General features: G+C 36.5%; 1 protein-coding gene across 2 annotated transcripts; it reads left to right on the forward strand.

Moving 5' to 3' along the window:
- The first annotated feature begins 39,205 nt into the window (after positions 1–39,205).
- On the forward strand, positions 39,206–108,866 carry Pdk3 (pyruvate dehydrogenase kinase 3). Of its 2 annotated transcripts, XM_077106884.1 has the most exons (12): positions 39,206–39,405; positions 66,480–66,621; positions 71,508–71,579; positions 77,419–77,603; positions 79,258–79,347; positions 91,387–91,464; positions 99,150–99,226; positions 100,640–100,741; positions 101,275–101,385; positions 104,420–104,533; positions 105,972–106,111; positions 108,215–108,866. In XM_077106884.1, exons 1-12 carry the CDS (start codon positions 39,300–39,302, stop codon positions 108,243–108,245), a joined length of 1,248 nt encoding a protein of 415 aa, XP_076962999.1. In that variant the 5' UTR covers positions 39,206–39,299; the 3' UTR covers positions 108,246–108,866. The 2 variants fall into 2 exon arrangements, with proteins under 2 accessions (XP_076962999.1, XP_076963000.1); XM_077106885.1 differs by lacking the exon at positions 104,420–104,533.
- Positions 108,867–123,895: the final 15,029 nt, after the last annotated feature.

Here is a 123,895-nt window from a genome sequence, read left to right on the forward strand (position 1 = left end):
CCCGCCTGTAGCCCTCCATTGCAGTCATCTGAACCACTAAACTAAGTCACACAGCTGGAGTCTTAGTTGTTTTTGTTCCAGAAGGCATGTGGTTTTCTTATACCCCTTCCCCACCCTCTCCCCACTGTGTAAATCTGACCATTCCTCTGCCTTTAAGCTTTATGTTTGTTTAGCTTGAAGGAAATTTACCTCCCCAGACACCTTGCCACAAAGTGGTGCCACTTTCAGGGGGTGGAGCAGTGTAATTTTGTGGTGGGGATGCTGCTACAGCTGGACAAATTATCTAGGTAAACTAACTGAAATGGAGAAGTTATGAAGGAAGCAGGTGGAAACAAGAGTTAGGAGATGTTGACTGAAGTAGAAAGAATAATTCTTCAGGATCCTGAACCAAACACTTATAGACAAGAGAGATACAGAGTAGACTGCAGCACTGGCCTGGGGTGGAATAGCCTTTAGACCTGGGAAGAGAGTTTGAAGCATATACGGAAGCCATAATTTTTTTTCTGCATACCAAAAATTATCTCAGTAAGGGTTGGGGGAAAGTTTCTTTCAGTCCTAGACAGATTTCCCATGTGCAGTGTATGGACTGTGTCTTGCATGTGGATACCTGGCAGAGGGAACCCAGCAGGAGCTAAAATCCAGCCTTTGCCCCACTTGCCAAGCTATGAATCCCAGCATGGCAGTACATACCCCTGGAGGAAGGAGCACTTTTAAAAGTCCTCACTAAGGACAAGCAGGAACAGGCTTAGTTTCAGGTGATTGGATAGAGAGGAAAGACCCAAAAGCAGCCCGTTTCAAAGCTTCCTGACACCCAGAAGGGTGTGCCTTCTCCCACCCTTCAAGCTACCAAGGGCACAGATGTGTGCAGAGCTGTTGGCCCAGCCCTCCCCAGCTCTGCGTGAGACAGCAGTTTGACCTTTTATTACAAAACCGCACAGAATGAGCAAGATGGCATTGGCTCTGTTATTGCTTCCTCTGCCAAGAGTTTTCATGCCATAAACTGCAAGTAACAAACTATGCAATTATTCCTTGGACTTTGAAAATTGCTTGGGAAAGAATACTTCATCTAAGAGAGGATGTGGGAAGATGAGGGGTGGAGAGAAAAACAGGAGGAGACAAAGTCCTCTGGGAACACAAACCGCCAGTTTCTCTTCTGGAGTGACTAACTGCATTTGTCTTTTGTTCTTTGCCCAGGGAACGTGTCCAACAAGTATAAGACTGGATCAGGTGGTTCGTAGAAATGCTTTGAAGCCACCAGGCCTTTCTGCTGTAATAGGAGCCCGGGCTGTGTTTTCTACTGTCCTCAACCACATCCACGAAGAACAAATAACAAGTCAGACCCAATGAAGTCCCTTGGACACTGAGGCTCCCACCCTGCTGTTAACCAGGTACAACTTCCAGGAAGGGAGTGTACCAAAGAAGCCTGTATTGGCAGCATGGGCACAGCCTCTGTATCAGGGTAAGAACAATGAACATACACGCAAGAGAAGATGGTTGGTAGAAAATCAGCTTTAAAGAATTTTGAACATAAATGTAAATCATCAAAACTACCCAAGAAGAAAAAGACTAAAGCAAATGTATGAAATATGATATGTCAAGAGCTTTGTAATGTTTTGAATAACCAACAATAAAAAAAAGAAAAAGACTAAAGCAAACTAAAACCCATACCTAGGCCTGTTCCTGCCATCTGTAGCAGATGCTTTGGTGCCCCACTCACAGCCCTCAGCAGGTACCATTTTCGTGTGTACTTACCCACCCTCCAACAGTCAGCAACTACTACTCTTTGCCTTGAGACTGTCTGTGGACACCAGAGTAGCCCTCAAGCAGTGCCCTTGCTTCTCACATGGGGCTCTATCTTGTCACCTGGAGTTTCCCAACACCATTAAGCTGTGCTTGACCAGGATGCTAACTTGTCTGACAACACATCCTTAAGTGGCTTCCTTCTATTCTCTTCTTTGTCTCACTTTTCCACTGTTCCTATGATGTTTCCTGGAATCTCCCAAATAAACTATTTGTACTGGAATCCTTACATTAGCTCTTATTTTTTGTGTAACGCAAACCATCTCATCCTTCAACATGTATCCATTTTATTAAAATATTCTCTCTTAATAAAGAAATGAAAATAAATAAATAAACAAATAAATAAAATTCTCTCTTCCTTTGTTTAACAGGTTTAGTTTTCCTTGAAATCATTCATTTTGAAAGCCAATGTAAAGTTGGGGTGGCTTCTTCTCATCCAAACATGTTTGTTGCAAGACATATTATCCAAGTTATAAAAATCCTTTTGTGTTTGTAAAGTACTTTTCCAATTCTTTGATAGACTGGAATTTATTGTTTTAGGTATTTGATCTGGTCTCTGAATCAATACCAGGTCTTAGCAGGTTTGGCAGGCTTTCACTTGGTAAATGTATTTTTTGATGAGTTTTATCAGTTGGGTCACATTTTAAATAGATTAGAGGAATTTAGAATCTGAACTCTCCTGTGAATCATTTTGTAAAACAAGCCAACATTTATGAATTTTCACATACTTTGTTTTCTTAAAGTGAACTATACCCACCTTGATATTTCCTTGCTAAATCTCACATTTGAATAAACTGTCACCTGTAACTTCTTCCCTTTTTAAATGCTATTTTTACTAGTGCCAGTTAGCCTTTACCAAGGATCTATACAAAACTATCTGAAGTAAAATATTGATGGTTATACAGCCTATGGGAAATTACTTTTGTTTCCAAACATCACCTCAGGACTACAACAATATTTCTTTTTTGTGTCATTAATTTGTTGAGGGAGGCTGGATAGATCACTCTGACTCTGCATTCTTCAGTTTTTCTCCAGCATATTGAACAATAAATTAATATTTGAAGTTATATGAAGCAAAGAAAGAATGGACTATATTCCTTTCTTAGAAATAAAGTATTAGAACTTATTTCAGTATAAAAGTTATGTAGCTTGGCATAATAGTACATGCCTGTAATCTCAGCAGCTTGGGAGGCTGAGACAGGAGGATTACAAGGTCAAGGCTAGCCTCAGAAACTTAGTGAGCAATTTAGTAACACCCTGTGTCAAAATAAAAAATAAAAAAGCTAGGACTGTGGCTTAGTGGTTGAGATCCCTGGGTTAAATCCCCAGTACATAAAAAAAGCAACGTATACACAGATAAAAGTAGAAGAATTCAGAAAAGTAAAAGAGAAAAAAGCACCTATATATCTATTGCATGAGAAACTTAGCATTACATTTCAGTTTATATTCTTCCATTCTTCTTTTTTTTTAAATTGTGTTGTTTTTCTTTCTTTCTTTGTCAATTGATCTTTATTTAATTTATTTATTTATATGTAGTGCTGAGATCAAACCCAGGGCCTTACACGTGCTAGGCTCTACCACTGAGCCACAACCCCAGCCTACCATTCTTCTTAATATGTACAGCTTATTTGTGTTTTCATTATCATGACATAAGTACATTCTATATTATTATATTTTGTTGGATGTCATTATCTTAATAGCAACATGAAACACGAATGAGTAGATACACCATACTTTACCTATCTAGTCCCTTATGTTCAGATAATTCCTCTTTTTTTTGCTGTTATAAATAATGCCTAGCAAATTTAGCTCATGTCATATTGTGTTTCCCCATTATTATTTCCCAATAGTTTTTCATTTTCATTCATGATATATAGAACCCATGTTTCATAGGAAATGGGTTCCTAACCCTCTTTGCATCTTGAGTGCTGCTCTATGTTGGGCATCTTGAGGAAGCTGAAGATGAATAAATATGGTGCCTATCTGTAAAGAATTTGGAATCTGGAAGAGGAATGCAAAATTGTAATATACAAGTAATAGTAGCCTACTAGCAGAGCTCTACATGGGATGTTATGAAAGATAAGTAAATTTCTAACTATAGCTAGAAAGAAGTTTGGGAAACACAAGAAAGAATTTTTCAGACATAAAACACAGATAAAGGAAATAAGAAATCAGGGTAATGTGACAATACTAGGAAAAAAACACAAGAGAAGATAGCAAGGATAAGGAAATCCTGTCTGGAGAGATGACATTTGAACTGTGATCTGAATGACAAGAAGTTTTCAGCCATTCAAAGAGCTAGTGGAAGAGCATTCAAAGGAGAGGATCACCAAGCACCAAGGAAACATGGGATCTTGGCTTATTCAAGGAAGAGTATGGTGGAAATGACATAAGTGAAATGGAGAAGAGTAGACTTGACATCAGGGAATGGAGGAAGAAAATAAAGGGGGTCAAATGAAAGGACCAAAGGCAAGATTGAGAGTTCAGGTGATGTTAAGGACCATGAAGCATGAGTGGCATCAATATATAAAGTTATATGACTTTTGACACTGCTTAGTAGCATTGTTGTAGAAAAGGAGGATGGTTGGATTGATATATGGTTGGAGGTTGTGGAACAAGTGTAGCAATACAATAAAGCAAATGAATAGAATATACTGGGGGTGGAGAGTTTGTTTTCTAAACTCTAATCTGGATAAGAGAAGAGTAGAAGTTGAGATGTTTGGGAAGAAGTAGGTGTGACAAATAGAAAATGGGATTGGAGTTTTGGAGGTCTTAGAGGGTTTACAAAGCAGTTGTAATAGAAACAAAGTAGAAGGAAATCTATAAGAATGAAGGGTTGGACTCTGAGAGCAGAACACTAGGGTTTAGGAAAGCAGAGTTTCAGTAGCTTTGGGTGATGTTAAGGTCCATTATTTAAGTGAAATGAAGGTGATAGTTAAAAAGGAAATGAGGGATGGGTAATATAAGAAAAGGTATTAGGACTTCATCAAATTAAAATCTTTTATGCTTCAAAGGCCATTATCAAGAAAGGGAGAATACAATTCACAGAGTTAGAAAAAAATATTTGAGAAATATTTATCTGATAAAGAACTTGTATCCAGAATATATAAAGAACAGTTACAGCTCAATAATAACAATATAAATAACCTGGGCTAGGGTTGTGGCTCAGTAGTAGAGCACTTGCCTAGCCTGAGTGAGGCACTGGGTTAAATTCTCAGCACCACATATAAATAAATAAAGGTCCATCAGCATCTAAAAAGTATTTTTAAAAAGAATATAAATAACCTAATTATAATTGGCAAAGAATCTGAACAGACATTTCTTAAAAGAAGATAAACAAATAGCCAGTGAGCCCATGTAAAGATGCCCAGCATCACTGGCTATCAAAGAAATGCAAATCAAAACAACGAGGCCAGGCATGGTGGTGCAAGCCTGTAATCCCAGCAACTGAAGAGGCTGAGACAGGAGGCTGAGACAGGAAGATTGCAAGTTTGAGGCCAGCCTCAGCATCTTGCTTTGTAAGGCCCTAAGCAACTTAGTGAGACCCTGTCTCAAAATAAAAAAAATGAAAAATAAAAAGGGTTGGGGATGTAGATCAATGGTAAAGCACCCCTGGGTTTAATCCCCAGTGCCAAAAACCAAACAAACAACAACAATGAGATACTACCTCACATTCAGTAGAATGGCTGTAATCAAAAGACAGATAAATAAATAAGTACTAACCAGAATATGGATAAATTGGAACCCTCTTGCACTCTGGGAAGAATGTATAGTGGTGTTGCTGCTTTGGAAAATACTTTGGCAGTTCTTCAAAAATATTAAACAGAGAGGTACTAATATGATTCAGGAATTTCACCCCTGTGTACAATGCTCAAGAGAAATGAAAGCATATGTCCACACCAAAACTTGTATACAGATGTCCACAGCAGCTTTACTCAATACCCCATAGTGGAAATACCCCAACTGTTAATCAGCTGATGAATGGATAAGCAAAATATGATATATCCGTTTAATGCTACCACACAGATGACTCTTGAAAACATGCTATGTGAATGACAAGTCACAAAAGACTACGTATTATAAGATATATGATTCTGCTTATATGAAATGTCCAGAATAGGCAAATCTATAGAGACAGAAGTTAGATTAGTGGTTGCTGAAAGTAAATTAGGGATAGAGTGTAGCCAGTGTTTTTTTTTTCAATGAAATAGAATACTTCTGAGCATATTACACATAGTAAGAATAAAATACGTATATGTGTATTATGTCTTGATTTTACTGTTGGCTTCTCTAAAAAATTAAGAGAAACTCCTGTACTATACACTCTGGTTCAAACATTTATGACTGTAATTTTTTTCTGAAGCATAGATCATTTTATTGGATTGAGAATCAAAGCCAGGCAGGGTGGTGTATGCCCATAATCCAGCAACTAGAGAGGCTGAGGCAGGAGGATAACAAGTTCAAGGCCAACCTCAGCAATTTAGCAAGACCCTAAGAAACTTAGCAAAAAATAAAAACGGGCTGGGTATGTAGCTCACTGGTTAAGTACCCTTGGGTTCAATCCCTTGTACCAAAAAAAAAAAAAAGTCACAGATTATAAATATAAGACTTTTGATAATTTATAATAGTAAATAGTATTGTATTTTATAAAGTATATTTTAATTGACAAATAATAATTGTATATACTTATAGAGTACATTATGATGTTTTCATCTATGTACAGTATACATTATAGAAAGATACAAACTAGTTAACATATCCATCACCTCATAGCTTTTTAAAAATGTCACTGAAGTGAAAATTTCTCAAGTATAAATTAAACATTAATTGAATTTCTTAAGTATAAATACATGTTAATTTAATTTCTTAACAAATGAACAATGGTTGCAGTCTACATTAAAATGTTTTTTAGACTCCAGAATATTTCAACAACTATGATTATTTCTAATAATTTATGGACAAAACAGTAGGAAGTCCATCTTTAGTTATCTGGCAAAATGCATGTCAAAATTCTTCTACTATAAATTAATTCAAAACAGTTCAATTATAAGATTTCTTCTGTGATGTGTAGCACATCAAATGCATTTAATGATTCTCTTATTTGGCAAGCATGTGGTGGGGAAGCATGGAGAATCTGCAGCCAGTCAGGTCTGCCAGAAATCCTGGCTCTATTGCCTACTAGCTGTTTGACATTTGGCATATTAGTATATTGGAACCACAGATTCTTGGTCTATAAAATGGAAAAATATTTTTTATTAGTGTGTTATAGTTATACATAATAGTGGAGTTCATTTTGACATAATCATAAAGCATGGAATACAATTTGTACCAGTTCAATCCCCAGTACTTCCCCTTTCCCTCTCTTCCTCTTTCCCCCTGTTCTCTTTCCTCTACTCTATTGGTTTTCTTTTTATTTGTTTATGGGTTTTTTAACTAGTGTTTTATAGATATACATAAAGTTGAAATTTGCAGTGGTATATTCATATATGTACATACGTTACTTTGGTAAGATTCATTCTACTGTTCTTCCCTTTTCCCATCCCTCTTCCCTCCCCCTCAGTCCCCTTCTTATGCTCCACAGAGCTCTCTTCTATTTCTCATTCAGCTCCCCCCTTATTTTGGTCTTGCTTCTGCATATGAGAAAAAACAGTGGACCCTTGATTTTCCGAGTCTGGCTTATTTCACTTATCATGATATTCTCTAGCTGTGTCCATCTAACAGCAAATGCCATAATTTCATTCTTTTTAATGGCTGAGCATACCATTGTGTATATATTACCACATTTTCTTTATCTATTCTTCTGTTGGCAGGTTTCTGGGCTGGTTCCATAACATGGCTGTTGTGAATTGTGTTTCTATAAACACTGATGTGCCTGTATTGCTATAGTATGCTGATTTTAGTTCTTTTGGGTAAATACCAAAGACTGAGATAGCTGAGTCGTATGGTGATTCCATTCCTTGTTCATTGAGGAATCTCCATACTGCTTTCCAGAGTGGTTGTACTAATTTGCAGTCTCACCAGCAATATATGAGTGTACCTTTTTCTTCACATCCTTGCCAGCATTCATTAATTCTAACTAGAGTGAAATGAATTCCATTGTAATTCTGATTATCATTTTCCTTGTTGCTAAGTATTTGGAACATTTTTTCATATATGTGTCATCCATTTACATGTATTCTCTTGAAGAATCCCTGTTTAGTTCATTTGCCCACGTCTTAATTGGGTTATTTGGTTTTTTTGAGGAGGGGGGAATTAGTTATTTATGTATTCTGGATATTCATCCCCTGTCTGAGGAGCAGGTGGCAAAGATCTTCTCCCATTCTGTAGGCTCTCTCTTCATACTTTTAATTGTTATTGGAATGTAGGGAAACAGTTGAATTATGTATGTTGATCTTGTATCCTGCTGCTTTGCTGAATTTGTTTATCAGCTCTAGGAGTCTTCTAGTGGAGTTTTGGGTGTTCTAAATATAGAATCATGTCATCAGAAAACATATAATTTGACTTATTTACCTATTTGTATTCCTTTAATTTGCTTCACTTGCATGATTGCTCTGGCTAGAATTTCAAGAACTACATTGAACAGGAGAGGTGAGAGTGGAAATTCTTGCCTTGCTCCTGGTTAGAAGTGGAAATACTTTCAGTTTTTCTTCATTCAGTGTCATGTTGGCCTTGGGCTTGTCATATATAGCTGTTACAATGTTGAGGTAAGTTCCTTCTATCCCTAGTTTCTCCAGTATTTTAAACATGAATGGGTGCTAGGCTTTATTGAATGTTTTCTCTGCATCTATTGAGATGATTATGTGATTCTTGTCCTTCACTCTAGTTATGTGATGAATTACATTTGTTGATTTGATATGTTGAACCAACCTTGCATCCCTGTGATAAAACCCGCTTGATCATGGCATACTATATTATTATGTTTTTGAAGTTGTAGATGGACAGCATACCTTTATTTTATTTGTTTATTTTTATGTGGTGCTGAGGATTGATCCCACTGCCTCACACTTTCTAGTCAAGCACACTACCACTGAACTACAGCCCCAGCCCCAACATACTATATTCTTAATGTGTTTTTTTTTCTTATTTTTAAAGTTATTTTGTTAGTGCATTATAGTTATACATAATATTAGGGTTCATTTTGACATAATTATACAAGCACGGAATTTGCTCCAGTTCAGTCCCTAGTACTTCCCATTTTTCTCCCCTCCTCCCTTGCCCTGTTCATTTTCCTCTAATCTACTGATATTTCCTCTATTTATTTATAGTTTTTAATTAATGCATATACATAAGATATACATAAAGGTATACATAGAGGTATAGATATACATAAAGGTAAAATGCACTGTGGTATAATCATTTATGTGCATAATTGTGGCTTAAAATTATTTTATTATGGATTTTTGCACCTATGTTCATCAAAGATATTTGTCTGAAGTTTTCTTTCCTTGATGTTTCTTTGTCTAGTTTTGGTTTCAGGGTGATAGTGGCTTCATAGAATGAATATGGCAGTGTTGCCTACCTTTCTGTTTCATGGAATACTTTGAGGAGGAATGGCATTTGTTCTTCTTTAAAGGTCTGGTAGAACTCAGCTGAAAATCCTTCTGGTCCTGGGCTTTTCTTTGTTTTAAGGCTTTTAATTACTTCTTCAATTTCATTTCTTGATATTGGTCTATTTAAGTTTTCTGTATCCTCCTGGTTCAATTTGGGTAGGTCATATGTGTGTAGAAATTTGTCAATGTTTTCCAGATTTTCTAATTTATTAGAGTATAAATTTTCAAAGCAGTTTCTAATGATCTTCTGGATTTCAGAAGTATCTGTGGTGATATCTCCTTTGTTCTAATTTTGTTGATTTGTTCTTCTCTCTCTTTTGGTTAGTTTGGCTAGGGGCTTATCAATCTTTATCCTTTCAAAAAACTAACTCTGTTGCATTGTTCTTTTTTAAAAAAAATTATTTATTTTAAAGAGAGAGAGAGAGAGAGAGAGAGAGAGAGAGAGAGAAAGAGAGAGAATGAATTTCTTCAATATCCATCTTTTAGTTTTTGGCGGACACAACATCCTTGTTTTGTACGTGGTGCTGAGGATCGAACCCGGGCCGCACCCATGCCAGGCGAGCGCGCTACCGCTTGAGCCACATCCCCAGCCCCATGCATTGTTCTTTAGTATTGTTTTTATTCTCAATTTCATTAATTTTGGCTCTGATCTTATCTCCTGTCTTCTACTGATTTTGGAATTGGCTCATTCTTCTTTCTCTAAGGCCTTGAGTTATAACAATAGATTATTTATTTAAGATCTTTCTAATTTTTAAATATGGGAATTCAAAGCTGTAAACCTTTCTCCTCAAATTGCCTTCATACTGCTTACATATTTTGGTATATTGTATCTTTATTCTTACTTGTTTACAAGATTTTTAAATTTCTCACTGATTTCTTTTGTGATCCATTCCTCATTCAAAAGTATATTATTTAATCTCAAGGTGTTAAAATGGTTTGTTTTTTTAATCTTGTCACTGATTTCTAATTCCATTCCATTATAATCTTATAAGGTGCAAGGAATTATCTCCATTTTTTGTATTTGATAATATTTACTTTGTGCCTTAAAATATGATCTATTTTAGAGAAAGTTCCATGTGTCTCTGAGAAGAAAATGAATTCAGTTGTTGATGGGTCAAATATTCCATTGATTTTTGCAAGATCTGTATTATTAACAGTATTTTTTAGTTTTGAAGTGTCTTTACTTAGTTTATGTCTCGTTGACCTATCAATGGTGAGAGAGGTGTGTTGAAATTGGCCATTATTATTATATTGTGGTCTATTTTATTCTTTATATTGAGAAGGATTTGTTTTATATACATAGGTACACCACTGTTTGGGGCATCATTTATAATCATTTTATCTTGTTGTTGAATGTTTCCCTTAAACAATATAAAGTGACCTTTTTGTCTCTTCCAATTAATTTTGGCTTGAAGTCTGCTTTGTCTGATATGAGAATAGCTAACCCTGTTTGCTTTCAATATATCTTTTCCTCCATTCACCTCTAGTCTGTGGATGTCTTTGCCTCTAATGTGAGTCTCTTGTAAACAACATATTGTTGAGTCTTATTTTCAAATCCAATCTGCCAATATGTGTTTAGATCATTTTAATCTGGTATTATTATAGAGAGATGATTTTAATTTCTTGCCATTTTAGTTTATTTCTAATGCTTAACTCAGAATTTATTCTCCTTTAATCGACTTTTTTTCTGATATGATTCATTCCTAAACTGGTTTTCATTTTTATTTTTCATTTGTTCTGCATGAAATATTTCATTGAGTATGTTTTATAGTGCAGGCTTAGTGGTTATGAATTTTTTTAGTTTCTGCTTATCAATTTTGAAGGATAGTTTTGGTGGATATAGTAATCTTTGTTGTCACTGTTTTCTTTCAGGCTTGGTGTATATTATTCTACGCCCTCCTGGCTTTTAGGGTTTAAGTTGAAAGATCAGGTAAAATCCAAATTGTTTTAGCTCTAGATGTGACCTGTGGATTTTAAAATTTTATCCTTATTCTGTATATTAGGCATTTTCATTTTAACGTGTCTTGGAGAGGATTTTTTTTATTTTGCCTATTTGGGGCTCTATATACATACTGTATTTGGATTTCCATTTCATTCCTAAAGTTTGGAAAATTTTTTGATATTATTTCATTGAAAATACTTTGTATTTCAGAGCCTTCAACCACACCAGTGATTCTTAGATTTGGTCTTATAATATTATCCCAGATTTCTTGAATATTCTGATCATGGTTTCTTAACATGTTTTCTTTATTGTTAACTTTATTTTCAAGGTTATATACTTTGTCTTTAAGGCCCAAAAATCTGTCTTCAAAGTGCTCTATTAGTGATATTTTCCATTGAATTTTTAATTTATTGAGGCTCATTTCCAGCATTTCTGTTTGGTTATTTTTCAGGATTTCTATCTCTTTATTGAAGTGATCTTTCACTTCCTATATTTTCTACTTATGTCTATTCATTATATCTTCTTTTAGCTCATTGAACATTTTAACTATGAAATTTCTAAATTCTCCAACATTTCCTCCACTGTGGTATCCATGGGATCAGTTGTAGAGATGTTGTGAGCTGTTTGGAGTGGTTTGTTCCCTTGTTTGTTCATAGTGCTTGCATGTCTACTCATTTGCTGGGATAGTTATCACTTATATTTTAATGCAAGGGACTCTTTCCTAAGCTTTTTTTCTCTTCAATGCTCCAGGAAGGGTGAATATCCAAGTATTGATATTTTTACTCAACATGTGTTCTCTGCTGTTCTCAGTATCAGCACCATTTTGAGAGAAGACACTGAAATCTATTTACTGCAGTCACTTCAGAGAAAAGCCATGTACTAATCAACCTTAGGAAAAACTGAAAGCTTGTTTGTAATGTTCTCCACAATTCCCTTAATCAAAATATAAAATTGTAGTCAGGCATGGTGACACACACCTGTAATCCCAGCAACTTGGGAGGCTGAGACAGGAGGATCACAAATTCAAGGACAGCCTTAGCAACTTAGTGAGACTGTTGGCAATTTAGTGAGACCCTGACAAAAATAAAACATAAAAATGTCCTGGGGATGTGGCTCAGTGGTAAAATGCCCCTGGGTTCTATACCCAGTACCACAATTGTAGTAATGTTCTGGAATAGGTTCAAAAATTAGTTGTTAAATATAGTAAAATCACTCTTCCATTATATTAGTGCAGAAAAGAGGAGGAAAGAAAAAATGGGCAAAAGAATAATACAAACCAAGGTAAAAAGAAGAAAAAGATGGATGGGGTGTATCCAGGCAGTAGCTGGTAATATGAGAGGAAAGAGGGACTAAGAGGAGCAAGTGTAAATCTGGGCTAGGAAAACAAGAAGAATGGTTCCAGTTAATGCTTTAAAACATAAGAAGATATATAATCAGATGGGTTGAGGGCACAATATTGAATGCTAGGGAACAACTATGGAATCAACCTGAAGAGTAATATATATAAGATCAAAACTGACATTATATCTATTTATAGTAAACCACATCAAGGTGAAGAAAATTCTTCTTGAGTCTTCCTGGGTTGTATGTCATCAGGATTTGGGACCTTTAAAAGATGTCCATCACTTTTTAGCTTTCAATCCTCCTAGAGGTGCTGGGCACAGGAATTACTTCTCTGGTTGCTATGGATTTCTCAACAGCCAGTTCTTGTTCATCAGCCCATGGGTCTGAGGCTGCATGCTTGGAGGGTTCTGTGTTGTGTCTCTTGGCTGTTTCTATTGGGTGCAGGTACACTGGATGAGGGTCTCAGAGCTGTCCCATTGACCAATATGAAATGCTATGCACTTGTTCTCTACAGGATCTTTTTAAAAAGTGTCATGGAGCCTGGTGTCTGTCTGCAAATGTGGGATCTGTGATTGTGGGTGATCTACCCTCTGACTGATGTACATTGCTCAGACAGGTCCCTATGACTGGGACATAGAGTCAGTTGGCCCATCGTATCTGAGTTCCCACTGTAGTTGTAAATGGCTGGTGCTTGCTCTCTTCCACTTGTCTTCCCTGGAGCAGTGCTATCTAAGCACTCAGTGGCTGTTGGCAACCAGGAGCCCATGAGTGCAGGCTCTCTGTGGGCCATCTGTGGCACCGAAACCTCTACTCAGGATGATATATGTGACTGGGAAAGAGAGTTGGTTGGCCTACCTGTGGCTGTGATTTCCAGGCATCTGATCCCTTCTGCTGTGATCTCCTAGTGCTGCTATCCAAGCACCTCATGCTGTCTACAACCTTGGCCACTCTCTGTGACCTTTTGTGGCACAGAAACTTCTGTTCTGGCTAATGTAGTTGACAAGTTTATCCAACACTATGGTGGGGGTGGGATGTCAGCTCAAAATAGAGAAAATATTAAATGGAACCTTATAGAATTACCAGTTGTAGGAGTAAAAAAGGTCAAATATTGGCAATTTTGTATGGTTCAACCTAATAATAACCCTTACAGGTGATTGTGAGGATGAAACAAGATAAAATTTGCTTAATACCTGGCATAATGTTTATTATGTTTGTATTTCTTTTCATAAAGGTAAAAAAAATATTAGCATTAGTGTTTAATTATCTCTTTTAAACTGGCAGTATATACATTGGTCCATTGCACATTACATACTTATTTACTTCATATCTTTCCTTGTTCCAGAAAATATTTAATGAGATTATATATTGCACATTTGGTACTAAATAAATATTTGAATACTAATAAATTAATATTTTCTGTTTGGTTTCAGTTCCCTGGTCATTTAAGAGCCATCCTTTAGTATTTTAACTAGAAGTTGATAAAAAATTAGAGGACCAAATTTGGACTCAACTTTTCCGAAAAGTTTGTAATACTGTCATCTTTTGTACTTTTATAACAGGTTGCTCTTTCTTACAAGCCACTCCATACAGTTGCATCTGATAAATAATAACAATAGGCTCTCCAGAAGCAGGGGTGGAGCTGATGTCTTACATTTGCCAATTTCCATGTTGCAAGTACTCCCATTACTGCTGATTTCAGGCTACCAATTTGACCTCATTGAACACAGGGTACGGAAGAAATTCAGTTAGAGTTAGTCATCTCTTTTGAGCAAGTACCAAGCAGCTCCAGAGTACCACTGGATCCAAGACATGTGAGACCCCCACCTGAGAACTCAGTTCCATTGACTGGAACTGAGAGCTTTGTAGGGTATTTGATTTATATTTATGTTGCTAATAAGAAATTTTCACAAATATGGGATTTTTTTTAAAAAAATGACTAAACAGAATAAATGCAAAAATAGAACAAAACAATAATTACAGTATTTATTGCTGTCCTAGATTGTATGGTGATACCTTCTTCTCGTTAAATTTCTTTTCTTGATAAGAACCTTAAAGGTTTTGCTCTCCTTTCTTCCTTTTGTCAACCTATTATATTAATGACTAAAATACTTAGAATGTATTTCCAAGAAAAATATAACCATGTAATTTTGTTTATTGACCCCAGCATCTTACTCGATGTTGTGAAATTTCTTTTTGGTGGGATTGTAAAATCAAAGATCAAATTTTTTAAAAACTGCAAGGGAATGCAAACAACAAATGGGGGGCTCAGTATGGATTCTTTTATTCATGTATGTTTTAAGATTTTAAAAAATGACCTGCAAATGATTTTTTAGTCTAAATCAGAGATTCTAAGGGGAAGGTAGCCTCATCTGAGGTGGAAGACATTTTAGAAATCCATGGTAGCATGGTTTTTGATTGTCACAGTGACTGGGGGCACTATTGACATTTGAAGTGTGGGGCTCAGCAATTCTAGAATTAGAAATTGTAGCTGGGCATGGTGGCTCATACCTGTAATCCTTACAGCTAGGGAGACTAAAGCAGGAAGATCGGGAGTTCAAAGCCAGCCTCAGCAACAGTGAGGTGCTAAGCAATTCAGTGAGAATCTGTCTCTAAATAAAATACAAAATAAGACTGGGGTGTGTGGCTTAGTGGTTGAATGCCCCTGAGTTCAATCCCTGGTACACGCCCCCAAGAAGAATACAGAAATTGTCCTGTGTTCTGAATGACCTTCAAATGTACTGCTGAACATTCATGCAGGTGAAAATAAGCACCCAATTTCCCAACAACACAGGTGCTATACAAAGGATGAAAGGATACTTACATTTAGTGTTGCTTAGAATTTTCCAGGAATTGTTCACCCTGTCCAGCTTTGTGATTGAAATTGCCAGCCAAGCACACCTGTGTCAGCCTGCATCTTGAGCTGTCATTCACAGTGATTCCATGATTAGTATAAGCATCTAACTAGTTTATTATGTCTTCTAGTGTTGCTATAACTATAGTTTGCATTTTGAGGTATTTATATGTTATTATATATTGGTTTCCTTTTAACTAGGGCATCCTGTTTTGTTTTTTTTTTACAATTCCACACAGATGTATGTAGTATCATCTATGAATTTTATTTTCAGCTAGTATAGGGATTTACTAACTATGTTTTCAAACTATATGTTTTGGCAGTTATTTAGATCAGCAGTAATCTAAATAACCAATCTTTAACATATGATAATATGTTTCTAAGGCTCCTAGTTTATCTTCCTGTCATCTGACATCAGAGTAGTATATCATATTCTCTTGGTTTCAAGACTATAAAAAGATTGTTCATTTCTGCCCTAGTAACTACTATTTGTGGTCTATGATAACAATTTTTTCCATTTCCTTGATCACAATGCTTACAGTTTGTCATTTGTTCTTTGGAATATTTGGTGCCCTCTTGGAAAAGCACATAATCAAAAAAGTTCAGTGAATCAAATCTTCAAATGAAGTGAACCTAAATTTCCTTGAGTTTAGAATTTTCCCCTGAGAAATTTGGAAGCAAGCATTAACAAGCACATCTATTTAGTCTTATTCCATATACATTGGCAATAAACACCCTGGTAGGAAATAAGCAGTTAGTGTTAGGCATACAGTGACAAAAATAAATATATACGTTGAGTTGGATTCAAATATGAACCTACAGATCATGTTGTCAACACATTGAAGGAAAAATGCATCATCAGTGAATAAACCTATAATCAATATTCAGGACTGACTTTAGGCAAAATTGCAAAGTAGTTGGTATTTATTTCCACCACTTCCATCTTCTTTCTTTGGTGGCCCTTTCTTCCCTTAGCTAACCTCACAACTGCAAGCCAAAGACCTTCAGTCAGCATGGAATTAGCAAGCATTTTTGAGCTGCTTCTGTATGCCAGACACCATGATAGGCACTATTAAATTCTTTTTGTATTTAAAGCTGTCTTCCTGTCTGAAGGAAAGGGGTCTAATACATTTCTTCCCTTAGTAACCAGAATCTTTTTGTAGCAGATGAGCTATTTTTATAGGTTGGGATATTGATTATCTTGTATAAGAGGGAGTGACTGGGAAGGGACATGAGGGCTGGTAATGTTGTATTTCTTTTTTTTATTGTAGCAAAAACAATACATAACATAAAGTTTACCATCCTAGCCCTTTCTGAGTGCACAGTTCTGCAGTGTTAAGTATATTCAAATTGTAGTAAAACAAGTCTTAATTTTTCCATAATAAAAAAACTGAAAATTTATACCCTTCTATTCAGCTGTTGACAAGAGCTCCCATGGCTTCAACACAACATGGTAGCAAAGTTAGAAAGGGAAATGGTTGTGTACTGAAGGGGCCAAGCAGATGGGGTAGCCTCCCTTTATAACAATCCACTCTCATGAGAAGTAACTCACTCAGTTCTGAGAAGTCAGCTTTATTCACTTTAGAGGGCAGTATCCCCAGTGACCTAATTACCTACCATTGGGCCCCACCTATTAAAGGTTACACCACCTGAACACTACCACACTGAGGACCAAGCTTCCAGCACATGAACCCTTAAGGGACATATCCAAACTATACCAACTAGAAATCAATTTCATTTTATAATTGACAGAAAAATTAAGAGACTATTTATGAATATCTTGCTAGGAGCTCAGAGTTTAATCCAAACTCTGTCACATACACTGTTTCCCAGAGAGCTGGGTAACAGAAACTGCCAAGAATAATGGTGTGTAGGCTACAGGAAGGAAGGGCAAAGGACTTCTGAAAGGCCTAGTAGTAACTTTTCCTAATGTCAGTTTTCTTCTGAAAAAATCCTTGATGTACGTAAATAGGGGTTGCCATTAAAAGTTCAACATTAGCACTGGTGAAGGAAAACACATTTCTAAACACTCCATCCTTCCCATTCATCTGTGCAAATGTGCCCAAGATCATCCAAGGTGAATTGGGGCAGTTGCTCTGGCAGAGTTAGCCCCATCAGAAAGGTTCTGATTGTCTTTTGAAACCCTGCAGTTCATTCTAGTTCTGAGTCAGTAGAAGATATACAGAGGCCAAATCAGTTAAAGTCTGAAGCCCTTAGTTTAAAATAAAATTTTAATTGAAAGCATATAGTGAGGATTAAATAATTAATAAAATGATTCTAAATCGAGTCCTATTTTAATGGTTTTTTTTAAATCAGAAAAATAGTTAAATATAGTTAAACACAAAAGTCCTTTAAACAAGTTGCTCCTAGAAATAGGTAAACTATATATGATATTTTTATACCCATTAATTGTTTAATAAACTTTTCTTTCATAGGGGTTTCAAGTAAACTTTCGTCTAGCTCAGTTCAAATCATGACAAAACCTTAAAACAATGAAGACCAAATTTCTTGTATAGAAGGCGTGTGTAAAACTGTTATTGGCTGGATATACAAACTTTTTAAAAAATATTTGTTTTAGTTGTAGTTGGACACAATACCTTTATTTTATTTCTTTATTTTTATGTGCTGAGGATCGAACCCTGGGCCTCACAGGTGCCAGACGAACACTCTACTGCTGAGCCACAACCCCAGTCCTGGATATGCAGACTTTTGATTGATACTTTTTATGGCTGTATGAAACTGTCAATAGCCTTGACCTGTGTGTTAGACAACTCACTCAACTATGTAGGCTTCTGCTTACTCATCTACAAAATCAGAGTTGAATCAACTCATCTCTAAGTTCCCTCCATGCTTTAAAATATCTCAACTAGGTTACATCATAGGTGTGTCCATTTCTCAGGGTCAGAGGAGACTCAGAAAAACCTACCTGAAGCTTTCCCTGAAAGTGATATTTTTATTTTAATAAATAAAGGCAAGAAGAGTATAGAGAAATGTTTTCAATTCTTTCTTGCTCCCTTGGAAATCTTCCATGGGTAAAATAATCAAAAATTGGGCAAAACCCAGAATATCTATAAAGTGATAACCTCTAGATGAGAGCAAGGGATAAAGAATTGAGAATTGGTTACTATAAGGAGAGTAGATGCCATGAGGAAAAAAAAAACACATCTATTTTTTCTTCTATAAATATCCAGAATGTGTCTGATGGGAACAAGAGATTCAATCCCAGTTAGTACATTCAGTGATGCCAAAAGTGATGTCTTCTGTTTGATTCCCATAGCTGTCAGAAAAGTGTGTCGTGGCAGCTGAAATATGAGATGAGACTGTTCTTATGACTGAACGTTTTAAGTCATCCTAACTCTGATGTGAATGACCATTGTGTTCTATAGGTAGCACTTTGAAGATTGGGGCAGCTCAATATATTCAAGCCAATTAAAGTATTTAAAATGCAAATTATTTACAACATGAACCCCCTTTTTTGCCAAAAAAGTAGATGTATACTTTTTGAATATTGTCCTGCAAATTATAAAAGCATCTCAAAATGTTTAACCACAGCTTCTTGCTAAAACTCTTCATCTGAGATGCCTTGTGACCATCTCCTCAGCCTGTTTCTTGAGAAAGGGACAACCTGGACAGGAGACTTAGAGTTGGGAGGGTAGACAGGAGGGTTAATTCAACTGCTTGGCTGGGCCTCATTCCCTTCCTGTGGCTTTGCCTTCCTGTCTTAGTTCATTTGCTGTTGCTATAACCTGCAACCAGGTAATTTATAAAGAATAAAAGTTTAATTGGCTCACAGTTCTGGAGGCCGTATCTGGTGTGCTGTGTTATGCCATGGTGGAAGGTGAAAAGGCAAGTGGACATGTATGCTTGTGGAAGAGGTGAAACATGAGAGATGACCTTGATTTATAATGACCTACTCTCTAGGTAACTAATCCAGCTCCTCAAGAATGATTTCACTTCCATGAGAATTAACCTAGAGAGTAGCTTAATTCCTATATGAAAGTGAAGTCCCCTTGACCTCTTAAAGGTTTCACCAATCTCAGTTCTGTCACATTGGGAACCAATTTTCTTTTCTTTTTTTTAATTAATTTTTATTGTTGGTTGTTCAAAACATTACATAGTTCTTGATATATCATATTTCACACTTTGATTCAAGTGGGTTATGAACTCCCATTTTTACCCCGTATACAGATTGCGAAATCACATCAGTTGCACATCCATTGATTTACATATTTTCAACATAAGTTTTAGAGGGGACAAACAACATCCAAGCCATAGCACTTCCTCACCAAGGGGACAGGAAATTGAAAGAATATGCCAAGTGCACCTGAAGACTGAGTATATGTGGATACAATGGAGAATATGTACACATTCAAGGAAAGCCTAATGGAAATGGAAAGGTTTACAAAAGAATATACGAGAGTTATGATGTGGTTCATACCATGATACATATGAAGTATGAATGGTAGTGAAATTCAGGGTTTGTTCCAGAAAAGTTTACAAAAAATGTACCATCGGAGGCATGGGACGTGTGGTACGCTGAAAAACATCCTTCCCCTCATCTCAGTCCATTTTGTGCTGCTATAAAAAATATCTAGGACTTAATAATTTGTAAAGAACAGAATTTTTTGTTTATAGTTCTGGAGGTTGGGAAGTCGAAGATCAAGGTATCAGCATGTGGTGTCTGGTGAAGGCCTTCTTGCTGCCTTCTCACATGGCAGAAAGTAGACGAGCAAAAAAGAGATGAACATTGTGTCCTGGTGAGATAGAAGAGCAGAAGAGAGCAAACCCACTTCCCTTTTTATAATGGCATTAATCCCTTCATTTTGGCTCCTTTAAGTGCAGAAAAATCTCCCCAAAGGCCACACCTCCCAATACTATTACATTGAAGATTAAGTTTCTAACACATGAATTTTTGGAAACACATTCAGACCATTGCACCCATGAAGATTTTTACCTCCTAATGCCCCAAACCTGTGAATGTATTACCTTAACATGACAAAAGGGACTTTGCAGATATGATGAAATATCTCTGAGAAGGGAAGATTCTCCTGGATTAACTGTATAGGCACAATGTAATCATAAAGAAGGAGGCAGGAGGGCAAGAATGAGAGAAGAAGGTTTGACAATGGAAACAGAGATTGGAGTGATTCAAGGCTATGAGGAGTGCAGGCAGTCTCCAGAAGCCAGAAAAGGTGAAAAACGGATTCTTTCCTAGAGCTTCCAGAAGGAAGACAGCCTTGCCTACTACTTGATTTTATTTTTTAAAGCTTTATTTTATTTTTAATTAACATAATAGTTGTATATATTGATGGGGTATATTGTGAGATACATATATACACACACATACACACAGAGTGGAATGATCAAACCAGGTGAGTTAATATATGCATCACCTTAAATACTTATCTCTGCTTTGTGGTGAGAACTTTTAAAATCTTCTCTTTCAGCTCTTTTGAAATCTATGCTATTATTAGCTATATTTTACACCTATTGACCAATGTTTCTCCTTTTCTTTCCAATCCCCACAACTATGCCTTGATTTTAGTTCTTCTGACCTCCAAAACTATAAGATAATAAATCTGTGCTGCTTTAAGCCACTAAATTTGTGGTAATTTGTTATAGCAGCAACAGGAAACAAAAACAAGAGGACTCAACAGAATGTTTTTCAACTGAGCAAGCAAGGCCTGATGAAAGCATTGGGGATAACGATTGGGGGAATGTTCAGAGAACCAGTCACTGTACAGATTTTTCTGCTATCAACTGGAAACTGTGCTAGGAACTGAGACCTCAGTGGTGGACAAACAGGCATGGGCTCTTCCAATATTGGAATTTGTAGCCATGAGAGGAATACTGGCATTAAACCAAAAATTGCTATTGATCAACTTCAAGTACACAATGTGCTATAAAGAAGGACTGCTTGGTGCTATGAGAGTGATTTAAAGGAGACCTAGTCCCATCCAGGGAAGGTTTTCCTGAGGATGTGATATTTAAGGCCAACTCTGAAGGTAAATAGGGATTAGCCATTTCAGATCAATAGGAGTGGAAAGAGTATTTCAGACAGAAGGAAGAGCACAGACAAAAGCCATGGGCATGCAAAACATTACATTTAAAGGAATTAAATCCAGTATTACTGGTTTAGACCAAATAAAATCTAGATTTATACAGGAGAGAATGGGGTGCCTGAGGGAAGACCAAGTATTACCTTAGAAGCCATTGAAGGAGAGTGACATGACCATATTTACATTTTTAAAGATCACATAGGCTGCAGTGGATGAAAGAATAGGTAAGACAAGGAAGATAGAGGGAGACCTGTTATAATGATATTGCAATAGCCAGATGAGAAGTAATGATAGTCCTGGCCAGGATAGTGGCAGTTGGGATGGAGGGAAACAGAGGATTCAACAGAGATGACTAAGAATCAAGACACTTAATGACTGATGGAATGTAAGCCATGACAGCAAATGAGGTGTCTAGGGTGATTTGTAGATTCTCATTTTAAGCAACCTGGTCAGCAAAACATCTATTTCCCAAGGAAAGAAGCAATCCTGGAATAAAAGGACTTTGGCAGAAAAATAATAGAATAATTTTGGACATGTATAGCTTGAAAGGATCACTGAGACATTCAATTCAAGTGAAAATGGCTGGAAGGCATTTGTATATATAGGGGATCCAGAATTGAAATGGTAAAATGAAGCCAGGGGGATAATGAAGAAGAGAAGAGACAAGTAAGAAAAGGGCTGAGGACAGAGGTTTAAGGAGCTTTAAGAAGCAGTAGAAGTCAGAAAGAGAGATACAGCAGTGACCAGAAGGCAGGAGTGTAAAATGAAGGCTATGGAGTTCTTAAACTCAAAGAGTTTTTTTTTTTTCCCACATAGAGGTAGTGACCATGAGGTCAATAGTAATAGGACTGACTGAAAAGTATCCCTAGGACATGAAGATCATTGAAGATTTAAGGAGGAATTTGGTGTATTGGGGCATTGTCATGTTGGAGTGTTTCTGGCAGATGTTAGGAAGAATGAGGTTTTTAGGAAAAGGTTTGTGATTAGGAAGGGATGAAATACATGCCCCCCACCAATAGCACACACATTCTCTCTCTCTCTCTCTCTCTCTCTCTCTCTCTCTCTCTCTCTCTCTCACACACACACACACACACACACACACACACACAGCCATTCCAGAAAGACAAATGTAGATCATAGATCTGACTCCTGGCCCTCTGGGCCTTAACCTCCTGTCTTAGTCTGTTTAGATTATTATAAGAGAGTACCACTAACTGCCTGGATAGCTTACAAACAATAGTAAATTCATTTCTCATAGCTCTGGAGGCTGGAAGTTCAAGGTCAAGGTGCCAGCATATCTGGTATTTGGTAAGGGATCACCTTCTCATAGATGGCACTTTTTTCCTGTGTCTTCACATGATGAAAGGGATTCACTAGCTCTTTGGGGTTTCTTTTATAAAGAGCACTAATCCCAATCATGAGACTTACCTCCCAAAGGCCCCCACCATCACACTGAAGTGAGGACTTCAACATATTAATTTTTTTATGGTGAGTGAGGTAGGGGAAGGACACAAATATTTAGAGCATAACAGCAGAACTCCATGTACACTTGTCACCCTTAGCTAGAGTCCTTTCATCACTCACTTTTTTAGTTCTCTAGTCCTTGCTTGAGCATCTCTGACTCAGGTCTTGGTTATTCTGGCTCAAATCACCTTTCTTTTGCTTTCTTCCTTTTATTATCCTAGTGTTGTTAGGGAGATTTGTATCTCCAGAGAATCTGAGTTAATCAAAGTTTCATTGCAATTGCTTTTCATCCAATGAATATGAAGTGACTCCTCATCATGGATACAGCCAGTCCTGTGAGCAGATGGAATACAATAGGATATTAATCAGACAGGTGAATTCATATAGAATTATAAGAAAAGGTTTCAGGTAAACCTCCTCCCTGTGAGAAGCCAGGAAGGCTATTGGGAAAGACAAGAGTTGCCCTGGGTTGAAGATTTAAATTAAGAGACGAGGGCTGGGGAATGTAGTTCAGCAAACTGGGTGCTCACCTACCATGTGTGAAGCCCTAGGTTTGATCTCCAGCACTGCAAAATAAATAAACAAGAAGATAATGTCCTTCTGCTTTTTCATTCACTGCGAAATTTAGCTTATGCCTAATTCAGATGGAATTCTTATGAGGTATATGTAGGAACAGAAGTTTTTCTACCCTGTGAAACAACAGTATAAGAATGGAAATAGTATTTCTTGGGTTATGTTACCAAATAAAACTTACCTAAGACCAAAGTGACTTGCTCACTGAAACCAGAGTGACAACAGGAATGCTTAGAAGAAAAAAATTGCAGTGAAAGAATGAAGCCATTCTGAGGGACAGGAATAAAATAAGAAAAGGGTTATATAACAAGTCATACAAGGAGAAACAGAATACAGTCCTGACTTGTGTAATAAGCTTTCTTTGTTAGGTGGTGAAAAAATAATTGGAGTGATTGACAAGTAATATCAGAGTTCTGAACTCAGTTTTGAATAATGTTTTGAACACAAACACAGCTTTTGTTTGTAAATTTTAGAGTATTATTTTATCCTCTTTTTACTATTTCCTTTGCCCTTCAGATTTGGAAATTGTTCTCTCAAGTAAAATAAAATTATTTCCTCTTGTTCCCTGGTAAAGTACTTGTCCTAACTCTTCCCTCAGGGTCTATTGAATAAGCTACTACTTGAGGAACAATAGCCATGGGTGACTACATTGGCATGAATGAATAATTTATTATTGTAGCTAGGGCTCCTCTCATAGACTCATGATCTCCTTTGCAGAGATCAGCTGAGGTCCAGCCCTCTCACTTTACACATGAGGAACAGGCTGTGGAAATATGAAGCAATTTTTCCCAAATTTGCAGAGCTAGTGAGTGGCAGATTTAGGCCTGGAATTTCAAGGTTAGGTATCATTATATTGTCATGCTTGAATGTATTGAAATAGCAATGGCTTCTGTAAGTGAAATCTGACTGAGGCCTGGAGGGTACTATTTCTAGTCCTCATAACTAACCTATAAAGGGGGCTTCATTAACTCCAATATCCTATCTTTTAGATGAGAAAACCAAACCTCAGAGTGTTGGATAACTCACCTGAAACCAGTCAGTCAGTTCGTGGAAGAACTACTTAATCTTGAGGGATGATCAAGAAGGGATTATGGGTATCTAAGGCTGATCTGGTGATAGCTGCCCGGTGGCTTACGGAATGCCCAAAGGTCCACCCAACTGAAATGATCAATCCAACTTTTGGCTGTAGCTGTTGTACTTGGAATCACTGTTAGAAAAGAGCAAAGTCTTGTGGGAATGGGACACTGAAGAGTTATGTTTTTCTGAGCACTGGGAGGGACTACAATCAGAAGCAAGGAAAACTCTTTAGGCCCAGTAGGATGATACCGGTAAGGTGGAGGCAGTGTGAAGAGAAGTGGTCTCTGGAGAAAGAAGTGCAAAAGTGGAAACAGACACTGCCCAGCTCAGAACTGCCTCTAGAATGAGTCTGGATCTTTGAGCCCCTAATTGGTCTGTGGTATTTATGGAACTTGATAGTATACATTTATAGAACTTGTACAATTTGGGAGGTGAGTTCATAGTTGCATAGAAGTAAATCAGTAATAATCCTGGGCTTGGGATATACAGGTCCATACTTGGTGCTGCCTTCTTCTTCTCCCTGCCCCACTCCTCCTCCTCTTCCTTCTTCTTTTGGTACTGGGGATTGAACCCAGAGGTACGTTGCCACTGAGCTACATCCTCAGCCCTTTTACTTTAAAAAATATATATTTATTTATTTATTTTAGTTTTAGGTGGACACATATCTTTATTTTTTTTATGTGGTGCTGAGAACTGAACCCAGTGCCTCACATATGCTAGGCAAGTGCTCTATCACTGAGCCACAACCCCAGCCCTCCTTTTACTTTTGTTTTGTTTTGTTTTTGAGACAGGGTCTCACTAATTTGCTTTGAGCCTCTCCAAGTTGCTGAGGCTGGCCCCAAATCTGTGACCCTATTGTCTCAGCCTCCTGATATGATGAGATTATAGGCATATGCCACCACACCTGGCTTGACCCTCTTTTTAATACATAAATAAATATGAATACCCATGAATTCAACATCCAAACCAAAAACTAGAGCATTTGATAAAGTGATCTGACAATACCAAGTTTTGAAGAGAGGATATGGAAAAACAAATTCTTATTTATCCATCAGAGTAGAAGTAGGTTTTGTCAATTTATAAAGTTAAATATTCCTATATATTTTTATGTAACCATTCAATTTTTTAGGTCCATACACCTATTCAAGTGTAATGTTCACAGTAGCACTGTTTACTATTTATAGTAGCAAAAAATAGATGAACAGATAAAGGAAGGGAGAGAGAGAGAGAGAGAGAGAGAGAGAGAAAGGGAAAGAAAGGGGGGGGGGACTAGAAACAACCTAAATGCTCCTATATCTATACAAGTAACATAAAATGAATCTTTGTAATATAATACTGAGTGCAAAGCTAGTTCCAAAAGTCTTCTGATAGCACACTACTCTCTTTTTAAGTTCTAAGTAACTGAAATGAAATAATATAAGCATATATATGTGTGTGATAAAATTATATTTCATAAAATACAGAGAAGGATAAAATTCAGGGCAGTGTACACAGCAGGCCAGAAGTGCTAGGGAATTGCCTCTCCTTCCCAGGAACAACACTGACTACTAAGGTGTACAAATATCCTGGTTTTCTTGCTTCTTGGATAGGATAACTCCTAGATGTGCTTTTGTACTGTTTCAAGGAGCTCCCTGACAGAGTAAAGCTCCAGCTACCTGTGGAAACTTGTGTGATCACAAGTCCTTAATTGACCTGCCTCCCTACTCTTCTAGAGGTGTTTTGGCATCCTCTCTTAAATAAACAAATAGCACATAATCTGTGTTAGTTTTCCATCACTGTAATAAAATACCTGAGATAATCAATTTTTTAAAGAAGAGAAGAGGGCTGGTAAGGTAGCTCAGTGGTAGAGTGCTTACCTATCATCCACAAGGCCTTTGGTGCAATCCCCAGCACCACTAAATAAATAAATGGTAAAAGTTGATGGAGGTATGGGGATTGAACCAAGGTCCTTGTGCATGTTGAGTACATATTCTACTACTGAGCTATACCCTAAACCCAGGAAAGTTTTATTCTGTTTCACGATTTTGGAGGATTCTGTCCATGGCCAGTTGGCCTATTGATTTTGGGCCTGCAGTGAGGTAGTACATCATGGCAGGAATGCTTGATGGTGGAAGACCTCACCCCATGCCTGGAAATGAAAGAAAAAGTAAGAGACCAGGGTTCCTTCAAGGGCATGACCTCAATGACCTAACTTCTTCCCACTAGGCCCACTTCCTAGAGGTTCTATCACCTCCCTATAATGTCACCAGCTGGGGACTAAGCCTTTGACACATGGGCCTCTGGAGGATATCTATATCCAAATTACAGTAGTCTGCTTTGGGGAAAAAACAAACCAATCTCATATCTAAGATCCTAATGGTGATATCTTCAGTGTGACACATGGAACTCTAGAAATATTAATGGAACAGCCAGTTTCAAGCATTTTAAATAGGAACTCACCTAGTTACTTTCACTAATAATTCAGTATTATATATCATCCAGTGTTAGCTAGAGGTTCCTCATGCCCTGAGAAACTGAGTCAAAAGTGTCCCATGCTGCTCCTATTTATTCTTCTGCCCTTTCTAGTCTTCCCTTCAAATTCCAAAGCCCATCACAGTTCTCAGTATTATGTCCTCTTAAACTCCTCTGCTGCCTGCTCTTTGTTTCACATGGCTGCTACTAAGCCCTTCTTAAAGCTCCCTACCCCACCCTAATTATTCCTTCAGTCTTTGCTTCTCCTCTCCCACTTCCATGAGCACCCTGGGGGCTTCAAATTCTTCTTTCTTCACATCTCCAATACTAAACTTGTATATCTAAACTTATCAAGGTGCTCTTTGAGAAAAAATGTAAGTAAAAGACTAACTAGCAAAAGTCTTCCTCTTGTCACATCTAAAACTATAGACAAATACTTAAAGGAATCTTTCTTTCTTGAGTGGGGAGAGTCCAGATATCCAACAGCACCACTCAAAAGCTATAAGTTATGATTAGATAAAAATGAAAGCAGTACTCCATCACTCATCCCCAATCATATGTTTGTTAACATCAAAGACTAGGAAGGTGTAGTTATATTTTTTCAATGAGGCTCTCCTATGGGAAGCAATTTTAATTTTAGAGAGCATATCTCCTCTGATTTATTTTTTGTTTGGCATCACCTCTTCTGCATGTGTATGTCTTTAAATCATAGCAGAGAGAAAAGGCTTGGCAACTGAATAACACTCCGAACAATCATCCAGTGTTGAATTTACTGACAGGATTAATATGAGGATTAAAAGATGTAATTGTACCTAACATAGCCCTGGCACAAAGAAGCCCAAGTGTTAGCTATTTTACCATATAAAAGAAGAATAAGGGACACTCTATAGAATATCTACTACAGCAATGTCAAGTAGATTTCTAATATGATCCAAAAATGCAATCCACAGATATGATTTTACATTTTCTAGGAGCCACACTTTAAAAAGGGTAAAAGAAGCAAATGAAATTAATTTTTAAAACCTACTTTATTAAACTAACATATACAAAATGTTATCATTTCAACATGTAGTCAATATAAAATTATTAACATAGTTTACATTGTTTTTCATGTGAAATCTTTGAAATTAGTGTGAATTTTACATGTATAACACATCTCCATTAGGACCAGCCATGTTTAAAGGACTCAATAGCAACATGTGGCTAATGGTACTAAATTGGATAGTGCAGTTCTAGCACTTATAATGAGGTTGAATCTCTTTAGATTTTGAAATCCAGTCTTTTCTATTTTATTCTATTTTATGGCACATTACAAACTGTGGGTGGTATTCAGTTCCAGTCTTGTTCCTTTAATATCACTAATTTATGGTTGTTCCATGCATCAGGTAACACAAGGGATGGGTTATGCTAGAGCAGAAACTCCCAAATTCCTTGTGAGGAATAGCTATTTTTTTCCTTAATGCTTTCGAACCAACATAAAATTAGGGTAAATGGAGGGCTGGGTAGAATGAAGAGTTGGGACTGACAATAAAACTTTAGTGGCCTGGGGATAAGGCCCTATTGGTAGCCACACAACCTTCTCTGATGGAAATTATATTAAGATGGAAATTGATCCATGCTGATTTCAATGTCAGTGGTCAGGATGGTTGGGATGGGGACAGAGGCTGCACCTTGGTAAACAGCTTGGATGGATGAAGACTTTACCAGACTTGCAGATGTGATAAAAGCCAAATTTTCTAGAAAATTGGTGGCATTTTAGGTTCACTGTAAATAATGATTCCTGTTCAGTTAATTATGGTGCTAAGCAAATATTAGTAGAACCTGATAAGATTAAGTTTTGGATAAAAACAAGAGAGCAGTGGATTCTGAGTCTTTGAATAATTAACCTTCATCTTTTTGAATCAAGAAGAACTGAATAAGGTCATTGGTGGCCATACTTTTAGAACACATTCCAACCTAAGGATTCTAGGACTTCCTCAATGTCAACTCTAACCATGATATCACTCAAAGCATTCTTTAGTGATTGTTGTGTTGTTGGTATTTTGCTCCACGCCTTTTTCTTAAAAATGTTTTTGTGATCTCTTCATAGGTGAGCTAAAATTTAATACATAATTTAATATCTTTCTTTCTCCCCACCTAAAATGTTTTCATTTCCATGTTCTCATATGGACTCCATACAATGAATCTTTAGTCACAGTATAATGGTCCACTGAGTGTATGTGCCATGGTTTACTCAACCATTTTCCATTACTATTTTCTTCCTTCTGGATACTATAGGACATGATTTTGTTTCATAACACTTGAGCACAAGAAGCATTAGTTTACTTTTTAAAATCAAATTAAATCTGGATTTGAATTCACATGTGCATGGCTGGCAAAGACACCCAATAGCAGGTATTACTGCGGGGCTTGGCCCTGTCCAGGATATCTGGAGAATGCTTGGTGTGAAAGTTAGGAGTTTTTTACTTTAAGTAATATAAGTAGACTCAAGCTGGCCTAAACCATAAAGGAGATATGCTGGTCTATATAACTGGAAATTTAGAGAAGGCTCCAGGGTTGGTTTGATTTAGTAGTCTGACAATGTCATTAAGGGCCCATTTTCTTTTCATTTCTGCTCTACTTTCTACAAAGTCAGCTTTACCCTGGTCACAAGATAGTTACCAACTATGTGCTTCTTTGTATGCACTCAGAAATAAGGAGGAGGTTAAGAGAAAGAAGAAGAGAGATTGAGAGAGGCACTTTCAGAGGCTTTCTTAGAATACCAAGAAAGATTCTTTCACAAAAGTCCCAAGGAAAGTCCCTTCCCCTTGGCCTAAATTGGATCATGTGTCCATCCTTGGACCAAGATCCATGGTCAGAAATCAGAATTAAGCTCATTCAATTTTAGGTTGATATATCTATATGTATATATATCATTACTGCAATCAAAGTGGGCTATTCCTCCCACCCTGAAAAGCACAAATACATTCTATGGAGAAGTGAATAAAAGTGGGATCAGTTACAAAAATGAGGACAATAAATTTTGTAGAGATTACCAATAGATCTCCTGCATCTTCCAAATTCTGTTTTCAGTCTTTGAAGCCAAAAAACCCTGCCATACAAAAGCAGCTAACAAAATTGCAAGTCAGAGGAGCCCAAAGCTCAGAACCAAAGTTTCTTCTGTCTTTTAGGTTGCTGAAGATAAGCTACTTCTTTCTTTTGCACATCCAAGGATAGCAAAAACAAATACATATTTTATTTCTCAGAGTATCCTGTCACATCATCCCTATACTTAAAGTCTTTTCTGATCTCTTTAAAGAAAAGAGGAAGACCACTAAGGGTGAAAATTCTTCCTATTAGAAGCAAAAGGACCTGGATAAATGGACTTCAGGAGGGTTTGGGCCACCTGAAATAGTTTGTTGAAAAAAAAAAAAAACAGAAGCTGAACACTTAGAAGAAAGGAGTTACTGCTTTAGATCATACACACATTTGATCAAAGATGTTTACTAGTTAACTAGTTTCACTAGTAAAATTTTATTAGGTATCCTTGCTTCCCTAGTTCACTCATTTTCATAATCTCACTTCCTCTTCTTAAAATCAATAGGGAGGCTGGTGGAACTTGGAAGCAATCAAGATGTCCGTGTAGGTTAACAGATAAATAAACTGTGGTACATGCACACTATGAAATATCATTTGACCCTAAAAAGAAATGAGGTATCAAGCCATTGTGATTTGGATTTTAAAATGTCCCCCAAAGAGCTCATGTGTTAGACAATGCAGAAATGTTCAGTGATGAAAAGAACGGATTATGAAAGCTGTAACCTCATCAGTGGTCAATCCATTTGATGGAACTGGTTTGCAGGAAGAAATCAAAAGTTTGGAGATGCAAGTTGGAGAAAGCTTAGAAGGTTGTAAGCAGAACTTAGTGGGTAATTCTGGCGGGGGCTCAGAAGACCAGAATGCCAAGAGGAATGTGGACAGTGACAGTAAAAACTGTGCTCATGAGATTTCAGATATGAATGAGCACTCTATTGGAAATTGGACCAGAGGTCACATGTGTTATATTTTGGCAAAGAACTTGTCTACATGTTGCCCATGTCCTGAGACTTTGTGTTAGCTGAATTTAAAGGTGATGTACTAATTGACCTGGTGGAGGAAATGTCAAGGCATCATAACACTCAGGCAGTGGCATGGATATTGCTGGCAGCTTTTGGCCAGGCTTACTTTGATAATCAGGAGGTGAAAGCAAAGAAGAAAGATTTTAAAACTTGCAGTTTGACCAGAAAAGCACATGTAAAATTAAGGTCAAGGAAGATGTGGTTGCTGAAGAGATTACTGGTAAAAGAGACGCTAAGTACTTTTCACAGAGACAATAGAAAAGATACTTTGAGGGTATCTCAGGAATCAGCAAGACCTCACCCATGTCAGGCTTCAGGGTGTAAAGACATTGCTTCACAATAAAACACCAGCACCAGGCAGCTGAGAAAGCTACTTCTCCAGTATTCTATTCACCACACTCAGTTACCCAGGCACTCAGAGGCCACTAGAGTCATGGTCCAAGAGGGTCCTGGTGGCAGACCTTGGCCTATCTATGTGGTACTGGTTCTGCAGGAGTGCACGATGTCGGAGTTAAGGGGTCATGGAGGCTTCCACCAAGATTTCAAAAGAAGGCCTGGGAGGCCAGGCAGAGTGTAGCAGGGTCAGACAGCCTATGGATAGCCCTGAGAGAGTGATGCGTGAAGCTGTGATAACAAAGATGAACCTGTAGTAGAGACTCCTGGAATTAAGAGATGCCAGGAATATGGACTATCTGCTGAAGAAAGCTGCAGAAAGTGAGCAGAGCCAACCTAAGAGAAAGGCCATGTGAGCTGCAACTGACAAGACTGGAGGGGTGGGTCTGCCCAAACCCTTCGGAGATCACATTTTGCCACCATGTGACATGAATTCCAGACATGGAGCTATAGGACTTTTTGCCCCTGAATTTCAATCTTGTTTTGGTCCCATCCTTTCTGACTAGGCCCCTATTCCTCCCTTTTGGAATGGGAATGTTTACTCTGTGCCATTGCATACTGGAAACATGTAACCTGATTTTTAAAATTTTTACCAGGGCTCATGCTTAAGAGTTTGCCTTAAAACTCAGAGGAATCTTTAGACTTGAACTTTTGAGCAATGTATTTTGCACTGTGAGATGGACATGAGGTTTTGGGGGCCAATGATAGAATTTTATGGTTTGGATATGAGATGTTCCCCTGAAAAGCTCATGTGACAGTGCAGGAATGTTTAGAGGTGAAAACATTGAATTGGATTATGAAAGCTATAACTTTGAATCCATTGAAATGAATCCAAATGAATCCATTTGATGAATTAATAATTTGAATGGACTACTGGGTGGTAACTGTAGGCAGGTGGGACCTGGCTAGAGGAAAGAAGTCACTGAGGGTGTGCCCTGGGTGTTGAGAGCCACAGCCGAAGGGGCCCCAGCAAACTTTCAGACTGCCAGCTGATGATTGGCTCACAGCGGCCCCAGCAACATCTAGCTGATTGGCTCCTCTGTGGTGATGCTCATTGGAGATGCTCATTGAGCTGTTTCCCCGGCCCTTTCAGACTACCAGCTGATGATTGGCTCACAGCGGCCCCAGCAACATCTAGCTGATTGGCTCCTCTGTGGTGATGCTCATTGGACTGTTTCCCTGCCCTTTCAGGCCATGGAGCTGCTCATTGGGGGAGTTTTTTGGCTCCGCCCATGTGACTCAGCCAATCGGCCTCAAGAGCAGGAGGATTGTGGGAGGTGGAGAGGCTGGTGGTTTTTGGGGGAGTGGCTTGTGGGAAGCTGGTGGTGGCAGTTGGGCTCTGAGGGTTTTTTCCTGAGGAGCTGTTTTGTTTGGCGTGTGTGGTTCTAAAAATAAAGTTAGTTTCTTTTGACAAGTGGCTCCTGAATTGTGCCCAGCCAGACTGCGGCACCTGGGAGATTATATTTTGTTCCTGGCTCTTCCTGCTTTTCCTCCTGCTCTACTCACCTCCTTCCTGGTTACCATGGCTGGAGCTACTTTCCTGTGCATGTCCACCATGATATGATGTTCTGCTTCACTTCAAGCCCACAGCAGTAGAGTCAGCTGACCATGGACTCCTCTGAAACTGTGAACCTCAAATAAACTTCCCCCCTCTAAGTTGTTCTGGTCGGATATTTTGGTGACAGTGACAAAAAGCTGACTAACATGCAAGCCATGAAAAGACATGGAGAAAACTTTAATGAATATTTCTAAGTGAAAGAAACCAATCTGAAAAGGCTATATACTATATGATTCCAGCTATATGACATTCTATAAAAGGCAAAAGTACAGAGACAGTAAAAAGGTCAGTGGTTGCTAAGGGTCAGTGAGGCAGGGGTATTGGAATAGTCAGAGCACAGAGGATATTTAGGGAAGTGAAACTATTCTGTAGGATACTGTAATGGTGGATACAAGTCATTTTGTACCTTGTATGTCATACAAAATCTACAGAATGTACAACACCAAGAGTGAACCCAAATGTAAACTATGGATTTTGATAACAATTTGTCACAATTAATGTAGGTTCATTAATTGTAGTAAATGTAAAACACTGATGATGTGGGAGACTATGTGTGGGGAGGGAGTATGTAAGAACTCCTTATACTTTCCATTCGATTTGAAGTGAACTTAAATGTGCCTTTAAAAATAAGGTCTGTTGTTTTTTTTTTTTTAATGTCAGGCTGATTATAAAAGACCATAGAATTGTGAGGAGACCTGAATTCAAATTTAGGTTTTCATTTACAAACTGGACAAGCTTAAATTATTTTAAAGACTTCTATATCTTATTTCACTCACCTGTAAATTGAGGATAATATTTATCTCTCATATTTACTGTGAAGAGGCAAAATCAGTATATTCACAGAGTACACAACAGTTGCTCAAAAATGTTAGATGAATGTGACAAGGGAAAAAGGAGGAAAAGACATGGCAAAAAGTCTCTCTTAGCCCTGACAAGTGATGATGGAAGTTTTTTGTAACAAGATCCACCAATTCCTGATTAATGATGAAATAATCATGGGTTGTTTTTTCTCATTGGTTCCATTCTAAACTTTGGGTTTTGTCTGTGCTATATTATGATTTAACACAGTGATCATTATTGCTTGTTTGCTCAGAAAACTACCATTGCCTTCGTTTCCTCACATAGAGCGGTAGAGAAAGAATGTGGTTTGGGGTAGATTTTGTATTTTTTTTTCTGTTTCATAAATATTTGGTGTGAACCCACATGGCAACTGGCACTTATGCTGGACACTGTTTAAGTCTAGCGGGGAAGATAGGAATTGATCAAATTGTAAAAAGGAATTTGGAGGGATATGGTAGGAAGAATCAGAGAAGCAGAGTACCAGATACAGAAAATTAGAAAACCAGATAGCAGGGGGAATGAGTAGACCTTTCCATTCAGGGATAACCTCCTTTAATGTTTAAGTGATTATGCTGAGACCTGAGATATTTGCTAGAAGGAACAGAGATCTGCACAGGGTAGGAAAGCAGTTCTCACACCTGAGTATGCATCAGAATCACCTGGAGGTCTTGTATATTAGTTAACTATTGTGGCATAACAAATTATCTCCAAACTTGGCAGCTAAAAGTAATAAACATGTATTACAACAAACCGTGAGGATTTCTGGGAGGTCAAGAGTCCAGGACTTCCTTAGTTAAGTGGTTCTGACTCAAGATCTCTCCTGAGGTTCAAATTAGGTATTAACCAAGGTGCTGGCCAGAGCCATATCATCTCAAGGCTCCACAGGGGAAGGATCTGTTTCCAAGCTTTCCACAGGTTTGCTCCATAGCATGACAGATAGCTGCAGGTAGCTTCCAAGCTTCCAATAACAGGAAAAGAGAGAGAAGGGGCTGGGGTGGGCAGGACAGAAGGCAAGGAGCATTCTTATGAGATATATATATATATATATATATATATATATATATATATATATATATAAATTTAAAAAAATATATATGTTCTAGGGATTGAACCCAGGGCTTTGTGCATAGTAAATAAGCACTCTACCATTAAGCTATATCCTAAGTCCTTCTTATCTTAATTTTTAGGTTTTTTTTATTAGTGGATTATAGTTATACATAATAGTGGGGTTCATTTTGATATTTACATAAATGCATATAACACAGTTTTCTTTATTTCAGTCCCCAGTACTTCCCCCTTTCCTTCCTCCCTCCCCCATCCCCTTCCTTTACTCTATTGGCTTTTCTATTTACTCATACATTTTTTATTCGGTACATTATAGTTATATATAAAATTGGAATGAATTGTGATATATTCAATACATGCACACAGCATAAATTGGTCAACTTCATTCCTCAATTCTTCCTCTTTCTCTCCCCTTAACCCTCCCTCTTCATCTCCTCCTTCTACTTTATTGATCTCCCTTCCATTTTCATGATTCAATTTTTTATTCCCTTTTTTCTCTCTAGCTTCTGCATATGAGAAAAATCATTCAATGCTTGACTTTCTAAGTCTACCAGCCCTTTTATTTTTGATATAGGAGATCTCTAAATTGCTGAGGCTGACTTGGAACTTGAGATCCTCCTGCCTCAGTGTCCTGAGTGGCAAGGATCACAGGTGTACCCTACTGCAGCTGGCTTATGAACCAATATCGATACACAATTATTAAACGAATTTAGTGCGAAGTCTATACTTTATTCAGAGTGCCTTAGTTTTAATCCAATATCCCCTTTTCTGTTCCAGAATCCCATTCCAGATAACACATTATATTTAGTTATATCTCATTAGGGTCCTCTTGGTGTGACAGTGTCTTGGACTTTCCTTGTTTTTAATGATTTTGAAAGTTTTGTAGAGTACTAGTCAGGTATTTTGTGGGACTCCAGTTATTTTATAACCTAAATTCTGAAGTGAGAAGCCAACACTTCTGGCCATATTCTATATGTTAGAAGTGAGTCTAGCCCACCCTCAGGGGAAGTGAATTAAGCTCCATCATTTAAGGGGAGGAGTATTAAAGAATTTGTGCTCATTTCTTAAGACCATCAAACTTGCTTAAAACACAGATTTCTGTGCCCCACTCCCAGAGTGTCTGATTCAGTAGTGCTGTGGTGAGGTTCAAGAGTTTGCATTTATAAAAAGTTCCCAGGTGATGCTGCCATTTGCTGGCCTAGGAATTTCACTTCAGGAGCCACTGGGAGTGGAGACCTTAGTGCATACAAAGGAAATGGGAAAAGTTCAAGATGTATTTCTCTCAAGAGACCTTTTTTTTAATAACTACAATCAACATTGAAATCAAACCACTTCTTCAGCTTCTGGACTTTGCCAGTTATCATGAAACTATTAGGTAAAAATGTATTTCTGTACAAAAGTGGTAGTACACCTTATGTTTACATTAGATGTGATTTATTTCATTTGAATGCCAGGGAGAAAAATGAGATATCTGTATTTTACATTAAAAGAAGTGGGACACAGGGGTTGAGGTTGTAGCTCAGTGGTAAAGTGCTTGCCTAGCGTGTGTGAGGCACTGGGTTCATTCCTCAGTACCACATAAAAATAAATAAATAAAATAAAGGTACTGTGTCCATCTAAAACTAAAGAAAATTTAAAAAGAACTGGGACACAGAATGGCTAAGTGACTTGTCTAAGATCACACAGCTATAGAACTAAGCTTCAGACTGGGCCATTTGAGCCCTGGCCCCAAAGTTTCCATTCTGCCAGGCTCTTTATATTGTTTCCAACTTGTAGGACTTTGCCACCTTCTGGAGAAGCAAAAATACAGTTAGGCACATGAAGGTTCAGATAACTGAATCAACAGAATAGATTTAAAGAAGCATTGTGCAATGGAAAAGGAAGACATAAAACAAGTGATTTATTTGCAAGCTTAGGAAGATCAGCAACGTCTTAGGTTTGGGAAACCTTTTTTTTTAGATACTTTATCTCTAGTTTTAGTTGCACACAATATTTTTGTTTTGTTTACTTATTTATTTTTATGTGGTATGAGGATTGAACCCAGGGCCTCCCACGTGCTAGGCAAGCGCTCTACCACTGAGCCAAAACCCCAGCCCTGGGGAAACCTTCTTATCCATCAATATCCAACTTCTCCCTGCTTACTGACTACCATAACTACTACCAATTACATTCCACCTGCAGGTAGCACCTGAGAAAATCACTAGAAGAACCACAGGCCATGGTCGTCTTTTTGTCTGCCCATGCACACCGACTGGAGTGCTTACCTGTGCTGATAAAATTGCCAGGTGAAAAGATTGTTAGTATGTTTTTTTAGGCTTTGTTGTGAATGGAAGAGACAGAGTAGTAGTACACATACCACCACCAAGATGACCAAGTTGTACATGAGAATCTAGAAATGTGGGAAGACCCTTGGATGTCTTTCAGTGTGTAACTTTTCTTAAAGGGAGTAAGATGCAATTATATTATGAAGCAAAGAATTAGGTGCATAAACACCCAATGAAGTCACAAAAGCTAAATAGCTATACACTAATAATCTTCCTTTTTAAATGAGGTAACTTTTTTCATAGCTTTATTCATTTATTTTTTATGTGATGCTGAGAATTGAACCCAGGGTCTCACATGTGCTAGGCAAATGCTCTACCACTGAGCCACAACCCCAGCTCTGAAAATCTTACTCAGTGAGAAAACCAGCCCAATCAGACCAAAGGAATGGTTTCTAGTTGCATTTTATCTTTCTTTAATGAACATTCTACCTTTCACTTTAGTTGATGCTTCACATTACCAAAAATTAAACTAAGTTTTGGTGGAAATGGTTTAAGCAAGCAATATTTCATGCATTCATATTAGCAAATAATGATTTCATATACAGAGCTGTGAGTTCAAGTTCACTCTTTTTTCCTAAAAATTTTTTTAGTTGTAGATGAACACAATGTCTTTATTTTTTTATTTATTTTTATGTGGTGCTGAGGATCAAACCCAGTGCGTCACACGTGCTAGTCGAGCGCTTTACCACTGAGCCATAACTCCAGCCACTCAAGTTCACTCTTATCAAACAATATCCAACACGGTGTAAGCATAAGCTCCTGTCCAAAAATGGTAGTATATGGTGGTGATGAAACAAAAACAAGTCAGTGTCTTAAGGTGGTAAGAGGGTATGAAAGAAAGTGTTAAGTGACCTTACATTTGGTGTTTTCCAACAGTACTAGTGGTGGCAGGGGGCATGAAACAGAACCAGTGACTACAATTAATTCTGTCCAGTGGGGTTGGGAGTGGGGGGCAGGAAGGCATGAAACTGTTAGTGACCTTACAATGCATCATATCTAATGATGGTAGTGGGGGGGCATGAAACAGAAGCAGTGACCTAACAATGTCATCTAAAGATGTTGGCCCAGGTGGGAATGAGGGGTGCAAGGCCACGAAAGAGTCAGTGACTTAACAATCCTGTCCCAAGGTGTTGGGGTGGGGGGTGGGGCGTCAGAGACCATGAAACAAGGGAGTCAGTGACATTACAATTAATTCTGACCAATGGTGGGGCGAAGACGTGAAACAGAAACTGTGAGCTTACATTTAATTCTGCTCAAAGGTGATAATAGTGGGGGAGGGCATGAAATAGCCATTATAATTAAGTGATAAACAGAACATGAAAACCAAAATATAAAGATGCAACAAGTACTGTAAAGTGCAACAGTCATTCCATCCAGGGAAGGCCTCCCGGAAGAGGCACCTTGGGCTGAAAAAGGCCTTGAGTCGTGTTTAGGGTGTGGGCTCCCTAAGTCCTCCTTATCTCCTAGCACCTTGGCTACAGTTCGGCCGCAGAGGACTTGGCCAGGGGCAGGGACAGGTACGGAGTCATTGCCAGACCAGGTTGAATCCCACCAGCTAGAGAAAGGGGCTTGGGTGCCTCACTCAGGCTTTTAAGAGCTTGTTCGGTAGCGGCGGCCAATCAGGGGAGCGCGCGTGCGGCCGCGTGCCCCTCGCGCCCCCGCACCCCTCGCGCGTCGTGTACGTGCGGCGCCCGGCTCCGCCCAGGAGGGCGGGACCTAGAGAAGCCGCGGGCGCCCGTCTGCGGCCCGTGAGCTGCTGTTGCTGCTGCTGCGGCGGCTGCAACCCGCGGTTCCGAGGCTGAGAGGCCGAGGTGTGCCCCTGGCGAACCTGCCGGATCTGCGCGGCTCAGCTGTACCGGTCCTTGCGGCGCTTAGGAAGTCCCAGCTGGTCTGTGCGCTGCTCTGGTGAGGATGCGGCTGTTCCAGTGGCTGTTGAAGCAGCCGGTGCCGAAGCAGATCGAGCGCTACTCGCGTTTCTCGCCATCGCCGCTCTCCATCAAACAGTTCCTGGACTTTGGTGAGTGCGGGGCCACAGGCCCCCACGGTCCCGGGATGTGAGGGCTCCACCATCCCGGCCAGCCTCCCGGGTCTCCGCAGCCTTTGGGCAAAGTCCGTGGGAACCGCGGGCGGGGCTAGGGGATGCCCATGAGTTCTCCTCCAGGCTCGGATTTCGGGGCATGGAGGGGTAGGGCCTGGCACCCTCACACCAGCGAGGGCCAACCCGGAGACACAGAAACCGCGTCCAAGGACTCTCATTCCAAGGGGGGGGGGCACTCCCCAAACCTGCCACCATTAAGCTTTAAATCTATGTGACACAAACCTTACCACTCATAAAACTTAAGAAGGAAATGTGTGTGACTTTTAAATGTTTTTAATTTTAGATTTTTTTTGTTGTTGTTAGGTAAGAGCTGTTTAGAAACACCTTGAGGTTGAATAAATTATGCAATGGCATTTTGTTCTTTTTCTGCTCTGAGGAGTTGCTGTGTAGCCAGAGCGGGAGAACTCGAACTGTAGTGTCCATCATGTTATATTAGAGCAGTCAAAGGCCTGGACTGTAAATTCCTTGATGCTGGGAAAGAGCCGACGTGTGGGTTCCTAGTGTCAAAGCATGATCTATGACAACTCTGGCCTCGGTTTCAACACCTTTCATAGCTCCTTTCCCTTGGAGTTTCATCCACCTTCCCCCATCATCTGCGCTGGTTTGCGCCTTCCATGGATTGAGGGGGAGCAAAGCGACCCGGGTCCCCATCCTGCCTTAGGCCTAGCTGAGAAGGAAATAGATTCCACCACCTTCTGTTAACTGGATCATGTTTCCCCAGAGGGTGCCATTCCAACCGCAGCTAAAAGCAGTTGTGCAGCACCTGAAAGTAAAACAAAAGTGTGCAGCCAGGTAACAGAATGGAGCTTGACATCCCTAAAGGAAAATAAAATCAAGCAGCAAAGATGTTCTAAGCACACAAGGGAAAATAATGGGGAGTCTGTTCATTTAATGAATTTTATGTAAATGTCAAGGGATTGTGTAGAGCATAAAAACTAAAGTACAGAGTAGGTAGAACATTCCAGAAACATCTGGAATGTGCCAAATGTGGTGTCTATACTTAAACAAGATGGGATAAGAAGGGAAGAATAGTTTGAATTTGAGAACAAATTAAATTTTTAGAAACCTATTTGCCACAGACCCATGATGAAAGTCAAAATTCAGTGAGATGTTGATCTTTGCATCTTAACTTCACTCCCCAAAGCTTTTCAATAGTCGGACTTTATCATCTGAGGTTATAGAATTTTAGAGATTGGAGGCGGGTCCTGACTTCAGAGTTGCTGTTGCTAATAAATAGGCATGTTTTCCATCTCTAATTTATGGTTTAGAGAAGATTATTCTGAAGGTATCAACCTTTTGGTTGGGTAAACTGGGACATGTTAGTTCACAATAAAAGGAACCTGGAATTAAATCCCAATTCCTCCCACCCTCAGAGTTTGTGCTAGCTTTAAAAGTGTGGCTGAATTTTCTGTTAATTTATTTTCTGTGGCAGTTACTATATACCCCTGTTAACAGGTGTTTTGGCAAGAATGTTATTTGAGTAGGTAAACCCCAATAGGGGATACTGTTATAGTGGAAAACCTATAGGGCCAGTATCTGGAAATGATTTTTTTTATTTTTATTTTTTTTGGTGCTGAGGATTGAACCCAGGGCCTTGTGCATGTGAGGCAGGCACTCTACCAACTGAGCTATATCCCCAGCCCTGGGAATAAATATTTTAATTCTGGCTCTGCCACTAACTCAGAGTATGGCCTTAGCTAAGTGACTGAATCTCACTGGGGTCCATTTTCCTCATTAATAAAACATGCAGATTGTATCAGATAATCCCTAAAGCTCAGCTCCAAAACCATGTGATTGAAATTTCAACAAAAAGGGGTGAGCTTTTTAAGAGAAAATTTCAAAAATCTTTTGATTTACCTGTTAAAGTCTTCTGACCTATTTTGAAGGGGTAGAGGGATTCACTCATCTAGGATCTTGAGAGAAGCATAATAATTTAAGTCTTTACCATATAAGGACACTCAAAGAAGTGCTATATATAATTGTAGTGAAATTTTCTAGAAACTACAAACCTTGTTTGTAACACCCAGAAACAAATCCGGTGGCATTGAGCTTTAATGACATGACAACTAAAAGAAGGGAGTTGTCATTAAAAAGTCTTCTCTACTTCTACTTTTCTCTTAGTTTTGTCTCTTGATAGAAGTTCTGTTTTGACAAGGGATTGGGGGAGATTAAGCATTCAGAATGGATGTCAGGATAGGGAGAGGAGTAATGAAAGGTCTTCTCCCCCTGTGTGATTGAAGAAAACTGCAGGAGAGGGCCAACTCAAATGCTTATAGGACCAGATGGGGAGCAACAGGTGAATGAATTAAACCAGCCAGGTGAGGACTGTGGCAAACTCCTGGTTTATGGCTGGCTCCAAAAAGGGCAGCTGATTGGCACCATTTGGTTTATATTTTAAAAGACCTTTGATGTAAACAAAGTGGATGGATTGCACTGGTCCACAGGTTTCTAGTTTGTGAATTTTATGTCGTTTTCCTTGAGTAGTTTATAGACAAATGGGGCATAAGCTTTGGCTAGAGTAACTAGACAGGGACCATAGAAAGGATGTGCACAGAATTTGTGTTTACAGTATTTGTTAGATAATCATATCAACAAATAAATTGTAGTTTCTATGGACACTGAAAGAGCTTTCTTATTTTAATGTATTGCACATTAGTGAATAAAGAGATTATTTCCTATGTTTAAGAGTGTGGACTGAAAAATGGTGTTTACTTCAGGAGCAGTGATTTTATGTCATTTAAATTTTTTGTATAACTAACTTTTAAGATTTATTGTATATTAGTCTTTTTTTTAAGTCATAAAAATTGTGAGTAAAGCCAAAGGCCCCCTTTAATCAATCCCACTAATATCCTGCCAGAAACAGCACTACCAGTAATTTGGTATGCATCCTTCTATTCCATTTATTATGCTGTTCCATATATATTTCAGTGATATTCATGTAAATTAGAGTGATTTTATTTTAAAGCTGAGGTTCACAACCTGAGTACTCTTGATGTTCTAGGCAAACTCGTTGTGGGGGACTGTCCTAGGCATTGTGAGAGGTTTAGCCACATTCCTCACCTCTACCTACTAGATGCCTCCCACCCCAAGTTTTGACAACAAAACATGCATCATGTCATTACTAAATATCCGCTGGGAGACCTACCTAAGAGTCGCCTGGGTAGTTCTTTGTTGAGATACAGTGTTTTAAAACATTGAGATCAGTGTTTTTTTGTTTTGTTTTGTTTTTAGAGCAGGGCCTCACACCAGGAATTTCTGATGTCAGTGGTCTGGGAGTGGGGTACAAGGCATTGTGTTTTTAGAAAATCCTCAGGTCATTCTAAAGCTTTAAAAAGTACTAACTAGATGCTCTTCTTGCTGATCTACAGTCCCCCTTTCATCTTTGTGCAGTATTTTTTTAAGCCCTTTAAAATAATAAAAGTTTCTTTAACTCAAATCATTTTTGGAAATACGGCCTGCCACCCAGCAAGGGTAGCAAGAATAAACAATTGTTTTAGATGGATAATTAGTTTAAAAAGATAATACAGTAGTATATTCTGAAGGATTGGATTTTTAAAAATGAACTCTTCTTTTTGACCTGTGATTCCAGTCATGGTTCCTATTTCAAAAAATGTAAAAGGGCATAAGCAGAAAACCCTGCTTCCTACTTCTGTTCACTAACCACCTTTTTTTTTTTTTCTGCATAAATGCAGCTTATACTTTTTTTTTTTTTTATACCAAGGCGCTTACCCACTGAGCCATATCACCAACCCTTTTTTTTTTTTTTTGCTTTGAGACAGGGTCTCACTAGGTTGCTTACAGCCTTGCCGAGTTGCTGAGTAAGGCTGGCTTCAAACCTGAAATCCTCCTGCCTCACCTCCTAATCCACTAGGATTACAGGTGTGTGCCACCACACTTGGCAGCTTATACCTTTGAATCTTGTATTTTAAACTCAATACATTAGAGAAATTTCCACATATGTACCAATAGAATTTCCTTTTTCTTTTTTATGGCTTCTGAGATCTTGCTTATATATATGGGTGTAGTATAATTAGCCAACTCCCTATTGAAGGCTAGTAGATTGTTTCCAGTCTTTGCTATGACAACCAGTGCTACAATGAATTATCATGTACATTGAAATTTCATGCATGTCTGGGTTTTATATAGGACAAATACCTAAACATGGGGATGTTCATTTATAATTTTGATAAACACTGTCCACTTGCTTTCCATAAATGGTGTCCGTTTACCCTCCCACTAGAAGAGTGCCTATTTTTTCTGAGTGCCTATTTTTAAAATACTTTTATTACATTGTTGTTAAACTTTTGATAGGTGAAAAATGGTATCTGGCATTTTCTTTTTAGAAATTTTTTTCTCCTTAAGTGTTTCTATATTTTACCTTTTTATTTATAAAGTTGTAAACATTTACAAAAGTATAGTGATTTGATGAACTATTCATCCTGTGTTCATTATATTGATATCCATTGTCTGTAGATATTGTGTTTAAGTGCAGGCTTTTAGGTTTCCTTATCAAAGCTACACTCAGTTCAGAATTTTCTTCTTTTTCTATACTAACACCAATTTATGAGTTATGTTTTTTATTTGAATAATATATTCTTTAAAGATTGGTAGAGTATCTGTATGAAACCTTTTAAGCTCAGTGTGCTCTTTGACAACTTTCTCTGTTCTCTGGTATTGATCTGTATAGGTTTTTTGTTCCTTCTAGAGTCTGTTTTGATATTTTGCTTCTAGAAAATTATCATAGTCATGGAAGGTTCTAAGTCAATGTGGATAGCTGAGATAGTAGTTTTTTTTTTTTTTAACAGCCTTAAATTTTCCTGTGGGCATTTCCTCTTTGTTTCATAATTTTGTACTTATTCTCCCTACCCACTTCTTGATGAGGTTAGTTGATAGTTTATTTGATTGAATTTATTTCTTAGCTTTATTATGACTGTTGTTTTCTAGTTCATGAATGTCTTCTTTGCCTTTATTGTTTCCCTCTGATTGCCTCAGGTTTATTTTGTTCTTTTTTAAAAACAATGGATAGTTTCTTTTCTGTTTACTTCAGTACTTAAAGTTACAGTTATTCCTCTGATCACTGCTTTAGCAGCTAATGTGTGCATTTGATGATTTTCCCCCAACTCTTCTGCATCTTCAGATATCTATTATGTAAACTATAAGGGTTGTTTGAGTGTTAAAATTTCCAGTGGATGTGCATTCTGTATTTTAATTGTTTAATTTGGTTGCATTGTTATCAGAAAACAATTGGTGAATTATTGATGTTCACTTTGTAGTCCTGTATATGGTCATTTCCTGTGAATGTTCTTTGGGCAGCAAAAAGATAATGTTCTCTTCTCAGATTACAGTATTTATTTTATTAAATCTACCATATTAATTATGTTGTTTAGGTTTTATATACCTTTACTTTTTGGGAGGAGGGTACTGGGGATTGAACTCAGGGACACTCAACCACTGAGCCACATTCCAAGCCCTATTTTTTGTATTTTATTTAGAGATGGGGTCTCACTGAGTTGCTTAGCACCTCACTTTTGCTGAGGCTAGCTTTGAACTAGCAATCCTTCTGCCTCAGCCTCCTGAGTCTCTGGGATTATAGGTGTGCACCACCTCACCAGATATACCTTTACTTTTTATCCACTTGATTTGTCATGTGTCAAACATAAGAGAAGTCAAAGTCTCCTAACAATATGATTTCATTTCTCCATGTATTTCTTTCTTTTTTAAAAAATATTTTTTAGTTGTAGATGGACACGATATCTTTATTTTATTTATTTATTTTTATGTGATGCTGAAGATCGAACCTAGTGCCTCACACATTCGAGGCAAACACTCTGCCACTGAACCACAGCCCCAGCCCTCTCCATGTATTTCTTATAGTTTTTGTTTTATGACCATTAATATTGTGTTTGATGCTTATCGACTGCCATGTCCTCATTGTGAGATGCACCTTTAGCATTAGAGAGTGCTTCCCTTTTACTAACTGAATGTTTTTTTGGGCCTGGATCTATCTTATTTGATGTTGAGATCTAGTTCCCTTTATTTTGTTTTATTTCCTGGTACAGCTTTGCTATCTTTTTATTTTCAATCTGTTTTAATTATTTTGGTTTAAATATGTTTCTAAATGTATTATAAAGTTGGGTTTAGATTTGTGAATCAATTCTTTTATGTGGTAAGTTTAATGCATGTATACTTAATGATATGACATATTTGCCATCTATAATGTAAGCATCTGTAGTTACCTTGTTTTTTGTAAAAAATTTTTTTAGTTGATGATGGACCTTTATTCATTTATTTATATGTGGTACTGAGAATGGAACCCAGTGACTCACACATGTGAGGCAAGCACTCTACCCCAGCCCCTACCTTTTGTTTTTAAAATCTTTATTTAAATTTTTTTAAAAAATATTTATTTTTTAGTTATAGGTGGACACAATATCTTTATTTTATTTTTATGTGCTGCTGAGGATCAAACCCTCACACATGCTAGGCAAGCACTCTAACTCTGAGCCACAACCCAGCCCTCTTTTTAATATCTTATTTTTCTCCATGTTATATTGTCTTTGCTTTGTTTTATCATATTTACAAATAGATCTATATATCATATATAATAATATGTAATGATATAATATATATATAATGATATATATCATAATATACCATTATTAACAAATAGATTTGAATTTTTGTCTCTAGCAGTTAGCTTTATTATTTATTAGCTTTATTTATTATTACTTCATTTCTTTGGACTTTCTTTGTTGGGTATAGTCACAACTTGCCAGCCATGAGCCTCTTGAGTACTTGAAATGTGGCTAGGGTAGCTGAGAAACTGAATTGGTTTAAGTTAAATTTAAAACTGATATTTGGGCTGGGGATATAGCTAAATGGTGTAGCACTTGTCTAGCATGCAAGAGGCCCTGGGTTCCATCCTTAGCACTGAAAAAAATTGATAATTGATTCAGTTAAGTTTTAAGTGTTTAGAACTACTTTTATATGTGAATCTACTTTATCAGTTGTTAAGTTTTATGGAAGCTAATTATATATATCAGTTATTTCTAATAGAAATTTAGCTTTCCAAATGGAAATGTTATAAGTGTAAAATACACACTGGATATCAAATAATTAATTTAAAAATGGTAAAATATCTCAACATATTTTATGTTGATTGCAAATGGAACTATTTTGAATATGTTATTTAACATGTAAGTAAAGTACAAACATTTTATCTATTTCCTTTATGTTAATGTGGCCTACTAAGAAATTTAAAATATTATATGTGGCTCACATTTTATTTTTGTTGGACAGTGTGGGTTCAGATGATATATGTTAATTTATTATGACGAAAAATAGAATTATCACACTTTAATGTTCAGAATAAGCAGTTATTGTTTTTATTTTTCATATCACTTTTGCAAATCTTGTTCCATTATTTCTTCTGTAAACCTCTCTAGCTTTTTGGACCAATTCATTGTCTTCAAATAGCAGTTAATGTTATGGTGGTTCCTTTTTACATTTGTATAAATTCGAGTTTTGTCTTTCCCTTAAATCACTGCTATGAATTAAATGTGCTCTTGACTGGGAATATAGCTCAGTGGCAGAGCACTTGCCTAGCCTGTGTGAAGCCCTGGGTTGAATCCCCAGGACAGCTGGAGAAAGTTCTCTTAGTGATATAGGAGCCTGAGTGCGGTGAGGCACATCTGTAATCCCATCAACTCCAGAGCCTGAGGCAGGAGGATCCTAAGCTCCCTACCAGCCTCAGCAATTTAGCAAGACACTGTCTCTAAATAAAAAATAAAGGGTGGGAGGTGTGTAGTAGCATAGTGGTCAGGCACTTGTCTAGAACACCTGAGGCCCCGGAGGTTTTTTTGTTTTTTTGTTTTTAAAGAGAGAGGTGAGAGAGAGAGACAGAATTTTTTAATACTTATTTTTTAGTTTTTGGCAGACACAACATCTTTGTTTGTATGTGGTGCTGAGGATCGAACCCGTGCCGCACGCATGCCAGGCGAGCGCGCTACCGCATGAGCCACATCCCCAGCCCTTGTTTTTGTTTTTTAAAGGAGAACTTGGATTTATGTGCATAAATTAAAGATAGAACCTTTTGTATGTTGAATGTCTTGGTAGGAAATGATTCACATTTTCATTTGGACTTGCTTTTTATCTTTTAGCCTCATTTTATCCACTTCTGGTTCTCTCATTAACCACTTTTATACTTTTATCCCCCATACAGATTTACTTCCCACTTGTTTAATTTCCTAGTTACTTCTGCACAGCATCACTTATATTAAAGCTATTTGCTCCTGTCTCCTTTTATTTCATCCTAAATCATCTCTTTCCAGAGGGAGGGTGGGTGCTCACCTCTTTGTAACCTCTCTCAGCTTCCTCAGCTCCATTTGTTCTGCACAAACAGAGTGGACACTCCATAAATGGCGATTACTCCATATAGAGGCCATTAAACATCATGTCATTTTCATTTAGTTGTTATATAAGCTTAAACTTCCATAATTTCCCCACGTTTAAATATAACATCTCCCAGATAAAAATCACTGGAAAGCAGGTTGTTTAACCATCCTGTTTGCACTGGCTCTGTGAACCTCAGTGCCTTTAGCTCTTAGAAGGCAGCAGCCAGGTCCCCTGCTCTTATATTCTTGAAGTTTAAGGGTCCAGCTACCTTCTGTTTCCCTTTTGAAAGTAAGGAAGATTCTAATACCCGCTGAAAAGTTGACTTTGGTTCCAAATGACTGCTCTTTCCAAAGTCTTCATTTTTTTAAATGTCATTTTTTTCCTTGAAGCCCAATTACCTCTGGGAAGAAGAGTGATTTTGTTCCTTGAGAAGATGAAAAAGTTTTTTAAAAGATTGTATTAGGAAAAGGAAACACAATCTTGTACTGTTTCTGAGCGTATTTATTTTATAACTTTACCTGTGTACCCAACACACATTTTCTGTAAGCAGTGAAACTTTTCAACTGTGAGGCATTGCCAAAAATTAGACTAACCTGTTTGGAGACAGAGCCAACTATTCAGAATTAAAATGGAACAGAATAATTTTGCTTAGGGTAAAGATATCTAATTTGGCTGATGATATTGTGATTAGTATTTACATTTAAACAAAGAAATGGCCATTTGGACCTTTAAGGTCTAATAGGGCTGGGTTTCCATATTACCTGGTGTATCAGTCTCTAGGGCATCTTTGAGGCATCTGAAATTGTAGCCTTGACTTCAAAGCCTTTGCAGGACTTGACTGTGTTTTGTGTGCTTTTGAAGGGGAGATAACAGTTAGACTTACTGAATCATTGATGTATGGATGTTTTTCTCCCATTAAGCTTTTGGGAAATTTATCAGAACTTGGCAAGATTTGGGGAAACTTGGTTTTATTACTGGATGGAATCAGAAAATATCACTACATTTTCTTTTCCTTTATATTTATAAGCATTCAGTTATTCTACTTTAGTAATAATACCATATCAGAGTTGGGCAAATCCCTTTATTTAAGGAGTATCTGTCTAGAATAGAATGTCAAATGAAAAGCCTGGCCACCTATTTTTTGTTGTTTGTTTTTCAATTAGTAGACTTTTTTGCTTTTAAAAATTGTTCAGAAAATCAAGTATAATGCAAATTGGCAACATGAGTCCATATGGAAGATTTTTTAAAAATTGTTTTAAAATTAATGTATTATGGTTTTATGTAATTGTGGGGTTTCATTTTGACATAATCATACATTTATGGAATATAATTTGCTCCATTTCAGTCCCTAGTACTTCCTCTTTCCTTTCCCTCCTCCCTCCCCCTGTTCCCTTCTTCTACTCTATGGATCCTTCTTCTATTTATTGTTTTTTATTTGTGCATTATAGATATACATAAAGATGGAATTCACTGTGCTGTATTTATATATGTACATAAAATAATGTAGTCAATTTCATTCATCAGTTCCTGCCTTTTCCCATCCCTCCTCTCTCCCCCTCTATCCCCTTCCTCTAGTCTACTGCTCTCCCTTCTATTTTCATGAGGCTCCCATCCCCTGGCTTTTTTCCTAATTTTGCTCTAGCTTCTGCATATTGAGAGAAAATATTCAATCTGATTCTTTGCTTTCTGAGTCTGGCTTATTTAACTTAGCTGTTGCTCTTCGGTTGCATCCATTTACCAGCAAATGCCATAATTTCATTCTTTTTTATAACTGAGTAAAATTATATTTATATATATGTATGTATATATATATCTCACATTGTCTTTTTAAAATTTTTTAATATTTATTTTTTAGTTTTTGGTGGACTCAACATCTTTATTTTATTTTTACGTGGTGCTGAGAATCAAACCCAGGGCCCCGCGCATGCCAGGCGAGCGCGCTACCGCTTGAGCCACATCCCCAGCCCACATTTTCTTAATCCATTCATCTATCAGGCATCTGGGCTGATTCCATGACCTGGCTATTGTGAATCATGCTGCTGTAAACATTGATGTGGCTGCATACCTGTTGCTGATTTTAATTCTTTTGGGTAAATACTGAAAGATAGCTGGGTCGTATGATTGTTCCATTTCTAGTCTTTTGAGGACTTCATACTGCATTCCAAAGTGATTGTACTAATTGGAATTAGTACACCATTGGCAATGTATGAATGTGCCTTTTTCCACTCATCCTCACCAGCATTTATTATTATTTGTATTTTTGATAATTGCCATTCTGACTGGAGTGAGATGAAATCTCAGTGTAGTTTTGATTTGCATTTCCCTGATTGCTAGAGAGGCTGACCATTTTTTTCAGAGTTGTTGCCCATTTGTATTTCTTTTGAGAAATGTCTATTTAGTTCTTTTGCCCATTTATTAATTGGATTTTTTTGGGGGGGAGGGGATTGAGTTTTTTGAGTTCTTTGTACATTCTGGATATTAATCACCTGTAAGAGGAGTAGCTGGCAAAGTTTTTTTTTAATATACTATTTTTTTGGGCTCTTGTTTCTTTTCTGGTGCAGAAGCTTTTAAATTTGATGCTGCTCCATTTATTGATTCTTGATTTTATTTCTAGAGCTTTAGGGGGTCTTGTTAAGGAACTTGGTGCCTGAGCCAGTATGTTGGAGTGTTAAGTTTATGTTTTCTTATAGCAGTTGCAAAGTTTCTGGTCTAATTCCTAGGTCTTTGATCCACTTTGAGTTGGCTTTTGTGCAGGGTGAGAGATAGGGATCTAGTTTCATTCTTCTACATATGGCTATCCAGCCTTCCCAGTACCATTTGTTCAATAGACTTTTTCTTCAATATGTTTTTGGCATCTTTGTTGAGTATCAAATAACTGTTATCTATGTGGATCTGTCTCTGTGTCTTCTGTTTTATTCCATTGGTCTTCATGTCTGTTTTGGTGCCAATCCATACTATTTTTGTTACTGTATCTCTGTAGTATGAGATGAGATCAGGTATTATACACCTTCAGCATTGCTTTTCTTGCTTTGGCTATTCAGTAATGCTTTGACTATTCTGGGTATTTTAATCTTTCAAATTAATTTTACGACTATTTTTTTCTAATTCTGTGAAGAAGACTATTGATATTCTGGTGGGAATTGCATTGCATATAACACTTTTTGTTAGTATGGCCATTTTGACAATATTAATTTGGCCTATTGAAGAACATGGGAGGCCTTTTCATCTTCTTGTGTCTTCTTCAATTTCTTTCTTAGATGTTCAGTAGTGTTCATTGTAGATCTTTCTCCTCCTTGCTTAGATTTATTCCCAAGTGTGTTTTTTTTTTTTTCAGGTTATTGTGAATCGGATAGTTTTCCTGGTTTCTTTCTGAGCAGATTTGCTATTGGAGTATATGAAAGCTATTAATTTTTGTATGGTGATTTTGCAACCTGTTACTTTGCTGAATTTGTTTATCAGCTCTAAAAGTCTTCTTTTGGAATTCTTGGATCTTGTACATACAGAATTATGACATCAGCAAACAGATAATTTGACTTTCTCCTTTCCTATCTGTATCCCTTTGATTTCTTTCTCTTGCTTGATTGCTCTGGCTAGAGTTTTAAGATTTATATTAAATAGAAGTAGTGAGGGTGGACACCTTTGTTCCTGATTTTAAAGGAAATGATTTCAGTTTTTCTTCATTCATTATGATGTTGGCTTTGGGTTTGTCATGTATAACCTTTATACAGTTGAGGTAAGTTCCTTCTGTCAGTAGTTTCTCTGGTATTTTAAACATGAATGAGTGTTGTACTTTGTCAAATGCTTTCTCTGCATCTGTTGAGGTAATCATTTGATTCTCATACTTACCTTAATTCTATGTGGTGAAATACATTTGTTAATTTGCATATGTTGAATCATTCCTGGGATGTGTCCCTGGGATGAAACCCACTCGATCATGGTGTACTATATTCTTAATGTGGGTGTGGGTCTTTTTGCATTATTTTGTTACCAGGTATTGAACCCAGGGCCACTTAACCACTGAGCCAAATCCCCGGCCCTTTTGAAAATATTTTACTTAGAGACAGGTTCTCACTGAGTTGCTTAGTGCTTCACTTTTGCTGAGGCTGACTTTGACTTCTCAATCCTCCTGCCTCAGCCTCCTGAGCTGCTGGGATTAGAGGCATGTACCATGGCATCCAGTTTTTTTCTTGCATTTTAAAAAGATTATTTTATCAGTACATTATAGTAAAAGTCTAAAAATAGTGAATTGTGGATACACATAAAGGTGAAATTCATGTGTACAGCTTTGAGAGATTTTACAACTTTAATTTAAAAAGTTGTCAGCAGAGTATAAGTGTACCAGTTTCTCCACAGCCCTACCAAAATGAGGTTTTATGATTTTAATTGTATAATAGAAATTAGAAGTTTTTTTCCTGCTTAGGTTTATTGTCCTCATTTTTGTTGTGTGTAAAGTGCCCTTGATCATTTAGTAACTGGAATTTGGGGTTTTAATCATTTTCTGAATTCCTTGTGTATACTGGTAAATTAGTCAGTGAACACATTGACTAGCACATTATCAAAAATGTGCTACAGGGACTATGGGTAGGCTACCTAGTGTTCCTAAGCTTTTCACCTTTTTCATGTAAACTGACATTGAAACTAGCATTTAAGTTTCTCCAGTTAGCCTATTTGGCTTTTATGACAAGGAGGGCTAGTTTACCTCCATATTTCCCTTCCTGGCAGAACCAGGTTTGATTATGACCCATGTTGAGTGTCCTTCATATCTGTCAAGGAGAACCCTACTGCTGGTCATTGTTTCATCTTAACTCTGAGAATGTACCTTCTGCCATACAAATGGTATAAAATAATAGTAAACAATTATATTTACACAGTATATTTATATTTATTTACAATATTTATTTATTTAAATTTAAATATTTATTTACAATATTTATATTCCCTCTAATTGAATATTTTGTGTTCTAATATAGTAGTATATTATTTCCCTAAGGGTTTTACCAGTAATTGTGATTTTATTTTCATTCTTATACTTGATCTAGGATTCTGCTTTAACATTTCAGTTATGCCAGTGTTGCTTTTTCTCTTATTAATGCATGGCAGTCAGTGTATAATAGTCTCACTGTTGGGAATAAATGATCAACTCTCTAACATTTTCCCACATCATGCAGTTAAATATTTTCCCATGTGTTGTTGGCCAGAAAACAGTTGAGCTCTTTGAAATTTGTAATTTACATCTTTCTCCAACAACTGTTAACATTTTCATAGACCAGAGCATTCTTAGGCTTCTGTCTAAACCTTTTCTTGGATTGAACTTTTCCTGAATCTGTTCTAGTAGAGTACAATATTTCTTAAGCTTGGTAGCAGATATTTCTCGATACCTGACTGGGGATTTTGTATAAGTTGGATTAATTTCTCTCCTGATTCTGCAGTTAAATAGAAAGAAAAGTGGTTATTGCTACATTACAATTCCATACTTGTCATATATTGTGTTGAAATGAATGTATTTTTTATAGTAAATCCTTCTGGGAGGAAGTTGCTTGCTTCACAGTGTCTCTTATTCTCTAGAAATTTCCCTTCCTGGATGTGGTACTACTTCTTCTTTACACATGGTAGATCTCATCTCTGGCCTACATACCTCAGTCTTTCTGCTGCTCTGACCTGAGGTTGGCTTCAGTTGTGAAGGAAATTAAAATGACTCCTATATGGCAACTGGAAAATATTCAATAGATTGAACTAGCATTTACTAACACTTGGTATAAAATCCGGTATTATTTAATTCTCATGACAGCCATGTCCATTTTATAAATTAGGAAACTGAAGTTCTGAGCAGTTGAAAATTGCTCTCATATAATAGGGTGGTAGAGTCAGGTTTTTGTCCCCCTGGTCATCTTACCTTATAGCTGACCAGTTAGGTGATAGATTGGATGCAGTGTGTGCACAAAATTTGAGGAAAAAACTAATAATTGCATTGTTACCATTTGCCAAGTGTTCCCACATCCTGAAGTATAGCCATTTCCTTCATGATTTGTTCAATTTTTATCTTTTCCATTTAGAATTATCTAAAAGAGAAAGGGAGAAAAAGAATAACAGACTTTGAAGGTGTTTGTGGTCAGTTTTCTAAGAGGCTGAAATAAAATTGTGAAAATGATGGCTAAAACACATTGGAAAATAGAAAAAATTTAGATGCTTACTGGGCACTGTTTGAGCTTGAGGAATTCTTTGTTTTCTCCTATTTAATTGTCTAGGATTAGATGCTAGCCAGTGTTTTTGCCCAAGCCCAAGAGTTATGAACCACTTTAGGAGGTAGATCCGAGATGCTAAAGGTTAACAAGTCATTATGGAGTCTGTTAGCATTACTTGAATGTTCTGGATTTGGAATGAAAAAGAAACAGAGAAGCACTGGGAAATTGCCAAGGCACAGTCATCGCCTTTGAGGAGCTCAGAAGTAAATGGGAAGCTGAGACAAATACAGAAATATATATGTGCTAGCCAAATTTTGTGAATCCTGTGATTTTATGGTATTTTTCTGCTGTCCCTACTGCTACCTTAAAGGTTTTTGAAATAGTAGTGGTTTCTGGGAATATGTGAGGTGTTAGTTCAGTTGTCCTTTGTCCAAGTGTTGTTGGAGGCCTTCTAGATGAAGAATATACAAAGAACCAAATGTAAATGTGTACGCAATTTTTCTTGATTTCCACATTGTTTCCTTAACTGCTTACTCCTAGCACTGCTCTCCAAATTATCTTATAATTTAGTAGGCAAGGTTGATATAGGCTAATATAAATAACTGTAAGCATAGAGACACAAACCAAAATTTATCTTACATTCATTCAGTAGAAGTTTGAGCTTAATGCTCATCTGGAACCTCCCCAGTGTTATGCAGGATAAAATAGAAACCCTGAATAATGATGGTTATGTCCTAACATCAGCTAGTTGTTAACATAACATTTTGGTCTCCTCTTCCAAAGGAAACCAGAATTTATTCTTTCCAGGAGGTCAAACAAACTTATGTTTGTGTAGCACTCTCTGTCAGACACAATAGTAGATAGGTCTAGCTGTAATTTTCACAGCATCCATATGAAGTAGATGTTTGCATTTTTTGGAAGAAGAAACTAAAGCTTACTTAAAGGGTTTAAACTTCTTATCTAAGCAAACTTGGAGGCAAAATCATGGTTCTAATACAGGTAGATTGAGCTTTTGAACCTATGCTTTTTTTCATTTCAACATAATATACTGTTGCCCCCAAAGCAGTTCTTTATAGCAAATATCTCCATTATGGTTTAGTTTGGTCTAAATTTGTTCTGTTAGACAATCAGAAAATGACATGATCTACACCTTTTAACATTTTAACATTTCAGGACCATCAGATTGATATGTACTGCTTTTATTTACATTGAAACAGTTTTTCTGATTCTGAAGACCACTACTTGTTAGTCTCCCTTCTTGTCTCTAGGAATATGAGAAGCAGTATATGCAGACTGATATTCTGGTCTTAATCTCAGATGCCTTCCAGCAGTGTGTTTGGGCAAATCACTTTGTCCCACTGTGCTTCAGTACTCTGATCTACAAAATATAAATTATAGCACTTAATCAGAATTGTTGCATTGATGAGATTGAGAGCATGTAGCACAATGAATGGCACAAGGTGCCAGTGAATGTTGGTTATGAATTGATCAGTAGTGACAAAGCATTTCCTAGATAAAATCTACTTCCTGCTAAGAATAATCTCAATGAGATTGAGAGCATGTAGCACAATGAATGGCACAAGGTGCCCAGTAAATGTTGGTTATGAATTGATCAATAGTGACACAGCATTTCCTAGATAAAATCTACTTCCTGCTAAGAATAAAAGCTGGGTAGGGAGCTCTTAACCTTGAATATTAATTTTCTTCAAGTTTGCTGACTGAAGGTCTCAGCTGTACAAAGTGATCATTTTCCAAGAATTATAGCAGTTTCAGCACATTCGTGCTATGAGCATGACTGGCTTTGGACTCCCTTTATTCACTGACATGGTTAACTAAAAACATTTGGCCTCAATAAACCTCATAGATGGGTACAGTGTGACCTTTACCTGACAATTCTGATTCCATGACAACAAGGCATCCTATAACTCACCAATTTACTGTGAGGACTAGATCTTTAACTGCCTACTAGGTTTAAGTTGATGTAGATGTGTTGTGGCTTTTGGCTATATAGTAGTAGTTAATCATGTACTCTAGGTGGTCATAACTCTGTGATATGGGTTCTATGTATATCCATGCATCATCTTTCTGCTTTGTGGCCTGTCTCTCTTTTGCTCTTCTTCTCCTAACTTTAAGGATTGGAATAGCCTTCAACAAATTCATAGAATGAAGTTGATCTATAAATGGAATTTACCATTCATAGCAAATTTTATCTTGAACCCCTGACTCTTATTTGCTATGGTAAGTTTATACTTAAAACTTACTACATGTTTTAATTTTCAGTTGCAATCAGAAAATATTATTGAATACCTACAATGTTCTAGGTATTGTGCTAATGGATCTTCACATTTCTGAGGAATCCTGGGTCTTACACTACATAGAACTCAGTGATTGGGACAATAACAGAGGGGTTGCCCAAGGAGAGGGCACAACTTCTGGGCCCATAGTGAAATTCATTCACAATTTACTTTGGCTTTATCTGGTATAGAGAGAGACAGGTTTCTCACTTGTCTGCTTATAGAGATATCAAAAGAGCAAACAAACAGGATTTCTGAAGAGAAACAATCAAGGGATTAGTGGATGTTACTCGTTTTTCCTCAGAACAGACACACTGCTATTTTTCAGAGAAGGATTCTACAGCCTTCACTTACTTTAATTAAAAATCCTGGGCTGGGGATGTGGCTCAAGCGGTAGTGTGCTAGCCTGGCATGTGTGCAGCCCAGGTTCAAACACATACAAACAAAGATGTTGTGTCCACCAAAAACTAAAGAATAAATATTAAAATTCTCTCTCTCTCTCTCTCTCTCTCTTAAAAAAAAGATTTTTAAAAAATCCTGTTATGATTACCTTGTACCGTCTTTTCCTATCAGAAGAACAAAAATCAATACATGAAAGGAACTGTGGGTGTTAGACCCCCTTTAAAAGATCTGTATAGGGTATAGCATGCCTTGTATGAGATTTTTAAAAATTTTTATAATAAAATGGCTATAGTAGGTTTTTTCTTGTTTAGAATAGCTGTAGTTCTAGGGGGATCTTTTTAGAAGATGGTTTTTTAAACATTCTTTTTAATGAGTGCATATTTCCCCATGTAAATATACAATATTAAAATTTATTTTACTGTTTCAATATTTTTCAACATTTAGGTTGTTTTGGTGCCCACCCCCCAAAAAATACCTTTATTTGAAAAAATTCAGACCTTAAGAAAAATTACAAAAATAGTACACTTAACACCTTCTTTCTAGCACCTAGTTTCACCAGTTACTTGGACATATTTGCTTTCTGTCTCCCCTCTCCACCCATCTATATCCCAGTATCTTTCTCTTTCTTCTCTCTTACACATTAGCTTTTTTTGCCAAACCATTTAAGAGTAAGTTGTACACATCATGCCTCTTTATCCTTAGATACTTAATTGGGTATATCCTGAGCATAAGAGTAGCCTCCTAACATAGTTATTACACTTGGGGAATTTATCATTAATACAGTAATAAAATTTAATATTCAATTTGGCATGGTGGCATGCATCTGTAGTCCCAGGTATTTGGGAGGCTGAGGCCGGAGGGTTGCTTGAGCTCAGGAGCTCGAGGCCACCCTAGGGAACATAATATCCTGTCTCAACCAAACTTGAGTACTTAAATTTCCTTTAATGTTTACTGGCTCCTGTATTGGACAGCTCAGGTCTGGAACACACTTAGAAGATACTGTGGCTGAAGAGGCTGCTGAGCAAGTATAGCAGAGTCCAGAAAGGGCTCCCACCTCAGCAATGCAGAGGGCAGGAGTAGCAAGTAGAGCTTGCTGGGTGTAAAGAGGAGAATGAACTGGAAGTCTGCAAACAGAAGGGCCAAGCTCTACCTTTACCTTGAGAACATTAGTGGCAGGCAGTTACCTGCCTAAGCAAAGCAAAGGACAAAAGGGGGTTCTTCTCTAAAGACACTCAACAAATTATTATTATTATTATTATTATTATTATTATTATTGTTATTATTGTTATTATTGTTATTATTATTACTTGTAGTTGGACACAATACCTTTGTTTTATTTATTTATTTTTATATGGTGCTGAGGATCAAACCCAGGACATTGCACGTGCTAGGTGAGTGCTCTACCGCTGAGCCACAACCCCAGCCCCACAACAAATTATTTAAGAAGAATCAGGAAGCTATTGTGATATTAGGGGCCACTGAAAAAAAAACCCCATATGATCTTATTTGGAGAGTGCACTCCTCCTAAAGCCCTACAGGGCTTCCAGCCAATTTTTAGGCTACTTCACTGCCAAACCTGACTGAACAACTAAGGATCACCAGACATCCAAGGGAAGCTACTATGAGAAAGAAACTAAGACAAACGGACAAACATTGATCCCAGAAGAAACAAATTCAGGCATTAGAAGAGTGCTTTGAAATATAATTTAAGCAGTAAATCATCTTCTGCAGCTCCTTGTTAACATCTTAGAGAAGACTGCATTTTCCAAATATGGTCATGACAGTGCTTTTTTATAGTGTTACCTTGGCACTCATCTATCAGTGGGGGAGTCTAATTCTCTTTTTCTGGAATCTGGGTGGGCTGCGGCTGTTACACCAATCAGATGTGGCAGGAGTGAGCCAGCTATGTGACTGTTTTTGTGTTTGTGGTATTGGGGATTGAACCCAGGGCCCTGAACAGCTGTATGGCTTCCAAGGCTGAATCACAAAAGACCACATAGCTTTGCTAATGTAAATTGAGCTGCTATAAACATTGATGTGGCTGCATCACTATAGTATGCTGATTTAAAAAACATTTTTTTTGTAGTTGTAGATGGACATCATCCCTTTATTTTATTTTTTATGTGGTGCTAAGCATTGAACCCTGTGCCTCACATGTGCTAGGCAAGCACTCTGCCACTGAGCTACAGCCCCAGCCCAGTATGCGGATTTTAAATCCTTTGGGTATATACCTAGGGGTGGGATAACTGGGTCAACAGGGGAGGAAAGAATAGAAGTTCATTGGATTAGACAAAGGGGAATGAAGGGAAGGGGGGATGGGATTAGGGAAGAAAGTAAATGAATCGGACATAATTTTCCTGTGTTCATATATAAATACATGACCAGTGTAACTGCACATCATGTACAACCACAAGAATGGGATCCTAATGAGGATCCATGCATGTATAATATTCAAAATATGCTCTAATATTATGTATATCTAAAAAGAATAACAACAACAGCAGACTACATAGCTTCCACCTTCTTGTCAAATCCATGTAAGAATCCAAACAGTCAAAAACTGCCATCCTGTGAGGAACCCCATAGAGAGGCCACCCAAAATTGCTTGGGTAAGCAATCCTAGTCATCAGGTAATTTGGTGCAAGCATCAGACTTGTGAGTGAGTGACCCTTCCCCCTCCCAGCCTTCCACTTTTACCAGATGAAGTCCAGACAAGCCATCTATTCTGTATCCTGTGTGAATTCCCAACTCCTAGCATCTGTGAGCATAATAAAATAGACACTGGGCTGACAAGAAGCAGTGTAATATCTGTATATTATTGAGGCATTGAATTTGATAGGGAATCAGGTGTATGTGAAATACTCAATCCTTGGTTCTGAAAATTCTGCCTCAATAATTATTCATAGTAACCAAAACATGGTCTGACCTATTAATGGAGGCAGCCCTAAATTTGTCATATCCAAATCTGCTATTTTTAAATCTTCCTTTTAAAAAATTATAATTGACACATAATAATTGTACATATTTATGGGGTCCAGTGTAATTTTTCAGTATTTGTATACATTGTGTAATGTTCAAATCAGAGCAACCAGTGTATACTGATACACCTCACTTGTCACTTCTTTGTGGTAAGAACATCAAAATACCCTCTTCCATCTATTTTGAAACATGTACTGTTGTCCAACCATAAATCACCCTAACATACAATAGAACAACCAGAACCCATCCCCTCACCTTGTTTTTTGATGCTGGATGCTGGGGATCAAATCCAGTGCTACACACATTGCTAGGTAAGCACTGTGCTACTGAGCTATATCCCCATCCCTATTCCTCTCATCTAACCGCAACTCTGGACCCATCAACCAACCTCTCCCCATCCTACTCTTCTCCCTCCCCAGTCTTTGTTAGCCACTGTTCTGCTCTCTGCTCCTATGAGATCAACTTTTTTAGATTCCACATGAATGAGATCATACAGTATTTGTCTTACTATGCCAGGCTTACTTCACCTAACCTAATGTCTTCCAGGTTCACCCATGTTGTCACAAATGGTAAGATTGGCTTCTTTTTATGGTCAAATAGTGTTCCATTGAATATCCCACATTTTTATTATCCATTCTTCCATAATGCTTAAGTTGTTTCAATTCATGGCTATTGTGAATAATACTGCAATAAATATGAGAGTTTAGATGTCTCTTCAACAGACTGATTTTATGTTCTTTGGATATGTACCCAGGATTGGTATTGCTAGATAATGAGGCAGATCTATTTTTAATTTTTGAGGAATCTCTCTACTGTCTTCCAAAAAGCTGTGGTCTCTTCTTAAATTCAGGAGTAAGTTTTCCCAAACAAAGGAAAACTCTTAAGCTTCTCAAATAGTGAAATAACCACTACTGGGAATGAAATAAAACAATCATTTTGAAAGTCTAAATGAAGTGATTCTTTTGTAGGACATTCAAATCATCTGGTAGTTCTCCATTCACACTTTAGAGTGTTCCTTTTGAAGAACAGTTCAATTAATCATTGTTTAGCCCTAGAAAATCCAAGCATTAATTATTTATGATTCTAAAATTCAATATTTTCATAAGATTGAACTCTTATAAATTCAGTTGGAGAAAAGAAATCCAAATAATATTTTCTCAGTTATATATTAACATAAATACATTGCAAAAATACATTGCAAATTCAAACATTTAGTTGACAATTTTAACAAAAAGTTAGCATTATCAGAATGAGCTAGATTGTTCTGGTGCCTTGTTTTTGTTTTTGGTGCCTTGTTTTTGGTGCCTTGCTAGTAAATATTCCATTTATTGCTCTCCTTTTTTTACTCATTTGTCCTCTTATTGACACTTGCAAATCAATCCTCATCAAGTGTGAAAGCTGAAAGATATGAACGAAGGTAGCCTAAGTGACCCAAACAGAGGAGACTGTACATTTTAGGGGGTATTATTTCTGTTGATGGAAGAGAGCACAAATGATGTCCTCAGTCTTAGGTTTAATTATAAGATATTTATTAGCAAGTGATTTCATTAACTGGAGAAATGATTATTTTTTTCTACCTTCTGTAAATTAGTTGAAAAGAGGATTAAAGACTCACTGGAAATACAAGCCACTGTGGAAACAAGACCTTAAAAAAAACACTAAGCCTGCAAACTCTTGCCATCAGGTGGCTAGGGAAATGATGCTGGTTACCTCCTGGTTCTACTCCTAGGTGGGCTCCCTGTGTTAAACTGAAAGTTGTTTGTATTTCTGTCTATTCATCCTGAGACTTGGTGAATGTGAAGCTATATGGATCCTTCCTAGACAAGGCAAATCAGACCTTTTGTATGTGTAGTAACTATCTACAAGTTCCTAATGAAAGGGCAAAGTATAGAAACCGAGACTGTGGATGTAGCTCAGTGGTAGAGCAAGTATGTATGAAGCCCTGGGTTTGATCCCAGCACCAAAAATAAACCGAAGCAGAAGAGAATTAAAGGTTCATCAAACAAGAAAGAAAAACTGAATACATCTGAGTGTTATTTTAGTTAGTGACTTATTTATATTCACTAAGTGAGAATTTTCCAAATCCCTTCACTTGCTCCCTCTTTGTCATCATCTGAATCAATACTAGGGAAAAAATGAATTGGTAAATTGAATAAGAGGAAGTATAAAGAGAAATGCAGAATAAAATTCAAAATTAAGGAATGTAGAGAAGCCAAGTAAGTGGGGAAAAAAATGAAGTCAAATAATTGGAAAGAATAACTGGAAAAATATTCAGTACACCAAAAGACTTATAAAAACAAAATCCTTTTGAGAGGACATTCATTTAAAACTCAAAGATTTTTTGGGTAAGTTTATTATAAAAAGGTTATAAGAACTCTTTGATTTAAATTGAGTGTTCAGCATTAATACCTAGTATAAAATATGTAAATGTATATGAGGAAAGCCACAGAAAGGTTATAAAATTCAAGCATTTCAGATTTATTTTTAAGTTCACTAATTAACTAACTAAAAATGACTTATCCTCCTGTTTAAGCTGATATATAATTAAGGTATCTAAGTACAAAGAATTTGTCCCTAAAGCTAAATTAGAATGTAGGAAGCAAAACTTGGGGGTTTTCAGCTACTCTTTTTTAAGAACACAAACTTCTGAAAGCATTAGCTATTCTGCCAAGAAATCATTGAGAAACTATAGGCAAGACACTATAACAGGGACTAAGGGGTATAGAATCAGATAAAGTTTCTTTTCATATATTTATAAAAGGCTGATAATCAACAGATACTAGAGTAAAAATGCTTCCTGAAGTTGATTCTCTTAGACCATGCCTAATGGTTGAGTTTTTCATACAGTACATAGTTGACCACTGTAAGCATCAAGGATTTTTATTTTAAAATAGTGAATGGTAGGGACACTGGGCATACTTTCATCTTTTTTAATTATAAAGAAGCATCAAATGAGCCCAGGGGACTGTGCTAATCCAGGATAAGGTCATGCTCTCAGAGCTGACCAAGTATCAGACTATATGATTTTGTACCCCATGGCCTCAGACCATTCTGCTTGATCATCATCTGACATCTTTAGTGATTGCTATTTAATGGACCCCCCCCTCTTCTAAGCTTTAAGAATGTGTTGATATCCAATGTTAAGCACATTTTAACCCTCACCATATCTCTATGAAGAAGGTGCTACTCCTATCTTATGGATGGTTGTAGTGAGATTTAGAAGTGTAAAGAAACTTGTCTGTGTTTGTGAAGCTTGTGAGTGCTTAAGATTCAAACTCAAGTCTTACTGTAGGTGATGAGCAACAGAATCAGATAGGTGATCAGATATGGAGGGCAGGGGAGTTTTGCTAAAATGACTTGATTCTTGCTAACACTGGCCTAAGCAAGTCAAGCTAGAGCCCAAGGTTAGTGCCTAGTCAGAGGAGCCTGACTCAAGTTTGGTCAAAGGAGAGAATCTTTGTCATCCCCTACTGAGGACATTTCTTTGCTTTGCTTTCCCTGCCCCCGCCCCAGTACTGGGTATTGAACCCCAAGGCACTGTACCACTGAGCTACAACTCCAACACTTTTCTAATTTTAAAATTTTGAGACAGGTTCTTACTAAGTTTTCCCAGGCTGGCCTCAACCTTATAATTCTCCTGCCTCAGCCTCCTAAGCAGCTAGGATTTCAGGCATGCACCACTGTGCAGAACATTTCTTTTTTGCTTTTTGGGGGGTGCTTTTAAAAAAAAGTCTGTTAACTAGGATGCAAAGTTCTTCTGGCATGTGAAAATCTAGATTTATATTTTAACTTAGACAGTAAGTCTTTTATGATATTTTCTATGACAAATATTAGCATTATTTGTTTGTTTAATTATTTTGGTACCAGGGATTGAACCCATGGATACTTTACCATGGATACTGCATCCCCAGCCCTTTTTATTTTTTATCTCGAGACAGAGTCTCACTAAGTTGCAGAGGCTCTCCCTAAATTGCTGAGGCTGGCCTCAAACTTGTGATTTTCCTGCCTCAGCCTCTGGAGTAAGTAGGATTACAGACAAACTCTACTGCACCTGGCAATAGCAGCATTTTTAATGCATTTAAAATCAAGATTATATTTATATAGAACTTTTGAGGGATAATATATATTATTTGAAGCAAAACATCCAGGATCATATAGAAAATAATGTTGGATGTTCATTTCTGGAGTCTTACTCCTCTTTTCCCCTTATTTGGAAGTGGGTTTTAGAGATTAAAGTACCTTTTATAGTCTAAGTAAAAGAATCATTCATTTAAAAGAGACACTATTGAAGGCCTTCAGTATACTCAGAATGAAGGAAATGAGGGATGGATTATTTAAGAATGTAATCATTCATTCTGACTTTTTTGAAAATGAAGAAGGGGTCTGGGTCTGGGGTCAGGAGGAAAGATTCTGGAGATGACTTTCAAGAGTGGGTTCTTTTGGGCTGGGATTGTGGCTCAGTGGTAGAGCACTTGCCTGGCAGGTATGAAGCACTGGATTGATTGTTAGCACCACATAAAAATAAAAGTATTATGTCCATCTACAACTAAAAAAATTTTTCTTAAAGTGGGTTCTTCTACTTCAAGTAGAATATAACTGGAAGAAAATTTGGCTTCTGAATCTCTCATTTGCTGCCTTTATCATGTAGGGATAAATAAGGAAAATTTGAAGATGAAAATTGTTCGATAGGCTCTGCTTCCCTCTGATGTTGTTCATTTCAGAACAGCTTCCAGGGAGCATGGAGCATGTGGGGGCCTAGCTAGTGTGAGGGAGATTGGATGGACCCATAAAGTATCATGGAAAGCAGGAGAAGCACCAGGGTTTATTGGTCACATGCTCCATCTCAGGCTCCACTCATGGTATAACATTTAGTTTTTAGGAAGTTTGATCCCTGTTTTACAAATTAAGGCAGATGAAATTCAGAGGAATGATGAAGAAGCAGTTTAGCAAAGGTTTCCCAACCCCAGGATGGAGGAGTTGGAACTAGAGGATATTTTTATCCCCCCAACTTTTGTCCTTTCTATCATGCCCTCTGTCCTATAGCCATCATTGAGTTTATACCAGATTTACAGGCAAGGCTAGTCCTAGAACTACTCTGACCACATGCAGCATGTGAGAGTGACTGGGGCACCTTTTCTTTCCTTGTGCCCTATTTATGTTAGTGTTTTGCATAACCAGCTTAGAGTAACCTCTAGAAGACTCCTTAATTTATTATTTTATATTTTAACTGATACATGAAAACATTAAACCATGCATATTAATGGGGCACCATGTGATGTTTCAGTGCATGTATACATTGTGTAAATCAGGGTAAACACATCTATCTCCTCAAACATCCTTTTTTTAAACTTTTTAGTTGTAGTTGGATACCATACCTTTATTTTTTTAATACCTTTATTTTGTTTGTTTATTTTTATGTGGGTGCTGAGTATTGAACTAAGGGCTTCAAACATGCTAGGCGAGTGCTCTACTGCTGAGCCACAACCTCAGCCTTTATGGTGAAAACTTTAAAAATCCTTTCTTTTGGGGGCTGGGGTTATAGCTTAGTGGTAGAGTGCTTGTCTAGCATGCGTGAGGCACAGGGTTTGATTCTTAGCACCACATAAAAATAAATAAATAAAATGAAGGTATCATGTTCATTAAAAAAAATAACATTTCTTTTAACTTTTTGAAATGTAGAATTTATCATTATCTGTAGTTGCCCTGCTTTGCAATAGCACACCAGAATGTCTAACTGTAACTTACAATCCATTGATCAACTTTTCTATTCCTCCCTCTGTGACTCTCCTCAGCCTCTGATAACCATCATTTTATTCTCAACTTCTATGAGATTAATTTTTTTAGACTCCACATATGAATGAGATCATATAGTATTTTTCTTTCTGTGCCTGACTTAATTCACTAACCTCTTTGGTTTTTTTTTTGTTCTTTTTAGTTACATATGACAGTAGAATGTATTTTGACATATTACACATACATGGAGTATAATTTCCCATTCTGTGGTTGTACATGATGTGGAATTACACTGGTCATGTATTCATATATGAACATAGGGAAGTAATGCTTGATTCATTCTACTGTCAACCTCTTTGTTTATTATCAACACTGTGTCTTCCCATTTTTTGACATGCCATAGCAGACCCCTTTGCCCATGGGAACATCATGAGCTGGTTTCTCTGACACACGTGAACCCTTTGTTTCAGAGTCCCACATTTAGAATCACAGAGCTTCCTGAGTCTGTGGCTACTTTCCAGAGTGATAGTGCTATGGTTTCTGAAGAAACAAATTTAAAGAAAATCTTAGGAAACAGTTGGCACACAGTAGGTGAACATTTATAGAATGAATTGATCTGTTGTCTCCTGTAAACCCCTATGTAAACAGCAATAAATTTACATGTTCTACTACTTTTGTACTTGGCAGTTTTCCCATAGTGTTTATTTGAAAACAAGTTCACATTATATCCCAGGTCACTTTTATATTACTGCTGGTAACACTAGGAACTTACTTGTTTTAAGGAAAAAAAAACTGTTTTCTGGGTTACTTCATGGAATAAATGCTCTTTTTCTCTTCTAATTAAGTTATTTTCTTAAACTAACTATTTCAGAGGATAAAATTTTAACTAGAGACTGCAGGATTATTTAACTTTTCCTTTCTGACTAGTAATAACTGTGTTACCATGAAAACACTTTATTTCTTCATTTATTAAGTTGTAAAATCATGGAACATTTTTATCTCTTAATAGGGAGAGATAATGCATGTGAGAAAACTTCATACATGTTTCTACGAAAGGAACTTCCTGTGCGACTGGCTAACACTATGAGAGAAGTTAATCTTCTGCCAGATAATTTACTGAACCGCCCTTCAGTGGGATTGGTTCAGAGTTGGTAAGTAAATAATGTGGCTTGAAATGGATCTTCCCACAATGCTGTGAACATTTGGCTTTGGAACCATTCTCCATAAAAGTGCACATACTGCCCATGTGGGAATGAGTCATTCAGGGTAGCTGGGTTTTCCATGCCCTTAAATGATGGGTTCTTTTTGAACTGTTCAATTTAAAGTAGCTTTAAAAAAATATTTCTAAGGCATAATAGATACTTTCTTGACTTTTCAAATTTAATTGTTCTACTTATAGATGTGATTGCTCATTGAAAAAAAGGAAAGTAGAGAACAATATAAAGGAGTAGCAAGGTAGTAGCCTGTGAGAATGGACCTGCCTTCCTTCAGATAGGAAGATGTTTCCCACATTTATCAAGTTTAAGCTTTGCTGCTTTTATTTTCCTTTTAACTAAGTTCCTTTAAGGCAGTGTTTCTTGGAGAATATGTGAAGTTATTTAAAGGGGAACCTCAGATTGGAAAAATATCAGCTCCACGTTGTGCTTCATTTGCCCAATGAAAAGTATGAAAAATCTTAACAGACTATAACTTCAAGTTAAATCAGATATAGCACATGCCTGTAATCCCAGCAATATCAAAGGCTGACACAGGAGGATCAAAAGTTTGTAGCCAGCCTTAAAATTTAGCAAGGCCCCAAGCAACTTAGTGAGACCCTGTCTTAAAAAAGATATGAAGGGCTTGGGATGTGGCCAGTAGTAAAGAGCCTCTGGGTTCAATCCCTAGTGCCCCCTCAGGAAGAGAATTAAATCAGATATAGCTCTGATGCATAAAACAGATGTTATTAATTGAGGAAGTTGAATTTGTGATGAAACTCCCTACTAGGTAAGCAGGGTGAAATAAGTGAATGGTATAATATAAGAGCAGGTGATAAGTGAATGGTAGAATAATGGAAGGTGGTGTGTTTTTAGAAAGGAGTTTGCATATATTTGATAAACACTCACAGTTCTACTCTGTGTTGTAAAAGCAAGGTAGAAATCCTGGAGAAAGGTGGAGGAGTTTGGAGTTTGTGAGGCCAAATGGCTTAAGTGCTCTTGGGGCAGACACAGTGTGGTGGTAACACAGAGGAGGGGCAAAAACTGCTCACTGTGGTCTTTAACTGATCTTGATGGGGATGGAGTTGACCAGTAAGGTGACAGGGATAGTATCTTAAGAGAAGGGAATGCTGTGGACAAATACAAGGAAAATGGAACCAGTAATTAGTTTGCATTTAGAGGGTTCATGGAGGCCAGGCTACTGAAAGATTGCACATTCAGCAGTCATTTCTCAATAGTAATAATAATAATAATGTAATAAATTCTTAGGGCTAAGAATGAGTCACCTGAGAAACACTATATTGGATGGTATTAGAGTTATAGTGTCATTCCCTTTTCCCAAAAAGCAATAGCTCCTGACTAGTTTGCATGAGGCTTCTTTATTGCCTCAAGATAATTATTAGAGCTCTTCCAGCATTCTAAGTAGGCAAGGTAAAGTTCCCAGATCTGGTTGGTGGTGATGATCAAGCGTTTTCTATTACTTTTGTAGTAGTTACTTCAGTGGCTTCCAAGTGAATTTCTGGCTCTGTGGTGTATTCCAGTACTAATAAGTAATTCTTTGATTCTTCAGACACCAGATGGGTGTTCAACAATTCAATTCAATTCTGGTATTAAGTACCTTAAGTTTTCACAGACCCCACAACTTAAGAGCTCAGTTCCTCAAGACTGACTCCTACTTCAGACACCAATTGCAACTCCCTGGTCTACCTTTGCTTTTTACAGGCTGACTGTAAATTGAGTTTCCACAGCTATCTTTTTAGGTTTGATAATTTGCTAGAATGGCTCACAGAACTGAGAAAGGTACTTTGCTTACTGTTTACAGGTCTATTGTAAAAAGCACAACCCAAGAATAGCCAAATGGAAGAAATATGTAGGGCTAAGTGGGAGTGTGTATGGCTTCCGAGCTCTCTCTGGGTTCAACATCCTCCCAGCACAACAGAATCTTTCCCTTCAAGAGGTTTTATACAGCTTAATCTCCTGGCTGTTCCCACCCCTAGAGGTGAAGGTGAATTTTTTGGTAACCAGCCCTATCCTGAGGCTATCTAGGCACCTTACTCTCAGTCAATCTCATTAGCATAAACTCATGTGTGTTTAAAAGGGGCTTTTGATGAACAAGATACTCCTATCATTCAGGAAATTCTAAGGATTTTAGAAGTGTACTAGGAACTAGGAACAAATACACGGATGTATTTTTGTGTTATACACCAGCACACCACATCAGCAGAGTATAGAACTCAAACAAATTAGTGCATCAACTCACTTTTTTTTTTGGTCTCTCCACCGTTCTTTTTCCATATCTCTTTCAAACACATACATGCCATTTTGTCCTTTTTGTTCCTTTAACATTATATTTTGAAATAATTTCCTACCTAAGAGTTGCAAGACGATTAGAAAGAATTCCCATATGCCTTCGCTCAGATTCATTGATTATTAACATTTGGACACATTTGTTCTACCATTGTGATTCATATTCATACTCTGTCTCCATACGTGTGTGTGCATGTGCATATGTATGGTACACACATGTGTGTATATGAAAGAAATATAAAAGTTCTCAGAATCAAAATAGAGTCACTTGTAACAACCTTAACAAAAATAAATAAGTCTAGTAGGTTATAAAGAAAGGGTTCTTATGTGTGAGTGCTTGATAGTAACTACCACAAAAGACTGCCAGAACCATAAGCTTATACAGAGTTCACCACAATCTTATACAAAAAGTACTTCTCTAAGGACATCTGCCTAGCAACTGTTTAACCTCATACTGATGCAAATCTTGCTAACCATCATGGCCAAGGATTATTGTTTGAAAATCTGATGTAATCATCTTCATTTTTTGTCTTTAAAAGCTTCCCCTTGCCCTTCAACTCCTTTGAATTCATCATAGCTTACTAAAATGTATTCCCATTGCCAGGCTCTGCTATTGCCATTGTAATGCTGTTCCCAAATAAGCATCATTATTCTTTGGATAATCTCTCTCTGATTTTTTTTGTATTCTTTTTTTAACCAAACTTTATTATTTTATTTTTTCCACTTTTTTTAAATTGGTGCATTATAGTTGTGCATAATGATGGAATTTGTTGTTCTATGATTTTTTAAATAATTGCCATATTGTACACATACATTTTTTCCTGAACCATTTGGATTAAGATAGATATCATCCCTTTGTCCCTAAATACTTTGGCATATATGTCCTGGGAATAACTCTTAGAAAACTAGAATATGGTCATCACATTCAGGAACTTTAAAATTGATACAGTAATAATTCCTAATATGTAGAACTTATTATCATTTCACTTATTGTTTTAATAGTGCACCTTTTTTTTTTAGCAGTCTCCCCTCCTGGTTTAGGAATTCAGTTCAGGATCATATATTTGTGTGTTGTTGTCATTTGTTTTTAAAAACAAACTTTATTTATAACAAATTGTCCCCATGCTGAGCCACAGTGTGTTGTTCTTGTTATTTTGATTTTTAGGCTGGGAATCTTAGCATAATCTTTGATTCCTCTCCATATATGACTTTACTCTTTAAAAGACTATCCCCTTTGGAAAAGACAGGAGGCCTGCCAAAATTTCCTTGCATGTGGCAGGACAAAGAACGTTCCTGGAGCTGACCAACTTTGACTTCTCAGGGTGTTTTGACCTAATGATTTTAATATCTCTTACCTGGCCTTATCTACCCAGAAACTTTTTAAAAATACACATGGAGATGACTGCCCTTTAGTATCAGATACATTATCACAAAGTTTGTATGAGGCTGATGAATTAAATGTCATTCCTGCTTATATGCATATGTCATTTTTAGTCACTTAAGTGTTCTAATCCTCTATAATAGGATTAGTGGTAATTAATTGTTAGAAATGATTAGAATGAAGGGATAATTATTTCAGGATATGTTAAGTACCAAAGCAGTGATCATACACCTCTAATTGGAATATCTGAATCCCTACTAGATCCATCCAGTTTGGGACAGATATAATTGCCACACTAATGTGCCTCTCTGAATCCCATTTATCTGTGTGTTCCAGATCTTAATGTTGTACACATTTTTATTGTACTGGCCCTTACTGAAATATGCAGCCATTCTTAATGCAGAAGTAGTTTCTGAGGACCTAAGATATATTCCTCCATTACAGGTTGATGAAATGAATTTCACTTGGAGAAGGAATCTTTTTTTTACTTCTAGTTTCTAAATTCTTGGTGTGTACTTGAGTGTCACTCAGGTGCTTCTTAAAATTTATATGTATGTTTTTAGTCAAGCTGTAAAATATCAGTTAGGATATACTTGTAATAGCAAAAAATGAAGCTGAACCTGGCTTGTGTAAAGATCCAACCAAAGGATAAGCTTTTGAACTTGGTTTGAATCAGAGATTCATGAGGCTATCAAGGCCCTGCTTTTGAAAATGTTAGCTTTGTTTTCAGGTTGGATTTCCTACTGCTGGCAGAATAGCTACACAGTTCCAGACTTAACATCCCCATAGCACATTATATAAAAGCAAAGCAAGTTGATTTCTTTCTCAGAGACCTCCAGCGAGGTTTATCTCTCTTTTTATTTGCGTGAATTGAGGCAGTATGCTCATTCCTGAGCCAGTCCCTGTTTTGAGGGGAATGCACAGCATAGGCTTAGACCTAACTGTTGAACTAATTAATAATTAGTAGCAAAAGCAATAGGATTATCCAGAGAAAAACGTGTATAAGTTTTGGAGGCATCAGCTTTTCTTGAAGCACTTAAGCTGCATGTGGGGATGGAATGAAATCTGAATGAAATTTTGGAGTGCTTTTGGGAAGAGGGAAAGGAGGAATGGCTATCTGGTAGGCAACTAACAGCAACTCTTCTTCTTTTTTTAGGTACATGCAGAGTTTTCTTGAACTTTTAGAATATGAAAATAAGAGCCCTGAAGACCCACAGGTTTTAGATAAGTAAGTATGCTACCATTTAACTGAAAGAAAAAGTATCTAGGTAAAAAGATGCTTTGGTAAATGGAACTCCTGCCATTAAGACCCAAGAAATACAATTTGCACTAGTTTTCTTAGTGGCTAATGGCTCAAGGTTGACTTTTTGAAATTTTTTGAGTTAAGAATTTAACATAGTGCACAAAGAATAATGACCCTTCAAATTAATGCTTCATGACCCAATTCTTAATACATTTAGTCAAGGTGAACTGAGTATTAATTCTAAACATTGCAGTAAATGTTCCATCTAGTGGTAGTTTTAAGAATGCAGTGACCTTCATATATACATGAATCATCTATCCAGTCTTTTTAAAAAAATTCAATGGGATATTATATTTGAACCCACAAACTGTATTTTAGACAAGCAAAAAAAGAATGTACTTTTTTTCATGTGGGGAATTGAACCCAGGGGCACAACACTGACCCACATCCCTAGACCTTTTTATATTTTATTTTGAGATAGGGTCTCAGTAAGTTGTTTAGGGCCTCTTCACCTGGCAAGAATGTGCTTTTTATATAACAACCTGAATTCTGTTGTTGTCATTACACACAAAGACTACTAACTTCTCATGCTGATGGAAAGTATTTCACTTTTTCATTTTTACTTAACCAAGAAGCATTAACCCTAGATGTGAATGTGTTTTTCTCCAAGAGAAATTGCAATCTCCTTCACATTAATTTCTTCCTGTTTTATGTATATACAAGTGAATGCACATGGCAAGTCTGTTTTGCTGAGCAATTTCTAAGTATAAACCTAATTCACATAGTTGTGAGACAGGCACCTGTCTCAGGTGTGTCATGAAAAGGACTATAGAAACACCACATTATATCAACAACCTTAGGAGGTATTTAACACAGACCTCTGAATTCACAGATAAGGAAACTGAGGTCAGGGATATGAAATGACTTGCCCAAGATTGTGACAGTTCTTAGCAGAGTTGAACCTATAAGTCATGGTTCCTTTTCCCTTGTACACTCTTATTTATAGTATACCATACTGCCAGAACTGCTGTTTGAGCCATAATTAGCTAGCTCAAGTTTAGTTGTAAATTAAGATATAAAAGAGAAGAATCTCTGATCAGTTATATTTTTATTTATTTTTTGGTACCAGGGATTGAGCCATGGGGGCTTGACCATTGAACCACAGCCTTTTTAATATTTTATTTAAAGACAAGGTCTTGCTTAGTTGCTTAGGGCCTCACTAAGTTGCTGAGGCTGACTTTGAACTCGCAATCTTCCTGCCTCAGCCTCCCTAGTTGCTGGGATTACAGGTATGTTCTACCATGTCTTTCCCTGACCGATTTTATTCTTCAGTAGGTGTTTTGTCTAATGGATCTGTGAAATGTGGATGCAGTGGTTTCCTTGATTCAAGCCACTGCTATAATTTAATGTGTTGATTGATAATAAATGAGTAAAATGCTGGAGCTTCGTTTTCTCAAAAGTCATTAGCTGATGACTGTTTGGCTAATGTCCCAAAAATTAGGTCTGGCCTTTCCAGCTCCAAATTTGAGGATGTAGATTTGTGGAAGAACACAGTACTAAATTTCTGCTGTGTTTTTCTGGACTCCTGTCTTAGTTTCTGGAAGAGGTTAACAGTCAGATGTAATTTATGGACACAGGCCTGCTTTGTAAATGGCCACTGTGAATGTAGTGTGTGCTAGGTCATGTTGATGACAGCTCTCAACTCAGTGAGTTTTGATAATTTACCAGGTTCTTGCAGCTAGTTAGGAGAGTTGGGATTTGAGAAGCCTGATGCTGTTGGTGAAGAGAGGAGTAAAAAGTGATTGTCATGGTTGCAGCCTTTTCTGTTCAGTGGGAGGTTATATGAGATCGCCAGCAGGGAAATCATTTTAGTAAAGTCAAAGTAGCTTAGAGGACAAGCATGTTTATCATAATAATAGAGTTTAGAAGAACATAGAAGATTGAGAAAGTATTCTGAGAATTGAACCATTGTCATATGTCTCCTCCCTTCAGATACATCGGAATACTACTATAATTAATTAACTGTTTCACTTTAGGAAGTTTTAATTTAATTTATATATACATTGGAGAGAGTATTGTATAAGGACAAATTGTCCATAGTAAAATTTCTTATAAATATTTGTTTTCTAATTTAAGAATTTATTTATTCATCTTTACTGTCATTGTATGTATGTATCTTTGTTACAAAGATCTTTCATCACTGAAAAAAATAAGACTATTCAGACAAGTAAAAAAAAAATTGTTCCAAATTTCCACTAGGAGGAGACAACTACTGTTAACATTTTCCTTCTGTCCATGCTTTTTCCTAAGCATGCATATTTTTGTATGTATAAAATATTTTTTACAAAAATAAGTGTCTACATAACAGATGTATACCATTATTAGTTTCATAATATGGTTGTGCATTGCATAATGACAGGGATACATTAAGAGAAATCTGGGGCTGGGGCTCAGCAGTAGTACACTTGCTGGGCATGTGTGAGGCACTGGGTTCAGTTCTCAGCACCACATAGACCTTTTTTTTTAAAAAAAAATATTTATAACAACAACTAAAAAATATTTTTTAAAAAAGAGAAATCCATCATTGGGATGATTTTATCTTTGTGCAAATATCATAGTGTCTACTCACACAAACTAAGATGATTATGACATTGCTAGGTGATATAATCTTATGGAACTACCACTGTGTGCAATTTGTCATTGTCTGAAACATTATTATGTGATACTTGACTATTCATATTCCTAGTCCTTCTATAGGTATGTCATGCAATTTGATCACCTGTTGTTGGATTTTAGACTGACTTGTAGATTTCTTGCAATCACAAACAGTACTCTAAGGAACAGTTTTTAAAAACAGCTCTTTACCTTGTCCAGTTATTTTCCTAGAATCGATCCTAGAAATAGAATTATTTTATTCAGGCTTTTGATGAGTATTGTTAAATTGCTCTTAGAAATTTGTCAGTTAAGCTCCCACATTCCACTGACACTTGTTATTCTTTGCCAGTCTGATAAGTAGAAAATAGTATTGCATTGTTTTAATTTACTTTGTTTTTTTAAAATATTTTTTCGTTGTAGATGGACATTATTTATTTTTGCGTGGTCTGAGGATTGAACTCAGTGCCTCACATGTGCTAGGCAAGTGTCCTACCACTGAACCACAACCCAGCCCTACTTTTTTTGTGAGGGTAAAATTACTGGCATTTGTGGTTACTCTTTGGTAAATTTTCCATTGATAATCGGCACTTTGCCTAGTTCTTTAATAGGACGCTCATCTTTTCCTTTATCAAGGATAATAACTCTTGCAAATACATTCTTCCTGGTTTCAGGTTGTTTTTATTTTATATATAATATATGTTCCTATAGAATTATTGAAATTCTACATCATCATATCTTTGTTTCTTTATATCATTTGTTGCTACCTTTGGTATTAAGCTTAGAACAGCCTTTCTTATCCCATGCTTATATACTTGTTCACTTTATTTTTTAATCACTTTTATAGTTTTTAAAAAATATTTATTTTTTAGTTTTAGATGGACACAATATCTTTATTTTGTTTTGTTTTGTTTTTTTTATTTGGTGCTGAGAATCGAACCCAGTACCTCATGCGTGCTAGGCGAGCGCGTCACCTCTTGAGCCACATCCCCAGGCCACCCTTTTACATTTTTAATCCTTTTTTCGGTTGTTGGTTTAAGACTTGCAATTGGGATATGACTTAAATTGTTAGCCTGCTATCTGAATTAATTTGATTATTAATTTGTGTGTGGAGGTACTAGAGATTGAACTTAGGGGCACTCTACCACTGAGCTACATCTCCAGCCCTTTTTCTATTTTATTTTGAGACAGGGTCTTGCTAAGTAGCTGAGGCTGGGTAATCCTCCTGCCTTAGCCTCTCAAGTTACTGGGATTACAGGCATGCACCATCATGCCCACTTTGATTATTAATTTGATTATTTTTCTGCTGACTAGCAATGTCACTTTCCCAATATGCTAAATTTTTATGCACACATACTTACCCTTGGGCCTGATTTCAAACTTTTTATTTCATTCCATTGAAGGACTTATCTTTCTATTCTAGTCACTATTTTTAATATATTTTTCCTATACATGTTTATGATAATGTGCGAGAATACTTGAATACACTTTTCTTTTTTCTTTGAGATGGGGTTTCACTATGTTTCCCAGGCTAGTCTCAAACTCCTGGGCTCAAGCAGTTCTTCCATCTCAGCTTCCCAAGTAGCTGGGACTACAGGCATGTACCACTGTGCCCAGCAAATACATTTACTGTAATTGCTTTTTTAAAGTCTACATTTCCCCCTCCCTTTCCACAGGGGATTAGCAAGGATGGTGGAATGTGATAGACATCATTATCCAAAGTACATGTATGAAGACATGAATTGGTGTCAACATACTTTATATACAACCAGAGATATGAAAAATTGTGCTGTGTATGTGTAATAAGAATTGTAATGCATTCCGCTGTCATTTATTTTTTTTAAAAATCAATAAAAAAATAAAACCTACATTTCATTATTGTATTTTACTACTGTAAGAAATTTATGTCCAAAGTTTACTTTTAAAAAGTTTGATTTTCTGCCGGGCACAGTGGTGCATGCTTGTAATCCCATTAGCTTGGGAGACTGAGGTAGGAAGATTGCGAGTTCAAAGCCAGCCTCAGCAACAGTGAGGCACTAAGCAACTGAGTGAGATCCTGTCTCTAAATAAAACACAAAATAGGCTGGGGATGTGGCTCAGTGGCTGAGTGCCCCTGAGTTTACTTCCTGGTACTCACGCCCAAAGTTTGACTTTCTGTCTTTACTCATGGAAGGTATTGCTTTGAAATTCCATTAAAAAAATCCTTGGAGATTATTTTGAGATTTTCCTCATATTTTCAAAATAAATATTGACATATTTTGCAATTATTTATAAACATTTATAAATCTATAAAACATTTATAGAATCTGTACTTTTTGTAACTACTTACTCAAAAAGCCAAAGGACTTAGAATCAGCATAATACAGTGATGCATCCACATCAATGTTTATAGCAGCTCATTTCGCAATAGCTAAACCAACCTAGGTGCCCTTCAACAAACGAACAGATAAAGAAAATGTGGTATATATACACAATGTAATATTACTCAGCCATAAAAGAACAAAATTATGGCATTTGCTGGTTAAATGGATGTAAATAGAAAATATCATGCTAAGTAAAATAAGCCAATCTCAAAAAACCAAAGGCTGAATGTTTTCTCTGATATGTGGATGCTAATTTCACAATAAGGGGGTGGTTAGGGAAATGTAGAACTACTTTGGATTAGAAAAAGGGGAATTGAAGGGAAGGGAGGGGGAATGGGAAAAGGAAAGATAGTAGAATGAATCTGACATTTCTATCCTATGTTCATAAATGATTTTATGACCAGTGTAATTCTACATCATGTACAACCAGAAGAATGAGAAATTATATGCCATATATATATATATATATATATATATATATATATATATATATATATATATAAAATATGTCAAAATACATTCTACTATGTTGTATAACTAATTAGAACAAATAAAAGGAATTTTAAAAGTCATTGGAGTCCTAATAAGGTAGTTGAGCATTTTTTTCCTTACCAGAACCTTCTACTTTTTGCATCTCTGAAAACAACTTCTGTAGGAAATTTCAAGCTAACACTTGCTTAAAGTTTTTGTTTCTTGTCTACCCTATAAAAATACCAGCAGATTAACCAGTCTGGGGATGGAGTTGAGAAGTGTGTGTATTAGCCCATGAGATGTAAAGACTGACTGTGTTTTCTTTTTTTCCCATACAGCTTTCTACAAGTTCTGATTAAAGTCAGAAATAGGCACAATGATGTGGTTCCTACAATGGCTCAAGGAGTGATTGAATATAAGGAGAAGTTTGGGTTTGACCCCTTCATTAGCAGTAACATCCAATATTTTCTGGATCGATTTTATACCAACCGCATATCTTTCCGCATGCTTATTAACCAGCACAGTAAGTTGAGTTTTGTTGATCCTTTTACAGAGGTAACGCAGTGATTTTTCCCAGTATTCTTCTTACTTCACTTTTAATTTACTGACCTACATTTTTGGCTATAAAAATTTCATTGCTAATTTAGTTTTTCCTAAGTAAATCCTATTAAAAGGCTGTTAATTGGTATTCTTGAATACTAATTGTTGATGTTCATCTTAGATAGGACCACTCCCTGCCACTTAAGTCTCTGCCATTATATTCCTGGTAGACAAAGGGACTAGCTTTAATGGCAGCTGTGCATTCATCTCTGAATAATTTTATGTGTCTCTGAGAGTATGTTTTACTCTTTGTTCAAGTTGTTATATGTTTTCCTTTTTAGTTTTAAGAATATCTGGTACCGGGAAATATTGAATTAGCATGTTGGCAATATGAGCAATCAATCCTGTATTTTAAAATATCAGTGAAGTCTGATTAAGCAGGATTGTCAGTGCCTAATCCTGCATTGAGAGTTTTAAGTTCACTTTCTAAGGTGATGAGCAGATATGAAGAAAACTAAAATTCTCTCAATACAATAAGCTTTTTGGCTCATTTTCAGTGTTATATCTTTGGCTGATTTCATAATTCTTAATAAAAAGCATTCATATGTCTAGAGCCTAATTCATCCTCTTTGTTGAATCAGAAAATGGATAAAGCGCCTTTATTTTACTAATTTGATTCATTGGATAAGCAAATGTTACACAACTATTAAATATGGTTTACTTAAATGTGTTCCATTTACAGGAAATTTAGATGAGAAAAGACCCTAAATACTACTCAGCTAAATTACTTAGATAACTGAAATTTCTTTTGGGATCTAAGTATGTATATTTAGACATATATCTACATTTTTAGATCATTGGCTAAACGTATATCTCTGATTCCTTCCCCTTAATCAGTTGAAACTTTATGTACTGGTCTAATGCCCAAATTTACCATTTTTCATAATTCAAAATCTGTCCTATTTTGTTTAGGCCTTTTTTTGTAGTATCTAAGTTATTTTCAATTTTTTTACCTGATTTAAAATAACTGCACCTATAAAACATTTGGACTGAGGTTGCTTTTTTCTTTGGGGTTTCTTTTGACTTTTGTTCAGAAATAAAATTTGCAGTACTTGTGTATGGTGAAATTTTCTGAATGTTCTTTTTAAAATACTTGAACAAATATTGTTTGGGTATGTGACATTGAAAAATAATCTCTATGATGAAAGGTTTTGAAATACCTGCCAGTGAAGAACATCACAGACCTGTCCAAATGGTAAAGACTATGTGTTCTAAATATTTAGCAAACGTTGAGATAAATGTCTGCAGTAGTCCTGGGAAGGTGGATAAACTTGGCTAAGGATGAAAGTAAGTTTCTTCATCCAAGTCACACTGGTTGGGGGACAGCAGGTTGGGCACCTAGGACCTGCTGACTACAACTAATGAGTCTTAAAAGCACATTCTTATTTCTTCATTGGTTGGTGGAGTTTCTCCTCCATCAATTACATGCATTCCATTGCTTTAAGTCATTAGGGACACTAAAATGATTCTTACATATAAGGGAGCCTTTCAACTCTTATAAACTCATATTTCTCTTCTTGATCATCCCAGAATGCTTTGTTTAAAAATCTTCTCCCTTTCCTTTTGTGTTCATTTAGCACTTCTATTTGGTGGTGACACTAATCCTGCTCATCCTAAACATATAGGAAGTATTGATCCCACCTGTAATGTGGCTGATGTGGTGAAAGGTAAGGAGACTGATAAAGCATTTCAGCTGCAACCCAAATAGTGTTGTGGTTTATTGGAGGCAGATTGGCCCATAGGGTTACATTGTTATGTTTACTGCTGATTCATCAGGCCACCTTAAACCCACTCCACTTAATCCAAATATGAAGTGTTCTTTGTAAACAGTTCTAAGAAAAGATGCATAATTTTTAATGCTCAAAATGTTAGCTTCTTTTTTTGTGTGTTTAATATTTTTTCAATTTGTTGTTTTTAGATATATATGTTCTACTTCATTGATCAGGGCTATACTTGTAGTTTTCTCTTATACACTAAAAATTTGAGTAAAATTCTAAGCTTTGATTGCCAACATCATCTGAAAATTTCCTTGTTATAAAATTAGGCCGAGTTCATATATTTGTAAAATTTAAGCATCTTTCCGTTGTGCACTCCTAGTGAGAATCTATGTGGCATGTGAGCTTAGCTAGACACTGCAAGTAGCCTTAGGGTAGATAGAACTGGGCCATGTAGTCATAAATCCCTGGTACCCAGGCAATTTAAGTTTGAACAGCAATTTCATAATTCCTTGAAGGTAAATTGTTATCTCCATAAAGCCTGATTGGTTATAAGTGATCCACTAGGTTCCTGTGCTTCAGTTTTTTTCAGTATTATAATTACTCTGTGTAGCCTCAGATCCCCAACCTGTCTCTTTTTCTACATTTTATCTCCTATTGTGTTCCTCATCTCCCTCCTCTAAACACTCAACCTTATACATTTTCATGACCACAACTCTCCCTGGTTTTTATCAAGGACCTCTGTTGCTCTTCAGCATCCACAACAAAGGAAAACCTATGCAATTTGTTTACCCTGGGCATTTCTAAACCCAGGGAGGAGGACCCAGGCCTGCTGGCCTTAGCTCAGCCTGATTATCAAGCTGCTTTGGCCTCTGCATAGTCAGAAAATATTTACTCACATTATTTCAGTTATAAGGTACAAATTCAGTCTATTTTGCATGTGTACCTTTTCTCTTGACTTATGAACAATTTAAGGTCAGGTTATGTGTCTTAAAATTATTTTCTAACTTGCATAGAATGTAGTATGATACTTGTGTAGATGATCTATAAATATTCCTTGGTTTGATACATTTTAAACCTTTTGATAATTTACTCGGCAAGTTTAGACATATTCTAATACTATTCAATTCACCAATTTAAAGTGTGTATACAACTCAGTGGTTTTTAGTATATTCACAGAATTGTGCACCCATCACCACAATCTAATTTTAGAACATTTTTCTTCACTCCAAAAAGACCCTGTACCCATTAATAATCACTCTCTGCTATTCCTTTCCTCAGCGTTAGGCAACCATTAATCTACTTTCTGTCGCTATATAGATTCCCCTATTCTGGACATTTCAAAATATAAAATATGTAGTCTTTGGTGACTGGCTCCTTTCACTGAGTATAATGTTTTTATGTGCCATCCATTTTTTAGTGCTTATCAGCAGCACATTCCTTCTTTTTTCATTTATTTCATTTTTTATTTTCAATTTTTTGCAGTGTTGGGAAGCAAACTAATGCTAGGCAAGTGCTTTACCACTGAGCTACATCCCCAGGCCACTGCATTCCTTTTTTATGGCTGAAAAATATTCCATAAAATGGCTATCACACATTGTATTTATTACCAGCTGATGAGCATGTGAGTTAGCTGGGTGACCTTGAACTGTTATGTAACTTCATTGGGCTTTAGTTTCTTCATCTGTAAAATGGCAGTATAGGGCTCTTAAAAGACAATTGAAATTTTGAATACTGGATATTTGATATTAAAGAAATATTTTTGGTATGATTTTTGTTTGTGGCTATGTATTTTAGAAGAATTCTAGCTTTGAGAGAGGTATTTTAAAATATTTTGCATGATATAAAATGATGGATTTGCTTCAAAATTATATAGAGTGAGGGGGATGAGAAAGATTGGGTATGTGTTGAAAATTGTTGAGGCTATTAATGAGCACATGGGGATTCATTATACTATGTTCTGTACTGTGGTATGTTTTGTGGTTTTGTTTTTGTGGTACTGTGGATTGAACATGGTAGGCACATTCTCTACCAATGAGCTATATCCCCAGCCTGTATGTTTGAAATTATTCATGATAAAGTCTTGAAAACACTTATTTTAATTATCTCATTGTTTCTTCACAAATAAAATCTTTCACTGATTTTTAGGGGAAGTTTTAACCAAGAGCCAGTAGAACTTGGTAAGTAACCAGGAATTTTATGAAACTGTGACTACTATAGAACAGAGAGATTTAACAGTGTTGAAGTGAGTCAAAGGCCTGTGGAGAGTTCAAGGAGGGATCTTCTGTAACTTTATACCTAAGGCCAAACGAATCTATTATTTTTGGGCTGGGGATGTGGCTCAAGCAGTAGCGCACTCGCCTGGCATGCGTGCGGCCCGGGTTCGATCCTCAGCACCACATACAAACAAGATGTTGTGTCCGCTGAAAACTAAGAAAACAAAAATTAAATTCTCTCTCTCTTTAAAAAAAAGAATCTATTGTTTTGTTTTATGGCACATACTGTCTGTATTGCTCTATTATATTTAGTACATATTACCTGGTCTTGTCATTATTTGTTCTTATGTTATTCTTTCTCAACTGGGTGTAAATGTCTAAAAGTCCAGAATTACTCTTATACACTTTTGCATTACTCCATTTTTTGTTTGTTTTTTGGTACTAGGAATTTAACCCAGGAGTAATTTACCACTGAGCTACATTACAGTCCTATCTATCTATCTATCTATCTATCTATTTATTTATTTTGAGGCAGCGTCTCTCTAAGTTGCCAAGGCTGGCCTTGAATTTGTAATCCTCCTGGCTCAGTATCCTGAATGCTGGAATTATAGGTGTATAACACCACATCCAGCCCATCACTCCACTTAATGACAGAAATTTGTACCAAAAAACTAGTTGAAGACTATATGTAAATTAGTTCAATATATATTTGTAAAAAGCCTGGAAGTTTACGCTGATAGCATACCTCTTAGCCTCTTTGTGTTAGCTTTCCATCACTGCAAGAAAACACCTGAGATAAACAACTTAAATGGAGGGAAGATTTATTTATGCTCATGGTCTTAGAGGTTTCAGTCTATGGTCACTTGGCCTCATCACTTTGGACCTTTGGCAGCATAATAGGAGTGCATGGAGGAGGCCTGTCCACTATCTGCCAGGTAGGAAGCAAAAGAGAGAGGAAGAGACTTGGGGTCCTGTTTCAGTCAGCTTTTTCACCACTGTGACCAAAAGCCCTGACAAAAACAATCTTAGAGGGGGAAAAGTTTATTTGGCATCTACAAAGTTTCAGAGGTCTCAGTCCATAGACAGCTGACTACTGTGTTGCTCTGGGCCCAGAATGAGGCAAACACCATCACAGAAGGGCAAGGAGGAGAACAGATGCTCAGGACATAGAAACTGACAAGCAGAGAGAGACTGAGCTCTGCTCACCAGAGATGAAATATATACACCAAAGACATGCCCTCAGTGACCTATATCTTTCAGCCACACTCTATCTTATCCATAGTTAATTCCTATCAGTGGATTAATACACTGATCAGGTTAATACTCTCATAATCCAATCATTTCATACTGAGATTTTCTTGCATTGTCTCACACATGAGCTTTGGGGGACACCTCATATTTAAACCATTAACAGGGCTCAATACCTCTTTTAAGAGTATGCCCCCAGTGACCTAACTTCCTTCCACCAGGCCCTGCTTCCTAATGGTTCCATCACTTCCCTATTGCACCACAAGCTGTCAATACATGGTCTTTGGGAACATTTAAGATCCAGATCCCTTTTATTCACAGTTTTGATCATAGGCTAAAATCCCTTTCTTTTCCCCACTCTTCCTGTACTTAGTCATAATTTTATCTTCACTCCTTCTGCCCTTTTTCACTTTATACCTAGTAGTGTACTATGAACAAAGTGGACTACCTCTGCTTGTGCAAATTATTCCTACTGCTTGTCCACTGTAACTAAAGCCTAGATTCATGGTGAAGCTCTATTCAATGAAAGTCACTTCCCCCACTTCTCTATGCCTCATAATTCCACTTCTCTGTATATATACATGCATACATGTGCATGATACATACATGTGACCATGTGATACATACATACACACACTTGGATGTATACATATAGATTCTAACCCCACACTCATGGAATAAGAAGAGACTGTTATTCTCTCTTTTCTCCTGTGCATCTTTAAAAAAAATATTTTTCATCTTTCAACAACCTCTTCCCTTAAGAGGGGACAAAACAGTAGAGGGTGATTTCAGATTCGAAAAGTACATAAAAGCTCTAAAGCAAACTCTAAAGCAACATCCACATAATTAACTTTTCTTTTTTCAACATGTCCTAATTTTTTTAAAAATTTTTAAATCTTTTTATTTATATATGATAGTGGGATGCATTACAATTCTTCATAATTAACTTTTCTGACACCCATCTTTTCCTTTGTAAATCATGCATATTGATACTCTAGCACATTTTTTTTTGGCTGGTATATATTTTGTAGAATGTGTTTGTACTTCTGCTTCCACCCAGTAAGGTGTGTACTTACTAAGGGTCACTTATTTGTACCTAAACTTGGTATAAGTTACAGTGCCTTTTGTGATTACCTAATTTATTTAAATAGCATGTAAACTGAAGAAATGTGACTTTTCTCATTAAAACCAAGTTGATTGCTTTGGAGAAACTCAATAAGGGAAAGTCTCTTAAATTTAATGAAATTACTGTGAACAAGAAAATTATTAAATTATAGGCCAACAAAAAGTTAAAATCTTAGAAGGAATCCATAATCAGATTGCTTTATGAGTATCTGCAATCTTATAACACTTTAAAGAAATAGGAATTGTAATTCATTGATGTGGTGTTGTTTAGCCAAGAAAGATAACCTGAAACCCCCAAATAATCCATATTCAAAGAAAAGACTTTGGGCTTACATGACCTTATTGGCAGACTAAATTGTATATTCAAATTTGCATTTTAAGAGCTGGGTGCAGAGGTGCACGCCTGTAATCCCAGAGGCTCCGGAGGCTGAGACAGAAGGATCATGTGTTCAAAGCCAGCCTCAGCAACAATGAGGTACTAAGCAGCTCAGTGAGACCCTGTCTCTAAATAAAATACAAAATAAGGCTGGGGATGTGGCTCAGTGGTCAAGTGCCCCCTGAGTTCAATTCCTCCTGCAAAACTTGTATTTTAAGGTATATTTATGATTTCCCAGTTTAGCCAGCTCCTATCCCCAGTTGGGGCAGTTAAGAAGACTAATACCATATTGCCAAAATAATGAAAGTGCTCAGTGAAGAAAATTTAGAATATGTGGGAAAAGAGAGAAGAGAATAAAAAGAACCTGTTTTTATAATCTAGCAAGAACACTGTTTTATGCATTGAACTCACATCAGATTTATAGGTCAGTATGTAACTGCAAATACTGTGAATACTCTATGAAATTTATAGTATTTGTGTATTTCCCCATTTCTAGCACTAATGCCTATCACATACAACCTTCTGGGGTGCATTCAAGACCTGACAGTAATAGCCTCTGTCCTGCCCTCTGTTCCTACATTTGATCTGTGATATTCATCATCTCTATTCAAGTGGTTTTTCCAGTCAAGCATATATAATCTTTATTCCTCAATGGAGGATTGGCCTTAAATCAATTACTGTTTGTACCATGGCAAAATGGGCTAGGCAATCTAAAAGGAAACCTAAAGATCTTTTTTTTTTCCTGTAGATTAAATCAAAGTTTGACAGTCAGCTTTCTGCTTCACTTCCTATAGACCCTACTCTTAATTTCCTGAGTGTCTGAATACCTAAGCAGAAGCTCTTTCTAGCTCAAAATAAGACTGGATGCAAACAAACAAGGCAGAGTATGTCAAAAGTCAAAAGGCCTAAAAGTTCTTCTGTCTTCTAGTTGAAATCCTTGGAGTCTCTATCCCCAAATACCTCAGGAGCAGCTAATCAAAAAGCCTCACAAGATCCAGGCCCCAGCTCTTCTCTCCAGTATCTCCAAATATTGCTGAGGACAGGAAGAAATGTATGTCAACTTCCTTTTACTCTTAGTGAAATCTTACCACTCCCTTCCTCTTTTTGGAGTAGTTGGTGTTTTCACACTGACTTTTTATATCTCTCATCATCCTCCAAGACTGCTCAGTTTATCTTCTCACACAACTTCTCTATATGCAACGATTTTCCTTCTGTTTGTTTAAGAAACTTGATGTAGAAAGTGTAAAAGTTCTGGGTATTAATGATAGCTTTACACAGCTGTGAAGATCTCCCATGGTTTAAGCATAGTCAAATGTCTATCCCAAAAGGACGTGTGTGTGTGTGTGTGTGTGTGTGTGTGTGTTTGTACGTACGTGCATGTTCCTGTGTGTGCACACAGGGGTGTGTTTTACATACCTTCATGAATGTCAATGAACTAACACTGATCCCATACTTAGATCCCTTGAGGAAAACTACAGAAAACTTTTAGGTGGAAGGGACAATATTTTTATTTTTGACTAGACAGTTGTATAAGCATACAAAAGTGGGGGTGCACCCTGCCTAATGTTAATTGAATGTGCAGAACCTTGAAGCATGCCTCCTTGCTGCTTATTTAGCACATTAATTATCTACCTTTACACATCTGCAAATTATAGACTCGGGGTAGTGAATGCTAGAATTAGTGTTGTAAAGCAGGTTCTATTATCCTTTGGGAGGTGCCTTCTTCCATTGTGACCCTTTTCCCTCCTTTCTTTGTAAGAAACCAGGAAGTGAAATGGAAAAATCTTGTAGTTGGATCATTTTAAAGGTACACACTTATCTACTTGGTAGAAAAGTCTACTCTCACAGTGATGTTAACTTGCCCATGTTGTCCCTATATGCTATTTTTGCTTAGTGTAATAGCATACAAATGGTCTCCTGAAAGTGTGGCATTATTCTGGTTCAGAAATAATGTCTTATGCTCTCATTTAGGCTCTTCAAATTGAAAGAAACAAAGACCTGCTCGAATTAACTCAAGAAACAGATTTATTAAAAGAACCCTACTGGTCGAGTGGTAATCCAAGGATAGGAAGCACTTTAACAGTTGGAGCAATAGAAACTGGAATTGGAAAACAGAAAACAAGATTGTTTTCTTGGTATCTTTGCATCTGTAGTGGCCAAGTCATGTCTTCTCCACCTTTCTTTGCCTCCTTAATTTACCTGCTTTTGTCTATATAAAACTGGCTTACTTAGGTGCAGTTTGTTTAGGGCAATCTAGGCTTCCCTGGATCATGATAATTCTCATTGTGCCCCCTTGGCTCCTGCCCTTCCTGATCATCCTAAGTGTCCCCATCCTAAATTTGCAAAAGATGAATTTAATTTGTGCTGCTCATTTTTATTTATTTATTTATTTATTTATTTATTTATTTTTTGTTATCATCTGTGACTACAAGTTTGAGGATTCTGGTCAGCCAGGGATATTGGTTCTACTTACCCAGTCTGCTCTGGTTTGGGGGTCTGGGAAGATCTACTCCTTAAGAAACTAATAGTTCATACTCAGGATTGGTTTTTGGTAGGAAAAATGATGATAAACATGGATTATTAGAATTACTTTATAATTTGGAAGGGTTTCTAGAAAACAGTATACCAGATCTGTAAGTTTCTATGTGAGGAGCCTCTAGGTCATTGTGGTGTTTGTGAACTTCCATTTTAGTGTACTGTGGCCAAGGTCAAAATGTACAGACAGTGAAGGTGTAACCCATCAACTTCATCTTCAGACACTTGCAAAATAGTTCCCAATTTCAGGTTTGGCTCTATGAGCAAGTGAATGTGCAGGTTGAGGGCTCAATCATTGGTTTTAAGAAGTATATGAACCTCTCATCAGATGATGCAGAAGAAATTGATTTAAAACAAAGTAAAGAACAGAACTGGGTCACTGTGTACCAAAAGGAGATAATATTACTCTGCTACCAAGTGTCTCTAACTAGAAATGATCAATGAAGTCATGAATTATTGAGAAGGCAGTTTTGTTTTTTTAGGTGTTTTTGTTTAGGAGTATAATCCTAAAGTATTTGTTTATATTGCTTTGATTACCCTTTTGTTATTACCAGATGACAATAATGGTATGGGGTTGTTTTTATTAAAAAGTAAAAATTAAAAGCAACATATCCATGACTTTGTAATGCTTTATGGTCACTTATGGTTACCTCCTTAACCTGAAGCTTCTATGTTTTTCTCTGTTCTATTAGACTCAAAAGTTTGTGACCTTATCATCTTTAATTTTAAGTTTTTTCAGCAATCAAATTCATTCTCTCTGTTGAGCTAGTCTAGACTTGCATTAGATATGTGTAAACAAATGAATGTATTTGGGACAGAGGCTAATTTTTGGTAGCAGAATTCTGTGGTGGATTTTGAGTAAGAAGGTCTAATAAAACAACCTCAATAATCTATTAAATTTTCTTGTGTCCTGTTTCTTAAAACTGATTCATGGCTAATGTTCAGGGGAAATAATAATACTTTCCTAATATTTTCTTTTAAAGATTAGCAGTAAATACTGGCTAATTTGTAATTATTTTGAATTTTTATTTCTAGTTAGAAAATAGAACAATTTTATTAGAAAACTTGTAGGTACAGCTTGCATTTTGCTTTAGATATAAAAGAAATTTACAAGCTAATAGTTGAATTTTGGTTGTTATAATGATGATTTTTATTATTTACTTAAATAAATAATATTATATGTCTGTCTTAGTACATATGTGCTTTCAAACACCCCAGTACCCCATGATCATTCATTTCATGAGAGAAAGTGCCAGAATTAAGTGTGACCCAGCCTTGACTTTCCAGGCAACTTTCCAGGACTATATTAGTCCCCCAGTATAGCTTCTCTTCAGAGTTACCTGCTAAGGTTTTAAAATGTGGATTCCCAGCTTTCAACACAGGCCTCATAATCTTTAGGGATTCATTTTATAATATGCACTTTTCTTAACTTGAATGAATTCTATACACAGCCATGTTTGGGAACTACTTGAGGCTGCTAGTTCCAGACCCTAACGACAACAACAAAAACACCTCCCATCAGTGTAGTTGACTGCATGTGGAGAACTTTATCATGGGCCAGAGGACTGTTCCATTTAACATGTACTTACTAAGTGTGTTGTGTCTATATGATATGCTATGATAATTTATGCCTATCAATATACATTTTACCCGTAATTTCCCCAAAATGCTTTTGCCTGGCTGGTATATGTGAGCCTAAATTGTGATCTTGAGTATTACAAAGATCATGCAATTCTGGATTATAGCATTGATAAACTATCATTTATAGTGATGCTTTAAAAATTCTTACTCATATGTGATTTAAGGAGCTATATTGGGTCTTTGAATTTGAAGCTGACAGCTTCTGACTGACTCCACTATCCTCCACATGTTATATTTGTGTAACACATTTTCATTACTATCATAATTATGCTGCTGGGCAAGCTAATATGATGAAGAATTAGCACATCAAGTGGATTTAGTTTATTTTTCTGTTTTATAAGTGAAAGAAAGAGCACAGTTTAAATATCTTTATTAAACACCTGGAGAAATTGTTTTGTGATGTATTGGTTTGTATCTATATAACAAACCATAATTTTTAGACTTCAATCTGTGTGATCTTGGAAGTTTATAGTTGGCTTTGTGCTATCACGTCACTAGGTGGAGATGTAGCATTGTTTGGTGGTGTAGCCAAAGCAAAAAGAGTGAGTCTTGAATTTTCCTCTCTTTACAGAAGTATTTTACGGATATTTTATGAGATTTACTATATCCTAAAAGAAAAAAAAACTTGAAAAATTAATATAATTTAATTTTTTTACTTTTTATTTTCAGGATTGAAATTCAATATAACTTTAATGTCTATTTTAACACTGGTTGATTATTTAAAAATTTTTTTCCTCTTATTCTAATTCCTTTTCACTGTCCCTCATTATTTCATCTTTTCAGTTATTCTATTCTTTTTTTATTCGTTGTTGATGAATTTTTTAAATTTTATTTACTTATTTGTATGTGGTGCTGATAATTGAACCCAGTGTCTTACACATGCTAGGCAAGTGCTCTACCACTGAGCCACAATCCCAGCCTCAGTTATTCTATTTCTGTATCTTTAGTTCTTCATATTGATTTCATTCTAAAGCTTAATAGAACAATCCAAATTTTTACGAAGGCCAAATAATATATAAAATTATAATTTGGTATCAATATGAGGTAACAAAGGTAAATGAACCAAAACTTAGTCTGGAAATACCTTTATATTATCTCTGTATTATTTTAGGTTGATAATGTCAGTTTTTAACATTTAAATTCTGTAGAGCATTTTTCCCCTTTCTTCTTTTTTCTTCCCTTCTTTCTCTTATTTCTTTAATTTCCAACAAGTATGTGCATTATGGATGTGTGAATATAAAAGAAGTACAAGCCTGTCTCCAAGGAGCTTATACATAGTTGGAAACATTGCAGATGTACCTGTGAAGCATTTTAATGTAATTTCAATATCTGATCTTTAAAAATTGTAAAGGTGAAACTTCAAAAAAAATTGCTTTGGCAAACAATCTGGCAGTATCTCAAATGTTTAAATGTAGAGTTGCTATATGATCCAGCATTTTTCCACTCCTAGATATATGCTCAGGATAAATGAAAGCATGTTTATACAAAAACTTAGACATGAATGTTTACAGAAGCATTATTTATAATGGCCAAAAAGTAGAAACTCAAAATGCTTATCAACTGATGAATGGGTAAAAAATATGGTATATTTCTACAATGCAATATTACTCAGCAATTAAACTGTGAAGTATTGATTTACACTACAACATAGATGATCCTTGAAAGCATTATATTAAGTAAAAGAAGACATAAAATGTCACATATTATCTGATTCCACTTATTTAAAGTGTCCAGAGTGGGCAAAGTATTAGAGATAAAGTAGATCCATGGTTGCCAAGGGTTAGATAGAGGTGAATGATGGCTAATGGGTGTGAGGCTTCTTTTTTTGTAGTAATGAAAATGATGTAAACCTGACTGTGGTGATGGGTATAGAACTTGTCAAATATACTAAATACCAGCAGATTGTATGTACACTGTAAACAGGTTAATTGTATGAGAATTATAGCTCAATAAACTTTTTAAAGTAAGTTATCAAAACATTTAAAATTTATCAAACCAAGGAACATTTATTAACCATCTACACAGGCACTATACTAAGTTCTATACAAGTTACACAACAAGTAGAAGATATGAATCCTGACCTCACATTATTTTGTTGTTGTTTCTTTTGTAAAGATTATTTCTAGTTCCAGCGAAAAAGCAGTATGTCACAAGGCACTTTAGCCTTCTGAATTTGTTCCCTATCTTTTGAACCTGCTGAATTCTCTCTTCCAGCTATTTCTGTAATCACCCTGATCTTCTTATCCTAAACCTATTTTTTTCCCCTTTCAAAAGTAAACTCTTGCTCCTTAGACTTGGACAAATATCAGTCCCAACCTGGCACTGTTAACTTAAATAACATTTTAAAGTGATAGTGATATCTCCAACAACTTAAATTGTGTGACTCACAGAAACCCATTCATTCAGCAAATACTGATAGATGTTTCATTTACAAGTAACTGGCAAATCATAAGACTGTTGACATTATGATTTTTAAAATTATAACAAATGACATTTTGCTACAATTTAGTCAGAAATTGCATAGTATTTATAGTCTTAAGTTGTAGATTTTTATAAAAAATAACTTAGGAATGATTAAAAGTTAACTGTGTGGTGGTCATAGAGCTAGCTATATTTATTAATCTAATATTTTGACATGGTTATGGCTATTAAAACTTTAAGGAAAGAGAAATTTTGTTTTAATCCCATAATAACTTTATTAAAGTCAAAGAGACTATTTTAAAAGAGGGTAGTTGATTAATTTTAAATATATCAGTTTAGACTGTTTATTATGCACACATACATACACACATGTACACATGCATTTGTGCCTGTCTTGAGTGTAGTAGCTAAACTTTCCTCTCTTTGCAGATGCGTATGAAACAGCCAAGATGCTGTGTGAACAGTATTACCTGGTAGCTCCAGAGCTGGAAGTTGAAGAATTCAATGGTAAAAGAAAAATACTTTTAATCTTAAATACAAAGAAGCTGACTAAAAAACTGATTATACCTGAGGTATATTTTAGTGATATCCTAAAATTATGCTATTTTTTTCTTTGATATCTTTTAAAATTTTTTCTATGTTGTTGGTCAACTGGGAGTATTTTTGCAAAGTTATGCGTAATGTATTAGACTGCTAAGTTCTTGGAACAGAAGTAATCAAGGAAGAAGATGCATAAAGTTATAAATAGGTAGTTTTCAAATTAAAAACACAGCAGTGAATAAATATATGGAAAAGTGTGTAACTTTACTAATCAAAGAAGTACAAACAAAAACAAATGCCACTTTTGTCTTTCAAAATAATGATGATTAAAATATTATAGTGCTTTGAGTTTATGCCCAGAAAAACACTGTCACCAACACATACATTTCTTATATAAGTTAAATTGGTTTAGTCTTTCTCAAAGATGCTAACAATGTCCTTCCTCTTTGGTCTAGTAAATTAAATTAATAATAAGCATGTCTTTAGTCCAGTAAATTAAACTTCAGGAATTGGTTTGTAAGAAAATAGAGACGTACAGAGATTTATGTACAAGAATGACCATAGAGCATTTACAATTAAGGATAAACCCAATTCCTCTCAAGGAATACCAAAAATATATTTCTCCTACAGTGAGATGAAAATGGGAAAAGACTTCACGCTGCCATTGAAGAATAGCTGTCCCTACATTCTACTAGAATGTATGAAGTCAGAAATACTTTCAAAGTCTCTTGGGTTTTCTGAGAATGCTTGTGACTGTTTTGAGTAAATACGTGACCAGAACTGAGTGGACTTGGCTTGGGTATTTATAATTAGAAACATTTTAATATTCTCTGTATTTCTTCCTAATGTCTAGGCCAAACCAGACCTAACTGTTCTTACTTATATTGGCCAAACAATAACACTTAAATCACAAGTAGTAACAAATGTCTCCTTGGTGTGCATGGCAGCCTTGCTCATTCTGCAGGCTGGAGCAGCAGGCCTGTTCTTGCTTTCTTAGAGCCAGCTGATTTGCTGACACAGCCAAGTCTGTTAGACTGGGCAGCTCAGCCACCATGACAGGAGCTTTAAAACTATTTTTGACATTATCTCATGGATCATATAACCCCCTTTACATCACAGTTTGAAGCCCTCTTTCCAATCATTAAGAAAAATGAATCCTGGTGTTTTTAGGTAGCCTCTAATTTTCTATTCCTGTGGATAATGTAGTTATGATTTTTATTTATGATTTCTTGAATGCCAAAGCTCTTAGTGAACATGATTAAGGAATGTGCTTTAACAAGTTCTGTGTTAGAGATACAGGTCAGAAGTTGGTTCTGAACACCTTAAGTAGCACTTTCATTGCCTTATAATGAAAGGGTATGTGTGTTTTCTACAGTAGGACAGCTGACTCTGTTTTCTAGGGACAAGTCACATCAAGATTCATATAGATGCACATTTGGAGTTCATCTAAACTGTATAGCATGGCCTTTCAGAATGCTTCCATTACACAACAAGTGCCTGTAATGCCTGTAAACATAGAATGATAGTGCTTGCTGCTCAGACCTTCAGAGTGAGTGAAGCTACCATTAAAGAACAATTTGTTGTTCCCTGAAAATTGAAATTCTGCTGGTTTGGTGTATTATCTTTTGTTTCTGAATTTTTGGGTTACTTCCCCCTTTCCCAATGTGACCCCTGAAAAGTAGTAATTAGGATTAATAATTAGGATTATGTAGAACCCAGAGTGGCAACACCATCAGTCATCACTATAATTCTGGACAAGTTATGGTAAATTTCCTTCATTTTTCCTTTCTGTAAAACATTTAATAGGAACACTCAAAATAACAGAATTCCGGGCTGGGGTTGTGGCTTAGTGGTAGAGCGCTTGCCTAGCATGTGCGAGGCCCTGGGTTCGATCCTCAGCACCACATGAAAATAAATAAATAAAATAAAAGGTATTGTGTCCAACTATAACTAAAAAATAAATATTAAAAAAAATAACAGAATTTTGGCCAGGCGCAGTGGTACATGCCTGTAATCCTAGTGGCTCAGGAGGCTGAGGCAGGAGGATCATGAGATCAAAGCCAGCCTCAGGAAGAAAGTAAGGCCCTAAGCAACTGAGTGAGACCCTGTATCTAAATAAAATACAAAATAGGGCTGAGGATGTGGCTCAGTGGTTGAGTGCCCCTGAGTTCAATCCCCCCCCACACACACAAATAAAAGAATTTTGTTTATCTTAGATCAAGTTTCAGATGTTTCTGTCTCAATTTTTGGTGCTGGGGATCAAACCCAGGGCCTTGCACATGCTAATTAAGCTTGTGCTCCACCACTGAGCCACATCACCACATGGCTTCAGATATTTCTCACTATCACCTGTGATAGTCCATGATCAGTTAGTTTCTCTGAAGTCCAGAAATATTTTCATCATATTGGTTCTCATTCTTTTGCCGTTCTGATTCAGTTGCTAAAATATTAAGCAAATAAACATTTTTACCTTACCTTTTTTCCATCCATATGGTAAGGCAACATGGCTTAGGGGAAAGGCAAACTTTGTAGCTCACTAGGTATAGACACTCTGATTCTAACACTTAAGTAACATGAGCCTTAAGATGACTTCAGCTCTCTAATGCTCAGCTTCCTCATTGATTAGCTTGCCTTGCATGGAAGAAGAAGAATGTCTATTTCCTCAAATATTGCACTGGGCACATACTGGATATTTAGTAAAGGGTAACTACTTGATGTCAAGCTTGACTTTGGAAAGATAAGACTTATGGTCCCTTGTATTTCTTCACCATTTGTACATTAGACTTTTTTAACAAGAGAATGATTCATAGCTTTGTGTTTGGTGGGAAAAATAAAAATTTCATTTATATTGTATGTAATGTTTTCATAGAAAAGGAATGTGTCTGTCCTAGAATCTTTAACCTCTAGTTTTCCTATATTGAATACTTTTATGGGTACTTTAAATCAAGTGGTTCCGGACAATCCAAAAGCTATCACTGGTAGCACTGTTAACATTGAGAAATTAATATTAGTAATAGTAATAGTCAACATGTATCAACTACTTACAGTGTGGAAGACCCTGTGTATACCAGTTTATCACCATTATCTCAATTAATCCTTGAATTTGTCCAATGAAATATGTACTGGGTCCCTCAGAGATGGAGTACTGGGGCCCAGGTAGGTTAATACATACTAATATAGCTATCAAATGACAGAGTTGGGACTTGATCCCACTGTGACTTTGAACTCTACTATATGCTGTTATTAATAGCCTTATCCATTGACCTTGGGAACTGATTAGCCAGTTTTAAATACACTGCTACCTTTTCTTTTAAATGCATTTTTTCTGCTTAGCCTCCAATTCCTTTCTCATTCTTATAGGAGAACTATCTGAAAATAAAATTCCTCATGTCTGGGCTGGGGTTGTGGCTCAGTGGTGGAGCGCTTGCCTTGCACATGTGAGGCACTGTGCTAGATCCTCAGCACCACATAAAAATAAATAAACAAAATGAAAATATTGTGCCCATCTATAACTAAAAAAAATTTCCAAAGAATTCCTCACGTCTACATCAAGTTCTGTTGGTATTTATTAAATGCTGCTTCAACTAATGGTATTTACAGCAATCACTATGTAAAATAGACACTTTATTTTTTTCTTGAGTCTTGAGCATGAAAAACCTGAACCATTTTTCCATTGACTTTTAAAAATGTACCCTTAGACGGAAAATTCATATTCTGTTTGTCTCTTATTTTAGAAAGTCAACAAACATCTATTAAGCATTCAATATTTAACAGCCACTAGACCCAGAATAAGAGAAGAGTCATGGACAGAAACATTTGACAAGGCTTTAAAAGGAAGGAAAGAAATCTAAACCATAATATTCCCAAAGAAAAGTGCAAGTAATTGAGCAGGCCTTTAGATGGCTCCCAGAGAATGCTATTTGAACTAAAAAAAAAAAAAAAAATCATACTGTAAAAGGTATTTTCATTTCCTTGAGATTTAGAATGAAAAGGTTGAATTCAGAGGCTGTTTATAAAACTAATCATGCCTTTTGGTACAGGATAGACTAAGCATTCAGACTCCATTAAAACAACAGTAAAGGAATCCAAAGAAAATCACCAAAGGAAAGTCGGGGGTTTTATTGGTGGACCACTGTCTTAGTTCCTTTAGGTTGCTATGACATAAGTACCAGAGACTTCATGGCTTAAACAACAGATATTTATTTCTCATGTTCTGGAGAGTGAAAAGTTCAAGATCACGTTGCCAGTGAATTTGGTGTTTAGTGAGGGCCTACTTCATGGTTCATGGATGGCATCTCTTTATATGGAGGAAGGGGTGTGGGAGCTCTCTGGGGGTCTTGTTTATAAGAGCACTGATACCATTTGTGAGGTCTCCACCTTCATGACCTAACATCTTCCAAAGTCCCCACTTCCTAATACTATCATTTTGGCAATTAGGTTTTAGTGTGTGAATTGAGGGGCATATATACTGAGTCCATGGCAACCACTAATCCTGAAAGAAGGTAACCAGGTGAAGTTATGCTGATTGATGGGACAGAGCAGAAACAACCACAAAGGAGAGGGCTACAGCAGAGGTGGGAACCAGTTTGCCAAATGTTTTCCTGGAGGAATCCTAGGAGAAGAACTGGTGGTGCAAAGGACTAGAATGGGAAGGAAAAGCCAAAGGGTGGGAGTTAGCTGAAAGCTAGTCTAAGGAGGGAGCATAGAGGGATAATGGGGAACAACTTGACTCTGGTGGGGGCTTTGCCTGCCAACAGCCAAATAAGAGTACTTTGTTTAAGAACAACCTGGGAGCTGGGCATGGTGGCTCATGCCTATGATCCCAGTGGCTTGGGAGGCTGAGGCAGGAGGATTGTAGGCTGTAAGCAACCTAGTGAGGCTGTGTCTCAAAGAACACTGGGGATGTGACTCAGTAGTTAAGCATTCTTGAGTTCAATCCCAGTACCAATATGAGTTATGTTAATATGAGTGGTATTACTCCAAAGTAAAGCCCTCTTCATTTGCTGTCTGCTTGTCCTGAAGCCAATTGAAGTTTCTATCCAGTACACAGAGCTCCGAGTCAGCTTTCCCTTGTAGGGGAGAGCCCCATAGAAGATGAACACTAACTACTTCGAATGATAAATCCAGTTCTTGATTCTTAAACAAGAACATTACAACTGTGGTGTGTCATGGTCAAAGCCAGTAGTAGCATGAGTGAAACATAAATGGCATTAAACTTATCAACTGTCCTGTTATTGCTAGAAGACCCTCCCCTTACCAAATTCTAAGAGAAAATTATTTCAAATCCAGAATTCTATAACTAATCCAACCTTCCAGCAGGTAAATCACAAGGATTGAGATATGTATACCTCATCCACACCTTTCTCAGCAAGCGCTCTAACTTTGAGCTATATTCCCAGTCCTGCACCTTTCTGAAATAGGTTACCTGTTTAACTCAATGAAGTGTATAAGATAGCTAAAAAGGGGGGAAACATTCTAGAACTTCAATCAAAAAAAATTTTAGGATAGTAGCTATGCAGCATGTTTGGAAAGCAATCAATTCTAATTTGAAAAATCTTAAAAATGGATGTATACTATGCAAAAGAAGAAACAGATGGAAGATCTTGGTGATGCAGTGATGAAAGCATGTTTCTTGTCCAGTTGCCCAAGAGGAGAGGCAGTTAGAAATGCTAGGAAAAATTCACAGCTGTGCAAGATAGACTAAGTATGAATATGAAACAACCTAAAAAGGTTAGCATGATGTTGAACAGATGGAAGAATATAAAGAGAATCCATTTCACCTTAAGGCTGAGAGTGTTGTCCTCCAGTTGACGCAAGTCATATCATTGGGTTTGCAAGGGAAGGAAATATCATCCAGGTACATTGTTGTGGCTGCATTATAGCAGTTGACATGTATGTAGTTATAATTTGACCATAATACTGATTTTCAACTTTCTTAACCTATAGATGACATGCAGAATAGTTGTTTTAGGGCTACAGAACATAATGTAAATGTCAAACAAAAGATTACAGCAGAGGGCTGGTGTTGTGACTCAGCAGTAGAGTGCTTGCCTAGCACGTGCAAGGCCCTGGGTTCGATCCTCAGCACTACATAAAAATAAATAAATAAAATAAAAAGGTATTGTGTCCAACTACAACTAAAAAAAAAAAAAAAACATAAAAAAAGATTTCAGCATAAATAGCAAAGAGTAGCTGCCCAGGCACAGACAGGGGTAAAGTGGAAGAAGAAAGAAGAACTACTTACTGCTTTTCTTCTTTATGAAATGGTAAGCCATTTCTAAATAGTACTAAATAATGTTTAAAATAACTTATCATAAAAGGGTTCAGGATTTAGAATCAAAAGCTCTTGTGAGCTGAAGATATAGCTCAGTTGGTAGAGTGCTTGCCTTGCATGAACAAGACCCTGGGTTCAATTTCCAGCACCACAAAAAAGAAAAGAAAAAAAGCGCTCGGGGCCTGGAGATATAGCTCAGTGGTAGTGTACTTGCCTAGCATGAATGAGAAAGACCCTATGTTTAATTTCCTCAAAAAAACTCTTGGGCCAGGTGTCCAATTTAAGCATCTCTTCTTTTTTAAAAAATATTTTTAGTTGTAGATGGACACAATACCTTTATTTTGTTTATTTCATTTTTTTATGTGGTGCTGAGGATCAAACCCAGTGCCTCACGCATGCTAGGCAAGCGATGTACCACTAAGCCACAACCCCAGCCTAAGCATCACTTCTATTACCATAGTCAGCTTCCTCAAAGCTTATTTGTTCACCTGTAAATAATACCACCTACCTTATGAGCCACGAGGCATTGTCATGAGTATTCAGTTGGATGATATGTGTGAAAGCTCTTCATAAATTGCCAAGAACCAAACAAATATTAGCTCTAATTTTTATTATTGTTATTTACATAACTAGAGGAGGTGGTTAGGTTGAAATTATAACATGGATGAGTATGTCTGTGTTTTTCTTGAGAAAGTTCATGCAGTTTTAATCTCTTAAGTGATTTCAGGTCATGAGGAGGAGGAAGGACTACATTTCTGAGCACCACCTCTCTACCCCACGCTGTTCTTTGTGGTTGACATAGGATTCAGTGTTCCTCAGATTTTCCTCAGAAGGTCCCTGATGTAAGGAGAAAAACTGTATGTCTCCTGGCATTTAGCTGCTAGGTCCTAGTAGAGAAGTTACGTGAACCTTACATTTTACTCTACAATATACCCTGTATATCATAACTTAACACAATTTAGTGCTGCTATTTAGTCTACTTCACCACCCCCTGTTCTCCTGTGGGTTTCCATTTCTCCAACTGACCATGGGTTGGTAGCAAGGGTGTCCTCCTAATTTGAAAAAATACAAAGTGATATTTGGATGACCTTACATTCAGAACATCATGACATAGATGATAATATTCCAGTTTTGCTCAACTAAATTTTGGAGTGCTTGAATGATCTGTCCAAGGTCACATAGCTGGTAAGTGAAGGAACTGGGTTTCACCCCAGGTTTGTTTGATTCTGCAGCATATGTTTTTGCTCATCACTGCCTTTAAAGGAGGAAACCTAAATTATCCTTTTATAGAGTTCTGTTTCATGTACTCAGAAAATAGAATGCAAACATCATTCTAGTTTTGGTCCTTATTCATTGACGGTTTTGTCTCTGTTTTCAGCCAAAGCACCAGACAAGCCTATTCAGGTAGTTTATGTGCCCTCACATCTGTTTCACATGCTATTTGAGTTGTTCAAGGTAAGTGGAATTTAAAAACATGGAAAGAAGTCTTCATTTTAAATTACTTTGATTCAGGGCATAATGGATTCATTAGATTAGCATAAGAAAAAGGTTTTGCATAACCATTCTAAAAATTCTATTTCTGATATCCTGTGGGTTTTATAATTTGTACACTGTGAGATGAAAAATTGCTGTGTACAGTATAGTTTTTGTGAATATTAGTACATATTGATTTTGAAACTTAATTGTACTTTAGAGACTTTACATAAAATCCATACTGTTTTTCCTTCAGTTATGAGATTAGAGATGCTTTTTAGTTTGCAAACCTGGCAAAGGCTTTATTGGTGATAGCCAGACCAAAATAAAAACATGTTTATGCATATCTATGCTTTTGAATATTAACTGTGTTGGTGTATTAGTAGTTGTTCCAGTCTTGAGAGATCCTGTAACCCTTTTAAATATTTGAAGTAATTCAGAAGATCCTCCAGAAGCAGAGAAGAAAGATATGGCTGGACTGAATCAAAAAGAACAAAAAACCAAACCAAACAAAATAATACAAACAGAAAAAACCCTCACCTCTTTAGACTCTATAGCCTAAGCTATTGCTTTTGTTACTTGGTAGTTAATGGCATTTACAGTGGCAGTATTACAGGCACAAGATCTTTGAGATAAAATTTTATTTCTTCCAATGTGTAAAATACTAAAGTGAACACCTGAAAAATCAGTTATGCTGATTTGCTTCCAAAAATTAGAATGTTACTGATGTAACACTTTAAGGTGGAGATGGGCATTCAATTGTGAACTTCCTCTTCAACAGCTGTGGCTTTTTCAGAATTTCTTTTTAATGGATATTTCTTCTACTTTTTTTCAGTCAAATGATTAATTTTTGTGGAAAGCATGAATCCTTTCAGTTTTTCTCCCTTCTTTAGAGGAAAGGTGCTCTATAAATGCAGACTGATAAATAGGACTTAAAGTGCACAAATCAGCCTCTGCAGCCTCATTAGTTGTGATAAAAACATTTCTCTGGGTTGAGTTGAATGATTTAAATACCCTAAAGCAAAAAAAAAAAAAAGGAAGGAAAGAAAAAAATATTTAGTATGTTGGATATGGCTAAAACTTGATGTAAAATAAAGTGTCAAGAAAATTTTCCTTGATCTGAATACATTTAGCTAAGCTCTTTAGAGGGAAAAATAGCATATAAATTCAACTATATTTGCCCCCACAGAAGAACTTTCAGGTAATAATCTGGTGCTTGTTTCTTTTTTTAAAATTATGATTTGTGGGATTGGGGGAGTAGCTCAGTGGTACAGTGCAAACTGTTAGCGTGTTCAAGGTCCTGGATTCAATCTCTAGCACCAAATGAGTATATAAATAAATAAAATTGTAATTTATGAGTCATCAGTATGGTTAAGAAGAGTTTTATTATTTTAGAACTCAATGAGAGCAACAGTTGAACTATACGAAGATAGAAAAGAGGGCTACCCAGCTGTTAAAACCCTTGTTACTTTGGGTAAAGAAGACTTGTCCATTAAGGTAACTGCTTTATTTATCAGTTGATTTCAATAGTGTATAGACATTGAGAAATCAGAGGGAAGGGGAAAAAACTGACGTTTGTTGAGTATCTTACTTGTAAATACAGTTATGTCATGATGCTTCTGTCAATGACTGCATACATATACAATGGTGCTTAGATAAGATTATATTGCCTAGTCAGTTTAGTTTGTTTAAGCATGCTCTATAATGTTCATATGATGAAATCACCTAACAATGCATTTCTCAGAATGTATCTCTGTCATTAAATGACACATGACTGTACTGCACTGGATCCTTGGCTTAAGTTACCTAATTTAAGCTTCACTGAACAAGACCTCAATCCCAAGCATTTTGGATCCCTCTGCACTATTATACCTCATTTATTTTATAGTGTCCCCAAAGGAATAATATTTCTGTGGAAGTTCAAAGCCCTTATGCATTTTAGAGTACTTTAGCATATACTTTAATGAACTCATTGCCTCCTATTAAGTATAGATTGACTTCTCTTTTTTAAAATGTTTTCTACACTACAGATAAGTGACCAAGGTGGTGGAGTCCCACTTAGAAAAATAGATCGTCTTTTTAACTACATGTATTCAACTGCTCCTAGACCTAGCCTGGAGCCTACAAGAGCTGCCCCTTTGGTAAGTAAACATTGAAAATGGCTTCTGAAGAAAAAGTCATTAACATGAGAGAAAGAGAGAGAGAGAGGGAGAGAGAGAGAGAGAGAGAGAGAGAGAGAGAGAGAGAGAGAAAGAGCGAGCCCATCTCTCCAGGTTGTTGAACTAGCCTCAACTAGACTGCTTCCTGTACAGCTTGGAGGAAGAAACGTTTTGCCTTGGCTTTCTTTGTGAGTCCTTTGGACTTAGACTGCTTCTCTAATTTGTCTAAGAAACACTCTGAGCTGAGTGCCTCAAATACCAAATACAGTGAAAAAGCATTTTGCTGTGTTAAGACTGCTTGTGAAGCGTCATTTACCACCTTGTGCTGTCCTAGGAGGGGTTGGAAGCTACCAGTGGGTGAGTGAGGGGTCTGTGCAGGATGTACAACTGTAGTTTGGTCCTGGGCACTTTGGTGCTACATAACCATAGAGGTCCAAGTCTCCCAGAGCCTTTGAATCTCCACCATAAAATTTGTTTATATAATTAAAATGTTCAGTTATGAAAACATTAAATTTTTTCATATTAAATAACCTAAGCACAAAACATATAGGTGGTGTATGCATTTTCAGAGCCCTTTCTATTGCACTCTGGAAATAACCTTGAGCCCTATTAAGGCAGTGAGAAAAGCCTCTGGTTACCATGGTAGCAGTTAGATCCTGGTAGGGCCACACTTTCTTCCCCTGCTGAGTGTTTCTAATTGACAAACAACAATTGAACCCTTTGTCATTAAACACAGCAACATATCTATCAGTCTGCAAAATGGTTCAGGGTATAAATTAAGTTTCATTTTAAAGTCCTACCTGACTGATAAGCACATAAGATTATATTTTATTTGTATGAATAAAATCAAACACTTTGCATTGTTTATTTGAGACAGAATTTGTTAACTCAGCATGAGGAAAGCAGAGAGGAAGTCATTTATATAGGATTCAGGAAAAATTTCTGAAAGATCAGTTTGTGAAAATTTGTGAAAGATCAAAAGCATTGCCTTGACCAGGTTCTGGTACCTACTTAAATAATATCAAAAGAAAAAAAGGCACTACAAACAAGTCTAGAACCTTCTCCAATCATTTAAAAGGAATATGAATTGTCTATTCCAGGTCTTAAATAACATCCTGAGGGCAGCAGTTATGTCATAGTTTTCTTCATGAAACTGAGGAATTGAAGCAAGAAGACTTAAAATACGTACCTACTCTCCCATTGTATAGATGAGGAAATAAAGTTAGTACCTTGCCCAAGGTCACTGAGCTAGTTAATGGTAGAGCTGGCTCTGGCTACATCTGTGTTCTTTCTAGCATACCGTATGGCTTCTCCTTTTTATTTTTGTCGTAGATGGACAGGATACTTTTTATTTTACTTATTTATTTTTATATGGTGCTGCTGAGGATTGAACCCAGTGCCTCACACATGCTAGGCAAGCACTCTGCCGCTGAGCTACAACCCAAGCCTTGGCTTCTCTTTTTGAGGAAATATTTACTCAAGTGTCTCTCCCAGTTAGTAAACTTCTCAGCTTTAATATGGGTTCATGCATACGGACTACTAGAAAACATAATTTCCTCACTGAACAACTTAGAATTTTACACCTCTGTGCCCTTGACACATGGATTCTAGGTTGGAGGAGTGTGTACCCAACTAATTCCTATTGATGCTTTAACACTCTGGGAAACCTTCCCTGAACTTTTGCAAATCCAAGGTAGAGGCCCCTCCTCTGTGGTCCTCAGGACTCTGGGTTTTCCTACTTCCTCATAGTGTTCTCAGCTGTTCCCCATTACACCTGAGGGCAAGCCCTAGCCTTGCTTGAACACAGAACTAGATTCCCTTGGGTCTCTTCCTGAAGTATACTGATTTCTTTGCTGTGGTTTCTTCTGTCATTAAGGATAGGTCACGTTCAGTGACCATATTCAGCCAGTGTGACTTAAATGATAGGTGTATTCTGTTACCCCACCCTTTCAATTAGGCCCAACCATGAGGAAGATATTGAAATGTTAGAAAATGGAAGAAATCCATGTAACTTGGTAAAATTGCTACTCTTAGTAGGCATGATACCTGCTTTAATTTCTTTAGATTTGCTATGTGTTTCGCACTGTGCCAAGACTTTACACTTATTTTATAATTTAATCCTTAAAGCAGGTAAGCTTTTTATTACATGTTTGAATGAGAAAATAGTCTTAAAGAGATTGAGTAAATTGCTCAGTTGCACAAAAAAGTATATTTCAACTTTGGTCTGAATCTGAAGCCCATGGGACTGTGACTATGGGTATATTATCCTACTGCCCCTCTTTCCTTAACCATGTTCATAGATTTAATCAGAGGTAATGGAACTGAATGGGATAGCATTTCCCCACCCCCAGACACCCATGACCAACACAAAAGTTACTGAATTTAGTCTCAGTTATTCTTATTGTTCTCACCAATATCTGAGATCTTTAAAAATTACCTCTTTCTGACCATCAGGGTTCCGTGACATAGAAATACAGAAAGGTACTAAAATATTTTCTTATTTCTAAAAATATATGAACTATAATATATTAACATATTGTAGCATTTACAGAACCTTGGGAAGTAGCCTCCCAGGAAATTATTTTCTTTTCAAAGTTTTAGCCTTGTTATTGGTAGATGTGAACTCTGGTGCTATTAATTTTCACTTCACAGAGCAAGAAAAATCTGATAATGGAACTTTGAAATGAATGTGGTTTAGTTTTGTCATTAAAGCAAATTCCATATCAAATTTAAAACGTGCTTAAAAACTTACTTTACAATGCCAAAAATTTAATCAAAAACTGGAACATTTCTGTTATTATCCAAACATATGAGAAATGTTTTTGCAGGGTGAAAATAAAGAGATTTACCATAGATAAGCATATGCATATATATATATATATATATCATTGTAGAGTTTGAATCAATAATTCATTTGATTTTAATCTGAATCAGTAATTTATTTTTATCTTCTCTCAGTGATCCTCATATGAAGCATTGTGCCTGTCTCACTGTATTAATTTTCTTTTCTTGATAGGCTGGATTTGGTTATGGTTTGCCAATTTCTCGCCTGTATGCTAGATATTTTCAGGGAGATCTAAAACTGTATTCCATGGAAGGAGTGGGTACTGATGCTGTCATTTATTTGAAGGTACTGCATATTTTGTTAGTATGATCTTCACTTTTTAATGCTATAAGTTCTAATAACTCACCAATGATGATTAGTACTATACAATCACTTCAGATTTACCTCCATTTCACATGAAAACCATGTTGTACCTTATCCTTGATTTTATGCTCAGATACAGCAAAACATTAAACATGGAGATGTTTAAGTATTAAAATATTGTTTTCAAAACCATAGTTCCAAATTTTGATTTTTCAAAATTGCATGTCCATTGAAGACCTAATTTTCAACACAGATTTTTCAATAATTTGAAGTTGTTTTATATTTTGCTTTAAAAATTTGCTAGTTTTCCCTAATTATAAAAATTCAATAATAATATATACAGCTCTTCTCATTTGTTGTTGGTGGTAGAATCTCTTACCTAAACTCTGAAGTATTTTTTTAGTATTTTCGAATAGGTAATATAGGCACATTATAAAAAAAATAAAGCTACAAAAGGAAGAACTAAGGGCCCTAAGCCACCATTTCTCTTTTCCCAGAAGAAGTGCCAGTTTCTTATGGATCCTCTTAGAGTTGAGTCTGCATTTATAAATGACTAAAATCTTTTCCACATAAATGAAATTTTAGCACCTTGTTTTTATTTTCCAATAGATCTTATAAATCTTTCCTTGTCAGCTCATATAGAAATGGCTCATTCTTTTTTCCTCTCTTAATACCTTTCTTTTTAAAAATTTTTATTTTTATTTTTTCTTTTTAGATATATATAACAGTGGAGTATATTTTGACTGATATGTGGATGCTAACATACAACAAGTGGGGGGGGGGAATAGGAAAGACAGTGGCTCATTCTTTTTTAACTGTGGCTACTATATGTAACATCATAATTTAGCCATTTATTTGAAGTATTTTTCTTAGATGCCAGTGTTTCTAAACGATGTGATTGGTTGGTTTTGGTGTTGGGAATTGAACTCAGAGTCTCCTGAATGCTAAGCACACATTGAACTACATCCCCAGCCTCTAAATGATGTGATATTTGGTATTACTTGGTGGCATATGTTTATAAATCTGGTAGAAATGAGACTTAATTTCTCCTTGGGCCCTTTGGGAGAACAGCTGCCTGGTAAACCATAGTCCTGGTTTAAGAACATACAGTCAAAACAATTGAATATCTGAAAGCAGTATTAGCTGAATTGAAATGTATTTTGTTCTAGTCATGTGTACTTTATTCTGACTTTAAATAACTAAACGTTTTCATTCCTTTAAGATAGCTTTAATTTTTCCTTGCTAGTCTAAATAAAACTGCTAAAATATAATTTTAATATAATTCCAGAAGTATACATTATGGTATCTGATGTTTTAAATAGTAAAATTTGGGTTAGTATTTCATGTGAGAACAATGGCACCCTAGACCTTTGATATATATACATATATATATATATATATTTTTTTTTTTTCCCAACAGGCTCTTTCAAGTGAATCTTTTGAGAGGCTGCCAGTTTTTAATAAGTCTGCATGGCGCCATTACAAGACCATGCCTGAAGCTGATGACTGGAGCAATCCCAGCAGTGAACCCAGGGATGCATCAAAATACAAGGCTAAACAGTAATGTAGCACTTTGATTTCCATTGTAAAGGATCTGATTTGTTGCTAGAATGTACCAGCCAGAAGATGAGAGATACTTTCCACCAGATATTCTTTGAGGCTTTATCATTGGAAAAACAAAATGACCTGAAGAGAAAGAATGATGGGAGCAGACTATTTACCTCAGAACGAAGGATAGCAAGAATTAGGTAGCCAGAGTCACTATTTCAATAGTGGTCCTCCTGTTCTAGGAAACCTTTCACTGTAGGTAGAGTTATTAGCAACAATGAACAGGGGTTTATCCTGCCATGAATTTTATTTAAAAAGTAATAAATTTGCATTTTGTTTTCATCCCTAGAGACAGAAGAATGTTTAGAGAAATTCTATAGGTTGAAACTAAAAAAATGAAGAATTTAAAATTATCTACCAAGATAAACAAAATGTGGTATATCCACACAATGGAATATTATTTGGCCTTAAAAATGAAGGAAATTCCCTCATGTGCTACAATATGAAAAGTCATGCTAAGGGAGATAAGCCAGACCCTTAAGGACAAATATTGTATGGTTTAACTTATATCAGGTACTTAGAGTAATCCAGTTCTTACAGTCAGAAAAAAAGAATGGTATTTGCCAGAGAGTAGGAGGAAGAGGGAATGAGGAGCTGTTGTTTAATAAGTAGAGTTTCAGTTTGGGATAATAAGAAAATTCTAGATAAAGATATTGATGATGGTTGTACAATTTATTGCCAGTGAACTGTAAACTTAAAAATTGTTAAGAAGGTTAAAACCTATGTTCTATATAGTTTATCATGATAAAAAATTGAAAAAGAAAGTTGTCAGTCATAGAATAATAACTGTCATTATTTTATATTAATTAAGGAAAATAGTCCAATCTTTGGTTTTCAGATTTGTTTTTATTCTGACTAGTCTTAAGCTCCAACTTTACTAACAAGAGTAAGGATTCTGTTTATTTAATTTAAAATAACCTTTTGTTAATAGAAAAGCAGCATATGTTCATTGTAAAAAATTAGAAAACATAAGTGAGTGAAAAAAGCAGAAATCACTGTATTTTCACAACCCACAGATTGCCACTTGTTGCTGTCTTCTGTATGATCTTCAAGATAATTTGCTAATTGTACTATAAGCATATTTTCCCAAAATGAGATCATACAATTCATACCATTTATAACCTGCTTTTGTTTTATTTAAAAATCTCTAGTTTTCCATGTCAACAAACTTTCACCTCATTAAATTCTCCTGATTTGTTCAACTTGGGATCCATTTCAGCACCATAATACATCAGGGTAGTCTCAAATTGCTTCTAATCTAGAAAAATTTTTTGTTGTTGAAAGTCCTTGTCATCCATCTTGAAAAATGTTCCACCTAGATTTGGTTGATTTCTTCTTTGAAATATCACTTAGTTTATTCCCCATTCCCATATTTCCTGTAAACTATAAGTTGATTGAAAGTCTCAGTGGAGTTTTGTTTTGTTTTCTAGAATACTCCATCAACGTATTGATGAGACCCATGATATCTCTTTGATCCACCATTAGTGATGTTAAGATAGACCATAATTTAAGTGTTGACTGTCCAAAAATATTGTCATATTTTCCCTTTTTCACCAGAAAATCCTTTATGTGGTGTTATTTTGGCACTTTACAAATGTATATTTATCTATTTGCCTGATGGTTTTTACCCTAATTAATAATTTTGGCTCAATAAGGATACCCACATTCACCACTTTTATTCAACATACTTCTGGAGGTCTAACCAGACATTAGGCAAGGGAAAAAGTAAAGGGCTTTGAAATTGGAAAGGATAAGTCAAATTGTCCCAAAATCAATTATCTTATTACTGTTTGTAAAATTATGTTTTTTAAAAGAAAACTCCTTTGTCAATTATTAACTAACATTTCCCTATAAAGTAAAGCTCTTTCTCCAACTCAGGCCATTTAGGTACCTTGAAGTATACTTCGTCCAGTGAGTACTGGTAACCATAGAAAATAATTATGAATTAAAGCAAGGGTTTTTGAATTACCACCATAACTAAATGCTCTAAGTGTTGCTTAAAATAGAGATTGTACTCATAAACTCACTATGATATTCCCAATATTTTCTTTATAGGGACAAGATCAAGACTAATAGAACTTTCTAGAGACTGAATGCTCTGATCCTCTCTGTGAAGAAAGATTGTCTTCTCCAAGTCAACCAGAGAAATTTCTTTCACCAACTCTGAGTGTGGCACCATAGTTATTTCCAGTGCTTGAATGTGTGTTTTCTCCACACCAGCTGGACCTTTTCATGGAGCCCTTCCTGTAGTTACTTCAACCAGATCTTCCACTAAAGTAGTAACTTGAGTAATTTTTCATGGTATCTTGCTGTGATGTGCTTGGTACCTGCCACAAAAGAGCACAGAGCCTCATTAGAGCCCTCATGTCCTCATATTCTCTATCTCAATATGGTAGAGTCTGATGTCTAAAGTCTTTGCAGAATTTTGAGCTCCTTCCCCAATCCAGACATAGCAGATCCTATTATTGCTCTTTGTGACAAAATACCATTTTGTCCCAAACCTCCTGCTTTGGCCTAGGGAATCTGGAAGTGGAAGATATCAGCTGAGAGCACATTTTGATAATTCAGTCCCAGGTCCTTTCCTCTCTCATATGCATCCCTCCTTTCTCTGATCTAGACTTTGCCTTTTCTATCTAATTGTATTCTCATTATGCAGTATGATACTTTTCATGTTATTTGATATGTTGATTTTATTTTAAAATTCATTTGTATACTACCATTCCATTGATTAAAGCATTCCAAAAGTTGTGTTGGAATTTTTCACTTAACAGCTTGGTTTCAAAGATCTTAAGTGAAAAACCGCCTTCTGGCCAATATCAAGCTTCTAATGAGTGCAAAGTGGAATTTTGTGCTCTGTGAAAGTATTGCCAATTTGACACTGTACCTTTATCATATTCCTTTGTTGTCTTCTAAGGAATTGGAAGTTTGTGTGTAATGCACTTATCCATAGGGAAAAGTTCTTTCTAGTTTATTTTTTTAAATCCTATAGATCTTCATAATTTTCATTGTCACTAATTTTAATTTTAGAATTATAAGCTTAATCTGATTTTCAAAATCATTATTTTTTGCTAGAAGTTGGAAGTGGAAATTAGTAGAGGACTTGGGATAAGGAAAGAGGAATGGGGTTATATTTAACCTTAGTAATAGAAGTTATCTGAGAGTCCAGATTAAAACCAGCATTTTACACAAATCTACAAGATGTTTCTCTTCACTATAATTTTTTATATATATCATGTCTGATTTCTGCCCTCTTTTATTGTCTATATAAATGTTTTGGTCCAATTTTTAAGTATCAAATCCACTGATTTAGAAGTTTTAACTTTGAAGTATTCCTCCTCCTCTAGTCATATGATAGTAACAGTGCAGTTGTCCCCACTGCCACCACAGTGGGGGATTTTTCCCTGAATAGAGTTGTGCTCTTGCCAGCTCCATGTGGCTCGATTGCATCTCTGCCTCTCTTAGTTCCAATGAATCTGATTTGCATTTATTTTATTATACCGTCTGAGTTCATGGCACTTCCTTCATCTTTAGAAATATCTCTTCTCTTCCATGCTTAGAAGGATCTCGTTAGAGAAGTCATATATAATCATTCAGGTAAAAGAAATACCAGTGATCTTGGCCAGAGATCTGGGTCAGTGTCTTGGGAGTGGGGCTATTCCATGCAATTATTTTCTTGTCCTTTAAAAAAAAACATAGCTTCCTTATAGATATTAAATAGTATATCAGTACCTTACTAGGCCTTAATTTCCAACCATTTTCCTTTACACTTTCAAGTGTGTTATCCTGTAGTAGAAAGGAGGCAACAGATTTGGGTTGTGTTACTGCCTTGTTCAGGCAGAGTTTTTATTGCTTGAGGAATGTCCATTGATTGCTATATCTTTATGACAACCACCATGTAAGAGATGTATATGGAAAATATCGTATAGAAAAAAACGTATTACATTCCTTACACGTCTTTTTCAAAAGTAAAAATTTATTTTGACGTTTTTAAGGATTTAATGATCAGTTTTTTACTAAATATACTTTGGGGATTACTCATATCCATCTGATGCCTATAAAATCTGGGCTTCTCCTATCTTCATTTTCTTCATTAATAATTTAAATTTATACCTTAACAACCACAAGAACTGTTTAAGGAATATCTTGTATACTTACAGTTTGTCAGCCCCTTTACCAAAGTATTTATTTATTCTTTTTGTTAGTATAAGCAGATGGTCAGATTTCTACATATAGGTTGTAATATAAATAGACATTGACCCCTTGTCCGCTGAATTCTTCCCCATTCCTCTGAAATGCCTTCTCATTTATTCTATTTTAAATATTTGGGGACCATGTCTACTATTTGAAATGGTTCCTGGCCATAGTAGGTACTTAATAAACATTCATTGAATCAAACAATGAAACTGACAGCCATTTACCTTGGTTGGTGGGGCAATATTTTTCTAAGTTCTTAAATTATTCTTGTCTCCACATTAATAACAGTTCAGGTCAGGAGATGTGGAAATACTGAATTTCCTTTCTATAGTGCTAAGAAGTGATTTAAAATATAGAGGAATGGCAGTAAGTCGAGGTGGATCCACAGGAGTCATCTGATTCTTTCTTTGTCTCTGAATATATAATTTTGGCTGTATAATACAGGGGCTCTTTTCCTCCAAACAGTGACATGGTTTTACAGCCTTGATTCCAAAGAACTTTCACATTCAGCAGCTGGTTTGATCTTTGTGATGCCATGCAGTGGACCACATAGGACTATCTCTACTTTTCATATGAATCCCAAAGTAGTTAAATGATTTGCCAATGTGGTTTGGTAACTGAAGAGAAGAACCTAAGTGAGTAGTTGGGTCTTCTTGTTCCTGGATTAGTGCTCTGAACAATATATCAGGTAATTAGCATTATCCCTTTTGAGGAATTTCTTGGCTATATTAATCCTCAAGGGTAAGCTCTAAACCAAAAATTTTCTATAATACAAGGTAATTCCACTCAGGAGAGGCTTTCTTTTGTGTGTGTTTTCATGTTGGCATAGTTAGTTAAAGGAGATAATCAAATGGACTTGGCAGCTTTTACCTAGAAAGACAGGCAACCTAAAGTGTATAGCTATAGGTAATTACTAGAGTTATTTGAACTTAATTCTATTTTTGAATGAAATCAGTGCTCACTGCCAGCCCTTTTATAAAAAGACTCCACATTTGAGAGGTGATGCTTTTATCTTTTGGTATGCCTGGATTACAGCTTCAGTTAGATTCTCTCACATATTTATAAATATATTTCTGTTGCCATAATTTATAACCAATAACTTGGATAGCTATCAGATTTTGTGGATCACATCCTTTCCCCCTGATATTTTTGGGATCATTACTTGTTGTCTCTAGCTGATGGTGCTAAGGGGTCTTAAGTCCAGATAGATTTTTCTTCCCCTTTTGTAGATGGCCTGCTTGCTTGCCCTGGAAACATGTGATTCTTTGTTTAGTCCTTAAAATTCAGTAGGTTCATTTGAATATACCTCAGAATTGATAGTTGTCCTTTAGCTTTTTCTGGTACATAGTGAGCATTATATATTGACATTTCAGGCCTTACTGCATTTTGTATTGGTTTATTCTGTTCTCTTTGAGAATTTGTTGTTCTCTTTGCTCTCTATTATCTGTCCTTCACATTTATCTTTCTTTCAGTGGGTTTTACCTCCTTGTCTTCCTTCATACTGTGATTTTGTTTTTCAGAAGCCTTATTCTCCATTTCACTGACTCAGCTTTCTCTACTGATGATTTTGGGCCTTGTTATTTATAATGTGGCTTTCACTTCTGTTAAGTTTAATTTTTTTATGTTTCTTCCCCTGGGTCATAATATTGTCCTCTTTTATTTCTTATTTCAATTCTTGGATGAACCATTTTGTCTATATTTATCATGGTTTCTGAAATCATTCTTTAGAGTGTATTTATGTGCCTTTTGCTTTATCTGTTAGACACTCTCCTGGAGTCTGTGGCATGGGGTTGTGGCTTTTATTAGTTTCATTATAGACAGCTTTTTGCTCAATTTTTGGATGTGTGTGTTGGAGAGCAGGAGCACTTATATAAACATGCATTTATTCTGCCATCCTTCCCAGTGGTCCAGGTGCTTAAACATTGACTTTGAAGATAATGTCCTTCATAATCTATATGTTAGTAAACAGAAGGAACCAATATTGCCAGCAGGAAAGCACTTAACAACTTTAATCAATACAAGATTTTTGTTTACTGTTCTGTGTGGAAAGATAACTTTTAACTCAGGTTCCTGTTCCAACAATTAGAGATATCAGTACCTTCTGGCTTGAAAAGAGGGAACATGTGACATTTTAATGAACTTAAGTTATTGGCCATTGACAATGATTAATTAGTTAATTAAATATGACAGTATGTTTCAAACTAGCATGTAATCAGAGTTGTCAAGAGAAGTATAAGCTGTTTTTATTAATAGGTTGTAGTCAACTCGTCTCACTGCTACAGTTAACCCTTCTAAGAGCTTTGTTTTGACACAGTTTTTTTTTTACCTGTCTTTTAAATCAACCAATTTTTTTAAATGTGGTTCATTAAGAAATAAAAGGGTGTTATGTTTTCATCAGAATTTTTTTTGTTATTTATGATTATACATTCAAATTGTTTGTAGATCTGGGGCCTATCCTGGAAGCACATAGTTTAATGTTTCAGAAGTACATCTGCAGGTAGATCATGGGGTAGAGTTTTATTTGGTCTCTCAGAGAATTGAAGCCTCCTTGCCTTAGTGACCAGCACACTTCACTAGAAAATCAGCAGCAAACTTTTGTCACCTTCAGAGCTCCCACATAATGATTAGGGAGTACAAGTGACAGCCTTGCTCTATATACCAAACTCCACTCAAGGCAAGGCATTCTTAAGACCAGAGCCTTTGCCCTAGTCTGTGCTATTGTAAAATGGAGAATTGAACACGGTACCCTCAGGTAAAGGAGACTAATAAAGTGAAGGTGGCAGACAGAGGAGTCATGGGAAGAAAAAGTGTTCGATGTTCATTTAAACAATATCCAGGTTAGAAACCATGTTAAGTATGGGTACATGGCAGTGATCAAACAGAAATCCTCACTCTGTGACTCACGTTCTTGCAGAGAGGACAGTCAAGAAACAAAATAAGGTGATTTTATGGTTCAGTTGGGAGATGAATGCTATGGAAAAAAATGAAATGAGAGACAGAACCAAACCTTCTCAGGGTTGCTTTCATCATAGGCAGGTGTGTTCCTCAGAGGAGGAAGTGTTGGTGATTTCTGGTTTCTCTGCTTTGTATCTGTTGATCTCCATTTGGAGAGTTCATCTTCTATGCCTGGTTCTGTGCTCAGCTCTGTGGGGGACCCTGTTGAGGCCCTGCATTGCAGCTTTAGGTAGACAAAGGGAGCTGACCTGTTTGAGTCATGTTTTTTCTGACCCACAGGGAGCAGCAGTCAGGTGAAAAGAGCCAGCTTTTACAATCAAATTTCACCAAATGATGTGAGCTTCTGTGTCCAAAAACACAATTGCCACAGGTTCCAGATATGTTTTTAGAACTTCTTAAATCATTCAGTAATTGTTTAAAGCATCTGGATGCTAATTCTGCACTTAAAATAGCTGCTTGTTGAGAAAGACCCTATTTAATACTTCCAAACTCATTTTAGAAGAGGATTAAAGAAGTATCCTGGAGGCTTCTCTCTGAAGTCCCCAGGATAGCATCAGCTGTTTGCCTCCCAAAATAAGACAATAAAAAGACACAGAGCTCTTGAGAAACATATTTTCACCTCTCTGTCTCTAAAATAGGGATATGTATTCCCTCTGATCTCTGCAATAGGCTTATGGTGGCTAGGACGCAGGTTGTCACTTGGTGTGTGCCACATGTGGCCCACCACTTTCCATCAGAGCCATGGTGGGGACTTTTAGTTCCTCACACTTGTCTGTCTTGTTGCCTTTAGGATAGAGCTGAGTGACCCAGCAATAAATAGAAGGTTTAGCTGACTGGAGGAAATGCGATACACTTATTTATTCCCATAGGCAGAGCCAATTGGTCACCCTTTAAATTGTCTTATTTGCATATGAAAAAGAACATCATGGGATATAATTTCTGAAAGCCACCAAACAAATGTCTGATAAGGTTATATGCCTGCATTAACCCCCCCTCCTTATCTCACATTTAACATCCTTTCAGTGTTTTAGCTAAGTCCAGAAAACATCCTATATACGTGTGCATTCTTTGCACAGAAAATTCTATCCAAAGTGGAGAATTGACCTCAGGTCTCAGTATCCTTTCCCTTTTTGTTGGGCAACTCCATAAGCACAGTGCTTCCCAATTCAAAGTGATGAAGTCAGTTTTTGATAGAGGTTATTCTGCATGTCTCTTGAAAATGATAAGAAGTAGTTTGATGTCTGGAGTCCCATGGTCCCCTTTGGACGATTGGAAATATTTTTTGTTTGATTTTTTAAAAAGTTAGATAATTGAAATAGTAAATCTGTGGTAATACTAGATCCAGGAAGCTTCCAGTTCTGAAAGAGTATGAACTTAACCTGAAAAATGTTTCTCGGTTCTATAAATCTCTCAGTGACATTTGGATTAATCAAGTATAATTAAATGTAGTTAGATTTTTGTCAGATTGTAGTTCAAAATAATATTCATCTATGGAGAGGGTAATATATTCTGTAGAAATTTTATTAAGCACTTTAGTTAAGCAAACACTAAGGAGAACAAAATCAGCCTCAGGAAGGTTAATTACTAAAAAAACACAAAGTATAGTAGGTTATGTAAATCATTTTAATTTTGAATACCATGGCTTGAGCTTTAATTTACATAGAGAGGTATTTTGGATTTGTTTTTCACATTTATATTTTCCAAAAAGAACAGAATTACACTTGCATTCTTTTAAAAAGTTCTAATCATTCTAGGATTCCATTAAGTTTGCTTAACTTTTTCCTATTATAGTTTCCAAAAGTGAAGAATTACAGTTGCATTCTAACTAATTACCTTAAGATTCCGTTAAGTCAGTATAAATTGTAAGAACTGTATTTTTATTTCTGAGAGTTTTAAGAAACGTATCAAGCAAGAGAATGTATGTGAAAGTATCAGCCCATGTATGACTTTGCAATAAATATTCATTTAAAAGAAAAATGTTTAAAAAGGTAAAGCATAAGAGTTTAGACTATAATGATAATTTTTTATTTTAGTAATTTCTTTAAAGGGAGAAGTAAATAGATTAAATTGATTTTATATGTATATTTTTTGTACTCAGAGAGTTGCATTTTCACTCCACTTTCATGTCTCAGGGAATAGCCTTTGATAAGAATCTCATGGGAATCTCTGGAACTGTACCACAGTGTGTTCAGATTTGACAGTTGTTGTCTAAATATCAGAGCTAAAGTTTCAAAAGTATTGTCATTTTAGGAACATGAGATTGCTCAAGAAACCTGAACTTAACCTTTTTTGTTTTTTATAATAAAAGACACCTATATTTCCTTTGCCTAGGAGGTAAACAGAAGTCTTTTTATGACACATCTCTGAGATTTTCTTAGAAAACCCCCGTAATTTGATTTTGTTTGATAGTTTGCTTCTTGACTTTTGAGTGAGGATTTTTTTCCATTGGAACAGACTCCTTTTGGGATAATAAACTTACACTTAAAAGAATATTCTGTCAAGTAATTCTAACTTCTATTGACCTAGAAATGGCTTATTAATTTAAATTCTCTGGATAACTTTCTTAAGTGGGCCAAAACAGCACAAATGTCAAAGATCACATATGTACTAAGCAAGTTTTGCCCTGCATTTATCAAGGTAAACATCAAACTCTGGCATTTAGGACTGATTTAACTGCTCTCCAGTTCATCTTTGCCTTCCAAAATGATTGAAAATGGCAAACTTAGACTGGAATGCATATTAACAACAAAGCTACTTAATGTTTAAAATATTCTTACCTTGTTGGGCATGGTGGCACATGCCTTTAACCACAGCAATTTGAGAGGGTGAGGCAGGAGGATCACATGTCTGAGGCCAACCATGGTAGCTTAGCAATACCCTGCCTCAAAATAAAAAATAGAAAAGGGCTAGAGATATGACTCAGTGGTAGAGCATCCCTAGGTTCCATTTCCAGTTACAAAAAAAAAAAAAAAAAAAAAACTTGATCTTTTTGAGAGAGGGAATGAAGAATCTTAACATTCATTGCTAACTGTTTTGGCTGTTCAGATATGCTAGACATTAACAAGGAAGTTAAAAATTAAATGTGATTGATTACAAGTCAAAGGTGTTCACCATTTTGCCATGCTAAATGATATGTCACAAAAGGAGTTTGTGAAATCAGGATGAATATAAAATGTTACATTGTTTAAATCATGCCATCCATTTCTCATAAACTCTACTTTCTTTTTGTCATTGAACTTTTATAACTGCCAGAAAGCTCAATCTGTATTTTAAAAGGCACAATGTATTTTCAGTAAGATCTGGCTTATGCCTTAATCGTTAAAAATGCTGAGGTTAATATCCTACCCATTTAATTAGAATGTTTTAAAATGTTTACAACTAAAGCCTATAACTGTAGGGATCTCAAGACTTGAGACCACCTGCCATTGAAGAGGGACCAGGCTATTTTGGGCCTCACTTGCTGAGTCCTCTCAGGAGGCAGGATTTTCCCAGCTGTTGTAACTAGCATGAAAAATAAAATAGAAGGAATATTACAAAGTCCTGTATCTGTTCATTTTTTCCTTGGATACCTATGTAACTCTTCTTGGGGAAGATACCACATGAATTCCATTGGTATTTTGTGTTTCACTTTGAAAAAATTTCTGTTAGAGCTCGTATGTACTTTTGACAAATTGTGCATATACCTACAATTTTTTTTAGATTAAACAAAATGTACCTTGACTCTTGAGTGGATAGCCAAGGCAAGGTTTTCCTAGAAAATATAAAGCACTGAGTTATTTAAAAATTGCAGTGGACTGAGCTGGGGATGTAACTCAGTGGTAGAGCACTTGCCTCGCTAGCATACTTAAGGTCCTGGGTTCAGTCCCCAGCACCACAATAAAAAAATTGCAGTGGACTTTATTCAATGTTGGAAGAATTGATTTCTACTGCTTCTTTCATTTCTGGTCCATTCATTGTTGCAATCCTGCTTCTTTTTTCTTGTTCTTTCACTAGAACTGAATGCTGTGCTTTAATTAGAAATGAGTTGTGCTTGAGTCAGTTCTGGACAATATGACACATTTTTAGAAGAATGGAAATACTGCTTTAGCATCCTGGCTAACCCTAATCTCTGTAGAGTTCCTTGGGTTAAAATCATTTGAGGTCATAATTGTTGTTTAAGATTTATGTACACACCATCTGCTGCTCTTAAGTTCACACACTCAGAAAAGTATGTAAATGCTTGAAATTTAAATATTTTCCAGATTTAGAACACGACTTGTAAATGCCTAGTAAATGCTCAAACTGAATAAGAAAGCCATCATGGAATAAAATATACCTTTATGCACATGTCTAATGCTACAAATTAAGTGAAAAATTTCTTGCTTGGACAGTTTTTCATCATAACCCCTTATAAAACTGGTGTCCAAAATGGGAATTATTGCTGATTTGATAATAAAATAATATTAAAATACATGAAATAAATGTTCATTACAATATTTGTACCAGTAAGTTCAAATCTGACCTGTTCACTTTGTGCCTCTGTCAGCTTAGTTACAGTGATAAATGTACACACAATATCCTGTGTTTCCAGGCAACCTTGTGGTTTGTAGATTAAAACCCAGCCCCCCAAGTTCTGTGCTGTTCTGTGGCCTGGCTGGTACACACTGTCATGAGTGAAGAATGACTTTGGATTGGGTCATTTGTCATTCCATGTTCCGTGAAGAAAAGTGTTTTGTTGTGATTGTTGGAAAAACAACCAGAAAAGTGTATGGCTCAGATAATGTTCCCTGTAAATTGTGGAACAATCTGTAGTGTCCATCATAGCCAAACTAGTCCTGGAGCACATGGACAATTCTGTACCCCAATAATCAGAACAATAAAATGGTAGTTGTGATTCATAATGTGTCAGTGTGGTGTTTAATGACCTCTGGTCTGTATTCTTATTACTTCCACCTATAAACTTTGTTTTCTATTTCTGTTTCTGAAATTCAGTACATTCGTTGCAGCAGGCATCTTTGTAAGTTTCTGAGAATGCACAAGGATACTTAAATTCTTTTTTTAGACCTTTATTTGTTTGTTTATTTATATGTGGTGCTGAGAATCGAACCCAGTGCTTCACACATACCAGGTAATTGCGCTACCACTGAGCCACAGCCACAGCCCTGATATTTAAATTCTTATGATCAAAGAAAACAGGTTTATTTGAATTCTCTATAGCTGGGAATGTTGAATTCACCTTTTGGGGAATATCCTATGAACAAAACATAAGAACTGTGTAACAGTAAATTATATAGTGGTGTTTTTCAAATTATGGTCCATGGATAGAGAAAAGAAGACTATATATTGTCCAGCCCAGGACATTTTTAGAGTGAAAAAGAGCACTATTATTATACTTTAAACTGTAAACAGGTGTAAATTGGAACTGTCCTGGGCAAAATGGAATGGCCTGGTCATAGACCTTCTACTCCAGAATTAACTGAAATGCTGGTTAAATGTGGAGTCCTGAACTCAGAGCTCTACTGGTTCAGGTTTTCTGGGATGGGGGCCTAGGGTTCCAAATATAGATGCAGTCACGTGCTTCCAAATAATTAAAAAGAGGTAGTCCTCATGTTGTTTAGAATGTGTCATTCTTTCACTCTACATTCAGTAGTGAAGAGGTATCTTCTGTTTTAAAAAAATTGTTTTCACAATACCTTTATTCTATTTATTTTTATGTGGTGCTGAGGATCGAACCCAGGGCCTCACACATGCTAGGCAAGTGCTCTGCCACTGAGCCCTGGCCTCAGCCCAAGGGTGTCTTCTTTTTTCAGTTTAATATAAAAGCCACATAATGCCATATTGTGTATTTACCACTAAAAACAAAGTTTTTGAAAATTTGAGGAAAACCTTACATTTGAATGGTTCTTTAGGAGCATTAATGTAAGGAAGTCATGTTTATTCTGTTACCAGCTGATTCTTTTAACTGTGCCTTGGTTTCCTTGTCTATAAAATTAGAGAGTTGGATTACATGGATTCCAAGACTCTTACCTAGCTTGTTTTATGGTACTCTTTTAAAACCTAAAGTAGGAAGCAATCAACTATGTTCATTTTGTTACCTATTTTGCCCAAAGAGTACAAAACCAGTGACTCTTGAAAGTGACTTGTGATTTTAGTCAGAATTTTTAAAATTATCCATGTATATTTTACCAAAAGTCAGCTGCTGTGTTAAGACATCATTCATGACTGAGAATGGCTTTCTTGCAGCAGCTGCTCCTGCCCTTGTTTGAAATTCATAAAGTATGAGTAAGCATGGTTTATACTTACAACTCAAGATCAAATAATTCCGTGAAGCTGCTCCAGGGCACTGCACATCAGTGTATATTTTTACTTCCCTTGTCCTTCATCTCAAAATCCTTTCCAAATGACTTAATAATGCATGCTTACAAGTGATTATCTGTTGATAGTATTTTCAGATGTTCACTTCATTAATAACATAGATTTACTTTGATCACATGAATAAACCATAAGGCATCGTGTAAAGGGGTTGCCTCTGGGAAGGGTTTCTGCAGACCACCATCTGCCACTAGAACTCTCTGATGATGGAAATGCTCTCTATTTGTGCTGTCCCTTATGTTTGCCACCTGAACAGTTTAAATGTGGCTAATGCAACTGAGGAACTGCATTTTAAATTTCATTTAATTTTTAAAATTTGAATAGCCACATGTGGCTAGTGGAACCACATTAGGGCAGTTATCTATAGTCATTTCTCTGTTGAGTTTTTTTAAATTTTTGTAGTTGTAGATGAATAGAATGCCTTTATTTCATTTTATTTATTTTTATGTGGTGCTCAGGATTGAACCCAGTGCCTTACACATGCAAGACAAGTGCTCTGCCACTGAGCTACAGCAGTCACTAGGCTACATGCTTGATGGCAACTGTCATTTCTCAATGTTGATCTTAAATCCTTTGTCCTCTACCCACTGATGACACTTTGGTTAAGAAAACAACAAAATAATATTTAGATCTTTTCCTTTCAATTTCTCCTGGCAGATTGATTCTCATCTTTGCTACACAAGCTGTTGATCATCCCCCTCAGCTAGTCTCAGACTTGCTTTTTCCCTGAGCTGAAGTATTACTATAGCCCAGAGGGTCCTTGCCTACCTCCATATTGGGAGCTCCAAGGCCTAGACCCCATAAGAGGGCTCTGGGAAGTAGTTTTTGAGTTTTCTAAGAGTTTCTAATGTGTGACAGGGCCAAAAACCACTGGTTAAATCTGAATTATGGAACAGCAAACCCATCTCCTTGGCACAGAACAGGCCTAGGATCCTTGTGACTTACTGATAGTCTGTTTAACTGGTAATTGGAAAAAATTTTAAAGGAGGAAAAGGCCTTGTCTGTTTAAATTTAGGGCAACTACATAGCCTGTTATGCATGTTTATGCATGTATACTGTGCATGAAATTCTAAGCTAGGCCAATGCTACCCTTACTGTTCTGTGGAATTCTTGTCCAAACAGAATTTGCCAGTCCTCAAATAAAATAAACATGTTAATGTTTTCAATAACAGTGATGGATGCAGAAGCTTTTGATAGTTCCTTAGAAAGAGCTTTATATATAATAGCATAATTATTTCTAAAGTTAGAAGTAATTATTGTCACCTAGTGCAATAATTGGAATGAAGCTTCCTATATGTAAACTCTACTCCTGGGCTTCAACTGGTAATGAAATAACAGTTTATGAGGACACGTAAGTGTCTTATTATTCAAGTGAGGGACGCCCAGCAGACACCCCATAATTAAAGAATCGAGAGACTTGGATTGACCATCTCATCCACAAAACAACCTGGGCCAAAGTTTAAACTATTCCCTGAGAGACCCCAGGCCTGTTTGTCAAGCCTCTGAAGAGAAGTTAGTAATGACTTTGGTAGGTCACTTACACCTTTGTTCATGGGCCTAGATAAGAGATGACATTGTCAGTCTCCTCTTTTCAACATACTCAAAGAGTGGTTTCAAATAGATAGAAAATCTGTTTAAATTTTTCTATTAAATTAATTTTCTTATTATTCCTATTTTCACCAACTGAGTAAGAGTTGGCAATCTTTGCATTCTGGGACAGTTAGAGCACTCCACCCCAAAGAAATTAATAAGTAATGTAAAATTAGTAAGTTAGTAAAATAATTGTAAAATTTTATTTGGTAGAATCAAAGTTTTGGTGGCCAGAAACGTGGACTTTTCTTTAAGAGCTCACTAGATTCAAAGGTAGGAGTACTCAAGAGAGAACTGAGAGCTAGGCTAGTAAACTGAAATTGGGGGCTAGGTATTCTTTCCTTTTTAATCTTTGTGTCCCTAGAAACTACAGGTTCACTCAAATGTTACTGAGTACTTGAGATGGGAATGTTTGGTAGACCTTAGTTAAAATGAAGACCAAGGGCCATGACAGGAAAATAAGTTATTCTGGAAAGGAGCCTGGAATAGTTTGATACTTGATAGTTGGAAATGAGTCCCAGTTTTAAACTGGCTACAGCCAGCATCCAAAAGACCAGCAAGGGGGAAAAACAAGGGAAGAATATGAATAAACTATATCCCTGGATTTGTGTCAGCAAGAACATATCCAAATGTCTAGTAATCAAAGACATTGATTAGCTTTTTTTTTTTTTTTTTTTTGGTACCAGGAATTGAACCCAGAGTCACTTTACCACTGAGACGCATCCCAGCCCTTTTTATTTTTTATTTTGAGACAGGGTCTTGCTAAGTTGCTTAGAGCCTTGCTAAGTTACTGAAGCTGACCTCGAATTTGCGATCTTCCTTTCTCAGCCTCCCAAACCACTGGCATCACAAGCATGTGCCACCATGCCTGGCTCCTTTTTCACTTTTGTTTTTTGTACTAGGGATTGAACCCAGGGGCACTCGACCACTGAGCCACATCCCCAGCCCTATTTTGTATTTTATTTAGAGACAGGGTCTCACTGAGTTGCTTGGCACCTTGCTATTGCTGAGCCTGGCTTTGAACTTGTAATTCTCCTGTCTCAGTCTCCAAAGCTGCTGGGATTACAGGCGTATGCCATTGCGCCTGGCTCCTTTTTCACTTATTGTTTTAGATAGCCATGTATGGATTGGAGGGTATATAATGGGAATAGGAAAAGAAAACTCTTTAAATTTCCTTCTGTATTGGTCATGGCTCTATGTTCATGAGTGGAATCCTCATGGACCAAATAGCATGTTTATTTGGGTCAGACATATCTCATTGTTATCTATTCCATGCTTCTCTTGTGGATGTCAAGAATTGAGAAACATTTAAGCAAGGTCATCTCTACTAGCTGTCAAATAAGAATTTAAATGTTAAATAGAAATGTTAAAAAACAGAAAATCTATCTGCCAGAAGATAACTGTTCCTCAACCTGGAAGAAAATTCAAGGGTTTATAACTGCTCTCCTTGGACACCCTAGACAGGATATTGACTCCCTAAAGATGTTCAGATCCTAATCCTTACAATCCTGGAATATGTTGTAATACAAGAAGAAATTAAGGTTGCTGATAAAATTACTGATGACCTTAAAAATAGGAAGATTTTCCTGGATTGTCCAGGTGGGCCCATGTGATCACAAGGGCTTTTATAGTGAGGTAGGGAGTCAGAAGAAAGAGTGTCAAAATGATGTCAGATAAGAAAGATTGGATTGGCTATTGCTAGCATTTTAGACATTAGGGGGCCATGAGTCAAGAAAAGAAAAGGAGACAGATTCTCCCCTCCATTCTCCACAGACAGGAACCTCCATCACCTGTTATCATCTTAATTTTAGCACAGTAAGACCCATTTTGGACTTCTGAAATCCAGGACTATAAAACAATAAAGTTGTATTGTCACAAGTCGCTAAACTTTTCATAATTTGTTTCAGCAATAAGAAACTCACACACACCTCTTCAACTTATTTCATCTATCATTCATCTAGGGGCACCAGATATGGAAACAAATGGAAAAATCAGAGACTCATTTGTGTTAATGTGAGTTTGTGATCAGGATAGTAAATGGCATCTCATCAACATTTGTCTAGTAGAACATGACTACCAAACAAGAAAGGAAGACTGGTTATCTTCTCAAGGTAGGTAATGAGTCATGGCCTGCCACATACTTGGCAGATGATGACAGGTTTTCTCTAGACTTGGAAATTTTAGAGTAACATGATTATTTGCAAGTATAGTAAGTTGAAAAAGGTCCTTGTGGAAAGGATAGAGTACTCCATATTTTTTCAAGTATGATTTCATTTTTCTTTTTAAATGAAAAGTTACATGTCCAATATTTTTGTTATACCTAATCCCTTAATCAGAACTCTCCTTTTATGAATAGAGTACATTAACCTTGTGGATTAATTCCTTCTTCCCTACCACCCAAGAAAGATTGAGTAAAGGAGAATAAAATGATTTATAGGGAACAGCACAAGTTAACCCTATCCTGAATATATCTCATCAACTTTACCACATTTGATCAATTGCAACTGAGAGTTAGCCTATAAGGTGTCTTTTCTAGGATTAAAGCAATGCAGTACAGAAATACCCAATATATGCCCTAGTTATTATCTGCAGATATTTGTGGTGTTAATAGTATTTTTAGATTTTACTGGTTATTTGTTGGTTTGT

This window comes from Callospermophilus lateralis, chromosome X (genome assembly GCF_048772815.1).
Source record: "Callospermophilus lateralis isolate mCalLat2 chromosome X, mCalLat2.hap1, whole genome shotgun sequence".
Lineage (NCBI taxonomy): Eukaryota > Metazoa > Chordata > Mammalia > Rodentia > Sciuridae > Callospermophilus > Callospermophilus lateralis.

Bases quoted from the DNA above. Each gene is read 5' to 3' on its own strand.
- Pdk3 (XM_077106884.1), top strand. From the start codon at position 39,300: ATGCGGCTGTTCCAGTGGCTGTTGAAGCAGCCGGTGCCGAAGCAGATC. The intron at 71,580-77,418 runs GTAAGTATGCTA...TTTCCCATACAG, and splicing joins GACCCACAGGTTTTAGATAA to CTTTCTACAAGTTCTGATTA. The intron at 99,227-100,639 runs GTAAGTGGAATT...TTATTATTTTAG, and splicing joins TGCTATTTGAGTTGTTCAAG to AACTCAATGAGAGCAACAGT.